This window comes from Sarcophilus harrisii, chromosome 2 (genome assembly GCF_902635505.1).
Source record: "Sarcophilus harrisii chromosome 2, mSarHar1.11, whole genome shotgun sequence".
Taxonomy (NCBI): Eukaryota; Metazoa; Chordata; class Mammalia; order Dasyuromorphia; family Dasyuridae; genus Sarcophilus; species Sarcophilus harrisii.
Window position 1 is genome coordinate 400,798,413 of NC_045427.1, and position 144,179 is coordinate 400,942,591.

At 32.7% G+C, this 144,179-nt stretch overlaps 1 pseudogene; it reads left to right on the plus strand.

Moving 5' to 3' along the window:
• The first annotated feature begins 20,859 nt into the window (after positions 1-20,859).
• LOC100916512 lies at positions 20,860-120,769 on the plus strand (annotated as a pseudogene).
• The last annotated feature ends 23,410 nt before the right edge of the window (positions 120,770-144,179 follow it).

Genomic DNA, 144,179 nt, shown 5'->3' on the forward strand with positions numbered 1-144,179 from the left:
TTTTATTTGTCAATATAATTCCTTTTGACACTTAGAAAAATACCCTATCATATGTGAAGAATATCCTAGATTTAAAATAACCTGTTAGTCTAAAGTACTGAAAGAAAAATCTGATTTAGCTCTCCAGGTTTACTTTTTCTCTAGAGGATACAATCCAAACAATGAAATTTAATAGCATAGTAAGAAGAATTATGATATGACATCACTTCATAAATGTAGGGCACATTCACTGAAAAAGACATATCACCATCTAGAAAAGTGTGTATTCATAAAAGACTCACTACATACATCTCTAATGTGATAGGATCCCTGATGGCTTTCTGTTATAGATGTCATCCATTCGTTAATCAATAAATAAACATTTGTGCCAGACATTGTGCAAAATTCAGGGGATACAAAAATGGTAAAAGACAATCGCTATTCTTCAGGACTTCCCCATCTTAGGGGGGAGATGAAAGCAGACAAATGTACAAAGTAAGCTATACAGTGGATAAATTGGAAAAGATTAATAGAGGGAAAGGCACCAGAATTAAGGGAGGTTGGGAAAGGCTACCAGTAAAAAATGAGATTTTAGTCGAAACTTATAAGAAACCAGGGAAGTCATTAAGCAGAGCAGAGAAGGAAAAATATTTCAGGCATGGTTACATCTAGAGAAGATGCCTAGAACTGAGAAATAGTATTTTGTTCATAGCAAGAAAGGCAGTGTGACTGGATTGAAGAGTACATGGCAAAGGGTAAAGTGTAAAATGACTGGAAAAATAGAAAGGGGCTAGGTTATAAAAGGTTTTGAATGACAAATAGATCACTTTATATTTGATGTTGAAAGCAACAGAGAACTACTGGAGTTTATTGAGTGGTGGGGAGAAGTGAGATGGTAAGGTCTGCACTTTAGGAAAATCATGTTGGTGGTTAAATGAAGGATGTAATAGAATGGAGAGAGACTTGAAGCAGCCAAAATTCATCAGGAGAGTATTTAAGTAGTCCAGCTATGAGATGATGAGGGCTTGAACTACAGTGTTGGAAATATCAGAAGAGAGAAAGGAATATTTGAGAAATCTTGCAAGATAAATACGACAGATCTTCACAACAATGAGAAATATTGAAAAATACAGGCTGACTTCTAGATTGTGAACTTGAGGGTCTGCGAGGACAGTTTTGCCTTCTAGAATAATATGAAAAGATAGGAGAGAATATGATTTAGGAGAGAAGATAATAATAACAATTATAAGATAATAAGACATTTAGAATAAGATATCTACTGAGCATACAGTGTGAGATGCTTTAGAAAGGCAGTTGGAGCTGTGAAATTTGTTGTCAACAGATACTAGTTCAGGATAGTTTGATATAAGAATATAATCAGCATAGAGATAGCAATTAAGTCGACAGAAGTTACTGAGATCATAATGTGAAGTCGTATGGAGGGAGAAGAGAAGGCATAAGACAATATGAGGAACATCAACAATTAGGAGACGTGATCTAGGGGCAGTTCAAATCTGGAGAAGAAGGAGAAGGAGAAGAAGAAGAAGTGATCTAGATAAGGATCTATTGAAAAAAGACTGAGAAGAAGCAGTTAGATAGTCAGATAGTTTGGAAAAGAACCAGAAGCGAGTGAAAATCTAAAGAGAAGAGAGCAACAACAGAAAGAATGATCAATAGTTTAAGGAGACAGAGAGGTCAAGGACAATAAAAACAGAAAAAGTCATTGGATTGGCAAAGAAGACCTCACTGGTAACTTTGGAGAGAACAGTTTCAGTGCACTGATGAAATCTAAAGCAGGATTTTATGGGATTAAAAAAAAAAGGAATAAGGGAGAAACTTTCCTCATTGGAAAGGCTATTTTTGTAAGGTGTGTTCCTCTATCAGACTCACAAGGACTGTTGTTAGGAGTTTTATTCCATTCTGCTCACTTAAGTTTTTCATCAGAGAACAAATTCATTTTATTATTATTTTAAAATTTATTTATTTTTAATACATATTTCTTTATGAATCATGTTCGAGAGGAAAAAATCAGAACAAAAGGGAAAAATCATGGGAGAGGAAAAAAAAAAACAGAACAAAAAGTATAGCATGTGTTGATTTACATTCAATCTCCATAGTTCTTTTTTTGGATGCAGATGGATATTTATGTCCAAATTCTACTGGGAGTGCTTTGAATCACTGAAGCACTGAGAAGAACCAAATTTTTCAAAGTTGATCATCACACATTCTTGCTGTTATTAGGTATAATGTATTCCTGGTTCTGATTGTTCCACTCAGCATCAGTAAATTTAAAGCTTTATAAGCCTTTCTAAAATCAGTTTGTTCATATTTTTATAGAAAAATAATGTTCCATTACTTTCATATCCATAACTTATTTAGCTACTCCCCAATTGATAGGCATCTACTCATTTCCAATTCTTTGTTATCACAAAAAGAGCTGCTACAAACATTTTGGCACATGTGGGTCCTTTCCCCCGGCACTGCTGAGCCAAAGGGAAGACACAGTTTTTAGCCCTTTGGACAAAGTTCCAGATTGTTCTTCAGAATTTCACAACTCCACCAACAATGTATTAATGTCCCAATTTTCCTGCATCCTCTTCAAGATATGTCATTATCTTTTCCTGTCATTATCTTTTCCTAGATCTTAGCCAATCTAAGAGATGTGAGGTGGTACTTAAGAGTTGTTTTAATTTTCATTTCTTTAATCAGTGATTTAGAGCATTTTTTTTCATATGACTATAGATAGCTTTTATTTCATCATCTGAAAACTGTTCATATCTTTTGACTATTTATTAATTGGGGAATGACTTGTATTCTTATAAATTTGACAGATCTTTACATACATACATATATATATATATATATATATATATATAAAATGAGATGTTTATCAGAATACTAGCCACAAAGATTTTTTCCAGCTTTATACTACCCTTTTAATCTTACTTCTATTGGTTTTGTTTATGCAAAACATTTTTAATTTAATGTAATGAAAGTTGTCCATTTTGCCTTTTATACTGTTCTCTAGCCCTTCTTTGATCATAAATTCCTCCCATTTCCAAAAATCTGATAGTAACTTATTCCTTGCTCTGCTAATTTGTTTATGGTATCATCCTTTATGCCCAAATCATATACCTATTTTGACCTTGTTTTGGTTTGGAGTGTGAGATGTAAGTCTATGCTTTGTCTAGTTTTTTCAATTGCATGCCTAGTGAGCAAATTCTTACCTGGAAAACTCTTATGATGAGGATTAGCTTAGTCTTATTACCTTCAGTCAGATAGAATGGAGTAGCTTTATTTTTTTTTCTTTAAAAGGACAGATGGACAAGTCTTTCATTATAGTCACCATATCCAGCTAATAAGAGCCAGGCAGAGTGTCCCTAGGATAAGATTAACTCTTTCCATTTTAACCTCTCTGGACACGAAATCAGAGTCTTATTTTAGAGACACTTTATCTAGCTTAGAGCTCCTATGGTTTGATACTCCCATGATGTTTTAAAGCTTACTAGCAGATCAACTTACAGAAAAAAATAGGCCAAAAAGGAAAGGTCAACGTTCTCTACACATTTATTCTTATTCCTGTCTTTATCAGTGGCAAAGACTTATGACTTGGGAAGCAGTATTTTAGCCATGAAAAGACCTCTGTCCCACTACATCTATATTTTCCTTCCAAGATATCAGAAGTAAAAGTAACAGAATTCTGGGAAAGATATTAAATAGGTAGCAGATGATCTAATGGGAACATCTTCCTGAAAAGTTTAGACAACCATCAAAACTTTTGGGACTTCCATGGTCATAACTAAAGTTGTTTTTATCTCTTAGCTGGCCAAATTTTCTCTAAATGAGAAGGAATGTAAAAAGAAAAAAGTCATTGAGACTACTTTGCCTTAAAAAAAATCAAAGCAGCACCTGACCTTCCTTAGCTCATTGGCCAAAATATCACCATCAAAAGAATAGTGTTCATTTATTCCAGATAAAAACATTTTAAGGAATTGTCTTCAGGAAGTGTGACAAGTAAAGCATGAGAATGTGCCTGTTTTAGATCAGAGGTAAGAGTGGTATTTTCATGGTTGTTATCATGGGTAATAATATTCTATTTAAAGGGGGAAAACAAAGAAGTTTCAAGTTTGAAAAATCAGATTTATTTTAATATGAGATTTTCAATCCTGTGCACGTGCACACATTCACTCTCATTCTTTCTCCTTTTCTGTCTCTGCTCTACTATATAAAAGGATTGATGTAGGTAATAAACCTGACCTAGTTCCTAGTTTTAAAACTGCATCTGTCAGTAACTTGTTAAGGAGTTTGATCTCTGATGAGCTAATCAAGGCTTATGCTATCGCCCCAATAGGGCACACATGGTGTCATAAAAACACTTCACCCTATTACTTTGTAAATTGGAATAAAAAGTCACCAGGAGCCTGTCAGCACAAATGCTTCCTTCTTGAGCTCTCTTACTTGAAGAGTCTTATCTCTCCCTATGACATGGGACCAACCCAAAGAGCAGGGCACCTGAAGCGCCATTATCCTCTCACTTTCTTAGACTAAAACACACAGAGAAATTCCCCAGCCCCGACTGATCAGAATAAGAGAAGAGAGTGTGTGAACTCTTCTTTTTTCTTTCTTTTTTTTAACATCCAAGAAAAAGGAAGCATATCTTGCTAGATTGTCAGCAGCTTACGGCAAGAAAGGAACTACTTTAATTGGCCCATTTGGATGCATGACACACATCACTTCTTAAACAGAAAGAAGTGTCCCCATGCAAGTGCCGCTTTCATTTATGACTAGAAAAGCAGAGTTCAGCCGTTGGAATGTATTGTTGGGCTAACTGGGATTCTGTAGCTGTGCTGACTCCTCAATTGTAATTAAACCAAATGTTGTAGGATGGAATTTGAAGACAGGCAATATGCCATAACATGTAGAAAATTAATATGTACCCTTTTTTTTAACACTGATAAGTAAAAGGAGAAATCATAATTCCTAATCAGGTTATCTAATAAGAAAATAAATTATTATTATTATTTTTAAAAATTATTTGTTTAGGTATCAAATTAACATGTCCTGATCAGATTTGTGCAGAAGTGGGGAGAGCATTAGAGGAAAATGAGCTTTTTAACTGTAGTAGTTTCAAGATTGTTCAAAAGAATTTGTATGATTAGTTGAAAGAAAAGATGCCTACCTTTCTCCTACCACCCTCTATTTTCTTCCTTCTGTGCATTTGTCAGCTTTAAATAGCAACAAGTCTTACTTTCAGCTTCATAAATATCCAGAGAGACCTTTAGACAGCAAGTCACTGTTACAATTTAGAAGACTGCTAATTGTTAAAGGTGAGGTGTCAAAATTCTTAGTAGTCAGAAAATTAAATTCTTCATCACTTTACTCCTGGATCCCAAGTTTTGAAATAGAGTCCTAAGCTGTATCCTTGGTTCTGGACTTATATGTTTATACTTCAGGCAAAAGAACAAGCTTCAGGCTTGGATGAAGGTTTTGTTCCCTTTCTTTTCTTATATCTATACATTTAATTTATAACTGGGGAAAACAATCAAATAGGAATTCATAGAGAGCTATTAGTAAATCATATTGCTTATCATTATTGTTGAATTGTATCTTTCATATCTGAGCCTTTGTAACCCTATTCTGAGATTTAGGGCAAAAATGTTGGAATTATTTGGCATTTTTTTCTCCAGCTCATTTTTTAGAGATGTTTGCCCTGAGGCAAACAGGGTGAAGTGACTAGCCCAGGGTCATACCAATAGTAAGGATATGAAGCCAGGGTTTAGGAACTCAGGAAGATGAATCCTCCTGATTCCAAAACTAATGCCACAGAATCTCTTTTTTTTTTAAATTTCATTATTATATCTTTTAAAAAAAAAATCTTAACAGAAAACATTAAGAGAAATCCAATTCTTTTGGCCAAATAGTAATTGATTAATTACTATCTATGTGAGGGAATTGGGAGAATGGGGGGGAGGGAATTATACAAGGTAATATAAATACAATTATACAAGGTAAATTATACAAGTTAGGAATGAAAAGACATAGGCTTTATCCTCAAAGAGTTTACAATGAGGAAATGGTGATATGGACCATAAGACATACATAGAAAGTTCAATAGAAAGCAGATTGTCTGTTATAGGACAGAGTCACAAGGCAGGATGGTTTGAGGATAAATGGAAAATTTTCTTTCTAAGGAAGGCAGCATTTTAATTAGGCACTAAAGAACAGGTGAAAATCTAACCAATGGACAACTAAGGTATAGATTAAGTGAGGGTTTTTCAAGGAGAAAAAGCATAAACAGCCTTTTGGCACCAATTTTAGGTTTTTAGTTCACAAGCAATTGTATATTGAATGGAAATATCTATATAATAGAAAAATATATATAATGTTTTATTGCTTGCTGCCAAACCTACTCCCAGTTTTGTGCCAAATTTATTTTGGTAAATGATTAATGACTTTTGGTCTTTAAATCATTGCCATTTCTGAATGTGTTTCCCTTACTCCCCTAAACAGGAAGGCTTCCTTTGTTCAAATAAAATGGGGAGGAGGGAAACAATTAAGCAAAACCAACTCACACATTGTTAACATCTAATGCATCATTCTATACCTGTAATCCCTAACTTCTCCAATATAAATTTCATCTCTTCTGCTGAGATGAGACTGATTACTATATCTTCACTGCTTAGCTAATAGTTTTAATTATGGTTCAGGAGTCAACACAACTAACATTCTAGTCCTATCATAGTAGTAATAATTAAAAAGTTAAAATGAGGGTTAAATTTGACAAAATAACCATATTCCCATTGTTCCCTCTCAAGATAGCTGTAGAGAGCTATAGCTACTTTGGTATAACCCAAGTCAAAAAACAGTGGTCAACCGAGAGTCTCCCAGGAAGGCCTGAGATTTTGGAGACAGAGAGAGCTGTAAAAAAAAAAGAGCTGTCATACAGCTTTCTGTAACAAATCTTAAATACCAATCAGTTCTTGATTAGATTAGGCCTTGAAGCTTAGCAGTCCCAGAGAAGAGGAGCAGCACATTTTGGGAAAATTAGATTTATTAATGAGAAGTTTTTGCAATAAAAAATGCTCAAGGATTTGAGCAAGAAAACAATGGAAAGCCTAGACAGGGGTCCTCAAACTACGGCCATGGGCCAGATGCAGCAGCTGAGGACGTTTATCCCCCTCACACAGGGCTATGAAGTTTCTTTATTTAAAGGCCCACAAAACAAAGTTTTTGTTTTTACTATAGTCTGACCCTCCAATAGTCTGAGGGACAGTGAACTAGCACCTTATTTAAAAAGTTTGAGGACCCCTGGCCCCTAGCATATGGAGAAACAAGAAGAAAAGCCTCCAATTCCTAGAGGTTCTCAGCTTCAAGTTGAAATAGGAAGCTATCCAGGAATTCCTTTTGTCTTGGTTTTCTTCCAAACTACATGAATGCTAAGGGCCTGCTAATAGAAAGGGAGCTCAGAAGTGATAGCATTATCACCCATGCGATATTTCTCCTTCAAATGCTAACTGAAAGGTGACAGTGGCTAACTAACAGCATAAACAAATTGTTGAGATGTTCACCTTTCCTTTGCTTCCAATAGGGATGAGCTTACTTAGGAATAATTGTTGCTTTGAGTGTCAGTATCTTTTATGGGACCTGCATCCTCTTAGATACTTGTCAAAAATGGAGTCTTCTGAATGGAGTCCTTTGCTTTCAGGTAATGCTTATTAATTAATAGATTGATTGATTATTGATTTAGTTTGATTTGTTAATGATAGACCCAGAGAGGGCCTTTCACAATCTATTTAACTTTGTTCACATTAATGTTACATTCTATTCCAGAGTTTTTGCCATAGGATGATGTTTTAAAGGAGTTCATTCCAATACCAGAGTTCTGCCAAATTCCATGACAAGGACAAACTTAAAGAGACTTCCTTTCTTCCTTCTCAAGTATATTAGAGTTAACTCTTACCATAAACAATACATATTCACTTGTTTGTATTTGCAATATAGGATTTTCCATTAATTAGTATTTTGTTTTACAATTGTCTTGAGATACCAGACAGATTTCATCTTACTGAATAAAGACCAAAGCTAAAGATAGAAAAGCCAAGACAAATAAAGTGTGTCACATAAGCTAGGCTCTGGCTTAGTGACTGCCTGTTACACCTAAATTTTTCCTTTGAGACTCTTCTAACTTATCCATCTCAAAATGTCCAATGTTCAATGAACTGGAGAGAGTTATTAATCTTTGACATTTATTTGTACAATATAGAATACAAAGATATCTTTAATTATTGCTAGATAGAATATCATATTATCATTAATTATCACTACAGAATGGTAGCAATATCAAATAATGCTAGCAATCAAGAGACTTTATACAATAGCATGATTGCATCTGTTCATATTAACAGAGAAGCACAGAAAAATCAGAACAGTCTGATTTATCTGCTAAAACTGTCTGTGCAAAATATTGTATCTAACACTTTTAATATCTTGCAGTAACTTTGATCTGATTAAAGTCCAAAGAAACATAACCACAGATGCAAATGTTCTGGTGCCTCTGGAATTAAATATCTCTGTATTTCTGCAGACTGAATAGCTGGAATCCTACTAAAGCTGAAGTGATTATAGGCACAGTATAAACTTATGATAGGAGGCTATCGAAATCTCTGAGGCCGCAGGTGCAGGATTATAGCAAAACCCCACTAAAACATTCAGTATTCTGTATAAATACCCCAGTACAAAATTAATTAGGCAGTTGATCACATAATAAAACTATGATGGATGATCTAATGGAAACTAGCAGCCCAGAGTCAATAACAAACTTGATTTCCTTATTAGATGCATTTGGTTTTCAATTCTGCCATTTATAACACTGTGCTTAATAGAAGATAAAAAAGGAGGGAAATTTCTATTTTGAAAATGAGAACTCAGTTACAGTATTTATCTCTACTGGAAACTATAATATGTAAGCAATGTAGAATTTGTAGATAGACATATCTGCAAGTAATTCTCTAAGATACTTGGCTGAAAAGCACATCAAAGCACAGGGAAATAATGAGACAGGCTCCAGCTGTTGGATTCCTAGGGCTTTTGATTTGTGCTCCACTAGAAACTCCAGGTTTTGATCCTATGTTGATTATTTCCATGGTACTGAAGTTGATTTGTGCATTATTTAAAAATAGGCAATAGACAGCAAACAAGGAAGAGTTTGCAAACTGCCTCTTAAAGGACATTTTGTTTCTGTCTTGTCAGTTATTGCTTCCCATTTGGGGGATTGGTTGATCCACAATGCTACCTTTTCTATCTGGTGTTTGTTCTAGAGACAGTTCAGAACATGTGTAATGAACAGTTTTTAAAGCAGAACCTGAATCAGATTGTTGCTAATACAACTGTAAGATGCTAGATCTGAGGCTTTGGAATTTTCATATGGAACAAATTGGGTGACAGTTTCATAGGATGAGGGAGAACTGTGGAAATGATTACAGGTGTGTAACTCAGCTGCCCTTTGCAGAATTTAAATCTTCACTTAGGGAAACCTAACATCAAATGGAAGATGTCATTTTAAAAGCAGTTACATTATGCTAGAGTCCCTCTGTCTCCTGACCTAGATCTTCTTTTGGATTTGTTGTTTCAAAAGCAATGATGACACCTATAAAAAAAACACTTTGAAGAAAGTTTATATAATCTGCTTTTAAAAAGGGGAGTGTCCTTTAAAATCATCTGGGAAAATACATAATCCTTTAGAGATTTAGTGACATAATCTTTTGCCTCATTCCACTCCTGGGATAGATTAAAACTGCAGTCAGGATTACATAATTATTGATACTTTTTAAGAAATGATATTTCCCTCAAACGTGGGGAAATATGTTGATATGCATTCAATTTCAGATTTTCTTCCCATTTCAGATTACTATTGTTATAGCCACTAATGTTTAGGTTAAGAAATGGCAGAGAGAAGTTGTCCACATTCTGTTTACTTCTGTTATGAAGTATGAAAAGAGAAACTCATTTAGGAAGTGGCTATTATTTAGTTGCTTAGTGAATTCATTTTCAAGTCAACATCTTTGTAATTTTATTGGTCCTCTTTAACAATGAAACACAAATAAAAACAACAATCTGTGATAAATGTAAATGTTTTGCTTCCTCTTGTTTTCACCTGGCAATGAGGTGATGAAATAAATAGAAAATAGGACTCAAAAGATCTGTGTTTGAATCATTCTCAAATTTACTAGATATATTACCCTGAACAAGCCACTTAATTTCTTTGTGAATAAATTTCCTCATCTGTAAAATGAAACTAAGTATCACAATACTATATTTAAATGAGTTAACATATGTAAAACATATAGCTCAACTTAATGTTATATGAGTGCTAATCACCACTTTTATTATTATTATTATGTTTTCAGCAAGTAATAGCTATGCTCACTAAAGCATGCATCTAAAGTTAAGCACGGTACCTTCTGAATCAGTGAGACTTTATTCAAAATTAACTTTATTGGTTAAAACTAACAGTTCACCAGTCTGTTCCCTTTTGAAGTAATGCTTCCCTCTGTTCCCTTATCACATAGCAGTTCTGTGAGCCACAATGGGCTTCTCTCTCTGTATAATGTTTGCTACTATATTTCTGGGCTGTTCAGTACCATAATATAGAAAACATTCAATGGTGGCCAAACCAGATTATAAAAGTCTCAAATTCATATCATATAAGCATTATTATTTTAAGGATCTTGAAATGTTTAGTGTGAAGAAAAGACTTTAAGGATAGAAAATAGAATATTATAGATTGCTGACTTCAGTGCTAGTGGGGAAAGAATTAAAAATATACTATTTGAATAGAGAGACACATTTAGACTTCACTTGAGCTATCTCAAAGTGGAACAGACTGCCTCAATCATAAGTCTTACCTAAGTGCTATTTTTTCTATTTTTTTTAATGTAGACTTAATCAATTGCTTGTAAAGATGGTTTTTAGCATTCATTTTTGTAAGGTTTTGAGTTCTGAATTTTTTCTCCCTCCCTACCTCATCTCCCCCTCCCCAAGACAGCAAGCAATCTCTTATAGATTATACATATACAATCATTTTTAACATTTTCCATATGAGTTATATTGAGAAAGAAAAATCAGAATAAAAGAGAAAAACTATGAGAAAAAAAACAAAACAAAAAGAAAAAGAAAAAATGAGGATAGTATAATCCAATCCACATTTAGTCTCCATAGTTCTTTCTCTGGGTATAGATGTCATTTTCCCTCCAAAGTCTATCGGCATTGCTGAGAAGAGCTAAGTCTTTAATCAATCATTTATCTATCTCAGGTCTATCACCTATTTTCAAATTGCATCTCCCTGCATTTACTAGCTATGATTACTGATCATCGTACAATCTTGTTGTTATAATGCACAATATTTTCTGATTCTGCTTTCTTCACTCAACATCAGTTAGTAGAAGTCTTTCCAGGCTTTTCTGAAATCAAGGCTGATTCATCATTTTTTATATGAGTAATATTTCATTATATTTATATATCATAACTTAAGTCATTTTCCAATTGATGGGCATTCACTCAATTTCCATTTCCTTGCCACCACAAAAGAGCTGCTTTTCTCTCTTTTATGATTTCCTTGAGATATAGACCCAATAGTGGCACTGCTGGATTAAAGGGTATGTACAGTTTGATAGTCCTTTTGGTGTAGTTCTAAATTGCTCTCCAGGATAGTTGAATCAATTCACAACTCCACTAACAGGGCATTAGTGTCACAATTTTCTCACATGCCCTTCAACACTGATCATTATGTTTTCCTGTTATCTTAGCCAATTTGATAGGTATGAGATGGTTTCTTAGAGTTCTTTTAAGTTGCATTTGTTAATCACTGTGATTTAGAGCGTTTTAGATGACTATAGATGAATTTAATTTTTTCAGATGACAATTACCTGTTCATATTCTTTGGTCATTTATTCCCTTGTATTCTTATAAATTTGTCTTAGTTCTTTGTATGTATCAGTGGTATTAAGGAAAGGTTGTTTTGCTACTGGCTAAATATAGCATAATGGGAATTAATTTTTAGTATGATTTAGACTGACTACTAAAAAGCTTTCAAATTCTCAAATTATGTGATAGATACTATGAGGGGTACAAAGAAGTGCAGAATGTTTACACAAAAAGAGCTAATATAGTATTGTAAATTGGACACTAAGTCTGGCATCAAAAGGGCTTGCATCTCCCTTTATTTATTAGCTATCTAAATTAATAAAGACATCAAACATCTCTGTACTTCAATTTCTTCATCTTTCAAATGATGAGATTGAACTTTTTGATCTCTAAAGTCCTTCTAACTTTTTATATCTATGATCCTACAATCCTATGTGTTTTTTTTCTTTTAAAGATCTTAAAATCCAGCTGTCAAAATAAGAATTATGTGTCTATATATATGTATATTTAATGAAAAAACTATATAACATTTAATTCAGTGATAAATTGATATATTTAATTAAGGTTGTGAGAGTACCAATGCAATAAAGGCAAAATCAGTGTATAAAGCAGTAAGAACCAAATCATCTGGATTTTAAAGAGTACTGAGGATTTCAATAGACAAGGACAAATAGGTGAAGGCACTTTAAAACACAGGAATAATTAGAACAAAGAAATATTCAGAGGATAGGGAGGAGAAGATCTTTTATGGATTATGTTCCTCTAAATAATGTCAAGATCTTTTGTCTGTGTTATATCAATCACATTCCCAGGTATAGCTAGGTAATATAGTTTATGATCTGGTGTCAAGAAGACCTGAGTTCATATTTGGCCTCACACATTCACTAGCTGTGAGGCCCTAATTGAATCACCAAACCTCTTTCTACTTCACTTTTCATCAGTTGTAAAATGGGGATAATTATAGCACGTGCCTCTTAAGAGTATTATAAGGATCAAATGAAATAATACTTATAAAATTCTTAGCATAGTGTGTGTGGTACACAGGTGTTATGTGCATGTGTGTATGAATATGTATGTATGTGTATATATGTATATATATGTGTATATGCATATATATTTATAAAACAAGATTTATTTTCATCCTACCTTACTCAAACTCAGACCATAGTTGGGCAAGTAAATTATACACAACTAGGACTGGAGGTTAAAGATAAGCATTATCCAAATGTAATAAATATGAGATAGCATTGATTATTCTTGACAGTCAGTATTTTATACATGGGAAATATGTATTTATTTATTTATTTTTAGCCAGATTAACACTAACAAGAAGTATAAAATCTCAGAATCAGAAAGGACCTCAGACATTTTTCTATTTTAGCAAATTTCTGAACAGAGATCTCCTCCATCAAATTTCTTAATAATCCATCCTCTCCTTGAAAGTCTCCAACAATGAAAAATGCACCTCGTTTTGAATGAGCCATTTCACTTCTGAAAAGCAGCAACTATTAGTAGATTGAAAAGTAAATAGATTATACAAATGGGAAAATTACTCTAGCCTCTCCATCTAGAAATTATTTTTTATCCTCCTCCCCTTCCTTTCCTTCTCTTCCTTCTCCTCTTCCCTTTCTTCTTTTTTGGCTGGGTATTCCTATTGTGCTCAGGTAGAAAGTAAAATAACTTCATAGACCCTATTCCATTGCTGATATACATGAAAAATTTTATCTGGTACACCTTGGTCTACTTTGTTCTTCCTTAGGCAGGTTGACTCCATTCCTCTCCCAAATCCCTAGATTACCACCCCCATCCTGCCACACACACCTCTTGTGGGCTTACTATATTGGTGCTTGGCTCAGTTTGAACATAGAATCGACTTAAGTCTTGCTGCAGCACAGAATTCACAAACTCCAGTAATCCATCAGCCTCAGCCTATCCAGTAGCAAGGATTATAGGCTTGGCTTCACTCTACCTTTCCAAATGCACCTATCAGGACCCATGTTGTCTTTGTGTGACTTATTTTCTTCTATAAGACACCTCTTGAGGTTTATTTTAACCTTCATAAATTTGTATGCATTTAGGATTAAAAGGCTTCACACAGATAGCCAGGATTGCAAGTGGTAAGTCAAATTCTGAAAACCTTAGAAGAATATTAACAATGTTTTCTTTCACTCATGAAAACTCTCATCTACACCTAGCTGATATAAGGTTAGAAATTGGTAAAGACAAGGAAAGCACCAGCAATTATATAGGTGGGGTCAGGAAAGACTTCATTGTCTAAGGTGTTGTATCAGTTGAGTCTTGAAGCAAGTAAGAAATTCTGTGAGGCAGAGGAAGGTAAAAATGTAGTTCTGGTCAAGTAGGCAACCAATGCAAAATCAAAGAAATGGGAAGTAGCATGTCAAGTGTAAAGAATAGCAAAGAAAAAAAAAAAAACAATTTGAGTAGATTATTAATAGAGTATGGGAAGGGATTAATGTATGATATGTCTAGCAAGGGATATTAGGGCCAAGTTATAAAGGATTTTAGAAGATGAATATAGGGTTTATTTTTTATCCTAGAAATATAGGGACCAAAGAGAATTTGTAGAATATGGGAATTATATGTTCAGACCAGGCTGTTATTGAGAGTGGTTTGGAGAAAGAAGTGGTTCAAAAGTGAGAACAAGTCCAGTGTATTTGAAGCCAGATAAATATGTCATATGTGGATGCTATGAGTCTTTGGGTATGTGTAAAGGATTAGATATAAGCAGAACTATAATTAAAAGAAAGCTACGTAGCCTGCTCTCTGATTCTGATTTTTGGGGCAGGGAACACATCTGTCCTGCTATTCTGCAGCAATGTTATCTGGGACTGAAGAGGATTATAAGATAAAGAAAAAAGTAACAGGGGAGAACCCCTTCTTCCTCATATACATAAAACAAAACTAAATAAAACAAAAAACACTGGATGACACCCCCTTGGGTGAAGGGGGAATTTTCTTTTTACCAAACATTTGGATGATACTAAACAAAGGTTCCATTACCATCATGCCTCACTTCTGGAATTGTCTTTCCCGACATCTTGCAATCATACTACACCTGGCTATACAACCTACAAACTGCATTTCCCAGGTCTTATGCCAACACCCATACTATATCAGAGGCAGCTACAGCATATGGTGTTTGGAGTGTCTTGGATTATAAGGCGCCTCTACCCAAGAGTCACCCAAATTCCCAGTTATGTCTCTGATATCAAGCACAATATGTAGAGATTTGAATTGCACAATAAAGGTATTCAATAAATGTCTATTGATTAGATTAATTGAATGACTGCCCCGTTTTCCTCTATTAAACTACTGGAGGGCAATAACTAGAATTTCTATTTCCTTTGTATTGCCTCACAGTGCTGGGTAAACAATTCTACAAACGGTGAAGGTTTGATAAATGCTTTTGACTGACTGACTGACAAGGTAAATTTTTCATATCATACCTGAAAAAATAGGTGGCAATATGAGAGCAAGCACATACTTTAAAATACCAACAAATGAATTTCACTGAAGCCCTTAAAATACTGTGGTTAGAGATCTGCAAAACACCCCAAGGCAATTTTTATTTAATCACAGTCTTTCCCTATCCTTGTCACAAATGGTGGATAATGAGTATCACATTTATTTCTAGAGTAATCAACTATGGTATCCCAAACAGAAGATTATAACTTCAGCTGGAAATTGAGCAGCAGGACAGTTGAGGGCTTAAAAACAAAAATCTCATTTTATTTGCAAGTGATACTTAGCAATAAAGAGAGAGGGTAGGGGCAGGGAAATTAAGAAATTATCATACATGAGCAGAACTGTATCCCAACAGAATATTAAAGTAGTCATTACAGAAAGTGCCAGAGAGAATTTAAATATACGAGAAAATACTTCAAAAGACCTGGGATATCCTTATTGTGTATATCTCCTTTACTAATGCAACTTGCATCTCTTTCACATCTTCCTGGTTCGCTTCATGAGATATTGTAGACAAAAAGATTTTTGTCACCTGGTATCCAAACTTATGGCCTGATGAGCATCTCCAAACTTAGCTAGGTATATCTCAGACAACAACTTATCACTGGGTACTAACTCAAGTGTTTTCCAATTTGACAGGTTATTCCAGGACTTGTGTTCTTGTGGTATAATTTTCAATATCCCAAGGTCACATCCACATCACAAATGAGAAATCAATGAGTTTTGATTTGAGGCAAAGAAGATATACAAAATATAAATGGGACCAGGATCGGTAATCATACCACCTAAAGTAGTATATATGTTGAGTTACAGAGGGAGAAAATATGTTAAATATTTGAAAAAAATCATTTCCTTTTGGACTTAAATCTTTTCATATCCTTTGAGCATCATTGTCCTTTCCCTAAGTGACTGACATTCTTTATGTTTTTTCCTTAAGCATCGGGAGGGAGGAGCTTGCCTAGTGATGTGAATAACTAAGAACAATACAGTCTCTTAAATAACATAAATAGGTTTCTTCTTGTTGAAGCTTCATACTTTTTCTTTGCTCACAATTGTACAGTTCTGGTCTTCTTGTGCTGACTTCCATGTTCCTCTTTGCCTGACATCAATTGCAGAATCTGAATGAGTATCACAGAGCAGAGATGAAAGCCAAATTTACCCTGAGTAGCAGCATAAATGGAACCCCACATATTCTATTTAAAGATAAAAATAATAAAAGGAAAATACCTCATGAAGTGGCAATCCATCTGCAATTGCTGAACATTTTCCTCCAACTTTTCTGTGTTCTTCAAGCAATTTTCTTTATTTTCCCTGGCCAGAAATGATAGAGTCCTGCAATTTCTCACCTCTTTGGTACAAATTGTGTGTCATTTTCTAGTGGCTCTGGTATTTAGTGTTTCATATGTATATATAGCTAGGAACAAAACATAAATATTTTTTGACATCAATCCTTTATACCGTCTTTTGTAGAATATAGACGGATGTCCTGAAGGACAAATCTCAGTGCAAAGAAAACTCAATAATAAGAGAAGCAACTTCTCGGTTTTGTTTGTTCTGGTAGATACAATTACTATGAAATTAGCAGAATTCAAGACTGTTGTTTATTATATGGTATCTGAATATAAATATACCTATTATTTAATATAAATTTAAATCTGACTTCCAAAAAACCTTCAGATATGACTTTTTTATGGGATCCTTAAAGTAAACCTTATTTATATTTTGAGTATTAGAAAACCAAATACATATATAAATATATACAGAAAACTGTAATCCAGGAAAATTGACTATGATGATAATAAAATATTTGTGAATAGATGAACTTAGGAAGCTATTAAATTAGCCAATATCATGGTCTGGTTTTCCCAAACAAATAATATTATTACTTATTCTCTCTGTCTCTATCTCTGTCTCTCTCATACACACCCATGCATTTATGCATGTACACATACCTCATAGATATATTATAAATTATGTATAACATGAGGCTATAAGAAAAATGTGTCAGTTCCTACACAGTACAGGACAATTAATGCCTATGTGTATATTTTAGAATATCTTGCATTCTTATATGGCTGGGTTCCAATTCTAGCATAACTTGAAACATAAGCATATATGCCTCCAAATATAAATATATATTTATATATATATATGTGTGTGTACATTGTATGTGTACACATATATGTGAGTGTATATGTGTATAATTTCTGTTTTACTTTAGAATATCTTGATGCTTCTGTATTCAAAATGCATTAAAAAACAATAATTGGTAGTCCAATTTACAGTCCCAGATTATTTTTGAAGAGGAGTCATCATGGAGGAGTTCTTAAAGCAGGCATATATTGTAACAGCAGAATGTAACAATTTTTGCACCTGGGAGAAGTTGGTAGACAGGGAGGAGGTGGAAATGATACAAATGAAATAAGGCTGAAGCAGAGGGAGCCTGTTCCAGGATACTATTCTAGGCTGCTGAAGTGGGAAAAAGCACATTCCAAAACAATCATAGGATATTCTCTGAAATTCCTATCTACATCAAAGCTTCAAGGCCTCACAGCAGTTATAGTTTGTCCTGAAATGTAAATTGATAAATAGTGACTGAGGAATATGGGCGTGGGAGATACTCAAGCTAGCTCAAACTAGCTGAATTTCTAACTGAATTTTTACATTATCACTGTGAGTATTCACACCTTAGAAATCAGCAAATCATGGCTTGATATATTGATCATGTAGCTTAAGAAAGTATTGAAGAAAATGTTAATGTAGCTTAAATTTAGAAGACTGTAGTATGTACATTATGGGGGGAAGAGAAGGAACCAGGGAGAAACATTTGGTAAACATTTACCATTCATTATCTGCTGGGATCTAGCAGAAGACAATAAATGAATACATCACCAGGTGGTGAGGTGACTTCAAGGAATATCTGGTGGCAAATAGTGAGACTTACACTATGGATAATAGAGTTCAGGTAAGGACTCTAGAATCTAACAATGATGAAAATAAAGCAAATTCTAATCAAGAGAAAATGAAATGTTGGCTTGGAGAGAACATAGTTTGATCCTAGTCAGTCTAATGCTGACCTATTTACTAAGGTTCATTAAATCAAAGATCCAGAGCTAGAAGGGTCACCTAGTATAATTCCTTCATTTTAGAGATAAGGACATCGAAGCCCTGAAAAGTAAAGTGAATTGTTTAAACTCAATTCTGATGATTTGAAGTTCATTGCTTTTTAATTCAGGAATATAATCAATCAGACCCTGGTCTTAAGAAACAAAGAGCACAGAAACAAAATAAAAGCCATACTAAAAGACTAAGCAACATACTAAGCAACTAGAATCCCAACAGGGACTTACTTAAAACTTCAAATTGGTAACTGAGTCTGGGACAGGTTTAAGCCTGAATGGGGGAGTCAAATAATTGAGGGAATAAAAGTGAAAGTTGAGGAGGAAGTTGTTAACCATAGCCTAAGTATTTTTCAAATATTTCACACTTTATCTTGTTTCAATTCACTGAAACTAAATGTCAGCAAGTAGTCCTAAAGCAGAATAACAATAATTTTCTGTTTATTTTTAATGTATTGATAGTAGCAAAAATTATCAGGCACCAGTAAACACCAAAGGATTGAAGGCTTTTGCAAGTTTGCTAGTTTTACTCTGAACTAGAGACCCCACTAATCAGAAGTAAAAAATCCATAATGCTTTGTGCTTTTGAGCAAAAAAGGAAACAAATGATTTGTACTTATGAAAAATGTCTTTAGGCCACTAAAGAAATGTGTAAAAGAAAGTTTCAAAAATACTCTCCCCAGTGATGAATTATGAGTTGTAATGGTCAACTGTCTCTTATTAATCTTCTCTCTATTCCCTACCTTCCCTCTTGGTGTTTGACTTATTGCAATAAGTGAAACTAAAAACAGACTATGGTATACAACATATTAGTCTTCAACTTTCTACTCTAATGTGATATGATCCCAGAAATAATTGGTATTCTTGCTTCAGGAACAGATAAGATACACCTGCAAGAATTTGAATATGTATGGTGATAAGCATTGTCTGTCAGTCTTGGTAGTTCCTGGTATCCAGCCTTGCAGACAGGTTAGAGAAAATATGAGGACTAAGAAAAGAGCATTAGAATTGTCGCTTACAAGATCATCAGTGACTTTGAAAGAGCAGTTTCAATGGAATATTGAGAGAGGAAGTCAGAATGCAAATATTTGAGAGTGCATAGTTGGATAAGTAAAGGTATTGGATGTAGGTAGATTGCTCTTTCAACAAAAGAGTTTTGGCAGTGAAGGGGAGGAGGAAAGAAGAGAGATGGATTACTATGAAGAAATCAAAAATCTGTAGAATTATTTTAAAGAATGGACAAAAATATTCTTAGTAGCACTATTTATAATAGCAATAAAAGGGTGGAAACAATCTATGCATCCAGTGATTGAATGATAAAACATTGTGATTTATTAATATAATATAATTTTGTCTTGCTGTAAGGATAATGAATATGATGGAATTCAGGGAGTCATGGGAAGACTTATTTAAAATAATACAAATTGAAAAAAATATGCAAAAGAATAGTGTCCTTAAAAAAAAAAACAGATAAAATCCCCTTAAAAAGCCACACATAGATCAGATAAATGCATAGTGGTGATGTCAAATGATTAAATTTAAATCACATCTTTTTTATTAGATAATGATAAACTAAGAAAATAGAAAGTGACATATTCTGTCAATCACAGTCAGTATATTAAATAATTTTTGCTAATTTTTTTGAAAAAATATTCTTTGTAGAGGAATTGTTTAGGTGCTTGGGATAAGCAACAAGAACAATAAAAAAGTTAGTAGAAACCTTAATTGTGTGTAGGAAGAAAGCAAGGAGCCAGTTGAAGTGGAAAATTGAAGATGCACTGTAGAAATAGACTGATAAAGAAATGTCTTGAAAGGATTGTTGTGAAATCTCAGACTTGGAAATGACCTCAGAGTACTAATTTAACATATATCTGAACCAGAATCCACTCTCTACAAGAAAATGTCACCCAGCCTTTATTTGAAAATCTCTAAAAAAGGAATAAACCCTACTTTGAAAATAGCCCACTCTACTTTTAGATAACTCTAATTGTTAGGAAACTTTTCCTTATAGGGAACCTAAGTTTATCTCTCAGCAACTTCTACTTCTTGTTTGATTCTTTGAAGTCAAACAAAATAAGTGGGAGTTCAGGTAATAACCCTTCAAATACTTCTGACTCTGGGCAAGTCACTTCATCTTTCTTTACATAGTTTGCTCATCTATACTAGGAAACTCTGTTAAATAAATGTCCAACGTTAACAATTTGTGATTCTTTTGTGGTCATAGGACAGAATTTTCAGAATTTAAAGTCTTAGAGGAAAAGCACAACTAGGTGATAGTAGATGTCTAACTGAAGTGGAGTAAAAATGGAGGTCACTGGAGTTAAAGAAGTTAAGGAAATCTGAGGTCATTAATATGGATATTAATGTTGCTGAGGATGATGTAATTGGATGGGATAGAAATGAAGCTAATGTGCCAGATGCTAAAATCATTGAGGAAGGTGGGAACTTGTCCAGGATATTGATATATGACAACAATGAGGATGTGATGAAGATGGCGTAATAAAATTGTGTGAATTTTGAAGGACAAAAAGTTGTTGAAAGATAGTAACAGAAGAATGAATTTTAAAAAGCATTGTTGGGGAGGAGGGTAAAAGGTAGGTTCATAGAATGCAAAGCAAGCAAAAGACCTTAAAATCATCACATCTCCCCTTCATTTTGCTGATGAGGAAGCAGGCTCAAAGAGGTTAATAATGAGCTCAAAGTCATACTGGCAGAAATTAGAAGAACTAAGATTGGAACCTCGCTATTCTGATATCTGTCTTCCAGTCTTATGAATTAGGGAAAGTGGGATAAAGAAAAGCCTCCATTGTAAAGGAATTTAAGTAATATGTTAATCTCAGGGGAAATCCATATTTATATTGATAGGGGGGGGGAGGAGAGAGAGGAAGAAGAAGAAGAAGGAGAGAGAGAGAGAGAGAGACAGAGAGAGAGAGAGCGCGCGCAATAATATGATGCTGGTAAAAGTTCAAGAATATTACAGGAATTTTTTTTCAAAATAAAATTGGCCCATTATCCAAAATGCACTATGAAAATAGAGTTACTGGCATAGAGTTGAAGCCAGGCTGAGGAGTTAGGGTCTAAGTTGGACATGTTAAAAATATAACAGGAGGAAGTAGGAGCATGCTACTTATACCCTAAATTTGTATTCTTTGAAATTTAGGATTAGTCTGACAAATTTGTATCAGTGTGACAAGAATTTATTTTTCAGCATGTTAAGAGGCAGATAAGGAGGGAAAGAAACTATCAAATAGAAAGAAACAAGGAAGAAGAAATGTCAGAAGTTAGGACAGAATAGTCAGTGTAGTTAGTAGAAAATAGTTGAACTCAATATCACTACATTTCCATATAATCTTTCTCTTTCTTTTTTCTCTTACATTTTTCTTTCTTCCCTTCTTTCTCATTTTTTCTCCCTTGCTTCCTTATAATTTACTCTTTTTATTTTTCTTCTCTTCCCTCCTTCCTTCCTTTATTTTGTCTTTCTTTTTCTTTCTCTTCATCTTTCCCTATTTCCTTCCCTTCTTTCTCCTTTTTCTCTTTGCTTGTTTACTTTACTTTTTTCTCTCTTTAAGAGTCTCTCTTTTTTCTTTTGCTCTTTCTCTTTTTTCTTTATATGTCTCTTCCTTTTCTTGTAACTGCAGCATTGTAGAAAAATTATTGTAAGGGAAATCCCTTTAACAAGACAATATTAATTATTTTATTCGTAGTGTTGGAGAATTGACTGTGATACTGGAAGTTAAATAGTATCCAGTATCATATAATCACTAATGTAGTATGTATATGGGTTGAGACTTAAATTTAAGTCTCTCTGACTCCAGACCATCTCTTTCACTCCATGATACCTCTTTAAGATATTTAGAGGATGGAATATTATATAACTGTGGTCTTGGACTTGCTTTCATATAGAATTCTGGCAGTGCAAGGGTGGATGGGTTCAAAATATATCCTTACAAGCCTTGTACTTTAGATGCATTTTTTCTTTTTTTGGCAAAAATGTTAGAGTTACTTACTGAGGAGCATCTTAATCCCCACAACACTTGCTCTCCAATTAATCTTAGTCCTAGTCTGATAGATTTTTTTTCCCTTGTTGTTATTGTCATATTTGACTCTTTGGGATTTCATTTAGGTGTTTTAATTTTTTTGTGGGAAAATACTGTAATGGTTTATCATTTTCTTCTCCAGCTCATTTTTATAGATGAGGAAACTTAGTGCCCAGGGTTGTACAGCTAGTAAATGTCTGAGATCAGAATTGAGCACAGAAAGATGAGTCTTCCTGACTCCAGGCCCAACACTCTATCCACTGTGCCAACTAGTAAATTTTAGCACTTGATAACAATGAATTTTAGTCCTTCTTCTGTGAGTCCCTTTCTTTAAGCTTCAGTATAGAAACAGTATTCTAAATAAATACTTTCCTTATCTTCCCAAGAGTGGGTCTCTTTACTTCCAAACTATTTTATATGTAACTATTTTGAATATATTATTATTAATTAATTTGATATCTACATGATATAATGTGTGTATATTTGTCTTTTGCCATCAAAATGCAATACCCTACAAATGGGGATTATTTAATTGTTTTATCACCACCACTTAGGAGAGTGCCTAGCAAATAATGAAGCTTTAATAAATACCTGATTTATTGATAGGGAGTTGCCTCCACATAGGTATAACTTCAGAGTTCTCATTTGTTATGATTATTCTTAAGGAGATCCTGTTTTTTCTGACAGTATTTATTTGTTAGCTTAGCTGTGGTTGGTTGGAAAGTGCAATAAACAACAGCTTATCCAACACTTTGATAATAATGCCACTACTGGAGTGAATCATAGGAATTGGGAGGAAAAAAAAAACATAGTGCTATCATCAGGAGTAAGAAACTGAATTCTTCGCAGCACCATAAGCTTCTATTTTCTGAGAGTTCATGGAATATTCAAAAGAAAATACTATCAAGGTATAATGTTATTAAGTTTAGTTTTAATTGACTACATTTAGTATTACTGGGGACAGAATTGAGGAAAGTGATCCTCTGAATTTTTTCATATGCTAAATTCATGAATACAGTCATGTCCTTAGTAGTTTTACCTGACCTGGTGATGCAGCCTTCTTGTTCAGTACTCTTCCTACTTCAATTTCATCCATCATACCTTCCTCTTTTACCTTAACATATATGTACAGTCCCTTGAATTCTTATTTGGACTTGTTCTCTAGCCTTACCTCCATTAAAATACTAAATTCTTTAAACTCCATTCAATCCAATTCAACAAGCATCTTTGAACACACCATATACCTGGCACTTAGCTGGACAAAGAAGATAAAATTTTAAAAAATCATAAAATAATTCCTACCTTCAAAATGCTACATTCTACAAGGAGAGGAAGGAAGAACATGTATATAAATACATTAATATTAATTACAAGAAAAAGAGTTTTAGTCCAAGTAATGCAAAAAAGAAGCAGAGCCAGCAAAATATTATTTACAGACTGCAACAATGTAAATTTAAAGAACAATCATAAAACAAAAGACAGTGAAAAATGTGATTGATTAGAATAGAACATTTTCTATAATTAAAAAAAATCTTTTTAAAAAACAATAAAGTATGGCTCTCTGTGAAGGGTAGAGAGAAAGATACCAGGATAATTCTAGGGAAAGAAAATAGACCAATAAGAATTTATATTTAAAACCAAAGAAATTTGGTATGGGAGAAAATACTAAGTTTTTTGGGAATCAGGAAAGGTCTTTTGTAGTAGGTACTTTAGCTTTACCTTGAAGGAGCTAGGGATTTTTTTGAGGTGGAAGTGAATAAGGAAAGCAATACAAGCATGGGAGGAGGGGAGCAGCATGTGTAAGTAATGACACATTGGCTTGTACATGTATAGTATATTTTGGTTTTAATGTAGTGAATGCCAGGAAATGATGAGAAATCAGTTTGAAGACAAAGATTGCACTTAAATTGTGAAAACCTTAAAAATCAAATAGAGGATTATCTATTTTATCCTAAGCAGGAATTATTAATGTTTCTATGTGATATGTGTATATGATGGACATTTTTAGCATTCTAATGGAATTTATGGATCTTCTCTTAAAATAACACATTAAATACATAAAATAAAACTTAGAATTTAAAAATTAGTTGAATTTTTAAAATGTGATTTGTAAAAAGTGTTGATGATCACTATGTTAAGATCACGAGGAATTAGGGGGAGAAATTAGGGAACTCACAAAGATTCTTAAGCACATCAATGACATAGTAGTAACTATGAAAATAGATTTGAAAAAGAAAGTGAAAGAAAGAAGCTCACTATCTTTTCCTTAATGATCTTTGAATTCCTTAAATATATAAAGTCAATATATACAACGATTCTGAATAAATGCAAAATAAATTACTAAAAAAATCTATTTGTTCAGTAGCATAATTTTTTTTGCCTACTAGATAAAATCTTGCTTTCTTTTGACTATAAAAAAAACAAACTCTTCCAAAAGCAAAGTTTATTGTCTCTTTAGTTATTCAGATATATTTTTGTCACAGAGTCAAAATACTGTTATTATGTTGACTATGAATACATTTATAGTATATGCAACTTTTTTAAAAGAATAAAACACTTCTGAAAGCAAGATTACCATTGTCTCCAAATTCTTTACAGTTGCACAATCATGTTAATCAAATTTGAAGTCATATTGATTTCTTGTAAAATAATCTTTACTCTTTCAGAAATATACCTTATTATCATAAAAGCAAATGAAAACTATTTTCAGATAAACTTTGTCAATGTTTCAATTTTTGCAATTACATACATTTTTAAGTCTTGCCTCATTTTAATGTGTGTAATATAAAATCAACTAAAATATCATGTCAGCTGGATCATTTAGAAAGAAGAATAATTTTGCTCATTGGCAAAAGATTAAAGGAAAAGTTTTTTGTCAATAAAAATTTAAAATAATAAATCAGTAAGAGGTTTTTTTTTTTTTCAGAGTATTTAGCCAAGCAGTAATTTTGGCTACAAAATGCCATTTTATAAAATGACCTTTTAAATATGCCATACCAAATTAAATTTTAATGAGTCATAATAAATGGTGATACTTCTCACAGGAGGGAGATGCAGTACTAGCCTCAAGCTCTTACTGTATGCCATTCACTTCAGCACTATGTTATTGTATGTCATGTCTTGCATTATTTTTTATGAGAAGATTATGAGAATTTGAAGAATTGAAGGCCGTTTTAATACTGTACTTACTAAGGCTATCTTCATAACTTCATAATGAAGCAGTTGGACTACCACTGCTTTTCTGAAGAGACTTTTTTAGATTACTGTTCTGTCCATTCATAATGGCTATTTGAGATATTGAAGTATCCCTTTGACTATGTGAACCAATTGAAACATATGTCTTTATCACAAGTTTCAAAACTTGTTGTGGTTGTTTTTTCCTTATATGAAAAGTGTGCCATGGTTTTCCAACATGAATTTTATATACCTGGCACAGATCTTCTTTTGGTAGAAAATATACTGGCTGTCATGGAAAGGAGTCAAAAAGGAGAAAAGAGGAAAAAGGTACACTGAACCTTTAACTTTGTAAATGATGCAATATGACTTACTACAACAACATGAATGAATCTGATTATTTGAGGGGAATGAGGACACTGCGCTTTTCTTGGGTTGTATTAATGTTCTGGACCACCTAGATCCATTGTTCATTTATGAAAAAAAAGGAATTTATCACAAAAGTGCAATAATCATAGCAAACATAATTATTTTATTGTTTCTAGGACAGAAAAAAAAAGAAGTATAGTGCTTTCTTCTCTTTATGATGGTTCTGTCTGTACCCTTTTTTGCCCTAAGGATCCTATTAACAGAGAGCTGAGCAACTCAGTTTCATCAGAAATAAATTATGCCTCACTTTTTTAAATATAAGTACTGAAGGGCTGTAAAGATTAGAAATCCGTTTGAACCTCTATCACTTGATGTTATTTTCCTTGATGTACAGAGCTTCTTGAGGAAAGTGAAACAACACATCCTTTGAAAGTGAAGAGCAAAGTCACTTTAAAAGAACCCTGGCAAAGATTCTGGCTGATGTGCAAAATAAATCAAAATCCCATGGCAGGGGGTGGGGAAAAGGAGGAGCACAGGGTTCTATCTGGCATGTAGAGTGAAAGGGCCTTCACAAGCTATTTGCAAGGTGGGCTGCCTGTGTGCAAAAGGGTAGAGAGGTGACTAAGCTAGTCACCCTCCATTTAAAAATGATTAGAAAACTTCAACTCCCAAGCAATAGAAGGTTAATTCTCACTTTCTTCACAAAGGGGCTGAGGATGAAACAACACCTTTAATTAATAAGCACTGTTGGCACTACTTTGGTAACAAGCTGCTATAAATGAAACTCTAATTGCCTTAGAACCAAGTATTTCATATAAATTCATTTTTGCCTTAAGTACAGTTCTTGGTAGAGCTTTCATTAGTTTCCCCCCTGTCAAGATATGATAGGAGAAAACAACTCAGCCAACTTTTTGTTTTCCTGGTGTCTGATGTCTACTTTACTCGAAACAGTTCCTCTTTGACATTTATTAACTTGTTAGTTCTGATAGCAATGGGTCAATACAAGGCCTTTTCAACTGTGGCTTAGAATAAAAGTACAATTAGGAAAGAGCTAACACCAATATTTAATGAACCTTAACAATTTCAAATTATTTCTTTGAAGTCAGTTTCTACTTGTTCTCATGTCACTTTTTGTCTGAGCTATTAATAAATCTATATATATTTTAAAGAAAAATTAACTTGTATTTCATATGTACATATGAAATAGATTTGGTTTGCAACATATAATAGTATAAGAATTAATACATGTACTTATATGTATACATTCTCTATATGTGATATAAACATGCTTGTGTATATGTATTTACATGTATTTATGTGTCTATATGTATATATGTGGTAACATATATATGTATGCCTATATATACAAACACATGAGTGTCTGTGTGTAATGTGTCTATGTGTACACCAGACTTATTATTTCACCAATGCAAGGATTCAGATAAGGAACTGAAACCCTGGCCATCTCAATTCCCTGCATTTGGTTTTCTTTACATCATACTGAGCTGCCTTACATTTTGGTCAAACCCATCCTTGAAATAAACTTTATGCTTTTAAACAATAGCTATGGGATCATTCCCTTTCCCATCCCCTTTTGCTGAGGTGCAGATATTTTTGTCAAAAATATAAAATTAATTTTTTAGTTTGAATTCCATCTAGTTGGTTGATGGCATATTTTCTTCCCCCATCTTTTTTTTTTATTAATGTAGATATGTTTAGTTTTGATGATTAAAGCAATAAGAGTAAATGAAAAAAATGGTAAATACACACTTGGAATGAGTGATTTTAGTTTAGACATTAAAGCGGGTGCATATCTTAACTTTTTCCAACTTATTTAGTAGAATTTTTTTAAGTACTCCAAAAAAATTTCAGATCAAAAAAATTATACTAGAATCAAAGCCTAAGGAGAGATAGATCCTTAATTTATAAAAGATGGTGGGGGGAAAAAGAGCATTCAAGGTTTTCTGAACAGATGTGTCCCTGTCTACTTTGGTCTGCAACTGGTAAAGTGTATGGTTAATGATAACAACTATTAAAACAGAATTCAGCAACATGTCAGAGATCAAAAAGAAAGCTGACACTCAGCAGTTAAGTTTTGAATCATATGTCGTATAGAATTATATAACTGGTAAGCATACTAGCAATAAGTACTTTCTTTTTTTTCTTTCTTTAGAAATGATGAGTGAATGAATGCAGGAGTTACTGGAAAAGAGGTTAGGGTAAGTCATATCATATTTATTTTATACTTTTGAAGTATGTAGTGTCCTTTGTGTGAAATTTGTACAAGAACTCTTAGGGGCTCATGTCTATGGTAAATTAGACAAATTGAGTCTTTCAGAAAGTAATGAAAGGCTCCCTGTATCTCTCTATGTGCGTGGAACTGTGCCTCTTGTCCCTGACATTTGGAACCCCATGCTTTCAGCATGCACACCACTGAACTGTGTGATATTATTTATGTGAATCACGGCAAAAGTGACAGGAGAGAAAGAGAGGGTGAATTCATTTTTCAAAATGATGCATCTCACATCAATGCATAGCTTTAAAAAAATTCAGCAACAGACTGAATGGTCCTGTATATATGAAAATCTATGACAATGGCGTCACACATTTGAATATGGCCATTACTTAAACTTAGCTATAAAAGTTCAGAAACTGCAGTGAATCATTTCTTGTTTTTCTATGTTGCCAAAAAGGCAACATAAGGTAGAGAGAGGACTTTGGTGTCACAAGGAACTTGGTTCAAGTTCTGCCTCTGACTTTTTGCTAACTGCATGAGCATGAGCAAATCACTTATCATTTTAATGTACCAAGCCACAGACTAAGAATATATATTATGGATTATTTCCTAATTTGAATTGAAGGGAAGAGTTTTAACAGTGAGTACTCCTGATACCAATGTAGGACCCCCTTCAATCAAAAAGTTACTCATGTATTTATTTCCTTTCTTTTGATATTAGGTAATTTTGTTACAACTTTTGTTACAACTTTTTATCTGAATGGTATAAGAATTAAATACAATAATAGTACTAATTCTTTACTATGTATATAAACATATATACATAAATACATATAGATGAATATAATATACATATTTATTTTTATGTCTTATTTCATATTGTCCCATTAAAATGAGAAATCCTCGAGGGTGAGATTTGTGGTTTTGCCTGTTTTGTATCCCTCCCAAATGGCAAATGAGTGCTTAATAAATGCTTGTTGATCGATCAACAGATTTATATTTTGCTTGTAAGTTTAGAGTATTTATTAAGTAAATAATAGTATGTATGTCCTGAAGAAGGGGGAAAATAAATGAGAGGTTTTGCAAAATTTATTAAGGTCATCCTGATATTTTACATGAATGTCTAATTACTAACCCATTTTTTGTTTTGCTTTGTTTTTTGTTTGTTTAAAACAAACAGATGTTGTCCTATTAAATACCCACTCATTTAAAAAAGAAAACCTTGAAGTCCAATCAATAATGACAGATGTGCAGTGGACCCACTATGCTTGCTTGGTTTTTCAGAAGTCAAATATCAATATCTAATAAACTTTGAAACGGCCCCTTCTATCACTGAGGGAAAATTCCCATATTCATTAATTCCTTACAATACACTACCTGTAAAGTGGCTGAAAACTGATGGCATTATTCATGTGTTACATAGTTGATCGTTTGCATTTTGACACTTTAACTGCAACAAAGAAAGGCCTAAGAGAGAAAGCTGAAGCCTAATTATCCATTGATGGAACAATCTTCTCTTCCTACTACTAAGACTTTATATTTGGGAAAGTACATATCTATTTTAGGTCATTTTAAAAATTTCCTCCACAAGATATTCCTTCCATGTCTTCTATTGACCAGTGATGGACCAATAACTACATAGCCTTCTCATAGTTGTTGTTATTTGTCACACACACACACACACACACACACACACACACACACACAAATAAACACAAATATGGCCAAGATGCTGAGCCAAAATTGATAGTTTGATCCATTATAAGTTCTACTTCCTTCTAATATTTCCTCTCCTCTACTTATTTCACTCAAACATGAATCCACTCACTCCCTTTGTTTCTTTCATTCTAATTATGCCATAGATTGGACTATTGAAACAACAATTTCTTAGAAAATGTCTCATAAAATCACTCTCATCTTGTTTTTGAGGACTCTTTAGGGAACACTCAGAGGAAAAGCAACAATTCCATTACCTATGATAACGGAAAGCTGACCTGTTAGTGCCATACACAGCAGATGCATGTATTCTTTCTCAACTTGTGGTATTTGAGGGAATAAGAAAGCAGAAAATAATTTTTGGAAATTAAAAAGAGAATGATATATTTAAGCAAATAAGCAAGATTTTCAAAGAGCAGAAAATGCTAGAGGAAAAGAAGTGCCAGTGACAAGACAGAAGAGTGAGAGGAAATGGAAAGAGGATATATTCATCAGATCCTAGTATAACAGCAAATTCTGTCCACACAGAAGTGTACAATTTGGCCAAGCAAGTTACAACTGCTGATGAATATATTCAGTTTTTCAGAAAGATGCCCTTCTCTTTCAAATGAATGCCTATTGCTCTTATGTGTATGTCTGCTACTGGGATTCCAAAGTTGTAGGACTTTCCCCACACCACTAGATTTTTGCTTTCTAGGTTCCTTTTGTGCCATCTTCCAGCTGAGAAAACCTTCACTTTTTGTCAACCCCTTTGCTAATAATGGGCTTCACTAGAAATATACAGTTAAAAATTGTTCATTATTGCTTTCAGTGGAGAGGCAAGTTCTATGTGTGCCAGGCACTACATGTAACATAGCATTTTTATAACACTGAATTTTGCCAAGAGCATTTGTCTGATTTAGCTAAAAGCACCAGGACCATCTCCTACTAAAACATAGCATGGCATGAAGTACACTAAGTTAAGCCCATTTCAATCTTTTCAGCATTTTTCCAAGAGCAAAATTAATGAAATATTTTCCATTCGACTGTTCCCACATAATGAAACAACCTAGTAAGACTGAATATTAAACAGATATATTGCAGACTGTATCATAGGTATGCCAAAGTGAGCCATCAACACAAAAATTAACTTGGAGTAAGAAGATCTTATAAAAATATCTTCAAACATGTATTGGTCAATCTGCCATCTGGGGGAGGGTGTGGGAGGAAGGAGGGGAAAAGTTGGAACAAAAGGTTTTGCAATTGTCAGTGCTGAAAAATTACCCATGCATATATCTTGTAAATAAAAAGCTATAATAAAAAAAAGAAAAATATCTTCAATCTCAATTAAGAAATTTCTTGGTAGCTTTTAAAATCAATATCTTTATAACTTAAATGATGACAGGCCTGTTGGCCAGGTCCTTAACTAAATTCTTTTATTGGAAAAGAAATCTTTTAGAGATTGGTATCCCAAAGCAAAAAATTCTAATTGATGCCACCTTATGATGGCTTCCCACTTCTATAATTTGATTAATTACTATATATAACATTCCACTTATGCACTAAATATTTCAGAAATTATAATTAGAAGGTCATATGTCTTATAAATTTAGAATAATCTCTGGAGGATTTGGTTTGATTCATGTCTTCTTGATCATTATTTTAGCTCTTATAGAAATTTTATTGTATTTTGATTGCTTAACTAACTTTAAGTTGGATCTTTAAAACTTGTGGGAAAAAGTGATATTTTTTTTTGTTGTCCATAAATTTATCTATGTACTTCTTGACAGTGATTGGATTGCATCAGTTTGGGACAGCAGAAAGTGTGATGTTTCCTATACTTGGATGAACTTTATATTTCTGTCTTTACACTATTTGTAATGATACCAGGTATTTGCTCAGGCTAGTTCAATGTATATGAAAAATCTAAGAGAGCTCGCTTCTATTAGGAGGCACTGCATCTGAATTTATACAAACCAAGGGTCTTTTATCTCAGGCCTATAATAGTTTTATTATAATATTATTGTTTCTAGTTGGGATGGTATGCTTTTTAAATTAAATTTTACTTTTTCAGCCAATATAAATTTATTTTTCTTCCTTTCATCTTCTAAATCATACTGTAAAAAGAAAAAAAAAACTCATTACAAATAGATATAGGTAAGTAAATCAAATGCCCTTGTTAGCTCTAATAAAAAAAAAAGTATCTTTTGTTCTGCATGTTGAGTTGGTTAGCTCTCTTTCAAAAGGTAGTTAACATTTTTTATCACCATCACTTTAATATCATGGTTGATCAGATATCTTTAGTCTTTTAAAGTTATGTTTTGATTTATATGATTTCAGTTATATTTTTTTCTTCTAGTTCTGTTTACTTCACTATCCTTGATTTCATGAAAATCTTCCCAGATTTCTCTGAAATTTTTTTCTGTTTCATTACATTTTATAATACAATAGTATTCCATTATATTTATATGTCATAATTTGTTTAGGCATTCCTCTTTTGATTGATAGAGTTTCCAATTATTGCTACCATAAAATGGTGTAAATTTTTGTCTTTCTCTTTCTTTCTTTATTTCTCTTTCTTCCTTTGTGCCCCTTCCTTCCTTTCTTCTTTCCTTCTTTCCTTCCTTCCTTCCTTCTTCCTTCTTTCCTTCTTTCCTTTCTACCTTTCTTTCTTTCTCTTTCTTTCTATGTGTTGATCTATTTATCTTTCTATCTATAATTGAGTCCTTTCCTTCTTCCTTTTATTGCTTTAGAAATATAGACATAGTAATTCTATCAAGGGGTTAAGGGCCAAAAAAAAGTTAGTACCTTTGGAAACATAGGCTAGTTATACAGGTTAGTGCCTTTGGAAACATAGTTCTAAATTTCTTTTCAGAATGGTTAAATTAATTCACAACTCTGAAACAATACATCATTTTTCCTACTTTCTCAGCACCTACAAAATTTTGTCACTTGCCCTTATTTTTCCTTTTTATTGCATCACTTTTAGGGAGAGGTCTGAAGTAGCACCTCAGCATTGCATTAATTTACATTTATTTAATTATTAGTCCTCTGGAGCATTTTTTCCTCAATAGTGACTTAAATATTTTCTCTTAAGTATTGTCTATTCATTTCCTTTGTTCTTTTTTGAATTGTGTTTTGTTTCTTATTTTTTAGGTTTTGAGACTCCTTGTATAACTTGAAAAAAAACTTTTATCTTAGAAGCATACTGAAAATAATAATTTCTTTCTAATTAACTCTTTACCTTTGTTGTAGCTGCTTTTGTTGTTTAATTGTTTTGTAATCATGTCCCATTTTGCATAACCACATTTGAGGTTTTCTCGGCAAAGATACTGGAATAGTTTGCAGTTTTCTTCTTCAGCTTATTTTGCAGAAGAGGAAACTGAGGCAAACATGGTTAAATGACTTGCCCAAGGACATACGGCTAGTACATGTCTGAAGCTGATCTGAACTCAGAAAGATGATCCTATCACCATGCTTCATTTTAGAAGATTAGAGGAATTTTAGAATTTTTGCTCAGTGTCCTATCAATATAACAAAATCAGTAAGAACTAAGCAATAACAGCAACATTTCATTATAGAAATCCTTTTTTAAAGCTTTTGATTCCATATTGTGGTGTTGGGAAGGTTGGGGGAGAAACTAAATTCTTAGAAGTCATGCCAGAGAAGTACAAACAAGATCCATTAATTGGATTGATGTTGTGGAGGGGCCTGACAATAAACTCTAGGTCTATCATTTTAAGATTAACGTAGCTAACATCGGAAAGATTATTATTATTATCATTAATCTTAATATCAATAATATTTTTAAAACATATTGTGCATGCATATGTACATATATGTTCTAATATGTTCTAATTTGATGAATATGTTATATATAGATAAATGTATGTAAATGTATATCTATGTAGATGAACTTATAATATATGTATATAAACTTAGATATTATTATATATCCATAGTCTCATTTTGTATCTCAGTAAATCTATAGCCATAAAAATATGTGTAAATAAATCCTCACAGCAACCTTATGAAGTAGTTGCTATTATTTTATTATTATTATTTCCATTTCGAAAATGAGGAAAATGATATTTGAGAGAAGTTAAGTGCCTTTTCCAGGTTCACATAAATCTATCAGTGTCTGAATATGGATTCAAACACAGGTCTTTCAGAGTTTTCTTGTATGTTCATGTACAGAACTTTACTATGCCACTTAGTGTTCTTTTAGTTTATCACTTCACTGGCCACTGGGTGATATATTTTTCAAGCATATCATATATCAAGCTTTGCATCATTTGAAGGAATAACCATACCAATGAAATAAGTAATCTTGAAGTATTTATCTCTTCTTGTTCTTCTTATTAATATTATTTATACTGAACCTATAATTTTATAGGTATAGGTAATTCCTAAAGAAGAAAATTCCTTCTACCAAATACCTGCTTCTAAATTTATATACTTAGAATTGTCTGTGGAACTAAACTGAGATGTTGAATGACTTGCTTAATAGTTTCATTGTCTGCAACTTGAACTTCTGTCTTTCTGACTATGAGGCAAGGACTCAATCCATAATACCATTATGCTTCATTATCATAAAGAAAATATCTTATTATCAGTAATGATATGTCAATTAAGCATCAATTAAAAAGCTCAAATATAAGGTAATATGAATATATATTGTTTTCCGTAGTTTAACTCATTCGATTCTTTTCAAATCTTAGCATGTAGATAGTACAGATATAGAAACAGATGCTCAGTGAGTTCAACTGACCTAAGCAAAGTCACAAAATATAAGAATAATGAAGCTATAACTTAAGTAGTTTTTCAGTATCCCATTCTAGTATTTTTCCACTAATTTAATGTTTTATAATGGAAAAACAGCCTTTCAATACTGATTTATCTATAGTTAATAGATCAGAAATTTTGATCTATTTCTTGGTTAATGGAATTAATAGGTCTTTTAAAAAATTATTTATCAGTTGCTACCATGTAAGAGCTAAAACATCTATAGAAATTATATCTAAAAATAATAAAACCCCAAAATTTGCCATTTATCTTCATCTTTATTTTGAATATATGCATCATCAGATTATAATTTATTAGTTGACAGAAGGTTGATTTTTTTTTAGCCACTGACAAATATCAATGATAGAGTTACCATGATTTAACAAGTTTTCTAAAAGAAGCAAGCAGAGAAACTAGCATTATGTATTTAAAAGCAGCAACAGTTCAAAATTACAATGTACTAAAGCACCAATGATGAAAAATGTCATTTTCTTTTTTTTAAAGCCATGTGACAAACATACACACCTGCACACATAAAATCAAACTTATTATGTTCTGGAATTATCAGGGCTAACCTTTTCAGCATCACAAGTAAAAATTCAGATTTATATGGTTAAAGAGTCCTACCCTCCTAAATTATGCATTACATTATTAAATATATACAAGAAGCATCCTTTCTAGAGAGTTAAGGATAATTTTGCTAATGACAAAGAATATATTCCTACAAGAATTAAGAAGAACCCCTTCAATGCAATTATAAATCAAAATAATAGTTGCATTAAAAAATTAAGAGAACATTGTCTGGAAATGACATACTATACAGGAATGTCTTTCCCACTCAATTTCCGAGAAGAGAATTTCCATTAGTTACGGCAGAGTTACAGAACATTAAATACTTAACAAATATGATCTTGCTTTCTGAGTTGAAGAGCTTGGGCAACAGGATTGCTTCTGCTTGGTGTTAGGAAAAATTTCACAGGTTTTTGGAACAGAATTAGATACAAGTAAGCAATTGTAATGTGGGATACACCCATGCTTTAGGTCTGATCTCATTTTTAAATTATGAAATTGTGGCATTATATTCAAAATTTTATTTTTTAAAAGAGACAAATGGATCTATCAATCTATATATCTTTAACTCAATGGGTATTTTTTAAGTGATTTTTCTTTTCTTTTCTTTTCTTTTTGCTGAGGAAATTGATGTTAAGTGACTTGCCCAGGGTCACACAGCTAGGAAGTGGTAAGTGTCTAAAAACAGATTTGAACTCAGGTCATCCTGATTTCAGGGCTGATGCTCTATCCACTGTGCCATCTAGCTGCCCCTCAAGTGATTTTTAAAGAAGAAATGGAAGTACATTGGATTGATAAAACTTTCTGGGGTAATTGTGAAATACAACAACTGATCTGCCATTAAGCTTAGACAGTTAGGGATTTATGTGAAGATCAGAATGTGGTCACTAAGTCTCAGTCTCTTGGTAAATCTTATTCTTTTGGCAGAGAATGGAAAATGAAATTCAAAATATTACATGGAGCCAAGATGTAACTGAGTGTGTTGAGTTATGCTGTAATGCTATAATAATTTATTACTTCAGTCATAGAATGATCAAATAACATGATTGGCCATTGTATTTTATTACCTTTTATATGAGGCTTTTGTAGCTTTGAACTAATATTTCAGATGCACCGAAATGGAGCAAGATATCAAATAACAAATAGTGAGTGCATGGCAATCTAAAATCTCAGGAGAGTTGTGATCAATAAACCATCTTTTTTTTAACCTCAGGGAAACATGACATTTTTTTAGGGCTTTCAGATTATAAAAGTAAATAGAGGACAAGATTACTTGAGGACAAGATTACTTTCTAAACATATTGATATAAAATCTACTAGATTGTGTGGGAACAAGTCTTAGACTATTATAAGAATAAAGTATTGCTTGTTTTTAATGCATCATTTAAACATAAATTCTAGTAATTTGATAAATTTCTTTGAAGCATTTAGTAAGTATAAAGTACTGAATTAAGTACTAAGATGCAAAAGGAAAAAATAAATAAATCTATGTCTGGTCAGGTTTTGGGCAGATCTGTCCTTGCTGGGGCATTTTTTCCTCTTCCTTTCCCCTTCTCCAGGCCTGTTTGGTTGACCACATAAATTGAAGGAGATAGCAATTAGAAACTCTATTCCTATCAATAAAATAGAGGACCATATGCCCTCCTTCTGTCTCCTAAGGTGTTTCCAGATTTACCCTCTATTCTGTCTCTGGTTCCTATAATCTTCAGAAATGTTATCTGACCTATTTATACAACCCAAGTCCTCTGAGCCTTTCCACACACCTGAGAGATTCACCCTTAATCCTTCCATGTCTTTCAATTTTATCTGTCATACTCTTTCATATGTATCTACTCCTCAGTTAGTATGAAATACTTGAGACAAGGAATTTCACCTTTTCTTTTAAATTATTATTTGTCTCCCCAGGGCTTGGCACATGGTAAAAGCTTAATGAATTTTCTACTAAATGCTTGTAGGCTAATTTGTCAGAAATGCATAGTTTCTAAAGGAGGGGGAACATAAAATAAGTCTGGAAAGGTGAGTTGGATGTAGACAACTTCAAATGTCAAGCTGTAGAATTTGTATTTTATCCTAGAAGTGATAGGGAACCTTGGAAGGATTATTTGTTTCATTTTGTTTTGTTTAACCCAATGGCATGCTTAGATTGGAATATTATTTAGACATCTGAATAGAGGAGGAATAGATAAAGGAAGAGACCCATAGAAGGGAACTTAATAAAAAGAATACTATCAATACCATAAAGATCTGAATTAGGGGACCATTGGCTGTGACCAAAAAAAGAAAAAAAAAAAAATATGTCTCATTCATTATCCTGAAACAACTGTGTCAAAAGGTGGTTAGTATCAGCAATCTGGAATTATCATTGGTCATTGTATTAACTGGATATCTAAAATATTTCACTCTTACACTCTTGCATTGTTTTCCTGATTCTTTTCATTTGTGTTTTATACAAGTCTTTCCAGATTCCTCTGAAATCATACCTTTCTTCATTTCTTATGGCACAATAAATGTTCCATTACATCCATTTACCATAATTTGTTCAGTTATTTCTGCAACAGACAAACACTGTTTTCAGTTCTTTGCTACCATAAAAATGAGGCTATGACTATGCCCAAAAGGCTATCAAACTATACATACCCTTTAATCCAGCAGTATTTCTACTGGGCTTGTATTCCAAAGAGATAATAAAGAAAAGGTACCCACATGTGCAAAAATGTTTGTGACATCCATTTTTGTGATGGCAAAAAACCGGAAACTGAGTGAATGCCCATCAGTTGGAAAATGGCTGAATAAGTTATGGCATATGAATGTTATGGAACATTATTGTTTCATAAAAAATGATCAGTGGAATGATTTCAGAGAGGCCTAGAGATTTACATGAACTGATGCTAAATGAAGTGAGTACAACTAGGAGATTATTATACATGGTACCAGCTAGATTATATGATGAACAATTCTGATGGACATGGCTCTTTTCAACAATGAGATGATTCAGGTCAGTTCCAATGGTCTTGTGATGAGGAGAGCCATCTGACCCAGAGAAAAGATTGTGGGAACTGAGTGTGTATGACAACATAATATTTTCACTCTTTTTGTTGTTGTTTGAATGTTTAAAAAATGTTGATCATTTTTTCTCATTTTTCCTTTTTGACTGGATTTTTCTTGTGCAGCATGATAATTGTGGAAATATGTTTAGAAAAATTGCACATGTTTAAGATATATTGGATTAGTTCCAATGACTTTGTAATAAAGAAAGTCATCTACACCCAGAGAGAGGACTGTGGGAACTGAGTATGGATCACAATATAGCATTCTCACTTTTTTGTTGTTGTTTACTTGCATTTTATTTTCTTTCTCATTTTTATCCTTGTTTATTTCATTTTTCTTGTGCAGCAAGATAATTGTATAGATATGTATGCATATATTAGACTTAATATATTTTACCATGTTTAGCATATATTGGATTATTTGCTATCTAGGGGAAAGGGTGGGGAGAAGGGGGAAAATTGGAACACAGAGTTTTGAAAAAGTTAACATTGAAAAATTATCCTTGCATATCTTTTGAAAAGTAAAAAAGCTTTAATAAAAAAAATATTGGATTACTTGTCATCTAGAGGAGGGGTTAGGGGGAAGAAAGGGGAAAGAAAATTTGGGACACAGGGTTTTGTAAGAGTGAATATTCAAAATTATCTATGTTTATGCTTTGAAAATAAAAAAAATAATAATTTTTAAAAGATCCTATAAATATCTGAATGCTTATATATCCTTTTTTCTTTCTTTGACCATTCTTTGACTTAGAATATCCTTAGATAAATTGCTATTTAGATAAACCTCTCTTATCTTATACTATGAAGATTATCTAAAGTTAAAATTGTCCAGTCCAATATAAGAAATTATATTTACTTACATTATGTCAACTCATTAGATCCTGTCCAATGTTCTTGTCAGTCAAGATCTTTTCAAATTCGGATTCTTCTACCCCATGTATTAATTATGCATTCCATTTTATGACATTTATAAACTTTATATATATATATATATATATATATGTATGTATAAACCATTTTACCTCTACATTTATTCATATTTTATACAAAAACACCATACAATTCAAGAAACAAAAACAGTTTCTTAGACACTTTATTGGAGACCATCTTGAATGTTGGCATTAAATGGTTAATCACTATTCTTTGGGTTTAGCCACCCAGTTATGTCGTTACTTAATTATATTCTCTTTAAGTTCACATTACTCCAATTTTTTCACAAGATTACCATGAGTTATTGTCAAGTGTTTTACCAAAACCTGTTTCAACTATGTCTATATTAGTCTCCTCCTCTGTCCATTAATAATGGGCAAGCATTGTCAAAAAAGGAAACATATTTAGTCTCATATGACTTCTTCTTAAGGAACCAGTACTGATTCTTTATGATGGTTTTGTTTTTCTTAAGTGAGATCATCCATTTAATTAATATATTTAATCAGATGTTCTAGAATTTTAGCAGGAATCAAAATCAAACACAATGATCCATGCTTTTCTGGTGTCATTTTATTTCTTTTATTGAAAATTGGAACATTTTTTCTTTGCTGTCCTGCAGCACTTTTCTCATTATCCATGATCTTTCAAAGATCACTGTAGTAGGTCAGCAACCATGCCTGTCATTATTTTCAGTACATAAGGATTTAGTTCTTTGCCAGGCTATTGAAAAGGAATATAGGCAGGTAGGTCCTTTTTTATTATTTCCTTACTAATCTTGTGTATCCACTCCCTGTTAACAATTGATGTTCTGTCCCCTCAAGTAGAGATTTCATTCTCCTTGACTGATAAAATAGCAGCAAAATAAGAATACAGTGTGATAGAACAAATTTCTATTATAAGTTATAACCTTATTCACCCCTACTTGCAGTTCTAGTCTTTCTTTGATCCTTCTTTTCCTCCAATATAGATGAACTCCTCCTCTCTCTTATTGACCTTAGCTTCCTTCACCATCCTTCAATCATTCTTAACCTTTAACACCTCTTATACTGATCATTTAGTACCATGACTCTTGTTTTCATTTTTATTATCTGCTTTGTTTTCATCTCCTAGATATGTCTTTTAAAAGTGAGGTTGACTAATGAATTCCCTTTTTTAGAATCATCAAATAATGGATATAGATTCTAAAGGGATTTTGGAGGTCTTCTAGTTTTACCTTCTCATTTTACAAATGAAGAGCCTTACCCAAGGAGGGTAAGTTACTTGTTTAAGATTATTTAGACAAAGAATTGTCATCTTAAGATTGATTTCATTAGAAAATTTCATTTTCCTATCTTATCAGAATTAGTTCTTTTTGTCTTCAAAAATTCACTCTTAAGAATTCATCATTCATGAGCTTACTTCCCCTGGAGAAATTTAGTATATAAGGCTACCAATCTTTTCTCCAAAAAAGATGTTTTTCTGAAAAGAACATTAAGATCTCCCTTCCTCAGTTCTCTTCATGCTACCATTTATATTCCACAAAGTTGTCAAAGTGATTTGCCTAATGCCCAAGTCTAACCATCTCACTTCTCTCTGCAATGAGTATAATCATTTCTTATCCACTTGTATAATTAAGTAGAACCCCCTTTTTGTCATTTAAAGCTTGATATTGGGAAAAATTTCTACCAATTAGAATAATACAAATGTGGAACCTACATTTGTAGGTTCAAAAAAAAATCTAAAAGATCACTCACTTGATTTTAATAAAAAAGAGATTTTTCACCAAGTGTGGATTGTACTCCATGTTTTCTAAAGTCTATTTCAACTATGAAATTGTGTATAGCTGAATACCTATAAGGAGCAAAATATTTTATGAATTATTTAAAAGCCAAAATAAAATTTGTGTATGGCAGGTAGATGGCACAGTGGGTAGAGTACCAGGCTTAAAGTCAGAAAGACTCCTAAGACATTTACTAGCTAGTGGGCCAGTCACTCTAACCTGTTTGTCTCAGTTTTCTCATTTCTAAAATGAGCTGAGAAGAAAATGGCACACATTCCAATGTCTTTTCCAAGAAAAAAAAACAAATGGATCCATATCCTTTTTGGATATGATTTGAATTACTGATCAATTTATTGAAGAAGAAGAAAAAAGCAACTGCATAGTAGAAGAATATAATTTAAAAACAGTAAACGATTATGAATTGAACCATATATTTTATCCTTAGTATAAGATAAGACTATTAAGAATTTCAGTTAAAAGATAACAGTGTTTCAGTAATGATTATCCTAAATAAAAACCTCAAGGACTGAGTTCTAGTTCCAGCTATGACACTTAATTAGTGTGTGATTTGGTGCAGGTCACCAAAAGTTTCTGAATTTTATTTTCCTTATCTGAACAATGAGAATAATTATATGTGTCCTTAATTAATTCTCATAAGACATACATGAATAAATATATGAAAGCATTTGGAAGAGCTATTAAGCATTACTTAAATATAAAGTATTATTTTCTATCCTATCCAGTTTTCATATTCCTCTCTCTCTCTCTCAAACATATATATATATATATATATATATTTACATCAATATATCTATACAAACATACACATATATGACACAACTACCTTGTTATTTCTTTTTACATCTAATATTAAGGGATTTTAGGTTCCCACTAGAATATAAAAAGGATATTTTAGATGAAGTGAAAATTATTTTGATCTGATATCTAATTTCTATATATCAAATTCTAAATGAGAAATGGCAGGTTAAAATGGAGGATGTATGCTTTCTTGGATATGGCAAAATATTAAAAGACATCTTTTATTTAGCAGGAAAGGGGCTAGGAGCAGCATTTCTTTTTACAAAAAGGAACAAGGAGCAAAAAATATGTTGGAATAATCAAGGCTTCTTCTATAATAATGTAAGGAAATGGAAGAGATTTGTCAGCATGTCAGTCAGAAATTCATTACAATTGTGGTTAAGAATTCAAGGAAAAAGAATTTCTTTGGGGAAAAGAAACGTGCAAAATAAAAGCATTAGTATGGCACAGAGTTTACAAAATATTTTCTTATGATAATTAAAGTTTATATTTGTTGACAGTACAACAAGAGCATGTCATAAAATGCAAAAGTAATCATGTCACGATTTTTACTTTAACATGCTGCAATCCATATTGGATAGAATTCGACATTCATTTTTATCTAACAACTTTACACTCATGCATGGAAATAATCAGTAGAACCAAAAAAGACATGCTATTAGCTGTTTATGCCATTTTATCACAAAAATGGCCCTATAATACACACAAATAAGATGGCCCCACATAAATGGGCAAGTCCATTGCTACTGTCTTATGTCTATTTTGCTTTTATTATAATGATTGACTCTCTATTTTAGAGAATAATAGATATGAAATTTTCTAATTTTCAAAATTCCTCCATATTTATCTGGTACTTTTGCAAAGATACTTTTCCAACAAATCATGAAAGAACATACTATTTTAAAATTATGAAAGGATTATCTATTTCACATTTCCCTCAAAAGAATATATCTATGCATATGTTCTATTTAGAGTAATTATTGTGTGTACTTTATAGTGTCATAATATACTTATTATTACCACACCAAGAAATTTATAATCAAGTTTTCTGTACTTGAAATTTCAAATAACAAAAGACATTTTTAATGATAAGAAAATTGTGATAAGTCTGAAATCTTATAAAACCTCAAGGTTACTTTGGTTAAAAAAATTAGGTTCACAAAATCTCAGCATCTCAGAATATAGAGATGAAAGAGACCTAAAGGAGCATCTACTCTCACATCCTCGTTTCACAGAGTAGGAAACTGAATCTTAGCTATGTGATAGGACTAACTCATCATTATTTAATTTTCCTAATTCTTTCCCCTTACATTAGTGGGAAAAGTGTGTGTGTGTGTGTGTGTGTGTGTGTGTGTGTGTGTGTCTGTGTTTAAGAGTTGTTGGAATTTTCAGTTGTCTGATGGCAAGACCTCAAGTTTTCCATTGACAGATTGCCTTCTAACTTGATAAGAGTGAAAACATTATTTCAAATTCTAATGGGAACCCAAATGAATCCTGATCCATAGATTATCTCCTCACATGAAAATTCTTCAGTTAACTCATAAATTTATCCTTATTCTCTTCCCTTGTAATTAACCGATAATATCATGACTTCATTTTCACCATCTGAGGGTTGGTTTTCTAGCTAAATTTGGGCATTTATTGAAATACCTCTTGATTTTCATAAAATATAACACAAAGACTATATTAATTTTATAATGAGGTAGCAGTATTTTATGCTTTATATTATATGTTCCTCTTCCTCTCTGTCACCTAGAACAACACTGTAACCATAGATACCATGCACAAGTTAATCATGTGTTAAGTTAAGAGTTGTTAGAGGTGAGATGGTATCACTTGTAAATATTTTGATGAGAAGAATGATCAGCTTATGAAGTAAAGAAAAAATTATAAGACTCTTGGCATTTGGCATTTAAAATTTGACCTATGAATTAAAAGGAAAAGTGATTTAGGAAAACTAAAACAATGTACGCTGCCTCAGAGCACTATATCTATCCCTGCTGGCAAAAGAGGGGAAAAAAAAAGTACAAGAAAGACATTCTGATGCAGAATTACCACCTGGCAACACAATATGCTATTGCTTGGCAATCTGGGAAATATGGAATAGGGGAGAAAAGTGGTTTTTTTTAATTAAAATTTTTTACTAGAAGTAGGGATCACTATTGGTGTTATTTCTATCACTGTTACTTTGTGTTATCATATGTTGATAGATTAAATTTTTGTAATGCAATTCGTCTGAAAGTATCAGATCAACCCACACAGTTTAATCTCCATGAGCCCAACAAATTGAGTTATATAAAATGGAAGGATACCTAGTCTTAGTATTTTTAAAACCAATTCTAAAAGTCTCATAATATATATGAATCATGACCCATGAATCTTGTTTACTTGTTCCCTTCCCTCTCGAGTTAGTTTCTTTTATTTCTTCAGTAATATAGAGAGAAAAGAATAGTGGCAAGAACAGTATTAGTGAAATGAAAAGAAATTGTAGAAATTAGTCCAGGTTTCTCTTTGAGGTAGAATCTTCTATTCTCAACTTATAAATGATGTTTTGGGAAATAAAAGTGATATTGATCAGAAGTCCACATATGAGAGATTCACTATTCATTAAGGATCAGAAAACCTCATTTCTCATTACTTAACTATAAAACAAAGATATTAGACAAGATGATTTGTCCAGATTCTCTTAACTCCAAAACACTATGTCTACAATAGCAATTTAATATCTTCATATTTCTAATGACTTTAACTTTTTTTATTAAAGTACATGCAAAATAAGAAAAACAGAATAGAAAAAGAAAGACAGAAAAGGAAAACAAAACAAAACAAAAACTTGTCATATATGTAGCAGAACATCAGGCAGGATTCAAAATATGTAACAATAAATTTTCATTTCTGTAATGCCGGAGAAACTGAGGCAAGATAGAAATTTGAGAGTTTTATTTGAAATTTTATTTGAAAGGGAAAGATTTACTGGGACCAAATGGATCCCTGACGTCTCCAAGAATCCAGCAAACAATGTGAGTTCTCAATGACATATATATATATATATATATATATATATATATATATATATATACATATACACACATACATACAAACACACAGATGTGGCTCAGATACAGGGGTAGACTGAGGCAGGGGTGGAGTCAGAGTGTTGAGAGAAGGAGTGGACTAACAATCTGGTTCTAACAGAGTGGGGGGAGGCATTTTGACAAATTTGGGATTACACAGTGGGGAGAGGCATTGAACATTCTGATGATGTCTAAAATAGAGTCTTTCTCCTTATCTGTATCATCATGATTAGGAGGGAGGGGTGGTTTTGCAGGATTGACCAGAATAACTGAGGCAGAACATTCAGGGAATTCTGAGGCAGGACGATTTAGGGAAAATAAGTCCAGATAATAAAAGAGAACTGTGGCACATTTCAAGAAAGTATATATAATAATAGAAGAGGTATACATTCTTTGTTCTGCTTCCTTGTAAGTTATTTATTTGTTCTCTGCTGGGCACTTTATACTTTGTTCTTCTTTTCCCCTTTCATCTCCTATCTCCCTCAAATACATACATGCACATGCATGTATACATATTCATACCACTCACACATACCTCTACATAGACACATACATATACACACATGCACACATACATATCACATATATATGTATACATATATGTATTCAGATATGTAGACATGCACCTAAAACAATATTGATATGGCTGATATATAATGTAGATTTCTTTCTTGAATGAATCTTTAAGTTTGATTTTGTCTGAAATCAATCATTACTTAGCTCTATTGTTTTTCTAATAAATTCTACTCCAGATCCTTGTTATGGCATTTATGCATATTTCTTATTTTCTATTCTTGCTATCTGTTTAGATCTACTCCTTAAATGTCCTTAGTATTATTTACCTCCCCTCACCCATGGGTGAGGGTCAACTTTACCCTCCATCCTTTCCATTCCATTCCCATTAATCTACAGACCTTGTCCCACTGACATATCTTTCTTATTCCCTTTCCTCTTATTTCTTTACAGATTTTGGAAAGTGATATATTCTCCATAGCATATATATGTAGTGTTCCCCATTTAATTCATTCATTATATGAGTTGATTTCCAGAACTATGAGTTTTCTCCCCAGTGCCTCCGGGTTGGTTCTTCCTCTTTACCTCATTTGTATAACATAATTGCTATTTTTACTTTTTCCTAGACAGTTGTAATTTTTAGAATAAGATCATACTCAACTCTCTTCCATTCTTTCTTTGGAGCTACTCAGTTACTGATGTCAATCCTAATTAGATGGTATACATTTCCATGTGAAAAAACACATTAATTACTTGTCCATATTGTTTCTTAAAACTAATCTTTAATATTGGATCTTACAGGTTAAATTTTCTTTTAAGCTTTTTGTTTGACAAAGTCCTGAAAAAATCTGAATATTTATGAAATTTTCATTTTTCCCTTGAATAGTATCATAAATTTTGGTGAATATGATATTTTTGACTATAAGGTCTAGTTCTTTTGATTGCTGGTATATATTATTTCCCATGTGGTCCTTTATTATGGGTGCTGATAAATCCTGTACAATTCTATTTGTAGCTCCAGCATATTTAAATTATTGTTTTTGTTTATTTCTTGCAAAATTTTCTCTTTGATTTGGGGGGTTTGAATTTGGCAGTAACATTCATATGTGTTTTTGTTTTCCACAAAAGACGTCTTTGAGGTAGGGATCAGAGGATTTTTTTCCTATTTCTATTTCCTCCTCATGTTTTATTACTCTAGGACAATTTTCTTTGATTATTTCATCTATTATTGTGTCAAGGTTTTTATTTTAATTACAGCTTTCAGACTGTCAATTATTTTTATATTTTCTGTTCTTGAACTGTTCTCCAGATCTGTTGCTTTTCTATAAGATGTTTCTATTTGTTTGTTCTTTATATTTTGTTTTATAATTTATTGTTCTTTTATAGCTTCATTGGCTTCTACTTGAAGAATTCTAATTTTCAAAAAATTATTTTCTTCTTTAAGACTCCATGTGTCCTTTTCTGGTTAGTTAAATTTTTCCCATAATCCTCTTGTTTTTCTTGGATGGTTCTTATTTATTTATTTTTAGTCTTTCCTCAATTTCTCTCATTCTTTTTTTGGTTTCTTCTCTAAGTTCTTTCTGAGCAGATAGCTATTTAACATTGCTCTTTGGGGTAAAATAGGCTCTTGGCTTCACTGTCCTCTTCTGAAGATGAACCCTCATCTTTCCTATTTCCATAGTAAGTTTCCCTGGTTAGGTTCCTTCTTCTTTGCTTATTCATTTTTTAAATGAGAATTATTGTTTAAGCACATTTAACCCTGTGTTTTGGAGACATGGAGCTCCTGGCTTCACTTCAGCTCTCCTCTCTGACCTGGAAACCCAAATCAAAAGCTCCATATTCCTGCAAGTGCTGGCAGCCAGAATTGTCCCTGCCCCACTGCAGAGTATGTGGGGCATACATAGCACCAAGTATGCTATATATCTTGTCCAGGGCTGCAGGTCAGCATCACAGCTAGGTCTTGCATTGCTCATCCCCAGATATTTTCTTAGTCTTCCTAGACTCAATTCCAGAGTCTCCATGCTGTCCCTGAAATGAAAGTTCCTGTGGTTTGGGCTGAGACTCCAGCCAAACCCAACTAGCTCCAGGATTTCCTGCTTGAAGTTTCTGTGGAGTACCTTAGAGATGTTTGTACATCACTGATTAATGCACAACTAATGGTCTTTCTTGAAGTCTTCTCAAATGGTCCCAGATGAACCCCTGTTCTGCCCCACATCTTGTTTGTTTTTCACCAGTCTATGTTCAACCTGAGGTGAAAATTTGTTATGTTTGGGAGGGAAAACTTGGGAGCTTGAAATTTTCTGGTGTACTTCACCACCTTCCCAGAATCTTCCTGATATTAACTTTTTTTTTTTTTTTTTTATTTAATAGCCTTTAATTTACAGGATATATACATGGGTAACTTTACAGCATTAACAATTGCCAAACCTCTTGTTCCAATTTTCACCTCTTACCCCCCACCCCTCCCTAAATGGCAGGATGACCAGTAGATGTTAAATATATTAAAATATAACTTAGATACACAATAAAGTATACATGACCAAAACATTATTTTGCTGTACAAAAGAATCAGACTCTGAATTATTGTACAATTAGCTTGTGAAGGGAAATCAAAGATGCAGGTGTGCATAAATATAGGGACTAGGGAATTCAATGTAATGGTTTTAGTCATCTCCCAGAGTTCTTTTCTGGGTATAGCTAGTTCAGTTCATTACTGCTCCATTAGAAATGATTTGGTTGATCTCGTTGCTGAGGATGGCCTGATCCATCAGGACTGGTCATCATCTAGTATTGTTGTTGAAGTATATAATGATCTCCTGGTCCTGCTCATTTCATAGCATCAGTTCGTGTAAAGTCTCTCCAGGCCTTTCTGGAAATCATCCTGTTGGTCATTTCTTACAGAACAGTAATATTCCATAATTTTCATATACCACAATTTATTCAGCCATTCTCCAACTGAGTGGACATCCATTCAGTTTCCAGTTTCTAACCACTACAAAAGGGCTGCCACAAACATTCGTGCACATACAGGTCCCTTTCCCTTCTTTATAATCTCTTTGGGATATAATCCCAGTAGTAACACTGCTGGATCAAAGGGTATGCACAGTTTGATAACTTTTTGAGCATAGTTCCAAATTACTCTCCAAAATGGTTGGATTCGTTCACAACTCCACCAACAATGCATCAATGTCCCAGTTTTCCCACATCCCTCCAACAATCATCATGATTTTTCCTGTCATCTTAGCCAATCTGACAGGTGTGTAGGTGAGTATCTTAGAGTTGTCTTAATTTGCATTTCTCTGATTAATAATGACTTGGAGCATCTTTTCATATGACTAGAAATAGTTTCAATTTCTTCATCTGAGAATTGTCTGTTCATATCCTTTGACCATTTTTCAATTGGAGAATGGCTTGATTTTTTATAAATTAGAGTTAATTCTCTATATATTTTGGAAATAGGGCCTTTATCAGAACCTGACTGTAAAATATTTTCCCAGTTTATTGCTTCCCTTCTAATCTTGTCTGCATTAGTTTTGTTTGTACCAAAACTTTTCAGTTTAGTATAATCAAATTTTCTATTTTGTGATCAGTAATAGATCTCTAGTTCTCTTTGGTCATAAAAACCTTCCCCTTCCACAGGTCTGAGAGGTAAACTATCCTATGTTCCTCTAATTTATTAATAATTTCATTCTTTATGCCTAGGTCATGAACCCATTTTGACCTTATCTTGGTGTACGGCGTTAAGTATGGATCAATGCCTAGTTTCTGCCATATTAGTTTCCAATTTTCCCAGCAATTTTTATCAAACAGTAAGTTCTTATCCCAAAAGCTGGGATTTTTGGGTTTGTAAAGACTAGGTTGCTATATTTGTTGACTGTTTTATCCACTTGAGACCTAATCTATTCCACTGATCAACTAATCTATTCCTTAGCCAATACCAAATAGTTTTTGGTAACTGCTGCTCTATAGTATAGTTTTAGATCTGGTACAGCTAAGCCACCATCATTTGATTTTTTCATTAATTCCCTTGAAATTCTTGACCTTTTGTTTTCCATATGAACTTTGTTGTTATTTTTCTAGGTCATTAAAATAGTTTTTGGGAGTCTGATTGGTATGGCGCTAAATAAATAGATTAGTTTAGGTAATATTATCATCTTTATTATATTTGCTCGCCCTATCCAAGAGCATTTAATATTTTTCAATTGGTTAGATCAGACTTAATTTGTGTGAAAAGTGGTCTGTAATTTTGCTCATAAAGTTTCTGATTTTCCCTTGGCAGATGGATTCCTAAATATTTTATATTATCAGTAGTTACTTTAAATGGAATTTCTCTTTGTAACTCTGACTGTTGGATTTTATTAGTGTATATATAAGAATGCTGATGACTTATGTGGGTTTATTTATAACCAGCAACTTTGCTAAAGTTGTGGATTATTTCTAATAACTTTTTAGCAGAGATCTCTGGGGTTCTCTAAGTATACCATCATGTCATCGGCAAGAGTGATAATTGGCTTCCTCATTGCCTATTCTTATTCCTTTAATCTCTTTCTCAGCTCTTATTGCTATAGCTAGCGTTTCTAATACAATATTAAATAGTAACGGTGATAGTGGGCAACCTTGTTTCACTCCAGATCTTATTAGGGAATGGTTGCAGTTTGTCTCATTACATATGATGCTTACTGATGGTTTTAAATAGATGCTGCTGATTATTTTAAGGAAAAGTCCATTTATTCCTATACTCTCAAGTGTTTTTAATAGGAATGGATGTTGGATTTTATCAAATGCTTTTCTGCATCTATTGAGATGATCATATGGTTTTTGTTAATTTGGTTATTGACATGGCCAATTATATTGATAGTTTTCCTAATATTAGACCAGCCCTGCATTCCTGGTATAAATCCTACTTGATCATAGTGTATTATCTTGGAGATGATTTTCTGTAGTCTTTTTGCTAATATCTTATTTAAGATTTTAGCATCAATATTCATTAGGGAGATTGGTCTATAATTTTCTTTCTCTGTTTTCAGCCTACCTGGTTTAGGTATGCAGTACCATGTCTGTGTCATAGAAGGAATTTGGTAGGACTCCTTCATTCCCTATTTTATCAAATAATTTATATATGCATTAGGGCCAATTGTTCTTTAAATGTTTGAGTAAAATTCACATGTAAATCCATCTGGTCCTGGGGATTTTTTCTTGAGGGAGTTGTTTAATTGCCTGTTCTATTTCTTTTTCTGAAATGGGACTATTCAAACAATTTACTTCTTCCTCTATTAGTCTAGGAAGTCTGTATTTTGGAGGTAGTCATCCATTTCACTTAGGTTATCAAATTTATTGGCATAAAGTTGAGCAAAATAACTCCTTAATATTTCTCTAATTTCCTCTTCATTGGTGGAAAGTTCTCCCTTTTCATTTTTAAGACTACTAATTTCATTTTCCTCCCTCCTTTTTCTAATCAGATTTACCAAAGGCTTATCTATTTTATTTGCTTTTCATAGAACCAACTCTTAGTTTTATTAATTAGTTCAATAGTTTTTACTTTCAATATTTTTAATTTCTCCTTTTAATTTTAAATTTCCAATTTAGTATTTGATTGGGGGTTTTTAATTTGGTCTTTTTTTAGTTTTTTAGTTGCAAGCCCAATTCATTAATCTTTTCTTTCTCTGTTTTATTCAAGTAAGCCTCTAAGGATATAACATTCCCTCATATTACCACTTTGGCTGCATCCCACAAATTTTGGTATGATGTCTCATCATTGTCATTATCTTAGTGAAATTATTAATTGTATCTATAATTTGCTGCTTCACCCAATCATTCTTTAAGATGAAGTTGTTTAGTTTCCAATTACTTTTGGTCTATTTCCCCTAACTTTTTGTTGAATGTAGGTTTTATTGCATCATGATCTGAAAGAAAGCATTTACTATTTCTGCTTTCTTGCATTTAATTTAGAGGTCTTTATGTCCTAATATATGGTCAATTTTTGAATAGGTTCCATGAACTGCTGAGGAAGAAAGTATATTCCTTCTATCTCCATTCAATTTTCTCCAAAGATCCAACATACCTAATTTTTCTAATATTCTATTTACTTCTTTAATTTCTTTCTTATTTGTTTTGTGGTTTGATTTGTCTAATTCTGAGGTGCAAGGTTGAGATCTCCTACTATTACAGTTTTGTTGTCTATTTCTTCTTGCAACTCTCTTAACTCTCCTTTAGGAAGTTGAGTGCCATACCACTTGGTGCATATATGTTTAATATTGATATTGCTTCGTTGTTTATGCTACCCTTTAGGCAGGATGTAGTTACCTTCCTTATCTCTTTTAATTAGATCAGATTTTTTACTTTTGCTTGATCTGAGATAGGATGGCTACCCCTCTTTTGACTTCACCTGAAGCATAATAGATTTTGCTCCAGCCTTTTACTTTATCTATATGCATCCCCCTGCTTTAAATGTGTTTCTTGTAAACAACATATTGTAGGGTGCTGACTTTTGATCCAGTCTGCTATCTGCCTCCTCTTTATGGGGAGTTCATCCCATTACATTTACGCTTAGAATTACTAAATCTGTGATTTCCTGCCATCCTAATAACCCCAGATTGTGCTTTACTTATTCTTGCCTCCCCAACCCTCTTTCCCTTAAACTATGTACCCCTCTTGTATCACGATACTTATCCTCTTTATAATCCCTCCCTCCCCCCCTTTGAGTCTTTCCCCCTTCCTTCCCTTCTTACTCTTTTTCTTTTCCTTTTCCTCTCCCCGTTTTTAATGGGGCAGAGAATTTTCTCCTAAAACAAAGTGTCAAGTTATTTTTCTTTTGAGCCAACTCTGATGAGGTAAGATTCACACAATGTTCTCCCCTCTCTAAATTCCCTCAGATATGATAAGTTTCCTTAGCCTCTTTGTGGGATGTGGTTTCCCTCTTTTTATCCCTCCTTTCCACCTTATTCTGCCATCATCCCTTTTCCATATCTACTTCCCTTTTTTATGTTATATCAGTACAATCAAATTATACATGTATTCTTTTTGTATATCCACAACAGAAATACAATTCTCAAGAGTTATTTTTACCTTTTCTGCATCTCTTGGGTTCTATTCTTGGAGATCAAATTTTTGGTTTAGTTCTGGTTTTTTCTTCAGAAACAAATGGAATTCATTTGTTTCATTAAATGTCCATCTTCTTCCCTGGAAGAAAATGCTCAGCTTAGCTGGGTAGTTTATTCTTGGCTGCATCTCAGAGTTCTTGTGCCTTTCAGGATATCATATTCAGGCCCTTCTTTCCTTTAATGTAGAGGCAGCCAGATCTTGGGTGATCCTTATTGTGGCACCTCAGTATTTAAATGGTTTTTGGCTGCTTGTAAAATTTTTCCTTAATCTTATAGTTCTGAAATTTTGCCACAATATTCCTTAGGGTTTTATTTTAGGGTTTCTTTCAGAAGGTGTTCGATGAATTCTTTCAATGCCTATTTTACCTTCTGATTCTATTACATCTGGGCAGTTCTCTTTGATGATTTCTTGTAAAATAGTATCTAGGCTCTTTTTTTTCATCATAGTTTTCAGAAAGTCCAATAATCCTCAGATTATCTCTCCTAGATCTATTTTCCAAGTCTGTCGTTTTTGCAAGTAGATAATTCGTGGTTTTTTCCAGTTTGTCCTTTTTTTGTTTTTGCTTGACTGATTCTTGCTGTCTCAATGAATCATTAGTTTCAATTTGTTCAGTTCTAATTTTTAAGAATTATTTTCTTCAATAGCTTTTTTTACTTCTTTCTGTATATGTCCAATTGAGTTTTTGAATGATATTGTTTTGGTCTGTGGAATTTTTTCCATTTCACTAATTTTTTTTAGTGAATTATTTTCTTTTCAATTCACAGATCCTACTTTCTTGCGAATTCTTTATTTTTCAATTCACCAATTTTGTTTCCCTCACTTCCTAGAGAATTTTTAACTTTTCAATTCGTATTTCAGGAAGTTGTTGCTCTCTTGTAAGGCTTCTCTTTCCTTTCCCCATTTATCTTCTAACTCTCTTTTGAGACTTTTAATGGCCTCTTCTATGAGAGCATTATGTAAGGAGGACAGTCTGATGCATTTTTGCTGTTTGAGGTCTCTTCAGGTTTGCTGACCTGCTCTTTTCTGCATAGAAGCTGTCGATTGTTCTTTTCATCTTTTTTATTCATGTTTAAAGCCTTTAGGGTAGGTCTCCTAGGCAAGGGGTTACCAGCTTCCTCTGCAGAATAGGGAGAGATGTGAACCAATTTCCGGCTCCAAGGTATGGGAGTGCTCTGTGTGAGAGTTTTCCCTTCCCCAACAGGAAGTGGATTCAGCACTGGCCGAGCTATCAAACTGCTTAGTAGGGCTGAGTGGATTATCGATTGCCCTTGGCTAGAGACTAAGTGGTGAAAGTGTCACTGCCCAGGCCGGAGCCTCTTGTGGGACTGTGAGTATTAGCAGCTGAGCGCAAACGGCAGAACGCAGACAGCCACAAACTCTGCCCAGTGTCTCTGCCTGATGCAAATCGGCCCTGGAAAAGCTCTATGGCCCCAAGCCGAGCTCCCCCCTGCGCAGATTGGAGGCTAACCCGGGCTGCGTCCTCCTGCCGTGCAGGATCACAGACTGCCCAAGGAAAAGCCCCTTACTGCAGGTTGGGGCTGCGCCTTGTGCTGAGATCTGTGCCTTCACCCTCAGGTTTGAGACTCTCCTCGGAACCTAATTTCTCTCCCAGTCTGCGCCGATCTCCCCTGGCCCCAGGAACCAACCTTTTTGGCGAGACTGCAGATTTTTTCGGCTGGTGAGTTGTTCTACTTCTTATCTTTACGAATTGTAGCAGTCAAGACTATTTTTGAGGCTCGATATAATATTGATAAAGAGGGTAAGAGAAGAGCTTAGAAAGACGCGTGTGTCTTCTCCGCCATCTTGGCTCCGCCCCCCTGATATTAACTTCTTAATCTAACTTCTTCTATAATCTCATTTTATTCCATATAATATATTAAAAGGTCATCTATTTGACATGAAAGGAAACTTAAAAATTATCTACTCCAGCTCCCTCATTTTACAGACAAAAATCCTGAGATCAGAGAGATTGCAACTCACTTGAAATTACACAAATACTGACAACATTAGGTTACATATACTATATACTAAAACCCAAAGAAGTTTATTACTTGACCAATGTCACAAGACTGCTGAATGACAGAATTAAGAATAGAATTCTACTTTCTCTATTTTGAACTTTAAAATTTCTATTATTCTGCAGTACTTAAGTAAACATATTCCACACTCATGCAAATAAATGGTAAAGGTGACTATGCAGAAGGGCTCCTTTCTCTTTTACTCTTTTTTTCTCTCTTAGATTAAAAAGTTGGGAGCCAGTGCCTAACAAAAGTAATATTTATTCTGTTCAAGGTCCATATATTAATTTAATAAGTGGAATGTTTTGTTGAATAAAATGTACAAAATACTTCATCTAAAGAGCTAACAATATGTAAACTATTTAATATTTCTGGTAACCAAATTTAAAATCTTGGTTATAGCTGGCAGTTTATTCCCTGCCTTTGTGTAGAACAATATTTTTTTCTAGTTACCCTGAATTAAAAAAATTAAACATGCACAATTCTTTCCCCCCTTTTTTTTAGTTTTTATTGAATAATATTTTAAAAATCAAAGTAAATATTGAGAAATTTCCTGAAGCAGAAATTCGGCTTTTTGGAAAACTGAACTATCCAATTCGTCCTTATGAAAATAAACTTTATAACACAATTTCTGTTGTAGTACAGAAGAGAATAAAATATTCCATTCTCAAAATGGCAAAAAATAAAAAGATCATTCCCCTAAACAAGACGTATTAATTATAAAGATAAGCAGTATATTGTCTATCACAAGATAGAATTTTACACAGTAATAAAACACATCATGATTTTAAAAAAAAACACATTTAAAACACATTTATCCTATAATATCCAAATAAAGACAAAGATAGAATTATTCTTATAAGTCGTCATATGTTGGACTTAGCAATGTTTCTAGCTTTATCTTGATCTTCAATTGAAAAGTTCTCATCTCTCCATCATCAATATCCCACTTGTGTTTAGCCATTTAGAAGTTAGAAGATGCTTCATAAAATAAATGAGTGAAAACAAATCCAAAGATCAGAACCTTTAACTGGAATGTTTTCCTAAATATATATAATTAAAATATCTTTCTTGAAAGAAGATTGGAATCAATGGCAAAGATACACTGTAAATACATAGTGTGAACATTGGCATTACCCCCTACTTTCCCTCAAATTTTATTATTTATATAGACATCATAATATGTAGATACATTCCAACTTTGTGAACAAATTTCTTCCTTCAGAATTTATTGGAATATATTATTATAATGAAATTTGATTCATTTTAAAAATTAAACTTTATATTTGTATCCATATTCTTCCCCCACCTTCTTTTCCTCTTTACATCCACCAATTGAGAAAACAAGAGAAATAAAACTCCTGTTTGACATATGTTTAGTCAAGGGAAATAAAATCCCCCCACTGACCAAGTTTCAAAAGGAAATAAAAATATGCTTCAATCTGTCCTCTGAGGCCATCAAGTATCAAAAACTAGGTAACATGTTTCATCTTGAGTCCTCAGACATGTTGTTGGACATTGTGTTGATAAGATGTCCTAAGTTTTTCTAAATTGATTGCTATAAGAAAAAAACCCAAAACAAAAACTAAAACAATATTTTTGAGGATGGAAAGATCCATCTTTGCCTTTTAAAAAGTCATCTTGTAAAATCCTAATGAAAATACCATAAGAGACCTAGATTCAGGCTCTCAATCCTGAGGATTTCTAATTCTTCATTAAATAGACTTTTTTTTAAAAAATGCTTTTTTTTTTTTCTCTTTTAATGCAATATCATCCCTCATCTAATTTAACTTCCTTTTGGTCAAGTACTGTCTTTCTACTTGTATAAACATTTTCTGTGCTCATCACATTATTTGGCATATATTAAGTATATACTAAATGCTATTTGACCTTTGTATCTCATTTTTGAGGAATAGTTTTCAATTTATAAAAAAAAAACTATACTAAGCTATTTAATTTATTAAACACTCCACAAAACATTGTGTTAGAAAATCTCAGACGACTGGGTACAAAATGCATTCAACATATAGGAAAACCACTTAAATTTTGCCCCAAATTCAGGTTTTATATTAAGTCATGAATATTTATGGAGTACATACTAGATACTATAGTGGGCATTGTGCACACTATAAACCTATACAGCATTAAGAGGTCTATAGTATCCACTGAAAGATTATGTATATAGTGGAGCATCTATGGAATAATAATACATGTGAAACTTTGTCTTTAAGAATACTGTCCTTAAGAACCTTATATTCCTTTTTTTTTTTAATTTTTTATTTAATAGCCTTTTATTTACAGGTTATATGCATGGGTAACTTTACAGCATTGACAATTGCCAAACCTCTTATTCCAATTTTTCACCTCTTACCCCTCACCCCCTCCCCCAGATGGCAGGATGACCAGTAGATGTTAAATATATTAAAATATAAATTAGATACACAATAAGTATACATGACCAAACCATTATTTTGCTGTACAAAAAGAATCAGACTCTGAAATATTGTACAATTAGCTTGTGAAGGAAATAAAAAATGCAGGTGGGCATAAATATAGGGATTGGGAATTCAATGTAATGGTTTTTAGTCATCACCCAGAGTTCTTTCTCCAGGCGTAGCTGGAAGAACCTTATATTCCACTGGTGCAATGACAATGTACGCTTAAAGCCAAGCAAGTGGTAAAGACAGTAAGTGTTTTAAGAGCTTAGTGATGTATTAACTTAGTCAACAAATTTCTTTTAAGCACCTGATATGTTTTAAGCACTATATATTAGATACAAAGAAAAATAAATAAAGCAGCCTTAAGGAACTTATAGTCTATTGGATGAAATATTTTATGTCTGATTAAATATACATAATATATGGCACTATTTCTAAGTGCACTTGTAATTGGATGAAGTAAGTTATGTTTTGTGGGAGAGGTATCATTTAAGTTGAGATCTTCTACAAGATGGAGAAGAAGATAATACATTTGAAGGATAGTAGATAGCATAAAATAGAGCAAAAATGAGAGAATTCACTATTGAAGGAACAACTCAACGGCCAATTTGGTTGGCATATGAAATGTGTCTTGAATGATAGTATACAAGGTAAATTTCTTTTAAAAATGGTTTTAAAAGTCAAACAGCAAAGTATTTAATTCATTCTGGAAACAAGAGAGAGTTTTTGGAACTTCTGGAACAGTGGAGTAATATGGTCAAATTTGTGATTTAGCTATATACAATTTAATAACTCTATGGAGAATGGATTGGAGCATGTTTAAGGAGAAAAAAAAGCACTGAAAGCTTGGTCAAGCTTGACAGAGGAGGGAAACCTCATAGCTGCTTCTTTTGTGTTCTGAATCATGTATAGTCACTAGCAGATTCTGTAGGAATTCTAATATCGACCCATGCTCAAACATTTTTCTTTGGTCACTAGAGAAATCATTTGGGAAACTACATTTCTTACTGAGATGAGCAATAGATACCAATATTTTAATGAAATTTTATATATATATATATATAATCAATGGAAGAATTTCCCAGTATATAATGCTTTTCATTATTTGAAGTGATATTTAGCCAATACTTCAAACATTTTACCAGAGCACAGAAAACAGGTAAAATACTTTTCTGGAGAGGAATACAGGACCATGCGATATAGCAAATTTCTAATGAGTTGTTGGATTTTGCATTTATTCAAGTAAGTTTTTTCTTGCATATTATGATATAGAATATAGCAAACATATACCACGGTATCAGACATGTATTCCTGAACAAGTATAGTGGGAAATATCACTCTTCTGGAAATTTAGAGACCTAGGCTTTAGTTTTGGCTCTTCTGTTAACTTTCAATGGAATGCTGATCAAATCAAATTTCCTTTGTCTTGATCTTCTCCTTTATAAAAGGAATAGGCTGAATTTTAAGATCTGAGGTCCTTTCAAGCTGTAGAATTCTAGAGCTAACAGCACTGAGTAAAATATTAAGGGTAACTCTGAGCTGTTGAAATTAATTTGGTGCTAAATTGCTTTTTGGAAAACAGATTCCCTAAAATTAAACTTAGGGCATCCAGTATTTCCTGTCTGTCTTGGTTTGTGATAGCAAAACAAATAAACAGTTCTGCATATATCAAACATCAATGTTGTAATATGATCTGGCTGTTTACTGACCCAAGGAGACAGAGAGACAGGCAGGTGATAGATTGATAACCAAGTTTTGGGGTGACATCGTCAGGCAGGCCTGTTGCTATGGGATAAGATTTTTCTTTCATCAAAGAAGCAATTACAAGGTATATTGATCAACTATTTACTGCATCAGCGTGTGAATTATGAACACATTGACAATTGGCAAGATTATTTTTCAACAGGGAGAAATGAAAGTAAAGAAAAAAGAAGCCATTTGAAATTTCTAATATGAAACCTATATAGACCACTGTTAAGATTATTATCAAGTTCATATGAGATGAATTAGATGTCTAGAATAAGATGTCTCTTAGCATGAAAAAGTCATTAGCTAAACTGAGCTGTTAAAAAAGGAAAAATGTATTAGTGATAGTGAATCAAAAAGACATGTGTTAGCCATGCCCCTTTACTTAGGGTTACATGCCCTCCAAGCCCTTAGGGATGAGTTTGCATATCTATACTCAAAAGATATTTATCACCTTCCAAAGTGAGATTTTCTAGTTTTAATAATAAAAGAAGCTTTAGCTTGAATACTTTTTTCATATTTTGAAAGAACCTCTATATTCTATTTGGTGTGTGTGTGTGTGTGTGTTTTAATCATTTTTGAGAGTGGGGAAGCAAATAGGATGTCCCAAAAGTCATAGTGCAAATTTTAAGCTTCTTGAACTTTATGGCTTAAAACTGCACTAAGGCATTTGGAATATCTTGTATAATGATGCCAATTAAGTCTTAAGATGATACTGATGACCTCAAATATTGTATTCATTGAACATTATTCAGCTAAACAATATTATGAGAACCATTTGATTAATGGTGTTTTTCTTGTTGACATTGTTTTTTTTTTGTTGTTGTTGTTATTAAGGGATAGTGGAGAATACAGAGGAGAAAGCTGTTTAATGACTTGCAATTTCTTTGTTATGGGGCATTCACTCTTAGTGAAGAAGTTCCTTTAATATTGCCAGATATATAATTATTAATGTACTAAAATGTTTCTTAAGCATGTTTTTCTAAATATAAATTTACCTTACCTTTAAAGCAAAAATCACAATATGACTATTTCTAAGATACCATATTTATTGTTACATTTGATGTTCTCCTTTTAATCACATAGTATCCAGCACTTAGAATAGTCCCTGGCAAAGTAAGTGTTTAAGAATTATGGGAAGATGGTGGAGTAGGTCAGAAAAGTCCAAGTTCTTCAGATTTTTCCCACAAACATAATAAAATTGCACCTCAGGGCAAACATAGACCAGTGAAAACAAATAAGTCTTGGGACAGAGCAGGGGTGAGACCCTGTTCTCACCTGAGAAGACATCAAGAAAGACCCTAGGACCAAGCTTTAACATGTGAAAGGTAAATGACTCTGTCTTAGATCTATAGAAATGGCAAGTGGGAAGCCATTAAGTTAAATGTTTAGATTGGAACTTCAGCCTGAATCACAGGAACTTTCATTTCACAAATAGCATGGGGAATCTGGGGCTGAGTGTGGAAAGACCAATGGAATCTCCACTGATTAGGAACACTAAGTCCAGGCATGCTGCTGAGATATGGCCCTGTCAAGAAAGAATAGGACACATGGTGAGTGCAGAAGCAGTGGAGCAGGGACATTTCTGGCTGCAGGCATTTACAAGAGAGTGAAGTTTTTGATTAGAGTTTCAAGTGAAAGCTGAAGTGAAGGTAGAAGTACTTTGCTCTCCTCCCCAGGATTAGAGGTGCTTACACTAATAGTTCTCATTAAAAAATAAAGAATAGCCAAAGAAAGAACTCAACCATAGAAACTTACTATTGGAATAGGGAAAACAAGGGTTCATCTTCAGAGGAGGATAGTGAAACTTTAAAAAAGCCTATTTTACCTCAAGAGTAACATTAAATGGTTACCTATCCAGAAAGAATTTATAAAAGAATTCAAAAAAGACTTTAAAAATTAAATGAGAAAGATTTATTGGAAAAGTTGTTTGTTTTTTAAATCCAAGAAAAACAAGATTGTAGAAATAAAAGTCAGTCAAATAGAAAAGAAGATACAAAGTCTTAAAGAAGAAAATAATCTTTTGAAAATTAGAATTGGGCAAAGAGAAGCCAGGGAAACTATAAGAAACCAAGAAATTATAAAATAAAATATAAAGATTAAAAAAATGAACACAATGAAACATAAGAAAACCAACAAATCTATAAAAAAAAGATTAAGAAAAGAAAATATAAGAATAAATGGGCTACTTGAAAATTGAGCAAAAAAAAAAAAATACTCCAAAAACCTTGACATAATAAGGGAAAAAATCACCAAAAAAAAAAAAAAAAATTGTTCTGTAGTGACAGAACAAAAGAGGAAAGTAGAAATAGAAAAAAGAAAATCCATCATTCACTATCTCAAAGAGATCCTTTATGATCCTTCAACAATATTATTAAATTTAGAAACCCCAAAAGCAAAGAAAAAAATCTACAAGAAAAAAAATTCAATATTTTTGAATCTATAATTAGAATTGTACAAGATTTCTAAGCAGTTACAATTTAAAAGACCACAGGTCTTAGAATAATATATGCTGGGAATCAAAAAACTAAGTCTGCAGGAAAAAAATAGCATGTCCAGCAAAATTAACCATAATATTGAACAACAACAACAAGCAAAAAAATGGACATTCAATAAACTTGTAGATTTTCAGGATTTTGTCTCAACCAAACCTGAACTCAATAGAAAATTTAATATATGAGTCAGCATCAAAGATTAATTTCAAGGAACTCAATAAGGACATATTGTTTGTGTTTTTTACATGTAAATATTAAACATATATTTAAGATTGATATCAGTATTTTTGTCCATACACTTGTGGCTCCTTTTCCCTCTTATTCAATTTCCTGGGGATATAGATCCAGTAATGTCACTGCTGGATCAAAGGATATGCACAGTATAGTATCTCTTTGGGCATTGTTTCAAATCATTCTTCCATATGGTTGGATCATTTCACAATTCCACCAACAATGCATTAGTATGCCAGTTTTCTCACATCCCTTCCAACATTTATCATTATCTTTTCCTGTCTTCTTAGCCAATCTGAGAAATGTGAGACAGTATATCAGTTGCTTTAATTTGAATTTCTCTAATCAATAATGATTTAGAGCATTTTTTCACATAAATACAAATTGTTTTAATATTATCATCTGAAAATTGTTCATAACCTTTGACCAGTTATCATTTGGGGAATGACTTGCATTCTTATAAATTTGACCCAGTTCCTTATATATTTTAAAAATGAAACCTTTATCAGAAACACTGGCTATAAAGATTTTTCCAAATTTTAACTTCATTTTAATTTGTTTCTATTGCTTTTATTTGTGCAAAACCTTTTTAATTTAATATAATCAAAGTTGTCCATTTTGCCTTTCATAATTTACTCTAGTTCTTTGATCATAAATTCCAAACTTCTCCTAAAATCTAATAGGTAAATTATTCCTTTTTCTCCTTATTTGTTTATGATATCATCTTTTATGCCTATGTATCCCTTTTGAATTTATTTCAGAATGGAGTGTTATAAATAGTTTACATAGTTTTGGAATTAATTGTTCTTTAAATGTTTGGCAGAATTCACTTGTGAATCCATCTGGCCCTGTACATTTTTTTTAGGGAATTCATTAATGGCTTATTCAAATGCTTTTTTTTTTTCTAAAATGGGACTATTTAAATAATTTGTTTCCTCTTCTGTTAATCTGGGTCATTTACCATTTTGTAATAAGTCATCCATTTTGGTCAGATTGTCAGATTTGCTGCCATAGAGTTGCGCAAAATAGCACCTAAGTATTGTTTTAATTTCTTTGTCACTGATAGTAAGATCACCCTTTTCATTTTTGATGCTGGTGATTTGTTTTTTTGTTTCTTTTTTTCTAATCAAATTAACCAAAGATTTATCTATTTTGTTGGGTTTTTTTTCCCATAAAACCAATTTAATTTATTGATTAGTTCAATAGTTTTCTGTTTCAGTTTTATTAATCTCTCCTTTGAATTAATTTAAGAATTTCAAATTTGGTATTTAATTGGGGATTTTTAATTTGTTTTTTTTTCTAGCTTTTTTAGTTGCATGTCTGGTTTATTGATATCACTGATATTTTATTCATGTAGCTATTTAGAAATAAATTTTCCCCTAAGAATTGCTTTGGGTTGAATCTCATGTTGTCACATTGTTGTTATTCTCATGGATGAAATTATGGATTATTTCTGTGATTTGTTGTTTGACCCACTCATTTTTAGAATTAGATTATTTAATTTCCCATTGTTTTTAGTCTATCTTTTCCTGCTCCTTTATTAAATTAAATTTTTATAGATTATAGTCTGAAAATGAAGTATTTTCCATTTCTGCCTTTCTGCATTTTATTGTGAAGTTTTTATGTCCTAATACATAGTCAATTGTTTTGAAGGTGCCATGTACTGCTTAGAAAAAGATGTATTCCTTCTCTTCCTATTCAGTTTTTCCCAGAGTCTATCATGTCTAGATTTTCAGGGTTTTTTTTAACCTCCCTAGTTTCTTGTTTATTTTGTGGTTAGAATTATCTGATTCTGAGAGGGGAAGATTGAGTTCCCTCACTAATATAGTCTTTCTATCTATTTCTTCCTATAACTGGCTTAAACTCTTCGTTAGGAATTTGGCTGCTCTATTATTTGGTGCATAAACATTAATATTGTTACCACTTCATTGCTTATAGTACCTGTTATCAAGATGTATTTTCCTTCCTTATCTCTTTTAACAAAATTTATTTTTACTTTTGCTTTTTATGAAATCAGAATTGCTACCCCTGCTATTTTAAAAGAAAAAAAAAGTTTTAAAGAATTGGAAAATGAGTAGATGCCCATGAATTGGGGAATAGCTGAAGAAGCTATGGTATGTTAATATAATGGAATGCTATTGTTCTATAAGAAATTATTAGCAGGTAGATTTCTGAAAAACCCAGAAAGACGTGTGGAAACTGATGCTAAATGAAGTGGGAAGAACCAAGAGAATATTGTACAAACTAAGAGTTATATTGCATGATAATCAACTATGAGAGATTTTGCTCTTCTCAGCAATGTAATGTCTACAGAAAATTCCTATAGACATGTAATGGAAAATGCCATGCAGAGAAAGAACTATGGATACTGAAGGCAGATTGAAGCATACTATTTTCACTTTTTTTATTTTTTTTTAACATAATGGAATATTATTGTTCTATAAAATAATGAACAAGCTGATTTTAGAAAGGCCTGGAAAGATTTATATGAACTGATGCTGAGCGCAACAGGCAGAAAACCAGGAATACATTTGTACACAATAACAGCAAGAATGCGTAATGAACTATGAAAGACTTGGTTTTTCTCAGTGGCACAGAAATCCAAAATAATCCCAATAGACTTTGGACAGAAAATGCCATCTGCATCCAGAAAAAGCTCTAAGGAGATTGACTGTAAGTTAACACATGCTATGTTCACTTCTTTTTTCTGTTTTTTTTTTAATTTCCCCCATGGTTATTTCCCTTTTGCTTTGATTTATCTCTTCCAACATGATTCATAAAGTATATTAAAGTAAAAAAAAATTATCAGGAAAGAAAGATTGATGTCAGTAATTGGGTAAGAAAGATAAGGTATGTTGAGTATAATTAAGTATGATCTGATTTTAAAAAGCAAAACTGTCTAAGAAAAATGTAAAAACAGTACTCTTGCTATACAAATGAGGTGCAGAGGAAGGACTGTCCCAGAAGCATTAGAGGGTAGAGGAAATCAACTCATATCAAGAAAAGGTTAAATAGGATACAATACATATACATAACATGAAGGTATGTATCTCTAGAGAAAAGGGGGAGAGAGTGGGATAAAATGGGGTATCGAAAGGTGTCTAGATTTATGGCAGTGGGACAATATGTGTAGATTAATGAGAATGGGGTAAAGAGGGAAGGAAAGGATGAGGGGAGAAGATAAGAAAGGGATACATAGATGGGGGAGGTTAAGTAGTAGTAAGGCAATTTAAAGAGTAGGCATAAAGCAGAAGTCAGCAGGCATAGGAAATAAGAGATATACACAAATATTGTAAGAAGTATTGAGAGTAGAATTTATTAGAAAGAAAAGGAGGTCTAATAATCATTGATCTCAGACTAAGTCAAGTTTAAAGATTCAATCAAGAGTGAAATTTATATTATATGTCAGCAATATTAATATTGTTTTAGTTGCATGTTTACATATGTGAATGCATATATATGTATATTTTTAATATTCAATTAAATATATGTATATATGTATACAGATACATGTATATGTATAGGCTTGTGTGTGAATAGTTAGATAGATGGATAGAGGAAGAGATAGATAGATAGATAGATAGATATCCATGCTTAACTGTAGCCTTCTTGGAGGATGTGGAGGGCATTGAAAGAGGAAAAAACCCATAAAGTCAATAGTACCCAGGAGAGAACATAATAATAACCTACAAGGAACCAAAGATGAACAGACATGAATATAATCTCTTCTATTATTATATATATGCTTTTTTTTTTCTCCTGAGGCAGTTGGGGTTAAGTGACTTACCTAGGGTCAACCAGCTAGGACGTGTTAAGTGTCTGAGGCCACATTTGAACTCAAGTCCTCCTGAATTCAGGACTGGTGCTCTATCCACTGCGCCATCTAACTGTCACAAATATGCTTTCTTGAAGTGGATATTTATTATTACATATTTGAATCCTCCCTGATATGCTGGGCTCATGACTATGTTTCCTTTTGTTTTGTTTTTATTTTCCTTTTCCTTATTTTCTGTTCTGGTTTTTTTTTTTTTTTTTTGGAATTTACTTTTAAATGAATAAATACTTTTCAAAAACCAATTGTTTATTGTTTGTTTGATTTTCTTATTGCCTTTGTGGAGGTGTTTTTAAATTTTTGTCAGTTATAACTGATTCAAATTATGAATGTTATATTTTTCTACTACTTACTGATTTTGTATTTGGAGAAATTACCAAAATTGTACTTCAAAAAATTCATGTTAATTAAATTTTAAAATATTTTAAAAGATTATGATGTGACATAATGAAAAGACTTATGTATTTGGAATCAAACAATGTGTTTGCTTGTTCTAATCTTACAATTTACATGACACTGAGTGGGTCACTTCCTCAGTCTATATCTCAGTTCATAATTGGACTGTGTATTTTACAAGGTTTGGGGGAAAATAAAATTTGATACTGAGGGTAAAATGATTCTTAATTATTAAAACATTTGTGTCTTGGAAAGTACAACTTTTATTGTTATTTTAAAATCTATCATTGATGAAAATTCAAAAATTCAACATGGGTTAAAAGGCAGATTCTTGAGATAAAAGCAAGACACAAAATGTAGAATAATTATTTTTCTAAAAGTGTGAAAAAAGATATGCACAGGGCTTGAGAGGTGTGGGATTGAACCAAGTCATTAAATTAAGTAAACATTAGAAGATGAAAATATAACAGGTATGCCAAGACAGAATAAAAGAATGAACAGAACTTGGTAGATTAATCTAAATTAAGTTATGTAGAATCGTTGTAAGCAATGGATCAATGATGAGGTAGTGATATGACACGGAGGAAGATATAAATACTATAGAAAAAAACAACTGAATTGTCAAAATTCTATGCAAAAAGGAATCACTTAAGCTATAGAGATAGAATTAATGCAGTAACACAAGTTATAGAGCAGATTCTTGACACCAGCATCAAGAAGAATTGGAATCATTGAGATAGATTAAAGCTTTTAGATGTCTAATGCATGTCAAAAAGCATTTCTATTATGATCACATCAAGCTGAGCAGTAAACTTGTAGGTAAATTGTGGGATTGTTGACAGATTCAAGCAGCAATTGCTGAAAGCCAGATCCTGATAGTATCACCTTGGTACTATTATTGTCAATTAAAATATTTTATAAGACTGGCTATGAAATATAAATGGAAGAAAGTTTGCTGACATTTTATGTTCTCTATCTTAAAGAGTTTCATAGCGTTTGGAGTTCCAAATCAAAGATTCTAAAGTCCAGTTGGAGGCCTGACATTCATTCATTTGAACCCTCAATGGTTAATAATAAGGAAACTGAGTTAATGGCTAAATCTAGAAGAGGAAGTGGATTTCTCAATACTAGTCCATTGCCCTTTTACAATATTTTTAGGATATTTCTTTTTCCTCTAAATTACCATTAAACTAAACATATTCTGAAGGATTTTACTACACTGAAGACCTTAGTAAAGCTAAACCAATATAGTGCTTCCAACATTGTGCTTATGACATATTGTTTTGCTTATTGTTTGCAAGTCAAAGAAAATAGAAATCAAACTCACTGACTGCACTTGACCTTTTGGTCCTAACCAATACAAAGACTCACCTTAAATAAAATAATCCCTGGTATAATACTCATCTTTACTTTCTTTATTATTACCTTTACTTAGCATTATGCCCCTGATAAATATGTATTCCACTTTCAGGAAAACTCTTTTTAATGCTTCTTCTTCTCACTTTTACAGAATTAATAACCTTGTTACCTGAACTTTAGCTTATAAGATAAATAGAGTTTGATCATTCATTTACTCTGTAATTATATAGCATTTACTATCCACCTGGCCTAATGCTACTCAGTCCTCAAGGTGTAATTAAATGGTCTCTGGACCCTATGTAACAAATGAATTATAATACTGTATTTGAATCTTCTGCCTTAAAGATCATTTTCTTCTAGTTTTATCCCATTAAATAAAAGGACTATATCTGAAAAGTATCTAAAGCATCATGGTTAAGGTTGAAGCAAACATTGTATGTCTAAATTAAATCTGACTTGTGCTCAAAGAAATTCCAGAGGAAATTATTTAAATTCTAGACCTTGCCCTTTCATAAGAGCCAACATTTATCTCATCGTTGAAAATATTAATAAGTTTGCACAGAATACCAACAGAGCACTGGACTAAACTTGAAATTAGATACAGTCCCTGAAATTAACTTATTATCAAAGATTGTCTGAATAATCTTTATTCTTCATTCTTTGCATAACTAATTGTATTAACTATTTGAAGAATATGCAGTTTATGCTGGTAACATATTTTTATAAGGTTGGTATTAGTGAATTAGATCCCCAAACTATAAAGCTAATTCTCAGAAATACTTTTGACACTGAAGAATTGGATGAATTTGAGATAGGCTATCTCAATGATTATTATTTTCTCTTAATTTCTTTTGAAAATAATCTAAATTAACCAGAAGCCCTGGGAGCTTAAAGACAAAAGATAGAATGCAAAAGTTATTTCCGCATTGTTAAAAATGACAGTTTGAAGGGATTTCAAAAGTCATCCAGTAAGAACAAGTTTCACTGCTCTGATATTTCAACAAAGGGTAGTGGTTGTTGGTGGTAATATTGTAAAGCAGTAAAAGTACTTAACCATCAACCATCATCACTACCACCACCACCACCACCACTAGTACCACCTCCTCCTCCTTTCCCTCTTCCTCCTCTTCTCCTCTTTCTTCTTTCTTCCTCCTCCTCTCCCTCTCTCTTCCTCCTCCTTCTCTCTTCCTCTTTCTTCTCCTCCTCCTTTTCTCTTCCCCTCTTCCTTCTCCTCTTTCTCTTCCCCCATCTCTTCTCATTCCTCCTTCTCTGCTCCTACTCATCCTCTCCTCCTGCTTCTCCTCTCCTTCCCTTCCTTTTTCCTCCTCCTCTCATCCTCTTCCTCCTCTTCTCAGTCCTGCTTCTCCCCCTCCTATTCCTTCCATCTACTTCTCCTTTTTCTCCTTCTCTCATTCTCCTCCTTCTCCCCTCCACCTCCTCCTCTTGACCTCTTTTCCTTCTCTTCCTGCTCCTTCTCCTCTTTCCTTCCTCCTTCCTGTTTTCTCATTCCTTACTTCCTCCTCCTTTCTCTTTCTTCCCTCCTCTCTCCACCTCCCTCTTCCTCCTACTTCTTTTTCTTTTTTCTTCTTCTTCTTTCTTTTTCCTACTACTACTACTATTCTTTACATAACATTTTAAGGTTTGCAAAGCACTTTACAAACATTATTTCATCTGTTTTTCTTCTCACTTCTCATAGATGGGTGCTATTTCCCTTACATTTTATAGATAAGACAACTGAGGCAGATAAAGATTAATTTATTTGCATAGACAACAAAGAAATAAGCTATATCACTCTTTGCAGATAATATGATATATAGTTAGGGAGTCCCAGAAAATCATATAAAAACATACTGGAAACAATTCACAGCTTTAGCAAACTTGCACGATACAAGATGAACTCACATAAATCATCAGCATTTTTATATATTACTGATAAAATCCATCATGAAGAGATAGAAAATCCATTTAAAATTACTGTAGACAAAATAAAATACGTAAGTGTCTATCTGTCAAAGTAAACCCAAGAACTATATAAACACAATTACAAAACACTTTTTACACACAGTTAGAAAAAAAAAATCAATTGTTCAGGACTAGGCCTAGCTAACATAATATAAATAACAATTCTGCCTAAATTGGTCTACTTGTTCAGTCCCATACCAATCAAACTGCCAAAATATTATTTTATAGAACTAAAAAAATAATAACAATTCACCTGGAAGAACAAAAAGTTAAGACTATCAGGGCAATTAATAAACAATAATGTAAAATATGGTGGCTTAGCAGTACCAAACCGAAAACTATATTATAAAGCAGTAGTCATCAAAACCATTTAGTACTGGCTAAGAAATAGATCAGTGGAATAGATTGAATATATGACACAATAATCAAGGCCTATAGGAATCTAGTATTTGATAAACCCCAAAATCCAGCTTCTGGAATAAGAACTCACTATTTGACAAAAATTGCTGGACAAACTAGAAAATAATAAGTTAGAAACTCAACATAGACTTACATCTCATAGCCCATTGCAAAATAAAATCAAAATGAGTAAATGATTGGGTATAAATGATGACATCATAAACAAATTAGGAGAACAAGGGATAATTTACCTATCAGATCTTTGGAAAAGGGAAGAATTTATGACCAAAGAAGAACTAGAGAATATTATAAAAGGCAAAATGGACAACTTTGATTACATTAAATTAAAAAGGTTTTGCAAAAATAAAACCAACAGAAACAAGATTAAAAGGAAGTACAAAACTGGGAAAAAATCTTTAGAGCCAGTGTTTCTTATAAATGTCTCATTTCTAAAATATATAAACAATTGTGTCAAATTTATAGGAATACATGTCATTTTCCAATTGAGAAATGATCAAAGAATATGAATAGACAATTTTCAGATGACAATGTTAAAGCCATTTATAGTTATATGAAAAAGTGCTCTAAATCACTATTGAGTAGATAAATGCAAATTAAAACAACTGATGTACTACCTCACACCTTTCAGATTAACTAAAATGACAGAAAAAGATAATGATAAACTTTGGAAGGAATGTGGGGAAAACAGAGACACTGTTGTTAGTGGAATTGTGAAATGATTGAACCATTCTGGAGAGCAATTTGGAACTATGCCCAAAGGAGTGTAAAACTGTGAATACTTTTTGATCCATTAGTGCCATTATTGAGTTTATATTTCAAGGAAATCATAAAGAAGGTAAAAGGATACACATGTACAAAATTTGTTTGTAGCAGCTCTTTTTGTGGTAGCAAAGAATCGGGAAAAGAGTGGATACCCATCATTTAGAGCATGATTGAACAAGCTGTGGTACGTGAAGGTAATGGAATATTATTATTCTATAAAAATAATCAACAAGCCAATTATAGTAAGGCGTGGAAAGATTTACATGAACTGATGCTGAGCAAAACGAGCAGAATCATGAATACATTGTACACAATAATAGCAAGAATGTGCAATGATCAACTATGCAAGTATTTCAGTGATCCTAAGCAAACCCAGTAGATTTTGACAGAGAAAATGCAACCAGAAAAAGATCTAAGGGGACTGAATGTAAATAAACACATCATGTTCACTTCTTTTTTTCTGTTTTTTTATCTCTCCCATGGTTTTTCCCTTCTGCTCTGATTTTTCTTTCCAAACATGATTCATAAAACAATATTTGTTAAAAAAAAATAAACCTACTCCAGTAAAAAATAAATTTTTAAAAAATTGTGCCTAGAGTTTCACAGCTGTTAGGAGCAGCTAAGTGGTGCAGTAAGTCCCAGAGTCTGGAAGGCTTATCTTTCTGAGTACAAATCGAGCCTCAGGCACGTTTTAGCTCTGTGACCTTGGACAAATTACTTAACCCCTATTTCCTTATCAGCAAAATGAGATGGAAAAGGATATGCCAAAACAAATTTGCAAAACAAACAAACAAAAAAAACTAAATGGGGTCATGAAGAGTTAGACACAACTGAAATGACTGAACATTGAAGCTAATAAGTTTCTGGCAATCTGTTCTTCTGTTCTTCCTGACTATAGGTCCAGAGCTTTATTCTCTCTGTCAGCTAGGTGCCATTTTCTGACTAAAACTTCTGCTGGAGAAACCATTACTTTCTCATGCACTCTACTTCACTTCTAGATAGCTCTCATTATTTGAAGTTGCTTTCCCTTACAGTTCACTTTCCCAGTCTCTCTGTGTGTCTCTCAGTCTCTGTCTCTTTGTGCCTATCTCTGTATCTCTGTCTCTGTGTCTGTCTCTGTCACTCTGTCTCTCTGTCTCTGTCTCTGTCTGTCTCTCCCTGTCTCTTTCTGTTTCTCTCTCTGTCTCTGTCTCTTTGTCTCTCTCTCTCTGTCTCTGTCTCTGTCTCTCTCTCTCTCTCTCTTTCTCTCTATGTGTCTCTCTGCAATTTTCAGCCATTTTTCTTCATCAGATTAGATTTGTCTCTGTTGAGATCTTTTGGAATCCTGAAATAAAAATAATTTTCTTTTAATGAAAAAAAAAAGAAAACAAGATCTAATCAGTTCTATCTTGTTTCCATTGTCAATTGCCATAGCTCCATTTAACCAGTCCTCTATATTCTTTCCCCCATTCTAATGCTTTTTTTATTTATCTTTAGCTTCTCTAGTCAAGTGTTGATTATTTTTGTTTCAATGATACAATTCTAATAGTATTATTCCAGTCTTTGAATTTCAACCTCTTTTTTCTTGTACTTCCTTCCATAATGTATATTTCCCTTAATATCAAAATTGGCTGATGAGTTCTCTGAAATACAAATTTATCTCTTTAAATAACCCCATTTTTCTTTATTGGAATTATGTTTCTTTGTTTTTTTTTTAAAGAATTTTAATCTTCAGACCTCACCAATCTTATTATTTTGTTCTGATTTGCCTGTAAAATTGTGTTACAAATTCTAACTAGTCTTTCTCTGAACATTAGAAATTGACTCTCTTCAAAAGATAAATGCTTAATTGACTGTGTCTAGATTTCTTCTTATCTATCATAAATTCTAGGATGGACTAACTTGTGCTTGCCTTCCACCATCATTTTTACCATTTTATCTGAGAAATAATTGTTGTGGAGTGTCTTGGGTGACTTGTACAATCATCTTGAAATATCAACGAAAATAAATGACTGAAATAGCACAAATATTATAAGACAATATGTTTACTAAATAGCGTTTCAAAGCAGTGCACCAATATATGTTCATTTTTTTTTAACCTGGTTCATTTGAGTTTAATGCCAATGCCTTCTTTTGTTTCAATTTTTCTCTACAGAGACACACTGCTAGCAATTGATGGTAGCAAATGAAGCAAACAATGAGTGGAGAATCTGTCAGGTTTCAAAAAGCAGAAAACTACCTTAGTGGTTGATTTTTATAGAATCAGGAGAATGATAGAGTTCATGCTGCTTCTCTACAACTTTTTGTTATATCTATATTTTGTTTTATATATATAGGAAAAGAGAACCCTTTACATTATAACTACTTTTGTGGAAGGAGCTACCGTCTATCAGCATTTGCCAGTTCTTTATGTTTTGTAATTAAATCTGCTTCTCAGGTTAGGAACTTCTTTGAAATTCAATGCACACAACAATCTAGGAATATACACCTCAAAATCTTATTTAGGACCTGATTACTCTGTGGCTTTAGTTTATTACAGTGAGAAGTAGGTTAAGGAAAATACATCTCTTTATTGATTTATTTACATTTTGAGGAGTAGAATTTTCATTTAAAGAAGTAAATATTTTATAAGCTACTTTTTTGAGGGAAGCAGAAAGTTCTCCTTCAGTTTTCTGGATAACTGGCATACAAAAATCATCACTGTTGCTTATCTCAAATATAAACTTCTAATATATTTATTGAACTTAACCACATCTTGTTTGTGTATAGTTATATGCATACCATCTTTCTCATTAGATTGTAAGCAACATTGGCCTTTATATTTCCAGCATTAACAAGTATAAAAATCTAATTTTACATAAAAATAATTTATAAATTATCATTTACTTTAAAAAATGTTTGTTCCTTTATAGATGAATTCATAGTAACAGTCCTTAAAATATCCAGTTCTCCTAGATTAGAGATTCTGAAGTGTTTTGTTTGTCACAGACTTTGGCAAAGTTCTTAAGCTTATTGACTTCTCAATATGGTATTTTTAAAGAGTAAAAAAATTAAAAGAATTATAGAATATTATTCTTTTTTTATAATATTATACAAAACAATGAACATTTACCAAGTTCCTACTATGTGACAGGCACTGTGTTAAATTTTGAGAATACAAAAAAAAAAAAAAAAGAAAGAGAGAAAGACAATCATCTGTCTTAAAATGCTTACCATTTAATGATGAAAGAAAACATACAAGAAGAATCTGAAAAGTGTGAAGACTGGGTACCTGGCACACGGCATGTATGATAATGATAGGGCTGAAATCAAGCGGTACCAAATGGGGAGAAATGAAGAATTGGTTGCATTTATGAACCTTTAGTAAATGGAGACTTTGGGAGATGTGTTTTGTCTTGGATCCAAGTATATAGTAGGTGCTTAATAAATATTTTTGACTAACTTGTTTATATCCTTTAGTCTATCTTGGTTACTTGTAGTATACCAAAATGGCCATGTTACTTTTGTTTCTGCTTCCATTTGTATTGATCATTTTTATTTTGATTCATCTATAAAAATAAATGATATCCCATCAAACTGAAAATAAAACCCATTTATGATAAAATAAAAAAAACCTGATGGTCATGTATGGTAATCTTATCTTGGGAAGTGCAATGATTCCAAATGAGAAATTATATTTATAATGTATGCTATAGAAGGGCTTTGAATATTTTTTTTCTTCCTCACATTTTAAGAAGAGAGGTGTTTTAAGGAATAATTTATCCAACATTTAACAAATGTTAAACAAAATTAACAAATATCTTCAGAGTCAAAGTATGATTCAAGGAAGCGAGAAAAATAGAAAAATAAGACATTATCTCTAACTTCAAGAGGGTTGCCACATAAGAAAATATAGTGAAGTAATTAAATCTAGATTGGGCCAAATTCTACTATGTTGACTTCAAGAATGTCTTTTAATAGATATAATTATAAAAGGTTAATTTTAAACCAAACAAACGTGAAAATGTAATTTTACACAAAACAATTCATGTCATTAATTACTTTTAAATATTCATTACTTAATAGAAGAATTCATAATAACAGTCATTAACAAAGCCAATTCTCTTAGATTAGAAGTTTTTAATCTTTTCCTTTGTCATACTTCCCTTTGGCAAACTTATGAAATCCACGGACTTCTCAGAATGATGTATTTATATGCATAAATATATTATTAAAGAAAAGCAATGATAAAGAAATACAGTTGTCCTAAATGCTAAGGATACAAATAAGAAAATACAATTCAGTCCTTTTCCTCAAAGTGTCTATGTTCTAGTGAAGGTAGACCACATACCAAAAGAATGTGAAAATGGAGGGAAAGGTCCCTATTATGGGGGTGTGATGGTCAGATCTAGGCTGGTGAGTAATGAAGTGTTAGCTAGAAGATTGGGATGGAGTGTTTTGCTGAATATGTGTGCTTTTTGGCAATTGAATGAGCCCTAGAAGAGTCAAACTAAAAGAAATAGAAATTCTCTCCTCCCTGTGCCGTAATATAAGGAAGACTTGAAATCTACCTAATCCTGCTAGTAGAATAAGGACATAATTGAGGTATGTAAATGATCTTATACTATACCAATTCAGTCAACCAAATCCCAGAAAAGCCTTCTTTTTTTCCCTACTTATATAGCTGAAATATTTCTTTTATTTTAACTGTCAAGATATTTACATAGAGAAAAGTTAGCTCTTGTCCTCTGTTGTAGTAGCAGCCCTGCAGATGCAAAGTAACTTTTTTGATGGTTTGATCAATTTTCATGACACAAACTTTCAAAAGAGATATATTTCACTAGGTCTGGAGGGATTAGCCTAAAGTATACTCTGAGCTCAGTTCAATTGTTTTGATTTTTGCAAACACATATAGTATTAAACATAGCATACAAGTATACCCATGTGAACCATCATATTTTATTCCATCCTAACCTATGTCTCCCAGTTATCTCTTAGATAGATGATTCTATCACTACCTATTTAAGGTAAAGGTCCAGTTCTGTTGCAAAACTAAAATATTCAGATATATATTACCAAGTTGTTTAATATTTTATATACTTAGTCCTCCATGGTTATACTTAACATTTTCTCTAGGCAAACATTTATTTCTCAAGTATGTGGTATAAACTATTTACCTGGTACACTTGATATTAATAATGCAGTTATAAACCTCAAATGCCTCTGCATGTATAAATGATAGTTCATGAAATTTCCAGGACAATAATTATCTAAATTTTACTTCCTAGTGTTTTTTTTTTTTTGATAAAGCAGATGGGCCTATGAAATTGTCAATATCTTGAATGTGATTCACATATACACTTCACATTTAAAGACCACAGTTTTCTGCCTCACATTTATTGAACCGAAAAACTCAAGGTATTTCGCAATGCATTTTCTGAGTAGGAAATATGGAAGAGATTATTATTCAAAACAATCTATTCCAATATTCAAATAATCCAAAATGGATTAAAAGAATCACTGTTGAACAGTCACTCACTCAGTTTCAAGATGGGCAGAAGGGTTTCAAGATGGGCTACAGGGAGACAGAGAAACCTAAAGTGACATTTTTGCCTTGCCAATACCACCATCATTACATATTGCTCTATTCTTCATTTGATAATAATGGCTTTAGAGAGTAAGTGCTGAAAGTGATTGACTTTAGAAATGAAAAATATATTGTCACAATAGCAAAACTTGGGTCGGATTCAAAAAAGCAAATAGTAATGTGTTTCTCTTGTTGGCTAACAAAAGTAAGCCTATAACCAAAGATCCAGAAACATGGGCTAAATCCTTAAGAGAAGATGAGAGTGTCCATAGTTATAGAGCTTTAGGTTACAAGTAACCATCTTTAAAAACAACAACTACAGGAAAGCTACATATGAAAGCATAAGACAAATGGTCTTGGATTTCCCAATCTGAAATGGGTATAGCAGATAGAGCACTGGATTAGGAGTCAGGAAAGTCTGAATTAGAATGCTATGAGTTATTAAATGTGTAACCCTGGGCAAATTATTTAAACTCTCTTATCTTCTCTAATCTTATCTGTAAAATGAAACTTTTAACACCTCAGGGGTTTATTGTAACAATAAAAAGAGATATTATAAAGTGCTTTGCAAATATTAAAATACCAAAAGATTGTTGGTTAATAGAATCATGAAGACATTTTTTTAAAAAGCAAGAATCGTCCACAATTAAGGGTTCAAATCCCAGCTGGTTTGATTCATCACTTTATTTCTGCCAAGTGTGATAAATTGAGTTTGGCATTGTCTATGGGCCTTTTGGGAGAGACCTTAAAACCCCATCTGTTCAATGTACTTTAAAGACTCCACAGCAGTTTTTAGAAGAACATGAATTTGTACTAAAGCAAATTTAGGGGACTGGTGATGAAAGCACATTAATAAGATCTCCCTCCTTTAGAAGTTTTCTTTTTCTAAGTTTATAAGCATTCTTTTTCACAAACAAATGACAATTTCCTAGAATAATATCTGTTGAAAATGAACACTTTCTGGTGAATATAATTTCTAATAGTGAGTAAAAAAGAAGGTAACTATCTCTCTAGATACATGCGTGAAAATGGCTAAAATGTCTGCTTGAAGCTGAGTCTATCACCATTTTGTCTCAAACCATTCCCCTTTTGTCAGTTCAGCCTCTGAATTAGAAAACATCCATGAAAAAGAAACCTGAAAACATGTCTGCATAGACATTCTGTTTGCACAGATTGTACAATACTGACACTTCCTTTGAAAATACAGATAGTGGTGGCTGTAGAATCTAACTCCAAGTTTAGAGGTAGAGCATCATTTATAGGACACAGTTAATGATGGTGAGGGCTTTTTGTGACATCTCTTTGGTATGCTTTTACATGACCTTGTCAAAGTTAAAAGCTCATAAAATTCCTATTTACTTTTTATGGCATTACAATTCTGCATAACAGTGCTTAAAACAAAAACACAGTATAATTATACTGTCGATCAAGCAGCTAAGAAAAGCATTTTCCACCAGCCTTATACCTACCAAGTGTAAATAATTTATCAAACCAGAAGTCATGACTAAGTGGCAGCATTTGGGGGCTAGTTAAACACTTGTCATAGCTCTGTAGTTTAAGAGACCCATGCACAGAACACAGCTTGTTTACTTTTATCCTATGAGTATAAAAAATTGTCATTTTTGCTTGTTGGATTCCCATGCAGGCTTTAATAAAAATATCAAATTGTCAATAGAAATTGGAACAGGTGTATAGTGAGGGTAATAATGATGTTTTATTCATATGCATTTCCAACCCATTTAACTTCATCCAACAAACAAAAAATATTTTCTTCATTACCTCCAATTAATGTAAATGTCAAATGTGTTGAATATATTATCACACTGATAATTTGTTGTGTTGATTGATTTGTAGAATGTTTTGGATTAAAGTAACAATTTTTCTTACTCTACTCCCAACTGCATGTTCTTATCTGTCACCTCTGGATTATGTAAATAATGAATTTATTTCCATTAGATCTAGCACTAATTCTGGTAAACAAGATCTCCAAAGTGCTAATAATTCTGTATTTTTCAGTCAAATCATTATTTTCATAATAATTTCATTAATTTTAACTATATTATATTAATTATGAAAAGAGTAAATATTTTTCCCAATAATGACAAGATGACCTTTTTTAGGTTATTTTATAAAGGAATAGATTCTATATCTAATATCAAAGATTTTACTTATTAATTATATTTAGCAAAGAGTTTAACATTAATCTCATTATAAACATTGGAAATATCCATAAACATTTTCTTTAACATTTAATATCTACTTTATTAAGTATTTTAGAATAAAAAGGAATAGTTCTTTTGGGTAAAAAAAATGAAAATTTAATAATTGATATAAAGGATTTCTGCTTTCATGTAGATACAATTAGTGTACTTAAAAAAATAATCAATATCTTATGTAATACGTATCTAATATCTAAGATAATTGAGATCTACAAGAAAGAATTTGTAATTGTCATTTTGTTTCTTTCCTCTGAAATTCACTTCCTTCATCTTTCTTCATTATTTCTGCCTTCTTAGTCCTTATTCCTCAGAGAATATAGGAAGACTGGGGCTAAGGTTCTAAGACCTACAAATAAAGAAAGACACAAAACTTTTGGTTTAAGAGAATGAAGGCAGAGAAAAAGATAAAAAGATTAAAAAGGGAGGGGGAAGAAGGATGAGTATGGTGAGATGTATCTGGTGGCTAGCATGACTTGATACTCTGTGGCAAATTAGAAGAATTCTTTAAGAAAAGTAAACCACAAAGTCTATCATTTCACACATTTTTCTCCAGAAGAATTCTCAGATTTGAGATGATGAGAAGTTTCTTGGAGAACTTCAAAAGCTGCTCAAACATCGCCAGTAACTTAAATACTATTCAAAGGCAAAGAATCAAAAAATAAAAAATAAATAAAAAAGACTAATGTGGCAAAATATTAAAATAACATAAACTTGTATGGAATAGTTTGTTTCTATGGTTTCATACTTATTTGGTCCCCTTTTTTCTTCCACCTCTCTATTTCAAAAATGGTGCTTATTCTTTTTCTTCCTGGTGTGCTACTTCTCTTTGCCAGATTGATTGGATCTATTAGGCTTAAGATCAATAGTGGGCAGACAGAAATGACAAAACCTCTACTGAGCTAGCAGGAAACTTTCACAGCTTGGGCCAATATACTGGAGCCAAAAGAATGGTCTCTTTTCCAGCTGTGTGACAGCACCATGATCTCCATCTAAATGCACTTTTTTTCTTTGGTGTGAGTCATGAAAGATCGTGGTCAGATTTTGTGTGTCAATGAATAAGTCAGTCAGGAAGCAAGTCATAAAATTAGAATCATATGGAAAATGTTATGAAGGGAAACTGTCCCCAAGAAGCTATGGAGACTGAGACCAAAGTCATCACCCCTAGTCAACAGTGCAACTCAAAAAAAAATCTGCTAATGCAAAGGTTTGACTCCAGTTTAAAAGCTGAAAGAGAGCATAAACAGAGGATCTCAAGTGTTCATAAACAAATTCATGGATACGCAACAGTGACTAGTAGTTCATATTTTGTGCTTCTCAAAATAGCACCTTTTAAGTGCTTAATATTTTCTCTACCATGCACACCATCATCTTGTTCTCATTTATGCACCCAAGCATGTGAATTCATTGAAGTGAAAGAATGTGCCGCCTTACAGTGCATCATGCTCTTGTGGAAGGGGGAAAAATAACATCGTGCTTACAATTTATTTACCCTAAGACCTGCATACTATCACTTGTTTAGGCTGAAATCCTCAGAGGATGAGTGAATTTTCTCATTCTGGAAAAGACATGTATAGTCAGAGTAGATCAGTGAGTACCTTTCGAAGACTAGGGAAGGATATAAAGTAGAATGGTTTTCTCTTTTTTGAGAAATACATAAGATGAGGACGGTGAAGAAGCCAGCATGGCACTGTAAGAAGAGCACTATATTTACAGTTATAGATTGATAAAATTTTATATTTGGAATGTAAGTCAGGGGCCATGTAGCCCAATCCATTCTAAAGAAAGGAGGCCTGATGAATTTTTACTCAGCATCTGCTTGAAGACTTCCATCAAGGAAAACCAGTTACTTCTTGATGTAGCCTGTTGTATATTTGGTTAGTACTTATTCTTAGGAAACTCTTTGTGTCATTGAGCCTCAATTGGCCTTTTTGTAATTTCCACCCATATTTCCATTTCTTCCCCCTAGAACAACTTGTCTTATGCTTCTCTCATTACCCTATAAATACTTTTAGCAGTTATCTACCATGCACCCCAAATCTCTTTTCTAGTCTAAATTTTAAACCATTTCAATCAATACAATTATTACATGGACTACAAAGCCTTCACTATCTTCATTGTTCTCTTTGGTATGCTCTCTAGGTTATCAATGTCCTTTATCAAAATGTTCAAGTCAAAAGCTGTAAATTGGAATCTCAGTTCTGATACCTATGTGACCTAGAACAAACCCTTTAACTTCTATGGACTTCAATTTTCTCATTTGTGAAATGTTGACATTGGATCCTGAAATAAATGACCTCTAAAATCCCTTTTAGCTTTATTTCCCATGATCCTATGAAATAATTACAAAGTTTATTTATGGGAAAATCTCAACTATAAATAAAATTATTTTATTTTTCTGCTTAGAAATGAGTAACCATGTCATATTGAGTATATGCAGAACTTTGTCACAATTCTTAAATTCACCATTATTTTACTATTACCAAAATTAGGAATATACAAATTAACTAGATAGAACATCAATAAACTTTTCTATGATTTGAAGCATGAACATTCTCTATTATTAAAATTGTGATGAAGGTAGAAGCCACTCTCGTATTTAATAAATGTTATGATCCAACTTAGACAAATTCTTTGATTTTTTGATTCTTTGAACATTTTACAGATACCACTTCCATTAAATTTTGTGACAAAAATAAGACTTCAAAAATCTTAAGGACTTACTATTGAGTAGTCTCTAGTTTATCAGATCCATGATTTCACAGAGCTCCTAGTGAGGAAACTCCCTGCACAGATGGAAATCTCCAACTGTTCTGCAATTTGTAAGGGAGGCTGGGGGAACTGAAAAGATGTGACTTGCCTTGTAAGCATCATAGTGTATGTCATAGGCAGGACTTAACTGCAAATTTAGTATTATCTTTCTTAAAATATGAATTTCCTTTGTAAAGCTCTTTGAAGGCAGGGATTTATGTTTCTTGTCATCTTTGTACCCTAGTCTTAAGACACAAAGACACTTGTTATGTTATAATGTTTGCTGGATTGTGAATTAGTAGAAAGAGCCCTGATTAAGAAAAATGATATGAATTTGGATTTGGATTCCAATTTCTGGTGGAGGCTTCGGTTTCCCCATTCTGCCAAATCTATGAGCATTCTAATGCATCTTGGACCATTAAGAAATATATATTATTTACTTCCAGGATATCAATAAAAATAGTTATAACAAAGGCAGTGAAACACAAATAAACATCTTGGAATGGAATTTTAATAATTAAGAAGATTTAGGATACAGAAAAAAAATGTAACATAATAGGGAAGGTGAATTTAGAAAAGTTATAATCGATGGAGCATGTTGAATGTGAATAATTCAATAAGAATTTGTTTATTGTTTATTATGTGTCACTGCTGTTAAATGAAGACAAAAGGACCTAATAAAAAGTACCTGATATCAAGGATCTTACACTCAAATGGAAAAACAAGATGTAAATAACTAGATATAAAATTATAATAAGTATCCCAAAAGCCTGACTGCAGTTTTAAGCTATGAAAGTTTAAAACAGCACTAAGATTTTTGGGACATCTTGAATAGAAGTGATGAAAGATCTTATGAAAAGAAGTTGAGGAGTATAAAAAGAGCTTCCTATTAAAGGCAAACAATAAAATCTAAGGAAAACTAAGACACTAGTGTGAGTACAGTCAGTACAAGGGCACAAGGATAGGTGGAGTGTTGTGTTTGAGCAAGAACAATTGGGCAAGTAAAATTGGATTGTAGGGCAAATGGAAAACAGCATGAAAAGACAGGGAAGGTAGAGTGAAACAAGACTGTGAAAGCTTTACGTGTCAGGTAGAAGAATTTATATTTGTTTCTGATAGATTATGAAGCTATTGGAAATCATTGAGAAGGAGCATGAGGTTTACATGACCAGACCCATGCTTTAAAACAGATTGACAAAATAAGATCCATATCATACCTGCAACCTGTTTTTGCATATTTATTTGCAGACTTATGCTTTGGAATAATCACCTTGACAATTGAGTAGAAGTTGGTTTATAGAAAGAGATAAGAAAAGAAGACATTTTTGGTTCCTATGATAGTCCAGATAAGAATTGATAATGAAGATAATGACAATGATGAGACATCATACCAAAATTTGTGGGATGCAGCCAAAGCGGTAATAAGAGGGAATTTTATATCCTTAGAGGCTTACTTGAATAAAACAGAGAAAGAAAAGATTAATGAATTGGGCTGTAAACTAAAAAACTAAAAGACCAAATTAAAAAACCCCCCAATCAAATACTAAAATTGAAATTTAAAATTAAAAGGAGAAATTAAAAATATTGGAAAGTAAAAAACTATTGAACTAATTAAAAAACTAAGAGTTGGTTCTATGAAAAGCCAATAAAAATAGATGCCTTGGAAATCTGATTAGAAAAAAGGGAGGAAAATGAAATTATAGTCTTAAAAATGAAAAAGGAGAACTTCCACCAATGAAGAGGAAATTAGAGAAATAATAAGGAGTTATTTTGTCAACTTATGCCAATAAATTTGATAACCTAAGGAAATGGATGACTACCTCCAAAAAATAGACTTCCCAGACTAAAGAGGAAGAAGTAAATTGTTTGAATAGTCCCATTTCAGAAAAAGAAATAGAAAGGATAAAAACCCCTAAGAAAAACTCAACCAGATGGATTTACATGGAATTTTACCAAACATTTAAAGAACAATTGGCCCCAATGCTATATAAATTATTTGATAAATAGGGAATGAAGGATCCACCAAATTCCTTCTATGACAAGACATGGTACATACCTAAACCAGGTAGGTGAAAAAAGAGAAAGAAAATTATAGACCAATCTCCCTAATGAATATTGATGCTAAAATCTTAAATAAGATATTAGCAAAAAGACTACAGAAAATCATCTCCAAGATAATACACTATGACAAGAGGATTTATACCAGGAATGCAGGGGCTGGTTAATATTAGAAAACTATCAATAAATTGATTTAATAACCAAATTAAAAAACCAATGATCATCTCAATAGATGAAAAGCATTTGATAAAATCCAAATCCATTCCTATTAAAAAACACTTGAGAGTATAGGAATAAAATGGATTTTCCAAAATAATCAGCAGCATCTATTTAAAACCATCAGTAAATATATGTAATGGAGACAAAACGAACCATTCCCAATAAGATCTGAGGAAAAAGGTTGCCCATATCACCGTTATTATTTAATATTGTATTAGAAAGCTAGCTATAGCAATAAGAGCTGAGAAAGAGAAAAGGAATAAGAATAGGAATGAGGAAGCCAAATTATCACTCTTTGCCGACGACATGATTATACTTAGAGAACTTAGAATTTGAAAAGTTATTAGAAATAACCACAACTTTGCAAAGTTGGGTTTTAAAAAAAACCCACATAAGTCATCAGCATTCTTATATATCAAAAAACCAAAGTCAGAGTTACAAAGAGAAATTCCATTTAAAGAATATGATAATATAAAATATTTAGGAATCATCTGCCAAGGGAAAATAGAAACTTTATGAGAAAATTACAGACCACTTTTCCACAAATTAAGTCTGATTAACCAATTGAAAAATATTAAATGTTTTGGATAGGGCGAGCAAATATAATAAAGATGACAATATTACCTAAACTAATCATTTATTTAGGCTATACCAATGATCAAAAACTATTTTAATGACCTAGAAAAATAAAAAAAGTTCATATGGAAAACAAAAGGTCAAGAATTTCAAGGAATTAATGAAAAAAATCAAATGAAGGTGGCTTAGTGTACCAGATCTAAAAATTATATTATGGAGAAGACCAAAACTATTTGGTATTGACAAGGAATAGATTATTGATCAGTGGAATAGATTAGGTTAAGGGAAAAAAGTCAACAAATATAACAATTAGTTCTTGAAAACCCAAAGATCCGTTTTTGGGATAAGAACTATGTTTGATAAAATTGCTTGAAAATTGGAAACTAATATGGCAGAAACTAGGCATTGATCCATAATTAACGCCGTACACCAAGATAAGGTCAAATGGGTTCATGACCAGGATAAAGAATGAAATTTTTAATAAATTAGAGGAACACAGATAGTTTACCTCAGACCTGTGGAAGGGGTCTTTGACAAAGAGAACAGAGATCATTACTGATCACAAAATAGAAAATTTGATTATACCAACTGAAAAGTTTTTGTACAAACAAAACAAGAGAAAAATTAGAAGGGAAGAAAAACTGGAAAAATTTTTCAGTCAAAGGTTCTGATAAAGGCCTCATTTAAAATATATAGAGAATTAACTCAATTTATAAAAAATCAAGCCATTCTCCAATTGAAAATGGTCAAAGGATATGAAAGACAACTAAGATGAAGAAATTGAAACTATTTCTAGTCATATGAAAAGATGCCCAAGTCATTATTAATCAGAGAAATGCAAATTAAGACAATTAAGATTACTACACACCTGTCGATTCAAGATGACAGGAAAAAATAATGATGATTGTTGAGGGGATGTGGGAAAACTGGGACATTGATGCATTGTTGGTGGAGGGAACGAATCCAACCATTTTGAGAGTAGTTTGAACTATCTCAAAAAGTTAAAAACTGTATATACCCTTTGATCCAGAGATACTGGATTATATCCCGAGATTATAAAAAGGGAAAGGGACCTGTATGTGCACGAATGTTTGTGGCAGCCCTTTTGTAGGGTTAAAATGGAAATGAATGGATGTCCATCAGTTGGAGAATGGTTGAATAAATTATGGTTATGAATGTTATGGAATATTACTGTTCTGTAAGAAATGACCAAAGGATAATTTCAGAAAGGCCTGAGAGACTTACAGAACTGATGCTGAATGAAATGAGTAGACCAGGAGATATTATATACTTAACAACAATACATAGATGACCGTTTTGAGGACCAGGCCATCCCCTGCAACGGATCAACCAAATCATTTCCGGAGAGTAATGAATGAACCAGCTATGCCTAGAAAAGAACCTTGGGAGATGACTAAAAACCATTACATTGAATTCCCAATCCCTATATTTATGACACCTGCATTTTTGATTTCTTCACAAGCTAATTGTACAATATTTCAGAGTTGATTCTTTTTTAAGCAAAATAACGTTTTTATTATATTATTTTTGTATCTAATTTATATTTTAATATATTCAAATCTACTGGTCATCCTGCCATCTAGGGAGGGGGGGGGGTAAGAGGTGAAAAATTGGAACAAGGGGTTTGGCAGTTGTTAATGCCGTAAAGTTACCCATGCATATATCCTGTAAATAAAAGGCTATTAAAAAAAAAAAAAAGAATTGATAATGGCTTTCAATAGTGTTGTGGCTATATGAATGGAAGGAAGGGGACGTTTATAAATTGTGAGGATAGAAGTAAGATCTGGCAACAGTTTCTTTTCCCCCTCCCACCCTTCACCCCCTCCCCTAGATAGAAAGCAATCCTATATATGTTGAATATGTCGTAGTATATCCTAGATACAATGTATGTGTGCAGAACCAAACAGTTTTCTTTGTTGCACAGGAGAATTGATTCAGAAGGTAAAAATAATTGGAAGAGAAACAAAATGCAAAAGTTTAATTATTTCCCAGTTTTTTCTTTGGGTGTAGCTGTTTCTGTCCATCATTGATCAATTGAAACTGAATTAGATCTTTGTCAAAGAAACCACTTCCGCAGGCTCATCTTCACAGTATCGTTGTTGACGTATATAATGATCTCCTGGTTCTGCTCATTTCACTCAGCATCAGTTCATGTAAGTCTCTCGAAATCTTTCCACTGTATTCATCCTGCTGGTCATTTCTTATAGAACAATAATATTCCATAACATTCATATACCACAAGTTACCCAACCATTCTCCAATTGATGGGCATCCATTCATTTTCCAGTTTCTAGCCACTACAAACAGGGCTGCCACAAACATTTTGGCACATACTGATCCCTTTCCCTTCTTTAGTATCTCCTTGGGGTATAAGCCCAGTAGTAGCACTGCTGGGCCAAAGGGTATGCATAGTTTGATAACTTTTGGGGCGTAATTCCAGATTGCTCTCCAGAATGGTTGGATTTGTTCACAACTCCACCAACAATATATCAGTGTCCCAGTTTTCCCACATCCCCTCCAACAATCATCATTATTTTTTCCTGTCATCTTAGCCAATCTGACAGGTGTGTAGTGGTATCTCAGAGTTGTCTTAATTTGTATTTCTCTGATTAATAATGATTTGGAACACTTTCATATGAGTGGTAATAGTTTCAGTTTCATCATCTGAAAATTGTCTATTCATATCCTTTGACCATTTGTCAATTGGAGAATGGCTTGGTTTCTTATAAATTAGAGTCAGAGGCCTTTATCAGAACCTTTAACTGTGAAGATGTTTTCCCAGTTTGTTGCTTCCCTTCTAATCTTGTTTGCATTAGTTTTGTTTGTACAGAAGCTTTTTAATGTGATGTAATCAAAATTTTCTATTTTGTGATCAATAATGGTCTCTAGTTCGTCTTTGGTCTCAAATTTCTTCCTCCTCCACAAGTCTGAGAGATAAACTATCCTATGTTCCTCCAATTTGTTTATAATCTAGTACTTTATGTCTAAATCATGGACCCATTTTGATCTTATCTTGGTATATGGTGTTAAGTGTGGGTACATGCCTAATTTCTCTGGCAACAGTTTTATTTTCACTCCTCACATATTAAGTTACCTGATACTGAGATTATAGCTTTGGGTGACTGGGAGGTTGGTTGTGCTATTCACAGGAATAGAGACGTTTGGGACTTGAAAAGGTTTGAGGAAATAGTTTTGTTCTTTTTTGGATATGCTTAGTTGGAGATGCCTATGAACATTCAGTTGGAAAGATTAAAAGGCAGTTGAAGATGCATGAACACTTCTCAGGAGAAAAACTAAATCTGGATATATAAAGCTGGGGAGCATCTGCATATAAATGATATTGAACTCATGGGAATGTATCAGGTCAACAAAATGATAGTATAAAGCAAAAAGAAAAATAAGACCAGAATAGAGTCTTTAAGGATACCAAATTATTCATGGATTTGAGATGGCTAAAGAACCAGCAAAGGAGACTGAGAATGAACAGATCAGACAGAATGGAGGAAAACAATGAGAAGTGGCTTGAAAATCCAGAAAGAAGAGAGTATACTAATGAAGCAGAAGTTAAGTGATATCAATTATAAATTTGGAGAGTGTATATTTCACTTTTATGTAACAAAATGGCATAGATTTCTTAGTATGAGGAAAAATAAAGTATTCTCTACAGTCAACAGAACAGTACAGGAAGGGGAAAAATAGAAGTTGGGAGATATTTTAAATACTATTGATGTAATGCAGACTTGTGTTGATAAGAGCCCAGAATAGAGGGACAACAGTGTAGTTATGAAAGGAAAGGATCAATTAAGTAGACATTTTGTAAGAAAATTCAAGAGGATTTAAGAGTAAAGGTGAATTTTCAAGAAGATATGAGGGAGACAATTTAGAACTATACCCAAAGAGCTATAAAACTTTGCATACTTGTCTCCAGCAATACCACTACTGGATCTGTATTTCAAAGAAATCATAAAAAATGGGAAAGAACCCACATGTACAAAAATATTTCTTGTATCCCTTTTTGGGTTGGCAAGGAATTGGAAACTGAGGAAAAGCCTATCATTTGGGAAATGGATTAACAAGTTCTGGTATATGAATATAATGGAATACTATTGTTCTATAAGAAATGCTGAGCAGGTGTAACAATAATATTGTGTGACAATCAACTATGAGAGGCTTTCCTATTCTCAGCAATAGAGTGACCCAAGACAGTTCCTATAGACATGTGTTGGAAAATACCACCCAGAGAAAGAACTAGGGAGACTGCAGATTGAAGCATATTGTTTTCACTTTTTTTTCTTTCTCATGGTTTTTCACTTTTTAAATTTTTCTTGCACAACATGACTAATATAGAAACATGTTTGGTATGATTGTACCCAAATCAGATTGCTTGCTGTCTTGGGGAAGGGAAAGGAAGGAGGGACAAAAATTTGGAGCTCAAAATCTTACAAAAATAAATGCTAAAAACCATCTTTACATATAATTGGAAAAGTAAAATACTGTTGAGTGGGGGAATAAAATATAATAGGAATAATGATGAAAGTTTCTCTTTTTTAAAAAAAAAGAAGTAGAGAGATAAAGGATACTAAAGAATTTTAAAAAGTAAGTTCCTATTTCATATGCTAGAAACAAAAAAAACAATGGAAAAGTTAGGAAAAGTGATAGAGTCTGTGGGAAAGATGAGTTCTGTTCCATCATTCTTGTTTATATCTTAAAAAACAAAACACTATTGATGAAGAAAACAAAATGTGTTAATCATCCTTATTGTGCTACATGATTCCTGATGACCTTAAGTGTATTTCTTCTTTTTCTTCTCAACAAGCTTTTTTCCCAAAACAGAAACTGGTAGGAAGTTAGAAATACAGACCTTATGAAAAAGGTGTTCTTAGCACATTGATTAAGAAAAAAAAATTAAAGCATCTATTTGGATAAAGGAGGATTCTCCCTCACATACCCAATTATCCAGGAAGAGACATTGAAGACATGAAGCTTCATTTCCTCTAAAAAATAGATACTGCATATCCCATTGTCCTCTCCAGTCCATGTAAATCTCATTTCCTCAAAATAAGGACTAGAAGAAATCTCTGCTTACAGAAAAGACAATGAATTTTTCAGGGAAGTTCACATTACATCAGCTTCTGCTGCCTGCAGAATTTTGAAGCATAGAACCCTTTCCTCTGTATTGTAATCATTCAAGAAAGTATCTATTTGTTCCTGACAATGACAATTATTAGTAATGATTTCAAATAAAGACCTTTTGTTATTATGATGTAAAACTGATGTAGGATATACAAGTGCCTCAAGGGGGAGAAAAGCTACTGAAATCTTGATTTCAAAAGTTGATAGTCTGATTCTTAGCAATATCTGTAATTAAAGTCTCTGAAAGGGAGAAAACTTCAGTCATTTTGAATCACAATCTTCCAGTAGCAGAAAGTACAATAAATAAAATCTTGAGTAGAACAAAAGAACCAACTCTTAAAGAAATAAAGGGACTGAGAATTGGACATTGAGCTTGGCCACTGAGTACATTGATTGACAGATATTGCTGTAGAAAGCAGAAATAGAGTCCAACACAAATAAAACCATTTTCTTAAGTGCCTCTACTTGACTACAATCTGCATGCAAATGTATTTTTCATCGTAAGGTGACATCACTGACTGCTCTGTCTTGCTCATCCATATATCACAGTCTTCTTTGGAATTCAAATCATGCTATAATAGTGTAAATTATGGTGTATAAAACAAATTCAAGTGTACTTGAAGGCTTTTTCTGGATTGGTTTGGAGTAAAGGATAGAATGGTCTCATTAACTTCATTTTTAGTGGACTCCTGGAAGACTCTTCCCTCTGACTTTTAGTATGCTTTGCAATAAGCATGGTATCTTTGCAGTACACTTTGGTTCTGTTTATTACCATCATAATAGATCAGTTAATTAACACATTTTTAATGAATTGCACACATATACATGTGTGTATGTGCATGTGTGAGCATATGTGTGTGTGTGTAAAATCAATAATCAGGTAATCAGTTAATGTATATTTGCTGTCTGTGCAATATAATGCCATGGACATTTTAAAATATGTAAGACAAAGATGCAAGTTAGAGGATTTAAGTTTAAGTCCTGATTCTGTTTCCTGTATGACCTTGGTGGTCAAATCACATAATCTATTAGGGGCTCAATTTCCTCATCTGCCAAATGAAAGAGACAAAATTAACTCTTTGACTCCTTCTGGATTCAAATGTGTGATACTATATTGTAATCTTCTTCTCAAAAATATGATCATTCTTGGAACAGGTTTCTTGGGGGGCTTCTTGATATATATATGTTTCACTTTATTTCTTTTTACTTTCATTAATAGTTTAAGTTTTGAACTTAGTTTCAGTTCAAAATAATAATCACCTCAAATGCAGCCAGCTTTTAGAGTATAGTCCTTTATTGTCTCTTCCAAAATAGCCTGGTAAGCTTTTCTTGGTTCCAATAGCTCTTGTTGCTGGTCCTTTGCCTCTGCCAGCTTCAGCCTCCGGCTCTCTCTGAATCCTGACTCTCAATCTCCCCAACTGAATTCTGGCTCTCTCGATCTCCTCAAATGACTCCTCGCTGAGGCTTGTCCTTTTATATCCTCTTTTAGAGGTGTGAACTCAAAGGTTGACTCCTCCTCTGAGAGTGGAATTGTGGGAGCTGTGATTTGTGAATCTCTCAACTGAATCCTGACTTGTGAATCTCAAATGCTAATGTGTGAACTAATATGTGAACTCGTAAAGGTGTGAAAGGTGTGAACTCTGAACTAGAGAACTGCTAAGTACGATGCTAAAAATTAGACAACTGACATCACTTTGTAAAAATCCTAACACTATATGAATATAAAATATAGTTTACATATTTCAATTTATTTTTTATATTTATATATTTAATTTATTGTTTCACTATTATGTGTAACATAGTCCTCCCTAAATATCTATTAATTGAAAATTAAGAAAATTAGGATCATTTCACAGGGTCAACATGTTTTATATATATATATATGTATTTTTCCCCCCCCTAAAGCCTTTTTACCTCCAGCTATTGCTTCTCCACTGCCAGCTCAGATTCTAGATCCTGCCTTTTCAGCTCCAATTGCTGCCCATTCCATTATTTTAACACTCTCTCTTTCATTATTCTCAGTTTCCTTATCCTCAGATACTGAAGACTCCTGACTATCTTCTCCAACCTAGAGAGATACAGTGACCAGAGTGGAGAAGGAATTAGGTATTACTTCTGCTTATATCCCTAGGGAATTGCGTCATTTTGTTGATTTGCTCATTGATATTGAGAAAGAACTAAGAGACTTTAGGAGTCATTAATATTCTTAAAACCACTTGAGCAGATGCTAGTGAACCTTTAACAATTATGCTGCTGATAAAGGTAAGAAAATGCCTTTTTCATGAAGCACTATGGCTGAATGATAATCCTAGAAAAGGTCTATGTCTGCTTTAGATCTGGCAAGCTTTACTCAATGCTATCCCATTGTTCTACCCCCTACAAATTGGGGGAACATTATGAATTGTGCATAAAAAGATGAATGAGCAAGCTGAGTTGTATTTAGATTGATAGTACCCACCCACCCCAGTGATATTGACAGCAATTCAGTTATTTCTTGTCTATAGTTGCTCATAAATATTACATAGTGTGGGAGAAGGCACATCCAGTGTGCCAGAGAGGGAAGGCAGTGAGAACTTCATATCACTTGTTATTTTATAGATACCATTGGGAACAATAAGTTCTTTAGAAGACAACCTTTGATCTCACTAGACAACTTTTTAAATTATACATTGTTTTAAAATTATATTTTATGCCTCCTCTTCAGTGTATTTCCTCATTGGTACAACCATTTAATATTTAGTGTGTCTATTATCCTTTATAAGACATGTAGACTTAATTCTTTGAAGACTAATATTCTGTGATTCACAACCGCATGGTCTCATGAAAAGAATATTGATTTCTAAAAAGATTGACCTTTGATTCAGAGAAAAGCTTGTGGTCATTATAGTCACTGTGCAATTTCCCAAAAGCAGTGCCATCTGTTTTCTTCTTCATTTTCAATCTTGGACTCAATTTATTCAGCTAAGTTTTTTCAAAGATATATGTTTTGATTCATCTACTCTATAGACTATCTATGCAATTGCATATTGTAGTTCAGATAATAGACATTCTTCATGTTTTGTTTTGTTTTGTTTTTAGTATGAGAAATGAGATTATAGATTTAAACTAGAAGGCTTTCTAGTATTCCAAGGTTTAATAAAATCAAAACAATGTCACCTGCCTACTAGGATAGATCAAGGACCATGTATGAGGAATTCTTAGATTTGGACTCTGTACTAATCATCTTTAATGACAATAGCAAACACTTTTGAAAAACTTGTCTCTGCTTATTTTTATGTCTTACTTCATATGAATAAGCAGAGTGTCATCAGATATCTTTACCTATGCATCTTTAAAAGAAATGTTATAATCTCAACATCTGCATGGGGGATACCTTAATAAAAAGGAACCTTAAATAAGGTGTTTTGTTTGACACAATATCCTTTTTTTATAGTCAATGAATAATAAGTATAGTGGGATCTTGATATAAAACTTGCAAATTATTGTCTGAAATATCATTTGCAAATGGCTCTCTGATCTCTACTCTTGCCTTCATCAAGAATTTCTTTGTTACTTGTGTAGATTCTTTTTAAAAGAATTTTAAATATTCAATGGCAGTATTGATATTTCCTTGATTGCTACTCTTTGTAATAATAAAGTCCCTGATTTTTTTCCCTGAGAATTTGGTACTCTCTCATTTGGATAATTTAAAAAATGATCCCATCAAAATCACTCCCCTTCACCAATTTCCAATATGGACTTTTAGGAATATTTGGTCTAGCCCAGTTGCTTTTCTTGTCATTATTTTCTTCAAAAACATTTCTTTTTTCTCCTGAGTTATATCAGGTACTACAATATTAAAGTCTAAATGTGATAATGCTTTCATTGATAGGACAGTTCTTTACAGAAATCCTAACTTTTTTCAATTTTTATCCCTCCAGTTTTATCTTTAAGTATTCTGAGGATGAGAGCTTAATGCAATTTCCAACTAAGTTTACTGTAAATATATGTTTCACTTTATATCTTCTTACTTTCATTAAAAAATTAAGTTATAATATTCTATAATAAATTTTTAATGCATTTATCTAAAATTTAAATGCAAAACAAGAAAAATACAAAATAGACAGAAAATGAAAAAAATATAAGAACAAAATTTTTTCATATGCCCAACAGAATATCAGAGAGGATTCAAAATATGTAACAATAAATTTCCATTTCAAGAAAGCATGTATAATATTGTATTCTTAATGGTCCATTTTGCTTCCTTGTAGATTTTCTTTTCTTGCTTATTACGCACTTTTTACTTTATTCTTTTTTTCCCTTTCCACCCCTCCCCTAGCTTCCCCAAAGCAAACTGAGATTAAGCATGAATATATATATATATATATAAATTTTTGTTTGTGTGCATGTGTGTATATATATATGTAAATATATGTACATATATATACATATTATACATATTCATATATATACATCTAAAACTATATTAATATGGCTGATATATAGTTGTATATTTGTGCACAGCCTGTAGCAGAGCCTTAGAAGCCCATATTGCTTAGATACAATGTGCTTTGACCCCAACAAAGTGATGTAATGTAATTTTGTTTGTCTTTGAGAATAAAGAATAGCAACTCATCTATCTCATTTTATCCTCACAACTCTGAAGTTAGGTGCTATTATTATTTTCATTTTACTGTTGAAGAAACTGGGGCAAGTGTAAATTCAAGTGACTTACCCAACAGAATCACACAGTGGACAAGTATTAGGATTCATATTTGAACTAAAGACTTCTAATTCTAAACTCAACATTCTATCCATTGTGCTACCTAGCAATTTTATGAGGAGCTCTAAATATAAGATTACTAACTATTTAATGAAATGAGTTTTCTTATTGCCTTTAGAAATATGATAAAAACAAATTCTTTTAATTTTCTATTCATGAAGAACATGTATAACAAAATTTTGTTTTGGGCAACTTCCTTTTGCTTTCCAATCTCATTTAAAGAGAGGATATAAGATTGACATGATGTTTCCCTGGTAGCAAATCTAACTTTTAGTCATTGAACAAATTTCTTAGCCTTTTAAAATAATTTACTTAGTATTTTCCCCCAATTACATGAGAAAAATAATTTTAATTCATTTATAAAATACTGAGTTTAAAATTATTTGCCTCTCTCCCCCACATTGAGAAGGCAAGCAATTTAGTATAGGTTATGAATGTGTAGTCAAGCAAAACATATTTCCATCTTAGTCATATTACAAAAGAAAACATAGACCAAAAAAAAAAAAAAAAAAAAAGGAAAGATCCAAGACAATTAAAGAAAGCAAAACAAAAAAAAAGACATATTTTGACATGTATTCATTTTTTATTTTGCTTTGTCATAGCATTTTTTGTCATAAATTCTACAGAGTTGCCTTAGATCATCATATTGCTGATCATCTTACAATATTGCTGTTATTATGTATACTGTTCTCTTGATTCTATCCATTCCCCTTTGTATCAGTTCATATAACTCCAGATTTATCAGAGGGCATCCTATGTTATGGGCCAGAACTTTGAACTTGAAACAAGGATTCTTACAAGGTACTAATTCAGTGGAATTGATGAGACAATGGTTATCTAATTTAGCATGGTGCTTAATAGTTCTCTAAGTTCAGTATGATTGATTTAATCTTACAACAAATAATGGCTTCCTAGTGATATAATGATTGGTTTATATTCAGTGTGGAGCATATAAGCTGGGAGGCAGAGATAGATTCATTTCATCATCCTCCTTTGTGGTGGCTGGAGGCTGAAACAAAAGCCCTCGGACTCAGACTGAGAGCCAGAGAAGACAAGCAGACTAGAAGTAGCTCAAGCTCTCGGAGCCAAGGAAAGAAAGATTCATTTCCATCTTTTTTAGCTTTGTGGTGGCTGGCCTATCCTCCTGCATTTTCTCCACTGAAACCAAGTCCCCTCTGAAGGCCAAAAGAAAGCTAGCTGAGCACCAGGCGAAGGAGACAATAAAGACTTTTGGATTTTAACACCTGGCTATTTTCATAGAGATCACTGAGCTGAAATGAAGGCTGCCCCAAGACCTCCAGAAAACCACCAAGAACATTACAATCCTGTTCATCATTTCTTAGAGCACAATAGTATTCCATCACAATCATATACTACAACTTGTTCAACAATTTCCCAATGATGGGCATCTCCTCAATTTCTAATTCTTTGCCACTGCTATAAACATTTCTGTACAGAAAAGAGCTACTATAAATATTTTTGTACATATAAGTCCTTTCCCTCCCTTTTTTTTTAAATCTCTTTTTGGATACTGACTTAATAATGGTATTACTCAGTCAAAAAATATGTGTGGTTTTATCACCCTTTGGGTATAGTTCCAAATATTTTACAAAATGGATTAAATCAATTCATAACCTCAGCAACAATGCATTAGTATCTCAATTTTCCCACTTCCCCTCCAACATTTCTCACTTTCCTTTTTTAGTCCCATTAATCAATCTAATAGGTGTGATGTAGTACCTCAAAATTGTTTAAATTTTTATTTCTTCAATCAACAATAATTTAGAGCATTTTTTATATGGATAGACAGAGCCTTGAATACTTCATCTGAAAACTAACTATTCATATCTTTTGACCATTTTTCAATTGAGAAATGGCTCTTAAAATAATTTACTCTTTTTTATTTTTTATTATAGCTTTTTATTTACAAGTTATATGCATGGGAAATTTTACAGCATTGACAATTGCCAAAACTTTTGTTCCATTTTTTCCCCTCCTTCCTCCCACCTTGTCCCCCAGATGGCAGGTTGACCAATACATGTTAAATATGTTAAATTATAAATTAAATACAATAAAATAATTTACTCTTAAAGTATCAAGTTCTAAGTTAAAAAACTTAAACTATCTAAAATCAGATTCTGAGTCTCTTTTGCCCTTTTACTACCACTTGGGAATTTGTGATGATGTCAATATAAAGTGTTGTTTCCTGTGTTTTTATGTAACAAATTATAGTTCAGAATAACAAAATTTAAAAGTGAAGAGATACAAAATTAAAGAGTGCAAGTTGTCGAGCAGAAACTTGTAGCTGCTTCCTGCCTATGCCATATTAAAATGGAATGAAGAATTTTTTAAATAAATAAAAATTACAATAAAGCATTAATGTGGATTTCTAAGTTATTTTGTAACTCTCAGGTATGCATTTATATTTGAGATTGGAGAGTGGTAATGGGAGGGCATTGGACTTATGACACACATTGGAGGTAGAGTTCTTAAAACTATTGGCTCTATTATCATAGTGAAGTCACTTAACTTTGCTGATATTCAGTTTATTTATTAATATAAAATAAAAAGCAATATTTATAGAATATATTTCTTAGAGTAGAGAGAAGTAGAGTACTTTATAAAAACCTTGAAGTCCTATAAATGTGAAGTGCTTCTGCTATTCAAAAAACTTGTGTATATTAAAGCCATACTTTCTTTGAAAATCAAATCAAATGAGTGTATTGTAAACATATTCTTATATTTCAATTATATTTAATATTTACATTTAAAATCTACACTTAAAAACCTGAAAGTATAAATTTTGAGAAAGCTTGAATCAAATTATAAAAAATATTAAATTGACTATATCTCAGTAGACAGAAAGCAGTTATAACCTACCTTGGTAAAATTTACAAGAATGTGAAGAAATTTAACTTAACTACCCACAGTGGAAAAACAAAGTGGATAAATTGCTCAGGCAATGAAATGAAACTGAATAAACTAATTGTCAAGTGACTCAATTCTTCATTCATGTACAGAAAAATAAAGCGATAGACTTAAGAATGCAGTAGTCAGAGATAATGAAATTAAACTTCTGGGGGGGGGGAACCTATTGCTTTCGGTGATAATAAATCATTATTTTAAGTAAAAGCCCATCCATTTAACACCAGTATTCTTTCAATGATATTTTTTTATTGTAACTCATAGAACAAAATTATTTCAATGATCAGTGATCCAACTTACGATAAAAAATGTTATGCTAGCTATAAATAAGCAAAAGGTTACTATATTTTAAGATTTCTTTGGGATTATGTAGAGATTTAAAAAAAAAAAAAGCTAATTGACCAGAGAGATTGCCAGAATTAGAACCAATATTTGGATAGACCAGCAAATAAAAGAATGAGAAAAGTATCATCTTTCACATTGGGAAGAGCTGGTATGGAAAACTTACAGGAAAATGTGAGAAAACATTATAAGATAAGAAGGCTGTAAAACTATAAAACACTGGGTTATGGGGAGATAGCCACATTACCTAAATCATGATTACATCAAAACATCTCTTATCTTCCCAATTATATAGTAAACAGTTTAGGGTAGGATTCATATATTTTCTTTACTTGTTTCCAACTCTTAGCAGAGTGTCCTACATATATATATACAAATTCATTATCAGTGGACTTCATAATTATTATATTGGAGAAGTTTAAACTACTACTCATAAAATAAAATATGCTTCCCTGACAGAGATTTAGAAAATTATCAGGTTTTACTCATGTTTCCACTAGCCTACATCTAGCTTAGAAACTAAAAGATATAAATAACATACCTACAAAGATCAAATTGGCCAAAATACCCTTTTTTGTCTCCTTTCCTTCACCTTTCCTACCAAGTATACTTTTGAGCACAAACTTGTCAATATCTGTAATCATATTAATGAGATACACAAGTTAAGATAAACTAGGGTTGCTAGCATTCATAAAAATGGGGAAAACTAGATTTTGTACTATGTGTATCTTATCTATTATCATGATGATGCATATTATGGGATCACATTTGCATAACCTCACTTCTGAGAGTCCAAAAGAATTCTATGCCTGAACTAAAAATTAAGGAATATGTGAGACAAATCTTCTTTCCAAACAAATACAATATGAAATTCACTGATCTTAAAAACTATAAGAGAAAAAGAAGTCAAATCAAAACAAAGCAGAATGATTCTTGATGACTTTTAAGAAAGCAGGTAGACATATGACTATATGTCTAATATTGACCCTCTCATATTTTATTAACAAAGTTGAATGATGTTATGGAAAAATATTCCTGTTCTAAATATAGCTTTCTCAGGTATTGTTAGAAAAGAAACCCAGTTCTCCTTCCTTTCTCTGCAAGGAACAATTAGAGGATGTCCAGAATGTTGGAAATAGACAAAATATGAAACTATATGAAATAATTAGTACTTTATCCATACTTCTGAAGGCCCTTCCAATTCTTAGAGTCTCTGATCATGCTAATGAAGAAACAGTTTGAGGAGACTGGTAAATTGTAGTGGAAATAGTATCAGATTTGGATTCAAAGAAAAAATGGATTTGACTTTTGACTTCATCCCCTCTTAGCAATGAAACTCATTGTCTTCATGTCCATCGTGTATCAAATAATGAGGAAAGACAGTATGGCATGGTAGAGAACCAATCTCAGAACTACTAAACAGAGAAAATATGAATCTGTATTGATAATTTTCTTATCAAGACTTTCTTATATTAATTAAATTCCAAATTCACTACCCAGCCCTTACCATTCCTGGCCAAAATAAAAATATTAATAGAATGCATTCACAGATTGGGTGATTGGGTCAACAACAATAATTCACATTTCTACATCACTTTAAAGTTGGTAAAGAATTTTCTTCACTAAAAACCCTTTGTGAAAGGCTTAAAAACTCTGAATTAAGATATGGAAAGTATTTTATAGGCCATAAAGTATTTTAAATTATAATTATGCTAGGACCTCTTAGATTAGAAAACAGTGGCAATGGAGTTGTTAATTATAACATCAGTCCCTAACAGACCTTTATTCAATAGCCATAGAAAGCACCCCTATTTTTGTCACAGTATTTTCAGTTATCCACACTTCATCCCTACTACTTGAGACCAACAACAGCAACTAAAATACACACCTTACTGACACCATTTCATCTATATTATCAATTTAATTATTCTTTTAATGTTAACAATAGATAAAAATTAAGCATAAAGGACTTAAGGTAACCTTTCAGTTCAACCTAAACCTGCAAAGATAGCATGAAAAAAGCCAAATGTTAAACTAAGTTCAATAAACTTAGATCAAGCCAAATTAAAAAAAAAATAAATTAAAAACTCTTGTTTTAAATAAATGTAAATCATGGTTTTGGATGTTAGAGGAAAAGGAGATTCTAAAAGGACAAAAATAAGCAAGAAAATATCATTTGAAGAAGAGCATATTTGTGCCTGGGAGGTTGGTTTCAGGAAAGACTTTTTTCAATGAGTTGACACTTTTTCAGAACCTTGAATGAAACGAGAGATGATGAATGGTTAGAAACATTTTGCAGACATTGGAGGTTGCTGACTTGAAGAAATGGAGAGAACATACAGAATACCAAGTTCAAGGACCAACTAGTTGGTGTAGAATACAGGAGTTTTAAGGGTGATTATATTAAAATTTTGTAAAGGAAGATTAGAGCAATATTTTGGGAAAATATTATACTAAGAAAGACAGATTTGCAAACTACAAAATAGGGAAGTATGGTTCCAGAGAAGGAGAGGTTAAGAAGTTGAGGACACAATGATTTCTATACTTACTTTTCTAAGACTTTGAAAACAGTAGAAATCACATATTGAATTAATAAAAGTCAAATGCATAAGATCTTTAGTTTCCATAATGTTTCCAAATCAAAAGTTAAATTAAATAATATATGATATTTTAACTGGCATAATTACTTCCTTGGTATATTCCAATTAATAATTAAACTTTTTGACTGTATAATGCAATATTTTAAATACAGTTTGGAGGGAAACTATGTAATGAGGCATTACTAGGAACCTGCCTAATCTGCTATAGCATCATAATTGATGAGTGAAATATAATTATTAGTATACAGATTCTTGAAAAAGATTGAGATTCTGAATAGCATGAAGAACCCTTGTGTATTATTTCTTTCTTTCTTTTCCTTTCTTTCTTTCTTTTTTTTTTTTTTTTTGACATGGTTGAGCTGTTTTATTTCTTCTTATTTATTACATGCATTTTTCATCTTGTGCCATTTTGGTCTGTAGTGTCTCAAACCAGTAACCTTTCAGACACATTACTATATTTAAAATGATGACCCTACATGATATCTGTGGGTACGCAACAACACAGAAACACAAACATTTATACTCTTTTTTGTCTGGTTTCCCAACATTTAAGGGGCGGCTCTGTTAGCTCCATTTAAATAACATGGACAATAATGATCGTCATTTTTGATGCTTCTAAACTCCTCGAAAAGCATGTCAAATATATATCCTTTTACTGTTTTAATTCTATGTCATTACCTCTAACTAATTATTTATGTTTATTAAAGAAAAAAAAAGTAGTTAAGTAAAGCCAAGGAACCTTGTGGGAATGACTTGATTGATCCCCAACATTTGTCAAATCAAAAATATTGCAAAGGAAGAAAATGATTATCCTTCTAGACATTGACACACAAACAGGCATAGCAATAAGAGCAACAGGGGAGGGATTTGGGAGAAGAATTACAAGCGAAAAAAATCTATTAATAAAAGGAGCATGTTTAAAGTTATTCCTTTTTTCTAGCTGAGGTCAGAAGAAGCTGTTTTGTTCAGTAAAGCTTTAATGCTTTATGAACACAAGGAAAAGCTAATCCCAGACTAGTTAAAATGCCAAGTTCATGCAATAGCAAAAAAGAAACATTATACAGCTTATGCATTTGTGAAATAAAATACAAGAAAATATTATAAAATATGTTGCTGTATATGCTAACAGGTTTTTGAAAGAAGTTTCATTCTGTTTATAATCAAAATGCAGATATTGGCTGACATATAGTGGGAATACGTAAACAGAAAAGAGTGAATGAAGGTGTGGAAGATTAAGCAGTGCATTGTATAATTTATGAACCTCTGGAAAATGATAGAGTATAACACAAAACAACTGAGTCTCATTATGTTTGGAACACATGGAAAATAGAATATACTTGAGTTGCAACCAAGCTATAGAAAAAAAAATTAAACTGCAATTAGACTTTCTACTAAACATTTTGTGATGCTAAAATGAAACACAGTTAATTTGTATACACCATAAAGCAAATAGTTCAGGATTTCTGAAAATGAAAACAAAGGATAGAAGAAAGTTATTTCAAAAAATCTTTTTTGTTCTTTTTTTTCCTCTTCTTTGACATCATCTTAACTGAGGTTTCACTTGAGTAAATTCATTCTTCTCTAAACTAGCTCAGGGCTTTTAACACGTGTAAATAATAACTTAACTTTATCATACAAAGACCTTACCAGGGAATGCTTACAATACTGTCCAAGTGAAAACATCAACTGCCATGTTCCTCTTGAATATAAATATTAGAAAAAATTATTGTATTTTATAATAGGTATATACGTGGTGCCATGATTTGAATACTTTCTGTTACTTTCTTGGTATTTACTTTCTTTGACCTAATTTACCAATAACTGCCATTCTCTTTACATCCCCACATAGGAAGATGTTACTTGTAACTCCTGACAACTGAATCTGTAGTATTGCATTTAGAAAAAGCATACATGGGGGAAATTGACATTTACATGATTAATATAAAAATTAAGGAATTAAAAAAAGGATTATACCGAGAGAGAAAGAAAAGGGGAAGAGGCATGAAAGACTTATCAGTAGAGAGAAAAAGGAAAGGGTTGAGCATTGTTTGGATCTCATTATCATATGACTTGACTCAGAAAGAATAACACTCATTTAGTTGATATAGAAATTTATTTTATTTTTATTTTACCCTACACAGAAGGAGATGGGAAAAGTGCAAAGATATGGGGAAGGAAGGGAGGCACATTGAGGGGGACAGGGAAAAAACAAAACTTGGATGAGTAGGGACAGGGGTAAAGGAGAGAGAAAAGTATAAATGGAGGGGAGAGAAATAGGATGGAAGGAAATGAACAGTTAGTATGTGAACATAAGTAAGATGAACTTTAAAATGAAAGTGGATAGCAGAGTAGATTAAAAGCTAGAATCCTACAATATGTTGTCTAAAAGAAATGCATTTGATGCAGAGAGATAGATGCAGAATGAAGGAAAAGACTGGAGCATAATCTATTATGCATCAGCCAAAGTAAAAAAAAAAAAAAAAAAAAAAAAAAAAAAAAAGCAGGATACCAATCCTGATCTCAGACATTAAAAGCAAAAATAGATCTAATTAAAAGAAATAATGAAACTAACTAATCTTGCTAAGGGGTAGCATAGACAATGCAGTAATAATATCAATACTAAACATATGTGTTAAGTGGTATAGCTTCCAAATCCTAGAGGAAAAGTTAAGTAAGTTTACAGGAAGAAATAGACAGCCAAACTATACTAATGGGGAATATCAGCCTCCCACATTCAGAACTAGATGAATATACCCATAAAGTAAATAAAAAAGAAGTTGAGGAAGTAAATTGAACTTTGGAAAAGTGAGTCAAACAAAAGTAATAGAAACAATCAGTAATTTCATCCAAGAGAATGTCAACAATGAGACAACATACCAAAACTTTTGGGATGCAGCCAAAACAGTTCTTAGGAGAAATTTTATATCCATAAATGTTTACATGAATAAAATAAAGATTAAAAAAGAGATCAGTGAATTAGGCATGTAATTAAAAATGCTAGAAAAAGAACAAATTAAAAATCCCTAATGAGTACCAAATTTGAAATTCTGAAAATCAAAGTAGAGATGAATACAAATGAAACTAAGAAAACTTATTGAATAAATGATGCTGAGTTGATTTTATGAAAAGATAAATAGAATAATCTTTGACTAATTTGAGTAGGAAAATAAAAAAACAAATTACCACTACCAAAAATGAAAAAGGTGAATTCACCACCATGAAGAGGAAGTTAAATAATTAGGAGGTATTTTGCCTAACTATGTACTAATAAATCTGATAAAGTAATTGAAATGAATAAATATTTAACACAATATAAACTGCCCAGATTAACAGAAGATGAAATAAAACACTTAATTAACTGGTAGTTTCAAATTTGTCTTTTTAAGGTTATACTCAGGCATAAGTCATTTTTACTCTGGCCCATATTTCATTATTTTGTCTTTTATGTATCTATGAGCATCTGAACATCACAGCTATAAAGCTAAAACTGGTTTTAGAGGCCTTGCAGCCCAACTCCCTTATGTTAAAGACAAAAAAAAAAATTGCTCATGAATGTGAAAGTAATTTGACTAATATTACAAAGCTAAGGGAAGAAACTAATCTTTAAAGTACTATGTACTCCTCTGCCATTTGCCACAATACATGTGGTAGAATCAAAAAACTAATATGTGGATTTCTTTTTGGGGCAATAATGTTCTGGACCAAGCTCAACATGGCTCAGGACAACTAGTTGTTAAATTTTAGTATGAGCATTTACACTCAGTAATTAACTAAGGCTAGAAAAACATCATGAAAGACCTATGAGAAAAGATGCTATCCATTTCCAGAGGAACAGATAACAAATAGTAATTAGCATAGTTTAGTCATGTTTGTGTGTGTGTGTGTATGTGTGTGTGTGTGTGTGTGTGTGTGTGTGTCTACTTAACTGTAGCTTTCTTTAGGGTATGGGGAGGGTAAGTTGAATGGGGGGTGGAAAGGGAAAAAATAAAGTAAAAGGTGCACAGCAGAGAACAAAAGAAAATCTATAAGGAAGCAAAGAGGCAGCTTTGAAAGAAATGTATAGTATTTATTTTATAGGCTTTCTTGAAATGGAAATTTATTGTTTTGCATTGAATTTTCTTGTGTTGTGTACGTGCAATATTTTTTCTTTTATAATTTTGTAATAAAGTTCAAAATAAATAATAGCACTTTAAAAATAGATCACCAAATGCTACAAATGAAGGGCTGATATATTTTGTTGTTGTTGATAAGTGTTCATTTAAAAAGTGATATTGAAAAATTGAATAATGCATTAAACTTTAAAAGTGCATTGTGGAACATTCCTGATCTAAACTAACTCTTCTTCAACTGAGTTCCTGAAAAGAAGAAGAGAATAGAATTAAGAAAGGATCATAGCTTCTAAAGAGATTACTAAAGCTCTACAGGATGTGCTCCCAGCAGCATTTGTTAAATCTGTCTTACAGACCCAGTGGCTATCTTTTGTGGACAAAAATTTTGCTAATCTTGTCTCAGTGGATGCAATGAAGTTTTCATGTCTATCTCCTACAGAGAAGTGCAGGACAGTCTCCTGGTCAAGAGCTATTACAATCACTTTAAGGAAAAGGGGGAAAAAATCCATTTTGAGGAAAAGGAAACCCAGAGGCATGAGGAACTAAGCAAGTATAACAGACTCCAGAAGGCTCAGAAACTGTCCTGACTAAGACTGTACTCTGTGTGTCCTGTTCATAATCCTAGGAAGGTTGATACACAGTATGACCCATAGAAGAAGCAGCTGAAATCTATAGGAAAAAGTCTCCAGGACAATATTAAATGTATACATGGGAATGTAAAAAGATGTTCAGAAACCAATACTTGAAGTAAAAAAGGTACCTCGGAAATAGATTATTGTGTTGATGGAAAAAAATTGTTGCCTGCTACTATTTGCCAATTGAAAGGGTTAATTTACGTAGTGACTTCCCCTTTGTCTCTCAATAGAATGGCATTAGGTACAAAGGTTTGGGCAAACCAACTAGAAATATTTCAGGATGACCTTGGGACAGCATTTTACTTTTTGATCTTCTACACACAAAAGGGATCCTATTTGGAGAAAATTAGTAACTGAATTCTACTCTATCACAGAAAATGTCACTTTTGGTTTTGGTAACTAAAAAACAGTAAACAAAAAGGGACCTTGTATTTTCTAATCCTGAAGTCAGCAATGTCTTTCACATATGTGATCTGTTTCAGAAAATAAATTAAAAGTTTGCCATTTTCCCTTTAATATTTCTATTTAGGATATCATTAATTTGAAATAAATGTTAAATTTGGGGTGAAGGAAAGACTTATTGGAATCCCACCCCTCATGTAGCATTTTTGGCCATGGAAAGAAACAGATTGTGCCACAGGTTGATTCTTATAGAGTATCACACAATATATATTAATAACTATTTTGTTGGTTTTTTTAATAGTGCCTTGTGCATTTATTTTGAAGAACTGGCTATTAAATATTTACTAATATACCCCTATTCTGGGGCCTTTATATGCATCTCATGCTATTGCTAACTAAACTATAAATAGACATAGATAATACAACAATGAGAAAGAGATCTGATGTTTCTTCCTCAGACCTGGACAAATCTAATATAGATAAAGAAAAATATAAAACTCCCCAAAATATTGGATAATTTAGAGTATAAAGATTATGGCTTCTTTTTGATGGAAATATTAAAGAGCACAAACATCTCAGAAACATGTAACACCTTTACAAAAAATAAGAATGTATAAAAACACAGAGAAATTGCAAATGTTTAAAATTAGAAATGTCAAATACATCTTTTAAAGATCATAACTTACACATATTCAAGAACACATACAGACACAAATAGTAATCAGTACCAGGAACAAAAGACATAGATATAATTAGAAGTAGTAATAAGTTCCTAAATAATGAATAGTTCCAAGAATCAACTATAAAAACAACAAAGAAGTATATGAAAACAATGATAATGACAAGAAAATATACCAAAACTTCTGAAATGCAGATAAGATCATTTTTTTCTGGCAGAAAATTATATTGTTAAGACAAACATTTAAAAATGAGGAAAAAGAGTTTTAATGAATTAATAAACAAATTAGAAAATCAAGCAATAAATAAAGAAAAAATAAGTCTCAAAATTGATATTTTGAAAATTAGAGGAGAAATACTGTCAAAAGCAGAGAAAGTGTAGAATAAATAAATAAAACTAAGATCAGGCTCTACTTAAATATTAAGAAACTTATTTTTAAAATAAACTATAGAGGACAGAAGCAAGATGGCAGAGAGTATATAGTCTTGATCTGATCTCTTGCTGGCATCATTCAGATCAACACCAGATCAAGCCTCTCAACTGGTTTTGGAGTGACAGAACCCATAAAAGTTTGGAATGTAACAAATTTCCAACAGAAGATATTTTGGAAAAAAATAAAAAAAAATCTATTTCAATCAGGTTGGGGTGGTGGAAAGGAAGAACAGGACAGGGACAGAACAGGCACAGTGCCTGGGATCCAGGGTGGTGTGCCAGAGAATATACTGGGAGGCTCTTAGCCAAAATATAAGTGTTGGCTACTCTCCTGGTTCAGATGCCAGTGGATTAACAGATTAGCTGCAAGATATCCAACACAAATATGAAAGGCAAAGAGTGAGCCTCTGAACCCCAGAATAATATGGGAGTTGACCACACCCACCCAGACCAGGTAAAAAGTCAGCAGGATTGCTCCAGGGCAGCAAAATCTGCTATTACCTGTAGAAGAAGCTGGGGACAAATCTCCCCTTTGCCCTAAGAACAGAGATCAGCATTTAAAAAATGAGCAAAAAAGTAAAAAGAACTCTGTTCATAGATAGATTTTATGGAGAAAGAGAAAACAGACTTCAAACTCTGAAGACACTAAAGGCAAATCATTTCCAGAGGAAGCTCCAAAGGGTGCTATGATTTGGTTCTCATATCACAAGGATCTCTTGGAAGAATTAAAAAAGGATCTTAAAAGAGAATTAGAATAAAAATGAGGAAAGGAAATGAGAACAATGCAGGAGAGTATGAAAAAAGGCACACAGAAATTATCTGAAGAATACTCCTTACAAAAGATATTTAGTGAAATGGAAAAGGTATATAACTCCTTACAAATTAGATTTGATGAAATGGAAAGAGAAAACAACTTGAAAAATAGAATTTGGGAAATGGAAAAAAATCCATTGAACAAAATAACTTATTTAAAAATTCAATTGGCCTAATGCAAAAGGAGATAAAAAGCTAATTGAAGAAAATAATTCAGTAAAAATTAGAATTGAACCAATGTAAGTGAATGACTCAATGAGATGTCAAAAATCAATGAAACAATTTTTTAAATGAAAAAATAGAAGAAAATATAAAATACCTCATTGGAAAAACAACTGACCTGGAAAATAGTTCTAGGAGAGACAATATAAGAATTATTGGACTTCCTGAAAATCATGATACAAAAAAAAAAAGCCTTGTCTCATCTTTCAGGAAAGCACCAAGGAAAACTGCCTTGATTTCCTAGAATCAGAAGTTTAAATAACCATTAAAATAATTCACTGAACATTTCCTGATAAAGATCCCAAAATGAAAACTCCAAGGAATGTCACAGCTAAATTTTGAAAGTATCAAATTAAGGAGATAATATAGCAAGCAGTTTAAAAGAAACAACTCAAATATTAAAAAACCATAATCAGGATTCATTTTAAAGAATCAAAGAGCCTGGAATCTGATATTCTTAAAAGCAAAGGAACTTGTGGATTACCTATCCAACAAATCATCTATCCAACAAAATTAAGCATTATCTCTCAGAAAAAAAAAAGATGGACATTCAATGAAACAGGTGAATTTCTTTTATTTCTAATTAAAAGACCAGAGCTAAAAAGAAAATTTGATCATCAAATATAGAAAAGAAGCATAAAAAGATAAAAAGGAAAAAAAAATAACCATTTCTTTTAAAGTTAAAAAGTTTAACATTTCTATATGGAAAGATATGTTTAATTCTCGAAAACTGTATCTCTGTTATGGGTATACTTAGAGGGTATAGGTATAATTTGATTTTATTGTGATAATATAAGAAAAGAAACTAAAAGTGGAAAAGGGATTGTACTGAAAGAAGAGGAAAATGGAGGTAAAATAGAGTAACTTACATTTCATGAAGAGGCAAAAAAAGACCTATTACAATAGAAGGAAAGAGGAGACGGAGGTGAGCATTGTTTGAATCTTACCGTCATCAACTTTGCTCAAAGAGAGACTATCAGACACATTTAGCTTCACAAAGAAACTTATTCTACCCTATAGGAAAGTAGGAGGAGAAATGGGAAAGGAAAGGAGGAGTCTAATAGAAGGGAGAATAGAAGTAGAAGGGGAAAGGAATAGGAAAGGGGGAGAGGTTATAAAAAGGGAGGGTTGTTTGAGGGAGATGATAGAAGCAAAATACTGGGGAGGAGGGAAGGGAGGAATGTAAAGAGAAAAGTATAACTTGGATGAACTCTCCTATAAAACAGAAGCAGATAACAGACTGGATTAAAAGCTAGAATCCTACAATATATCATTTCCAAGAAACATATTTAAAGCAAAATGATACATACAGAATAAACATACAAGACTAGAGAGAATCTACTATGCTTCAGCTGAAGTAAAAAAAAAAAAAGCAGGGGTAGAGATCCTGATCTTAGATGAAGCAAAAGAAAAAATAGATCTGATTAAAAGAGATAAAGAGGGGGTGGAGCCAAGATGACAGAGTAATGTCAGGAAGCTGCTAAAGCTATCCATTTCCTTTGAAAAGCACATGAAATGAACCCTCTAAACATAGTCTGATAAAATAAGACCCCTCTCCAGCTCAAAATAGACTGAAAAAATTTCAAGATAGTTAAGTCTTTCTAGGGTGAAAAGGATATTCAGCTCAGGTCAGATAGATACTGGAAAAACCAGTGAGAGAGTCTTAATCACAGCAAATTATCAACTAGAACCTTCAGTCCTGACCCAGTAGAGGAGCAAATCAATGGGACAGCTTCTAGTTCCAGTTCAGAAGGCAAACTCTGTGAAACCAGGCCATTTCCCTATTTCTAGCCATATGAAAATATGCTCCAAGTTATTATTAATCAGAGAAATGCAAATTAAGACAACTCTGAGATACCATTACATACCTGTCAGATTGGCTAGAATGACAGGGAAAGATAATGTGAAATGTTGGAGGGGATGTGGGAAAACAGGGACACTGATACATTGTTGGTGGAATTGTGAATACATTCAGCCATTCTGGAGAGCAATTTGGAACTATGCTCAAAAAGTTATCAAAGTATGCATACATTTTGATTCAGCAGTGTTTCTATCGGGCTTATACCCCAATGAGATAATAAAGAAGGGAAAGGGACCTGTATGTGCCAAAATGTTTGTGGGACAACCCTGTTTGTAGTGGCTAGAAACTGGAAAATGAATGGATGCCCATCAATTGGAGAATGGTTGAGTAAATTGTGGTATATGAATGTTATGGAATATTATTGTTCTATAAGAAATGACCAGCAGGATGAATACAGAAAGGATTGGTGAGACTTATATGAACTGATGCTAAGTGAAATGAGCAGAACCAGGAGATCATTTTATACCTCAATAACGATACTATATAAGGTTGTATTCTGATGGAAATAGATTTCTTCAACAAAGAGATCTAACTCAGTATCAATTGATCAAGGATGAACAGAAGCAGCTATACCCAAAGAAAGAACACTGGGAAATGAATGTAAGCTGCTTGTATTTTTGTTTTTCTTCCCAGGTTATTTTTACCTTCTGAATCCAATTCTTCCTGTGCAACAAGAGAACTGTTTGGTTCTGCACACATATATTGTATCTAGGATACACTGTGACATATTTAACTTGTATAGGACTGCTTGCCATCTGGGGAAGGGGATGAAGGGAGGGAGGGGAAAAGTTAGAACAGAAGTGAGTGCAAGGGATAATGTTGTAAAAAAAAAATTACCCAGGCATGGGCTCTGTCAATAAAAAGTTATAATAATAATAAAAAAGAAAAGACAAAACTGAAAAAAAAGAAACCAGGCCGTTTCCTCAACAGAACATGCAAAGCTATCCCCTACAAACACAAGGGGCCCCTATGCTCAAAGCCAGGGCTCAGAGCTGCACAGGAAGCTTGGGACAGCACCACTTTACCCCAGAAGCAGAGTTCTACCATTAAAGAAAAAGAGGAAATACCAAAAGAAAAGTAAAGAAAGTGAGCAAAAACCAGAAAAGAACCTTGACCTTTGAAAACTATTATGGTAGACCAAAACACAAACTTAGATGAGAACATAATGTCCACAGAAGAAATTTCAGAGTGAGATAAATGGGACTCAAGTCCAAAAAGACATCTTGGAAATGCTCATAAAAGATTTTGAAAGGAAAATAAGAGAGGTAGAAGAAAAAATGAGAAAAGAAATGAGAGGTTTGCATGAGAGAGTCAACAGTTTGGAACAGGAAGGAAAAATATTGTCTGAAGAAAACAACTAAACATTAGAATAAACCAAATGGAAAAAGAGATACAAAAGATAACTGAAGAAAAATCACACATTAAAAACTAGAACATGGCAAATGGAAGGAAGCTAATGATTTTGTGAGAATCAGTTGTAAACAAACTAAAAATCATGAAAAAGTAGAAGAAAATGTTAAATACCTCATTGGCAAAACACCTGACCTGAAAAATAGATCCCAAAGAGACATCTTAAAAATTATTGGTCTACCTGAAGGCCATGACCAAAAAAAAAAAAAAAAAAAAAAAAGCTTGGATAGAATTCTACAAGAGATCATTAAGGAAAACTGCTTCAATTTTCTAGAAACATAGGGAGAATTACTTATTGAAAGAATTCATAGATTACCTCTGGAAAGAGATGCCACTTGGAAAACCCCAAGAAACATTGTTATGAAACTCCAAAAGTAAATCTCAAGGGGAAAAATATGCAAGCTGTAGGATAAAAACAGTCCAAATATCAAGAAGCAACAGTCAGGATGACCCAGGATCTGGTAGCTACTACAATAATATATCAAAGGGCCTGGAATACCATATTCTAAAAGGCAAAGAACCTGGTTTTACAACCAAGAATTTACCAAGATGAGATTCCACATCATATTTCAAAGGAGGAGATGCAGTTTCAATGAAGTAAGAAACTTTCAATCATTTCTATTAAAAAAAAGAACTAAATAGAAAATATATATATTTAAAGGTTAAACTATTTACTTTCCTAGATGGGAAAATAATATCCATAACTCTTGAGAACTGTAAATGACAGTAGGGTAGACAAAGGGGCATCACATAGACTGAGGGTTTGGTTATAAATGGATTTTGATGTAATGACATCAAAGAAAAAGACACTAAAAAGGGAAAAGGTCTGTAGTGGGGAAAAAGAAGAAAGGAAAGGTATAATAGGACAATTAGTTCACACCAAGAGACTCAAAAGACCTATTAAAATAAGAAGAGCATTGACTGAAGCTTGATCTCATCAGTTTTGGCTCTAAGAGGGAATAACTTAATCATTCAGTTGAGTGTAGAAATCTATTTAATCCTATAAAAAAAGTAGGAGGAGAAAAAAGAAAAGAAAAGGGAGGGACAAGATATAAAAGAAGGTAGAAATAAGATAAGAGAAGGGGGGAGGGTTAATAGAAGGTAAGGTAGTGGGTGAAGTGGGTTAAAAACACTACTAAGAGAAGAGGGGATAGGAGATAAAGCAGTGTGTTGGGTGAGTAAAAAAAAATACATGACTAAGGACAGAGCAGAAAGAGAGATCAAAATTATAATACAGGGGAGAAAATAGGATGGAGGGAAATACAGAGCTGATAATCAAAACTATTAATGTGAATGGGATGAAATTTCCCATAAAATGGTAGCAAAGAGAAGAGTGATTTAAAAAACAGAATCCTACAATATGTTGTTTACAAGAAATACATTTGATACAGAGAAACACATACAGAATAAAGGTAAAAGGTTGGAAAAGAATGTATTATGCTTCAACTGAAGTTAAAAAAAAAAAAGCAGGGGTAACAATTCTGATCTCAGATCAATCACAAGTAAAAATAGATATTATTAAAAGAGATAAGGAGGGAAAGTGTATCTTGATAAACAGTACAATAAATAATGAAGCAGTAATGATACTAAATGTTTATGCACCAAATGGTAGAGCAACCAAATCCCTAGAGAAGATTTTAAGTCCTTTACAGGAAAAAAAAATAGACAGCAAAACTATTCTATTGGTGGATCTTAAGCTTCCCTTCTCAGAATCAGATGAATCTAACCACAAAATAAATGAGAAAGAAACTAGGGAGGTTAGTAGGATAGTGGAAAGCCTAGATATGATAGACCTCTGGAGAAAATTTAACAGGGACAGAGAGAATACAACATTTTCTTGATAGTACATGGCATCTACACCTACACAAAAAGTGACCATTTGTCACTTATTTTAGAGTATAAAAACCTCACAATCAAATACAAAAAAGGCAGAAATAGTAAATGGTTCCTTTTCAGATCACAATGCATTGAAAATTATATTCCATAAAGGGCCAGGAAGAACTACACTAAAACCACTGGAAATGAAAAAAAAATCATTCTTTAGAAAGAGTCTAATAACAAATCATAATCATAATTTCATCCAAGAAAATGACAATAATAAGATAATATACCAAAACCTATTGGATCAGCCAAAGCAGTTCTTAAGGGAAATTTTATAAAATTTAAAAGCTACATAAATAAAATGGAAAATGAGATCAATGAATTAGGCATTCATTGAAGCATTAACAAAACTAGAAAAAGAACAAATTAAAAACCACCAATTAAATATCAAATTATAAATTTTGAAACAAAGAAGAGATTACTAAAACAGAGACTAAGAAAACTTGAATTAATAAACAAAACTAAGAGTTGATTTTATGAAAAAAACTAAGAAAATAGATAAACCTTTGTTTGATTTGATCAGAAAAAGGAAAGAAAAACCCAAATCACTAGCATCAAAAATGAAAAGAGTGAACTTAACCACTAATGAAAAGGAAATTAAAGCAAAAATTAGGCACTATTTTGTACAACTCTAGAAAAGCAACTCTGACAATATAATAGAAAAGGATGAACATTTACAAAAATACAAATTGTCCAGATTAACAGAACAGCAAATCAATTACTTAAATAATCCTGTTTTAGGGGGAAAAAAAAGAAATTGAACAAGTCATTAATGAACTCTCTAAAAAAAAATCTTCAGGGCCAAATAAATTCACAAGTGAATTCTACCAAACATTTAAAAAACAATTAATTGAAATACTATGTAAAATATTTGCAAAAATAGGTAAAGAAGGAATATGGCCAAATTCCTTGTATGACATAAATATGGTACTGATATCTAAACCAGGAAAGTCCAAAACAAAGAGAGAAAATTATAGACCAATCTCACTAATATTAATGCAAAAATTTTAAATAAAATAATTTCAAAGAGATTATAGCAACATATCATCAGAATAATATACTATGACTCAGTAGGATTTATACCAGGAAAGCAGGTCTGGCACAATATGAGGAAAACTATTGCCATTATTGACTATATCAATAACAGAACCAACAGAAATCATATGATAATTTCAAAAGATGAAGAAAAAGCTTTTGAAAAAATACAGCACCCATTCCTATTAAAAAACACTTTAGAACACAGGGATAAAGGGAACTTGCCTTCAAATAATAAGCAGTATCTACCTAAAACCTACAGCAAGCATTATTTGTAAGGGAGAGAAGATAGATGCATTCCCAATAAGATCAGGGATGAAACAAGCATGCTAATTATCACCACTATTATTCAACATTGTACTATAAATTTTTGCCTTAGCAATAAGAAAAAAAAAAAGAACTTATAGAAATTAGAATAGGCAATGAGGAAATAAAACTATCAATCTTTGCAGAGGATAAGATAATATACTTAAGAGAATCCTAGAAAATAATCCAAAAACCTACTAGAAACAATTCACAGCTTTAGCAAAGTTAAAGGATATGAAATAAACCCACACAAATCATTAGTATTTCTGTATATTACTGATAAAGCCCATCAGCAAGAGATAGAACGAGAAATTCCATTTTTAATTATCATAGAAAAAAATAAAATACTTGGGAATTTACCAAGCAAGACAAGCCCCAAAACTATATGAACACAATTACAAAAACTTCTGACAGAAATAAAATCAGATCTAAAGAATTGGGAAAATATCAATTGTTCATGGGTAGGCCAAGCTAATATAATAAAAATGGCAATTCTGCCTAAGTTGGTCTACTTGTTCATTGCCACACCATTCAAACTTCCAAAACATTATTTTAAAGAACTAGAAAAAATAATTACAAAATTCATCTAAAAAAAAGAAAAAGAAATTATTGGAAAAAATAAAAAGAATGATGGCTTAGCAGTACCAAACATAAAATTATATTATAAAGCACACATTCAAACAATTCAGATAATATTTCTGATAAAAGTCTCATTTTTCTAATATGTAAAGAACTGTGTCAAATTTATAAGAATACAAATTCCCCAAATGATAGATGATCAAAGGATATGAACAGACAATTTTCAAATGATAAACTAAAATCCAATAATAGTTATATAAAAAAAAATGCTCTAAATCACTATTGGTTAAAGAAATGCAAATTAAAACAACTCTCAGATTGGCTAAGATGACAGGAAAAGATAATGATAAATGTTGGAAGGGATGTAAGAAAACTGGGACACTAATGCATTGTTGGTGGAATTGTGAAATAATCTAACCATTTTGGAGAGCAATCTGTAACTCTGCCCAAAGGGCTACAAAACTGCATATGCTGTGACCCAATGGTGTCATTACTGGGTCTATCTCCTCAGAAAATCATAACGAAAGAGAAATATCACACATATGCAAACATGTTTGTAGCAGCTCTTTTTGTGGTATCAAAAAATTGGAAAAGCAGTGGCTCCCCATCAATTGGGAAATAGCTAAGCAAGCTGTGGTACATGAAGGTAATGGAATATTATTGTTCTGTTAAAATGATAAACAAGCTGATCATAGAAAAGCCTGGAAAAATTCACATGAAATGATGCTGAGTGAAAAAAGTAGAACAAGGAATATACTATACATAATAACAGCGAGAATGTGTGGTGATTAACTGCAAAAGGCTTGATTCTTCTCAGCAGTTCAGTGATTTGAAGCAATCTCAATAGACTTCAGACAGAAAATGCCATCTACATCCAAAAGAAAGATCTAAGGAGATGGATGTAAATCAATATATGTTGATTTAAGCTATGTTCATTTATTTTTTCTGTTTTTTTTAAACCTCTTCCATGCTTTTTTTTCCTTTTGCTCTTACTTTTCTCTCTGAAAATGATTCATATGTATATCAAAAATAAAGTTACTACAATGAAAAAAGAGAGATGAAAAAACACATATTAATAACAGATGCCACAGATAACAATATATGTTTAGCATTGACAATATTGATGATATCAATAATACAGATAAAAATATATGTTTAGTATTGATGTTACCAAACATATATTCACCAAGTGGTATAGCATTGAAATTCCTAGAATAGAAGTTAAGAGAGATGCAAGAAGAATTAGACAGAAAGATAATGTGGGGGATCTCAACTTTGTTCTCTCTGAACTAGATAAATTGAACGATAAAGTAATTAAGAAAGAAGTTAAGGAGGTGACTACAATTTTAGATGTTAGATATGATAGACTATGGACAAAATTGAATTGAGACAGAAAGGGTTATACTTTTTCTCAGTGGTTCATGGAACCTATATAAAACTGATCATGCATTAGGGCATAAAAACATCAAATTCATATGCAGAAAGGCAGAGAGAGTAAATGCTTTTTTTCAGATGATGATATAGTAAAAATTACATGTAATAAAGGCCCAAAGAAAAATAATCTAAAAATTAATTGGAAACTAAACAATCTTATCCTAATTATCAGAAACAACAAATCACAGACACAGCTGATAATTTCATGCAAGAGAATGACAATAATGAGACAACATACCAAAATTTAAGGTATGCAGCCAAAACAGTTCTTAGGGGAAGTTTTATATCTCTAGATGCTTGATTGCATAAAATAGAGAAGAAAAAATAGATATTGATGAATTGGGCATGCAACTAAAAAAGCTAGTAAAAGAACAAATTAAAACTTCCCAATTAAATAGCAAATTTGAAATTCTGAAAATTAAAGAGATTAATAAAATTGAAAGTAAAAAACAATTGAACTAATAAACCAAACAGAGTTGGTTTTATGAAAACAAAAAACAACAAAATAGATGAATATCATTAGGAAAAAAAGGAAAGAAGAAAATCAAATTGTTAATATCAAAAATGAAAAGGGTAAACTTTCCACCATTGATGAGGCAATAGAAGTTATTTTGCCCAGCTATATACCAATAAATCTGATAATCTAAGTGAAATGGATGAATACTTACAAAAATACAGATTGCTCAGATTAACAGAGGAGGAAATAAATTACTTAAATAGTCCCATTTTAGAAAAAGAATTTGAACAAGTTATTAATCAATTCCCTAAAAAAAAAAAATCTCCAGGGCCAGATGGATTTACTTGTCAATTCTACCACACATTTAAAGAACAATTCCAATTCTGGGAAAACTATAAATATAGTGTTGATACCTAAAACAGGTAGGGTCAAAACACAGAAAGAAATTATAGGCCAATTTTCCTAAAGGATGTTGATGAAAAATCTTAAATAAAATATTAACAAAAAGATTACAATAAGGATTAATACCCTAATACATCATAACCAAGTAGGAGTTATACCAGGAATGGAGGGCTGGTTCAATATCAGACAAATGATTAGTGTAATTGAATATACCAATAACCAAACTAACAAAAACCATATGATTACCTCAATAAATGCAGAAAAGCACTTGACAAAATCCAACACCCATTCTTATCAAAAACACTAGAGAGTATGGGAATAAATGAATTTTCTTTAAAATGATCAATAAGATTTATTTAAAACCAGCAAACATCATATGTAATAAGGATAAACTAGAACCATTCCCATTAATACCAGGGGTGAAACAAGATTGCCCACTATCACCATTACTATTTAATATTGTATTAGATATGTTAACTTTAGCAAAAAGAGAATGAAAAATAATTAAAGGAAATAGAGTAGATAATGAGGAAACCAAAATATAACTCTTTACAGATGAGATGATGGTATACTTAGAGAATCCTAGAGAATCAACTAAAAAACTACTAGAAACAATTCACTACTTTAGTAAAGTTGCAAGATACAAAATAAATCCACATCCATTTTCAGTATTTTTATGTTACCAACGAAGTCTAAAAGCTAAAGATGTAAAGGGAAATTCCATTTAAAATACCTGTAAATAATATAAAATATTTGGGAGTCTACCTGCCAAGGCAATGTCAGAAACTATATGAACACAATTACAAAACACTTTCCACACAAATAAAGTCAGATCTATTCAACTGGAAAGATACCAAATGCTCATGGGTAGGTCAAGATAATATAATAAAAATGACAGTACTACCTAAATTAATCTACTTATTCAGTGCTATACCAATCAAACTCCAAAGAAATTATTTTACAGAGCTAGAATACCAGAGTTAAACTAGAAGGACAAAATGTTAAGGATTTCAAGGGAATTAATGAAAAATAATGCAAATGAAGGTGGCCTAGCTGTACCAGACTTAAAACTGTATTATAAAGCATTGGTCATCAAAACCATTTGGTACTGACTAAGAAATAGAGTACTCAATTAGTGGAATAGGTTAGATTCACAAGACATAATAGTCCATGACTAATAATCTAGTATTTGATTAGCTTCTGGGAGAAGAACTCATTATTTGACAAAAATTTCTGGGAAAATTGGAAATTTTTATGGTAAAAACTAGGCATTGACCCACACTTAATACCCTATAGCAAGCTAAGATCAAAATGGGTTTGTGATTTAGACATAAAGAGTGATATTATAAGACCACAGGATAGTGTATCTCAGATCTGTGGGGAAGGAAGGTATTTGTGGTCAAAGAAGAACTTCAGTACCTTATGGAATGCAAAATGGATAATTTTGATTATATTAAATTAAAAAGATTTTTTACAAACAAAACACATACAGACAAGATTAGAAGGGAAGCAATAAACTGGGAAATTTTTTTTTAAATTCAAAGGTTCTGATAAAGGCCTTATTTCTAAAATAGAGAACTGACTTAAATTTATAAGAATTCAAGCCATTCTGTAACTGATATGAGTTAAAGGAAATGAATAGGCAGTTTTCAGGTGAAGAATGTGATGGATGTGGCTCTTTTCATTGAGATGATTTAGGCCAGTTTCAGTGATCTTGTGATGATGAGAGCCATCTGTACCCAGAGAGAGAGAGCTGTAGAAACTGAGTGTGTATTGATCACAACATAGAATTTTCATTCTTTTTGTTGTTGTTTGCATGCAATTTGTTTTCTTTCTCATTTTTTTCCTTTTTGATTTGATTTTTCTTGTGCAGTATGATAATTGTGGAAATTTATATCTAGAAGAATTGCACATGTTTAACATATGAATAATTTGCTGTCTGGGGAAGTAGGTGAGGATAAGGCAGGGAAATGGCCGAGGCATTTGGGGTTAAGTGACTTGCCCAGGGTCACACAGCTAGGAAGTGTTAAGTGTCTGAAGCCAGATTTGAACTCAGGTCCTCCTGACTTCAGGGCTGGTGCTCTATCCACTACACCACCTAATTGCCTCTATGAATATGTTTTGAAAATAAAAAGCTTTAATAAAAAAATTAAATAAATAAACTATAGCTAAACTGTTTAAAAAGAGAAGAATAAAATAAAATAAACAAACAATGTTAATCACAACAAATCCAGGAGAAAAAAAAGGACTTATCAAAGCTTACTATGAACTAAATTGGGGAGGGGGAACATAAACTAACCAAATTAACAATGTCTAGAAGACATCTTAAATAACAAAATCTCACAAAAGAAATTGAGCCAGGTATGTGGAACTATTAAAGAGGCCAGTGAAAAACCCTGATCTAATGTATATAAAGGAGAATTTTATCTCATTTTTAAAGACCTACTAATTCTAACATAAGTTATAGGTCCAGTTCTAGGACACATTTGTAACATTTTAGTAGATAATCATGTTTATCTAGAAATTATTATCAAGATTTCAGATGTAATAGAGGTAGGAGAAAGTCTTATGAGTACAGAGTTAGGGGTAGAGGAAGTTATTAAGGAGGTGATGGTAGATAACATCAAGCTCGCTATAAAGTTGTCTGGAATAGAAAACACTCAACCAGACCTAGTAAGAGTTGTTCACACTCCTGAAATCCAAAATAAAGATCTGTGTCTTCTTAGGGATCTAAAAGCCAATCTCAGGTTTCCAAGGTTAGCATCTTGCTTACCACCCCCTTATAAGAATTCATCTGCCTATTCAAAAAAAAATAAAGGTCTCTTTAAAGTCAGACTGAAAAAGGAAAGGGCCATTGGAATAATAGCCTTTGTGAAAACAAATCACAGGAAGAACAGAAAGATACAGTTTAATATGACCCCTCTGGTGATTTTAATAAATCAACAGTAGCATTTGGTGTGCTTTGGCCTGGTCTTTCAGGATACAATAATAGCCCAAAATCACTCTATAGCACTTCTCCTATTGCTGTATCACCTCACAAAGTTCATCTTATTCAGATGCTCCCATGTTCAGCACAGCCTACTCTGCAAAGAAATCATCCTTCTCAACATTCACATTCCATTCAGCATACAATTCCCCTGAGAGGTCTGGATCTTGTGCCTTTGGACAAAGTTCTAGTCACTACAGTCCCTCTGAGAATACCCCAATTCAACATACACTTTCACAAAGAGGCACTGCAAAGACAATCCCAACACAGAATGTTCCAAGGAAAGAAATTAGGATGCTTTCTTCCTTTTATCATAATGTTAGAGTTCAGGAAACCACAAAGACTGGAAGTTTTTTTTAAATAAAAGGTACACAGATGAAGAGCCTAGAGTATACCTGCTTTATACATGCAATTACTAGAGAGAAAGAGGCCCCAAAGAGGAAAGAAACAGCAAAAGGAAGGGGAAAGGGGGCTGAGAGGATCAGGAAGCTTTAGATTATTTTGGTGATAAAGAGACTGGAAAATGAAAGTTTGATTCAGAAGGAGGTGACACAGAGGAGACAAAAGATTATATGAAATTCAGAAAGTTTGTCCTGGAAGATCAGGGTAAAAAAATTGCTACTGCATCTAACTGGAATGCTGAAGAGGAAGGAACCAAATCTAAATTTAAAGTTTCACTCAAGGGCGATAGAAAAAACAATGGAGTCAAGAAAAGAAAAAATGTAAACTTAAAGAGACCAGATATGTAAGAAAAGTCTAACACCGAAAAAGATAAGCACAAGGAAGATGAAAAAAGTTCTGAGAATAATGGTGAAGAAAGAAACTCAGTCATATGATCAGGTAGTCTGAAAAGCTCAAAGAACTCTTTGATTACAATAACCTTCTACAAAAAAAACTGAAGGACAGAGAAAAGTTTATCTTCAGAGAAGAGAGCCCACTTAGAATCAAAATGATAGACAATGATTTCCATCACCCTGAAATCAAACTTAAAATGGTACCTGCTCCCCTTGATGATTCCAACAGACCTGCTTCCTTGACTAAAGATAAGCTGCTCACTATTACACTTCTTCATTCTGTCAAGAGGTTACAATAATTCTGATCCATCTTTCACCACATTAAGTTACCACAGGCCAGCAAAAGAACGTTAGACTCATTTGTTTAGCAAATTGTGTCTTTGCTTCATCATGCTAAAGAGTAATATTTCATATCAGCTATAATAACCTTAAATGAAAGGTTCATTTCTTATCAGAAAGTTACTGAAGAACATTACACCTGACAAAACAAAACAAAACAAAAGCACAGGAGAATTGACATTTCTGAGTGGCCTGAGGAAGCATAACTACTTATCAGGAGGAGAGATCATTTTTAAAGAAAAAAAATCAAAAGGAAAATAAAAAATTAAGATATGCTTCTGCTGATCTTCAATATAACATCTACTGTCTGAAAAAAAGAAGAAAAGAACAGGGGGATTCCAAAGACTAGGGAATCCAGTAGATCCAGAAAGCAAGAAAAACTCATAAATATTATAAAGAACACTAATCTTACAAAGATGATAGTAAACATAAAAGCAGAGAGCAAGACCATTCTTGGTCTTCATCCTCTTCATCAGCAAGTTCTCAAGAAAAAAAAGGAAGAGAAGAAAAGTTTAAAGTCTACCACAAATCCAAAAATATTCAGGCTTTACTCCTCAAGAGTGTTTCATGATGACAGGGATGATAGTGAAGATTATTAAGCCAAAAGTGAAAGAGGCCATGACACTTTCCAATGTGGCAGATCATTTCATTTCAAAAAATTAAAGAGATCCATGAAAAATACCAAGAGGATGGGATTTTTGGAAATGAAACAGATCACAGTAAATAATGAGGAAAAGAAGAACAAACAATTTTGCAAAATTCTACAAAAGTAGAAAATGCCAATTTAGCGAATCAAAGAGAAGATTTATATCAGTGTGGGCTAGAAAAATGACAATTTGCTAAAACTTAGTAAATCTCATTTTATTACCAGAACTTGCTAGAGTTTATATATGGCATGTAGTTTCCCTATGGCTCTGTTAATCTTTACTTGCTGTGGTTGTTATCAGAAGAATAAATCTGAAGTAACATTGCAAATGAGAGCAGAACTTGTGTCTGCCATTTTAATGTGATTTTTGTTGTTGTTATTTTTAAAAATGAATGTAAGGATTTTACTTGAATTTTACTGTTTTCAATTAATCTGTAAAAATTTTTAAGTTTTTAAATATCTCAATAATAGTACAGAGTAAAATGAGAATTGTACTGAAGCAAGATAGAAAGTTGCTACAAATCACATTTATAACTAGCAACTTTAAAATGTTTTACTCTTTTTGTTCTATGCATTGTAAGCAGAATTACAACTATAATTGTATATAAGATATCATCAAGTACAACTCTAAAATTCTGATTTTTCATTTCCTCTATTAGTGTTTTATTCCAAAGTAAACTTTAGTACTATGTATATATGTGTATGTGCATACACACATGTACATATATAATTGAACAGTAGTTCAGTGGAATAGATTAGACAAGTTATAATAATAATAGAACTAAAAAATCCAGCGGTTTTTTTTTGAACATGAATCCTCAACTAAAAAACACTAAAAATTATGAAAATTAAATGAGATCAATAAAATTGAAAGCAAAAAATATTTAATTGAAATATATATATATATATACTGATTTTCCAAAAGAAGATAACCTAATTTGATTTTTAATAAAAGTCAAATTTCCCTATTAAAAATGAAAAAGGAATTCACAATTGATGAGGAAAGAGAAAAAAAAATAAATGAGAAAAGTTAGAGAGATGAATATGTTATTTTAAAGTTATATATTATAGATTTTAGGAGAATATTTAATAGGAAAAGAAAGGACTATACTGTTTTCTCAGCTTTGAATGACACCTTTACAAAAATGAATATGTATTAGGTCGTTAAATTCTTGCAGATAAATAAAAATCAGACATATAAATTCATCCCTTTCTGATCATAATATGATAAAGTTATATAAAATAAAGGATATTTGGAGCATAGTCTGAAAATAACTGAAAAGAGACTAACAATCAAAAAAGTAGGGGTTCTAGAAACAAATCATAGAAATAATCAGCAATTTAAAAAAAATGACAACAATGAGATATCATATCAAAATTTGTGGGATGCAGCCAAAGCTGTACTTAGGAGAAATTTTATATTTCAAAATGTTACATTAATAAAAGAGGGAAAGAGCATATCAACAAATTGGATTTACAACTAAAAGCCAGAAAAACAACAAATAAAAATCCCTGAACACCAAAATATGCTAAAAAGCAAAGAGGAGATTAACAAAATGGAAAGTAACAAAATGTGCTAAAATAAAAATACAGATTATTATTGAAGAAGAGGATTTTTTAAAATATAGTTATTGTTTTTCTTTGATTTTTCCCCTCTGAAAACTGACTATCCTTTTTCTCCAATTATTTGTCTATTGGGGAATATCTCCAATTTTTATACATTTGACTTAGTTCCCTATATATTTTAGAAATCTTTTTGATTAGAAAAATTGCTACAACAATTCCCCCCCTTGATACTTTTCTAATTTTAACTGATTTCTTTTGTTTGTGCAAAAGCTTTTAAATTTTATATAATCAAAATTATCCACTTTCTTCCTCTCTTACATTGTGTGTGTGTGCATGTCTGTGTGTGTGTGTGTGTGTGTGTGTGTGTGTGTGTGTGTATGTGTCTCTTTTGGTCATGAACTGTTTAATTATCCATATATTAGATAGGTTATATTTTTATGCTCTATATTTGGTAATGATATAACCTTTTATGTATAAATCATGCACCCATTTTGAACTTATCTTGATAAATAATATGAAATATTGGTCAATAGGTTCCAACTATATACTCTTTTGTTTTCATAATAATTTTGTCAAATAGTGAGTTCTTGCCCTTACATGCAGGATATTGGGTTTATCAAACATAATGAAGAAAGTGTACTCCATTCAGTTTTCTCCAAAGATCTATCATACCTAACTTTTCTATTTACCTCTTTAAGTTCTTTCTTATTTGGTTTGTGGTTTGATTTATTTAATTCTGAGAGTGCAAGTTTGAGATCTTCCACTATTATAGTTTTGCTGTCTATTTCTTCTTGCAACTCTATTAACTTCTCCTGTAGGAAGTTAGATGCTATACCACTTGGTGCATATATGTTTAATATTGATATTGCTTCATTGTCTATGTTCCTCTTTAGCAAGATATAGTTTCTTTCCTTATCTCTTTTAATTAGATCAGTTTTTGCTTTTGCTTGATCTGAGAAAAGGATGGCTACCCCTGCTTTTTTGACTTCTCCTGAAGCATAATAGATTCTGCTCCAGCCTTTTACCTTTATTCTGTATGTATCTCCCTGATTTAAATGTGTTTCCTGTAAACAACATATTGTAGGGTTCTGGTTTTTGATTCAGTCTGCTATCCTCCTCTGCTTTATGGGAGAGTTCATCCCATTCACATTTACAATTAAAATGACTAATTCTATATTTCCCGCCATCTTATTATCCCCAAATTATGCTTTTCTTTTTCTTACCCCTCTTACCCCCTTCCCACTTATGGGCACCACTTGCCTCATGCAGCTCTTCTTCTTTAGAATCCCTCCCACCTCCTTTGAATCTCTTCTCCTTTCTTACATCTTTCTCTTATTACTCTTTTCCTTTTCCCTTTTCCTCTCCCACTTTTTAATGAGGTGAGAGAAGTTTCTCTATAAACCAAATATGTCAATTATTTTCTCTTTGAGCCAACTCTGATGAGAGTAAGATTCACACAATGTTCCTCCCCATTCCTAAATTCCTTCAGATATACTAGGTTTTCTTTGCTTCTTCATGAGGTATAGTTTCCCTCTTTTAATCTCCCCTTTTCCCTTTTTCTGATACTATCCCCTTTCCATTTCTACTCCCCCTTATTATATTATATCAGTAAAATCAAATTCTACATATCATATAGTTCTTTTAAAAAAAAAAACATATCTTTTATGGAGGACAGCTAGGTGGTACAGTGGATAGAAGACCAGCCCTGAAGTCAGGAGGACCTGAGTTCAAATCCTACCTCAGACACTTAACACTTCCTAACTGTGTGACCCTAGGCAAGGTACTTAACCTCAATTACTTCAGCAAAAACAAAAAAAAAAAAAAAAAAAAAAAAAAAAAAAAAAAAAAAAAAAAGAAAAAAAAAGAAAAGAAAAAAAATCTCTTTTGCTCTTTTGGTATTCATGCCTAGTAATGGTATTGTTAGGTCAAATAATATGCATGATTTTATAGCCCTTTGGGCATAGTTCATATCTTTTGATAATTCTTCACGGGTCACACTTTTATTTTTAATAATTTTGACTCAGTTCACTCTTTATGTTTGAGAAATAAGGCCTCATCTGAGAAACTTGATTCTAAATTCTTTTCATGATAACTATTGCTAACTATATTCTCCTGTACCCATTTTTCTATTCTAGCTTTCATTTTGAACTTTCTCAAAAGTATTTACTGACTATTTCCTTTCCCAATATTCTATTCTCTATTCTATCACTCTCTCCCCTTTCCTTATCATATTCCCTTCCTACTTTCTTACAGGATAAGATAGATTTTTATACTCATATTGAGTGTATATATCATTTCATCTTTGAACCAATTCTGATTAAAGTTCACTTACTTCCCCTCTTTCTCTACACCATAGAAGCTTTTTCTTGCAATATTTCACTTCTCCCTGTTCTTTTATCCCAATATATTCTTCTCTCACCCCTCAATGTCACCATTTTAAAAATTTTATCCCTTCATATTCAAGTTACACCTGTGCTTTCTATCTATATATATTCCTTCTTACAACCATAATAATAAGAAAGTTCTAATGAGTTTCAAGTATCATTCTTCCATGTAGGAATGTAAATAGATAAAGCTCATTAAGTCCCTTATGATATAACTTTCCTGATTATCTCCTTATGCTTCTCCTGAGTCCTGTACTTGAAAATCAAATTATCTATTTAGCGCTAGTCTTTTCATCATGGGAAAATCCTCTATTTTAGTGAAATTCTACTTTTTTCCCTGAAGGATTATACTTAGTTTTGCTGGGTAGGTGATACTTGGTTATACTACTAACTACATTGCTCTCTTGGAATATCATAATCCAAGCCCTGCAGCCTTTTATTGTAGAATCTAGTAAATCTTTTATTATTCTAACTGTGACTCCACTGTACTTGAATTTTGAAACATGTTTTAGGAAAACATAGTTTTGGAGGACAGATTAAAAAGAGTAAATATAAGAATAAATTTATTACCTGAAAGCTGTGACCAAAAAAAGAACCTTGACACAAAACTGCAAGAAATAGTCAAGGATAATTGTCTTGGAGTGATAGGATGTGAGGGGAGAGTAAAAATAGAAAAAAAAGAATCCACCAGTCACCATCTCAAAGAGATCCTATGTGGAAAACACATAGGAATATTATTGCCAAATTTCAAAAACCCAGATCAAAGAGAAAATATTTTGTTTTATTTATTTATTGTTATATATGTATACTAACTTTTTAATGCATATTTCTTTATTATGCGTATTGGGAGAGAAAAATCTGAACAAAAGGGGAAAACCACAACAGGAAAAAAAAAACAGAAGAAAAAAGTGAACACAGCATGTGTTGATTTATATCCTACCTCCATAGTTCTCTTTCTGCATGTGGATGGCATTTTCTATTCAAAGTTTATTGGACTGGCTTGGATCACTGAACTGCTGAGAAGAAGCAAGTTTTTCATAGTTGATAATTGCACAGTCTTACTGTTATTGAGTAAAATGTCTTCCTGGTTCCGCATGTTTTGCTCAATATCAGTTTGTCTAAGACTTTTTTATATCATCATTTTTATAGAACAATGGTATTCCATTACTTTCATATACCACAACTTATTCAGCCATTCCCCAATTGATGGGCATCCTTTCATTTTCCAATTCTTTGTCACCACAAAAAGGGCTACTACAAACATTTTTGCACATGTGGGTCCTTTTCCCTTCATTATTATTTCCTTACAAAACAGAGCCAGTAATGGCACTACTCTGTCAAAGAGTATGCACAGTTTTGTAGCTCTTTGGGCATAGTTCCAAATTGTTCTCCAGAGTGGCTGAATCATTTCACAACTCTACTAACAATGTATTAATGTCCCAACTTTCCCACATCCCCTCCAATATTTATTATTATCTTTTCTTGTCATCTCAGTGAATCTAAGAGGTTTCAGGTGGTAACTAACTTGTTTTAATTTATATATTTCTAATCAATAGGAATTTAGAGGATTTTTTTCATATGACTATAGGTGGCTTTTAATTTTGTCATCTAAAAATTGTCTGTTGATATCCTTTGACTATTTACCAATTGGGGAATGATTTGTATTTTTATAAATTTGACACAATTCTTTATAAATTTTAGATAGGAGGTCTTTACCAGAAATACTGGTTGTAAATTTTTTTCCCAGTTTGTAGTTCCTTTTGGTATGGGATGTGCCAAGTTTTTGATATATTTCTCCCAGTTTTCACAGCAATTTTTGTGAATAGTAAGTTCTTATCCCAGAAGCTGGAGTTTGGAGTTTATCAAATACTAGTTTACTACAGTCATTGATCCCACTGATCCATCACTCTATTTCTTAGCCAGTACCAAATGGTTTTGATGACTGCTGCTTTATAATAGAGTTTTAAGTCTGATACTGCTAGGCCACCATCCTTTGCAATTTTTTTTCATTAATTTCCTTGATATTCTTGCTTTTTTTATTCTTCTAGATGAATTTTGTTATTTTTTCTAGCTCTATAAAATATTTTTGGCAGATTGGTATGGCACATAACAAGTAAACCAATTTAGATAGAATCTTCATTTTTATTATATTACCTTAGCTTACCCAAGAGCAATTGATATTTTTCCAATTGTTTATTAAAAAGAAAGTCTTACAAGAAACATACAAAATAATTCAAATATGCTGAAGAGACAATTAGAATTGGGTAATATTTATCAACAGCTACAATAAAAGATCACAACTTTTCACACAAATTAAGTCTGATCTAACCAATTGGAAAAATATTAAATGATTTTGGATAGGGCGAGCAAATATAACAAAGATGACAATACTACCTAAACTAATCTATTTGTTTAGCACTATACCAATCAGACTCCCAAAAAACTATTTTAATGACCTAGAAAAAATAACAACAAAATTCATATGGAAAAACAGAAGGTCAAGAATTTTAAGGGAATTAATGAAAAAAAAAATCAAATGAAGCTGGCTTAGCTGTACCAGATCTAAAATTATATCATAGAGCAGCAGTTACCAAAACCATTTGGTATTGGCTAAGGAATAGATTAGTTGATCAGCGGAATAGGTTAGGTTCAAGGTATAGGTTCAACAACTATAGCAATCTAGTGTTTGACAAACCCAAAGACCCCAGCTTCTGCGATAAGAACTTACTGTTAGACAAAAATTGCTGGGAAAATTGGAAACTAATATGGCAGAAACTAGACATTGATCCACACGTAACACCGTACACCAAGATAAGGTCAAAATGGGTTCATGACCTAGGCATAAAGAATGAGATTATAAATAAATTAGAGGAACACAGGATAGTTTACCTTTCAGACCTGTGGAAGAGGAAGGAATTTATGACCAAAGAAGAACTAGAGATCACTACTGATCACAAAATAGAAAATTTCAACTATACCAAACTGAAAAGTTTTTCTACAAACAAAACTAATGCAGACAAGATTAGAAGGGAAGCAATAAACTGGGAAAATATTTTTACAGTCAAAGGTTCTGATAAAGGCCTAATTTCCAAAATATATAGAGAATTGACTCCAATTTATAAAAAATCAAGCCATTCTCCAATTGATAAATGGTCAAAGGATTTAACAGACAATTCTCAGATGAAGAAATTGAAACTATTTCTAGCCATATGAAAAGATACTCCAAGTCATTATTAATCAGAGAAATGCAAATTAAGACAACTCTGAGATACCACTACACCCCTGTCAGATTGGCTAGAATGACAGGGAAAGATAATGTGGAATGTTGGAAGGGATATGGGAAAACAGGGACACTAATACATTGTTGGTGGAACTGTGAATACATCCAACCATTCTGGAGAGCAATTTGGAACTATGCTCAAAAAGTTACCAAACTGTGCATACCCTTTGATCCAGCAGTGTTACTACTGGGCTTATATCCCAAAGAGATTATAAAGAAGGGAAAGGGACCTGTATGTGCAGGAATGTTTGTGGCAGCCCTCTTTGTAGTGGCTAGAAACTGGAAACTGAGTGGATGCCCATCAGTTGGAGAATGGCTGAATAAATTGTGGCATATGAATATTATGGAATATTATTGTTCTGTAAGAAATGACCAACAGGATGATTTCAGAAAGGCCTGGAGAGACTTACACGAACTGATGCTGAATGAAACAAGCTGGGCTAAGAGATCATTATATACTTCAAAAACAATACTATATGATGACCAATTCTGATGGACTTGGCCATCCTCAGCAATGAGATCAACCAAATCATTTCCAATGGAGCAGTAATGAACTAAACCAGCTACGCCCAGCGAAAGAACTCTGGGAAATGACTAAAAACCATTACATTGAATTCCCAATCCCTATATTTTTGCCCACCTGCATTTTTGATTTCCTTCCCAGGCTAATTGTACAATATTTCAGAGTCTGATTCTTTTTGTACAGCAAAATAACATTTTGGTCATGTATACTTATTGTGTATCTAATTTATATTTTAATATATTTGACATCTACTGGTCATCCTGCCATCTGGGGGAGGGGGTGGGGGGAAAGAGGGGAAAAATTGGAACAAGAGGTTTGGCAATTGTCAATACTGTAAAGCTACCCATACATATAACCTGTAAATAAAAGGCTATTAAAGAAAGAAAGAAAGAAAGAAACTAAAGGCCCTAAAAAAAAAAAAAAATCACAGGTCCTGGAATAATACATACATATCAACAATCAAAAAAACTAGGCTTGCAGGCAAAAATTTCATATCCAGCAAGGACCTTCAATGAACTTGCAGATTTTCAGGACTTTGTCTCAATCAAACTCAAACTATTGAAAATTTAACATATATGAGCCAACATCAAAGATTAATTTCAAGATTCAACAAGGATACATTATTTTTTTACATAGAAATGTATGTCATATGTTTAAGATTGACATTGGGTAATTAGATAGGTCAAAAGATAATTTGGGCCAGAGCTGAGTACAGTATGACTCTAAAAAAACCAATGTCTAGAAAAAAGGTAAAAGTAGTAATTATGTCATAAGAATGAGGTAGAGAGGAAAACTTGACACAGAGGCATTAGAGGGGAAGGAGGACTGGTTTTTCTGAAAAAACTGCTCACATCAGGAATGACTTAAAAAGGGAATAATATATACGTACATCTATATACTTCACAGGATATATATATATATATATATATATATATATATATATATCAATGGTAGCCTGCTTAGGGGATGTGGGAAGGACCGAAGAGAGAAAAAGAAGTAAGTAAAAATGTACAGTAGAAAAAAAAAGAATAATCTACAAGGAAACAAAGAAAAGTGGATATTCATAAATATAATTTTTTCTATTAATATATATGCTTTCTTGAAATGGAAATTTATTGTTACATATTTTGAATCCTCTCTGATGTTCTGCTGGGCATATAGAAATGTTTTGTTTTACATTATTTTCCTTTTCTGTCTTTCTATTTTGTTTATTCTTATATTAAATTTAGTTTTAAATAAATATTTTTTTATTATTATTATTATAGTAACTTTTTATTGACAGAATCCATGCCAGGGTAATTTTTTTACAACATTATCCCTTGCACTCACTTCTGTTCCGATTTTTCCCTCCCACCCTCCACCCCCCCCTAGATGGCAAGCATTAAATAAATATTTTAAATAAATTAAAATTATTTGTGATTTAAATAATAGTTAATAAAACATTTTGTGATAAGTTTCTTATTTTCAAATGTCTCATTTTCAAAATATAGAGAATCAATCCAAATTTATAAGACTAAAAACAATTCTTCAAAGGGCAGTCAGAATATAAGCAAGCAGCTTTTAAAGAAAGAAATTCAATTTACAATCATATGAAAAAGCTCTATATCATTAATAGATAGAGAAAATCAAGTCAAAGCATCTAGAAATTCCATATTATTGCCATCAGGTTGGCAAAAATGGCAAAAGAAGAAAATGGTAAACACTGTGTGTTTGGGATGGTGAGAAAACCTATGCACTAGTGAACTGTCCCATCAGTCTAGAATTTGATGCTTGATAGCCTTACAAAATCTACACCCCCAAAGAGATTTTTAAAAAGCAAAGGAGAGATAGATAGATAGATCAAAAACAGATGGGTATGAATATATATATATATATATATATATATATATATACTAACACATGCATCTATTACTTTCCAATAAAACCATTAATAGTAACTCTTCATGATAACTAAAAATTAGAAAATAAAGGAGTGTGGTTTTATTGGGGAATGGCTAAACAATGTGGTATGTTAATATAATGTAATATTATTGAATTATAAGTAATTATAAAATAGTTAATTTCAGAGGAAACTGGCAAGACCTTTTTGAACTGATGGAATGAAGTAAATAAAACTAGGAGGATAATTTATTCACTACTTATCACATTATTCAGAAATACAACTTTGAATGACTTGAGAACTCTAATCAACATGAGAAATCACAAGTCCAAAAGCAAGGGAAAAACATGCCATTTACCTCCTGACAGAGAGGTGATGAACTTACAATTCCAAAACAGACATACCTTTTCAGATAAAACTAATGTGGAAAGTTCTTTTGCTGAATTCTGTAGATATATGATTTGAAGGATATTTTTTATTTTCTCCCTGAAGGGTAATAGGAAGATTTGATTACTAAGAATGCATTTTTTTAAATTTAAATTTTAAATGGAATGAAATAATTAATAAAGCAATATTAATATTAAACTTTTTAAAAAGCTAAATGCAATCATTTGATTACATCAAATTTAAATGCCTTGCTAATATGGACAAAGGAAGCCAGTTTTCCTTCCCCTCCTTCCTTCCCTCCTTTCCCCCTCCCTTCCCTCCTCTCTTCCTCCCTTCATCTCTCCCCCTCCCTCCTTCCCTTCCTCCTTCCCTCCCTTCCTTCCTTCCTTCCTTCCTTCCTTCCTTCCTTCCTTCCTTCCTTCCTTCCTTCCTTCCTTCCTTCCTTCCTTCCTTCCTTTGAGGCAATTGAGGTTAAGTGAGGTTAAGTTAAAAGTCACACAGCTAGGAAGTGTCTGAGGCTAGATTTGAACTCAGGTATTCCTGACTTCAGGGCTGGTGTTCTACCCATTGCACCACCTAGCTGCCCCAAAACCAGTATGTATTGAGCATCTCATATATACCAGGGAGAAGGTATTGAGGGTATAGATTAGAGTGGTAGCCAGGTAAGTAGAGAAGTAGATTGAAAGTTAGAAATGATGAATTAGTCACTGGAAATGGAAAAAAAAAAAACTGAATTGCCAAGGATGACTATGCTTGCAAACCTGGCTAACAAGAAAGATAATTTTTTTAAAAATACAAATAAAGAATTTAGGGATAGATCACTGCTTTGGGAAAAACATAATAAGTTCTGTTTTTCAATCTTTTGAGTATGAATGCAAATGGGATATCTAGTTAGAAATACTTAATAAGTAACTGAAATAAAAGAGACTAAAGCTCAAAAGGGGATCCAGCAAATGGGTGTGTAAATATGGAAGTAGTCTACCTAAAAGTTTTTTAAACCATTGATGACTGATTAAACAATGAGAGCAAAGAGTGTATAAAAAAAAGAGAAGAGGGACCAGGACAGTGAATTTGGGATACCTAGTAAGGGATGAAATAAGGACAATGAACCAGCAAAGGAAATAGCCACATACATAGTTATTTCATTCTACAGCTTCATCCTTCATTGCAATAAATAACAAAATTTATATAACCAAATAAAATGAAGGTTTTGCATGTTGTTTATAGTTGATAAATTGTAGACAGCTTTATGCTGAACATTCCCAGGATTCTATAGGAATTACCCTTGTATGCATCTTAAAATTCACTAGCGAGGTTAAATAAAACTTCCAAAGACAAAATTTTAAAATGCGTTTTATTATACAATTTTAAGCTTAATGAACCCTGGTAGACAAAAATTATACACACAATTCTCACTCCAGATTGTGTACAAACAATTTACCATTTAATAGGAAAAAGTTTTACTCCCTTCATGCATTATAATGATAATGGTAATGATGATGAATGAATGAAAAAAATATTTATTAAGCATTTATGATGTTCTAAGCACTGGGTACATGAGTTTTTTTTATAATCCCCGTGCTCAAGAAGCTCACATTTTATTTGGAGGAGATCACATATACAATAGTAAGGTGGATGGAAAGAATCTGGGGTCTTAAGGTATAGCCACATAACAAATTATGCATAGTGATCCAGAGGATGCCACAACTGGAAGGTGGTAAGGTCTGGCATTTCTTAGGGTGTAGTGTCAGGGCAGATTACAAACCTGTATAGTGCTTTAGGGAACTCAATAGCAGGTCAAATGACAAAACTCTAATTTATCATTATGCCCACCAGAAGATCCATAAAACTCTATATGTCATTATTCAAGTGGAATGCAATCTATATATTAATCATAGATGATATAATTATAATGATATTTATAATAATAGCTCTCCTTAAATAAAAATTTAAGGCTTTCACACCACTATGAATAATTCTGTGAGAGGGTAGTGAAGGTATTATCATCTTCAATCCATAAATGAAGAAATTGAGGTTCTAAACACATTCTGACTTTCCCATAATCACCTAGCAAGTACAAGTTTAGAAGAAGCGTTTGAACATAGGCCTTTATGTTTTAGAGAGAACACCATATCTGGAATCGGGAAAATCTAAGTTTTAAACTCCTTTCAAATACTTGCTGTAACACTAGTTACTTAAGTTCTCTGAACTCCAATTTCTACATATGTACAATGAAGAGGTTAGACTGGATGAGCTTTAAAATCTATTATCTTTTATCTCTAAATTCTGTGTTCCTCCTATTATAATAGACAACCTAGTTTGCTTTCATTTCTTGTCATATATGAACTCACTTAAAATGAATTTAAGAATAGTAAATTATCTCAGAAATTTCTAGAGATAGGCTTAGTGAAATATTAGCACATATTCTAAAATATCTTCAAAAATAAATCAATAAACGGGCTAACAAAGATAGGTTTCAAATTGAATGATTCTGAATTCAATTATCATTAAATTTTGACCACTTAAGATATTCTATTTCCTGATATTTGATACCATATATGTATATGTACATAAGTATGTATATATATTTATAATTATTTTTATATGAAATTACTAAAATTTGAAGTTATTTAGAATTTTTGTAGACCTCTGTGTAGGGTTTTTATTCTCATATATTTAGAAAACATTTCAGAAACAATAAAATTTCTTCCACTATTTTGTTATATCCTCTAATGATAATTTTGCTTCCTAATGGATGCAATTATTTTACTGTCCTTAAAAATGCACATATTTCTGGAGACAATAAGTTTTGACCTGGACATATATCTCGATGATTAGAAAATTAAACTTCCATCATAGAGTCAATAACAGAAAATGATTATGAAAGAATCTGATTTTATATAAAAATCCTAAAATACTCAATAGAGGAAATAAAATAAGCTTTGAATATTTTTCACCTTTGGAAAACTCTATGAGGATCTGTAATTCATATATATTGCGTTTAAGTTCTAGTGGAAAATATTGTCCAAATAAGATTGGCTGACAGTAGACACCTCTAATGGAAATCATAGATGGTATAAGGCCAGAATAATAGTATTGAGCAAAGCTAAACACACAGTCTTAAGATGCAAGTGTTGCGGTAAGGACTGACTCCTCACAAACATACCTCCAGTGATGGTGGGGGGATATGAATTATGCATGAAACACATTTCTCAGCTTTTTACAATTTTCACTGGAGCCTGCATTTCAACACTGATTGCAAACGGCCCATGAATCCATCTAAAGCCAGAACTGCCGAACAAAAGGTACTGTTGCCCAGGACAACCCTAGCTTTTAAAGCATATAAGAAAGAAATTGTGTTTCCTGCAAATTTTACAAGGGAATTTCTCTTGACATCGCCCACAACTCAAATGCTTCATCTATTTTGCTCTCTCCCCCTTACATATTTCTCAAAGATATTTACAATACTATTATTTAAATGCAGGGTAGTATATGATTAGATTACATGTGCATTGAGACATCTCATCATATCATTTGTGGTTTTTTTGTGTGATTTTTAGCTCTTGCTGATTCAGGGAATGCTGTTTTAAGAAATAGTCTGAAATCATTGAAACTGGTGATATAACATAAGAATGGGCCACATAAATTGAATAATTTCCAAAAGAAAGTACAGTTGATGCAGTAAAACACTGGGAAAACTATCAAAATAGGTGAGAGTATCTTCTTCCTTGGAAAATAAGTCAGAAGAGTATATTTTATCCTCTGAAATTTAGGAATTTAGAGAACATATAGTATAATGGGTCTTAACCAGGTAATAAAAAAAGAGAGAGCCACGGATAGACTTTATGGAATCTTTTAATGTGGATGGGGGGGGAGGGCTTACATTTTAATTTCCACTAATCTCTGACAAAATTTAGCTTTTCCTTCAATTGTTTAATTTTTTTTTTCTGAGAAAAGATCTATAGGGTTTTTAACCACATTGACCTTTATATAATACAAAAAGATTAGCTCACTGTTTGACAAAAAATACTAGGAGAACTAGAAAATAGTATGGAAGAACATAGGCATTGGCCAATTTCTCACATAATATACAAAAGTGGTATCTTGTACCCAAGGTGAGTAATATGTACCCAAAATGTATAATACCATAAGTAAATTAGGAGAGCAAGGAATAATTTACCTGTCAGATTTATGGAGAAGGGAAAAAATATATGACCAAACAAGAGATAAAGAACATCATGAAATTAAAGATGGATAATTTTTATTCCATTATGTTAAACGGTTTTAAACAAACAAAACCAATATATCCAAGATTAGAAGGAAAGCAAAAAGATAGAAAACAACTTTTACAGAGAATATTTCTGGTAAAGATCTCATTTCTCAAATACATAGAGAAGTGAGTTAAATTTATAAGAATATACATTGTTCCTCAATTGATAAATGGTCAAAGATCAGATAAAGAAATTAAAACCATCTATACTAATAGATAAAAAAAAATCCTCTCAATTGTTATAGATTAGAAATATGCAAATTAAAGCAACTCTGAGGTACTACCTTACCCCTATCAGGTTGGCTTATATAACAGAAAATAAAAATGATAAATATTGTAAATAATGAGAGAAAGTTGGAACACTAATGTAGTGTTGGTAGAGTTATAAACTGATCCAACCATTCTGGAGAGCAATATGGAATTGTGCCCAAAGTGCTATCAAACTATGCATAGACTTTGATCCAGGAGTAACACTGCTACATCTATATCTCAGAGAACATAAAAAATGGAAAAGGAACCATATGTAGAAAAAATATTTGTAGCAGCTCTCTTTGTGGTGACAAAGAATTGAAAATAGAGTGGATGCCTTTCTCTCTCTTTATCTCTCAAAGAGATCACTTGATGCTCTCAGCATTTTGATTCTTTTCTTTAAAAAATAACTAAAAATTTACAGGAGAGATAGTCTTTCTTGTAACTATTCTCATAATTCTTTTTCTGTAATAATTTTGTTGATATATGTCCTGTAAACATGGAAATTTAAGTATCCATTTGGAAATTGAGGGGATTTTAACTTTATAAGAGGCACCAATAAACCTCAGTGTAGTTATCAAAGATAAGCTGATAACTTCATTCCAGAGTATGGATATTTGGTCCAATATTATTACTTCCAACAGTAATTACTTATTTTTTATGTTTTAGCAGTCTATTAATAAAGAGCTAATTGAAGAACAAGAGATATGCATCAAGTTATTCCCCAACTCTTTCCCCCTCATTTTTTTTAGTAATTGATTCTCATATGAAGAGAAAATTATCTTTCTCACAGATGGTCACAGTGAAGTATTGTGGGAAATTAACTACACTTGGCTATTTTCCTGCGTTTTCTACTTAGCAACTAGGGTGCATAACCTCAGAAGTGTTATTTAACTTTTCTCCAGACACCCTCTTAATAACAGCAGTAGGCTTCACAGTTGGCAAACTCTTTTTAAAGTCCCAAAATATTATTTTACTTTATTTTGAATTTTTGTTTTAGCTATTTGAAATATCACAGGATAATAGACTATATGGAACATGTATTATGAAACTAAAAGTCCAGTGCAGAACAAATCTTTCCTAATAAAATTCTAGGTGATTCCTTTAAATAATCTCAGTTCAGTATTTATCCTTAATTTTCCCATTTTGCATTATTTTCAATTTTTCATATTGCCTACGGAATAATGTATATATATCTGGCCTAGCAGAAAGGAAGACCTGGATCTGGAAGTCCTACTTCTGAAACATACTGACTATATTACTTTAAGAAGTAATATAACCTCTCTGGGGTCTAATCAATTCTCTAAAACTGAAAAAATATAAGTAGGACCTACATTATTAGAGAGATTCTGCTTAGTTCTCCATACCAATGAAATCATAGTTTTTACCTGCTATCCTCTATTGTGAAGATCGTGTTTTTTAAAATCAGCAGGAGTCTGGAGTTCAGGTTAGGGGAAAATTGTCAGTCTTTATTCTCAGTGAAGAAGGATCAGAGGTGGAAGAGAATTGGCGATAGCAATGTGTGCAGCTGAGTCAAGAAGCCCAGGCCCCATCTCTCCCAGCTTCTCTTCCTGTTCCTGTCTCTGCCTCCACCGACCAAAATCGTCATTTCCTGTACAACACATCAGGACTTGCACAGAGAATGGGCAGGGACCATTCTTTATCCAATCATGTATATTAATAGAGTATAGTCCAATTACTATTTAGCCTCATGTACTTGGGACCTCAGTGCATCAACTCAAACCTCAGCCCATTACATCTCCCGCTTTCTTTTATTTTAGAACACAGGTGGTCATGCCATCCCTGACTCCTCAGGGAGGTCAGAGCCCCCAAGGGGAGGTGATCACAGCCTCCCTAACTTCTCAGGGAAGGAGGTGAAAGCACCGAAAAGGAGGTGATCACAGCCTCCCTGACTTCTCAGGAAAGGTGGTGAAAGCACTAAAAAGGAGATGATCACACCCTCCCTGACATCTCAGGAAGGGAGATGAAAAGCACCAAAGGGAAGTGGGGGTTGCTAGTGGGTTTCTGGGCTGAAGGGTCTTATGCACAAACCCATCAGCATGGGAGGTATTACACAAGCACAGAGGCTATTAGGGATGACTCTCCCCACAGTCAGTGCAGGCTCGATGTGGTGTAACAAACATGAATTGTACATGCAAGTAGCAGAATAGCAAACAATATAAATCAACATGGTGTTGGAAAAGATCACCAGAAGTCCTAGAAGGAGGGTATGTAAACAACAGTCACACATACACCTTCTTTAGCAACCAAGAGATAGTCCAAAACCAATCTATTGTCCATTGTTTTACATGTCAGGGAATCCAATGATCCCCCTGAGTTTTTGAAGTCCTGCAAAAGTCTTTTTATGTGTTAGGGAATCCAATGATTCCAGCAGATTTTGAAGTGTTGTAACAGTCTTATCATTTCTCAGAGAATCCAATGATTCCTGAGAGTTTTCAAGTCCTATGTCTCAGAGAATCCAATGATTCCTGAGGATTTTCAAGTCCTATGTCTCAGAGAATCCAATGATTCCTGAGGGTTTTCAAGTCCTATGTCTCAGAGAATCCAATGATTCCTGAGGGTTTTGAAGTCCAACAATCTTTGATGTCCATGAGTCAAACGCCATAACTGCCACGCTCTTTCAATGGTGAGCACAATCAGCAACAGAACCACCTGATATTTCTTGGGTCTTCTCCTTTGTTTCAAGGGTCTGCTCCATCTCTCTGTGATGGACAAGGTGAATATGGCTCATTGGCACCCATCTGATTGCTTCTCCACCTGTAGAGATACAAGCAAACCCTCTCCCCAAAGCAGTTAGCCTATCTGGTCCTTTCCATTCACCACTTTCTGGGTCTCTCCACATCACCTGGCGATTATCTAAAGATAGTGGAGCTGCTCGCACTGGACACTGACCTTCCGGTGGGTTATAAAACCTGTCTGCTGGAGCCAGTGCATCTTTGTCAAAAATCAAGAAGTTAATAGTATAAAGAGCTAGATTTAGAAGTTCTCTAGGGTTACCTGTGGCTCCCCCTTTCTTTTGTTTTTGGAGGAGCATCTTAATATCTCTGTTTCTCCTCTCTACTATTGCCTGTCCTTGAGGATTAAAAGGTATGCCTGTGGTGTGTAAAATCTTATACTGTGCACAAAAGTGTGCAAAATGTTTTGAAGTATAAGCAGGACCATTGTCTGTTTTTATTGCTTGTGGCACACCCATAATGGCAAATGCTTGTATGAGGAATTCAGTGACCACTCGGGCTGTCTCTTTTGCTGCTGGCATTGCAAAAGTGAATCCCGAAAAGGTGTCTACCACAACGTGGATGAAAGACAGACGACCGAAAGATTTATAATGGGTCACATCCATTTGCCAAATTTCATTGGGTCTCAAACCACGAGGGTTCTTCCCTGGAGGCAGTGTAGGAGCGTGGAAAGGAAGGCAAGTCGTATAGGCTTTTACTATGCTCCTAGCTTCCTCTCTTGTTATTCCAAATTGTAAACGTAAAGCTCGAGCAGCCTGATGATATTTAGAATGAGATGCCTGGGCTTCGTGGAACAAAGGGGTATTGACCAACATAGTTAGAAGGCTATCTGCCTTTGAATTGCCATCAAATATGGGACCTGGAAGTCCACTATGAGAATGGACATGTAATATATAGATCTTACCTGGATGCTTTCTCACTTGCTCTTGCAGTTTCTTAAAGAGCTGATATATATTAGAGGCTGCAAATTTTATTTGGGCTGTGGCAATTCTTTGTACCACACCTACTGAATAGGCTGAATCAGATATTATATTTATGTCTCCTGGATAATAAGTAAGAGCTAAAATGATCGCATACAATTCATTCTGCTGAATGTACTGAAAAGGAGTTCTGACTACTCTCTTTATAGTGAGATCATGAGAGTACTAGCTCAGTCGGTAGAGTATGAGATTCTTAATCTCAGGGTTGCGGGTTCGTGCACCACGTTGGGCACCAAATGTGAAGATCGCGTTTTTTAAAATCAGCAGGAGTCTGGAGTTCAGGTTAGGGGAAAATCGTCAGTCTTTATTCTCAGTGAAGAAGGATTGGAGGAGGAAGAGAATCGGCGATAGCAATGTGTGCAGCTGAGTCAAGAAGCTAGCTAGACCCGCAGCCACAGGACCAGCAGCCAGGAGAATGGAGCCCAGGCCCCATCTCTCCCAGCTTCTCTTCCTGTTCCTGTCTCTGCCTCCACCCACCAAAATCGTCATTTCCTGTACAACACATCAGGACTTGCACAGAGAGTGGGCAGGGACCATTCTTTATCCAATCATGTATATTAATAAAGTATAGTCCAATTACTATTTAGCCTCATGTACTTGGGACCTCAGTGCCTCAACTCAAACCTCAGCCCATTACACTCTATCCCTCCAAAAAACTCATCTCAGTTTAATTTTGGAAACCAAAACAAATGAATCAGTGTTGCTATGGAGTGTTTCTTTGTAAAGTTTTATTTGGTTGCATGGCTTTGTTTTTTGTTTTTGTTTTTCTTTTAATTTATTCCTTCTCACTATTGTCTAAATTGTCCATCTATAGGTGTTATAAGTTAACATTTGTGATCACTTTGGACAAATGAATTCTAGTCCATCAAGACGGTGTTCTTCCTTATTGTTTCGGCCTCATTGATCCTTGGTTTCTACTGCCATGCCTTAACAGGAGGAGTAACATATAAAAAAATTCCAAATGTATTCATAATTTGTAATGTAATTGATAAAGCTGATGAAAAACCTTGCTTCTTTGATAATATATCTCCTCATTATCATGTGGACCTGGGGAGAAAACTTCAGACATCTGCAACTTAGATTCAGGCCTATCTGAATTTCAACACATAGGAAATATATTGAGTTTTATTAAATCAGATTCACAGAATATTATTAGTTGCACAGTAGTCTAACATCTATCCCTTATAAGATAAACATTTTAGGGAAAAATCTAAAAGAGGAAGTATTGATTGGTTTATAGAAATGAAAATGTAAGTGGCACAAGTAGGAAATAAAGTTCTTCCTACTTCACATATTCTGAAATCAATGCCCAACATAGTTACTGCAGAAAAGTGGAAGTTACCTGCATTCTAGTCTTCTGGGGCCTTTTACACTACCACATTGGGTATAATTTGCCTTGTTATCAAGAAACAACAGTGTCTAAGAGAGAAAGAAAGATGCATTTCACTTTCCCAGTAAATTATTAATGCAGCAGGATAAATCAACATGAATTCTAGCCCATACCTTTCAGCCCTACTCTAACATTTATAAATTGCTCTCAGTCAGGACAATAAGCCTGGTACAATGCAATCCTTGAATGTTGAAAACTACATTTCTCGAGTTATTGAAAGGTTGGGATTTTTTTCATGTCTCTTTTTTTTTTTTCAGGAGTTATACACTGACCATCTCTCAGATGACATTTGTTTTCTTTTCTTTTTTTTTTTTTAGAACATTTCTCATATTAAGCATTTACTTTTAAATGCCTACCTTAATTTAACTAAAAGTAGGTAACATTTATATAATGCTTTCCAAATATTATCTCATTTGTTTCTCTAAACAATCCTGAAAAGTATGTGCTAGGAACATGGGAGTATAGATTAATGGCTGAGAGGTATTGTAGAGAGCATTGAATCCTGATAGATGAGTAAACTCAGGCAGAGAGGTTAATCAATTTACCCAGTATTAAATTATTAGTACCTGAGACAAAATTTGAATTCAGATCTTTCGGAATCTAAGCAGTGTTTTATCCCCTATGAAATCTGCCTCTTTTCCTTCAAGATTTCCCTATTTATCTTTATAATTTGTGAAAAACCTCTCTGATACTCTAATGCCACTTATTTGTCTTAATTTTGAAATGTAAACTATTTTACTCTGGGTTTTTTCAAATGATTCTACAGGCTTAGATAAAATTTCTCCCAATACTTTATTCTGTAGTGAGGAATTTAAATCTGTATTCAGAAAATTATTCAGCTGTGGGCCTATGGGATTCAAAGGTAGAGATAGGCTAAGAATTTAGATCCAACCCCCTCATTTTAGAGAAAGGGAAATGGATAGCTAAGAAAATTAAATAATGTTCCAAAGATCAAATAACTTATAACTAACTAAGGCAGGATTTGAACCAGAATACTTTGCTTGATGCATCTACTATTCTTTCCACTACAACAAAGTGGTACACTGCCCAATTCTGTTGGAGGGGAAAGGGGTTTAAGAGCAAACTGGTGGTCCTGTACCCTTCACCATTTTTTTAATCTGCCTTTCTCCTCACAGAGAAAAGATCAGTAGCACAAAAGACTCTTTTGTTACCTCCCCACCCCCATTCTTGTCATTTATGGACTAGATTGGTCACCTTGAGCACTGCAGAGCTTTTATTTTCATTTTTTAGCTTTAATTTTGTCACTCAATTTAGTAGTTTATGATTTAACAAAATAATAAAGGTGAAAGCACATGGTAACATGTAAAGTACTACAGAAAAGCAATGCATCATTGTTAGCAATTTCATTCTCTAACATTCATTATTTTCTCCAAATAGTCAACCTTTTTGGCCTTTCCAGCTGAAGTCATTAGTGTTAGTAAAATCTTTATGCAAAGTAATACCTCTGCGATTTTCTTGTTTCTTCTAGATTGGTAAATTAAAATCATGCAATCTTTTCATTATAGCTAATGTGTTTAGTGCTTGCTCTTAATGTTTTACTATTCCTCCTTCCTTATTATTATTACCAGAATGTGTAAGAATTGTATATTCAGGAAATCTTTCTAAAGACCTTCTCCAAATGTAAGAATTTAAGGCATTAATATTATTATTCCTCCTTTTCTTTCTCAAAGTTCTTCTCATATGTTAATTTATCTATCCTCAGATATCAGTTTGAAATAGATCTTAAAACATAGCCCCACCCATTTAAAACAAATTCCCTAGCTCCTCTCTGAACATATTTTAATCAGCATACTTAAGTAACATATCATGTAAAGTATTATAAGAATATATGATCAGAGCTGAAATCATTCTATCACAACAAAGATCCTAAATTTCTCTGTATTGGGAACTTACAGTTCAATGGTTTTATGACCTCATCTTGGGTCCAAGAATTCAGAACCTTGGCATTTCATAAAATGTCTCCCTTTGTGCATGGAAGTAATCCAGCATCCATATGCTCATAACCTGCCTTTACCTCTTTTTTATCTCCTTTTCCTTCTGAAGCACAAAAACCAACTTTCAGTTTAAATATTTCTAACTGTCCTCATTTACATTTTCAGAACTAGAATATTCTCCTGCCTCCACACATTCAGGGATCTTCACCAATCTGACAGTTCTTAATTTGATCTTGTTTTGCAGGTCATGAATTCAATTTCTAAATGCTTTACCGTTTTTGGTTTTCTCAAATAGAATAATGTTATATCCATCAATTGTTATCACCTTATCTGCAGGGTTTTTTTCCTCCCATTTTCCCTGATGTAACCTGAACCAAGGTCAATCGCTGAGAAATCTACTTCTTGCTAATTAAGTCTGACATCATTTGATAATATCAATAGTATTAAAAGGGGGGCTACAAATACATCTCCTAGGGAATTCACCTGGTGTTTTTGTAGGTACTGGAAGTTATCTTTGGAATAATAAGCAGAGCTAATAAATTCTTTAATATGGAGGTAAAGGAAAATGATTCATGGAGTAGTTAGCTTGTGCATTTACCCAACCTGCTGGTCCTTTCTATTGAAATGGTGTCTGATCACCCTTTTAAGGAGCCTTTGATGTAAAAGTTGTATTAATATGTCTCTTTAGAGTAGAATATGCTGAGTATATGTTCTTTGGAAAGATTACCTGAACCCTACTTTGAAAGCTGAATGTTAACATGGATAAAGAGTAATTTAAAAGCAGGTAGGTGAATCTTGCATATTATTGAAAGATTTCACTTTAAAATCAATCAATATTGAAAGGTAGCTAGATGTCATTAATATTGCTGGACAACTCAGCAACTCAGTGGATAGAGGGCTGGACTTGAAATCAAGCAAACTTATCCTCTTGAGTTTAGTCTGAGTTCAGAACCCTTACTAGCTATGTGACTCTGGGTAAGCCACTTAACCTCAATTTTCTCATCTGTAAAATGATCTGGAGAAGAAAATGGCAAATCACTCCAGAATCTTTGCCGTAAAAACCCCAAATAAAGTGACAAAGAATCAGACACATCTGAAATGGTTGAATAAATTCATAATTATATGAATAACTATTATTTTGTAAGAACCAATAAGAAAGAGAAGAAAACAAATAGGCTTTCATAAGGCACTACTGTGTCCTAAACACTAAAATATTATTTTATTTAATTCCATGAGAACCCTGGTAGGTAGGTGCTTTTGTTATTATCCCTTTGCACAATTGAAGAAACTGAGGCAAACTTGCCAAACATCTGAGCTCAAATTTAAATGGGGGTCTTTCTAGTCTCCAGGTCTAGCACTTTAACCACTGCTTAACTAGAAGTCATATAGTCCATTTCTCTTTGTTTTATTAATATATAAATTGAGGCTTAGGAGGTAATCACATGGTCAGAGTCACAAACAGATATAATATTTGAAGCTGGTGCTTTTAGTTCCATAATCATTTCTCTTTCTATTATATTTCATCTCCTTCTGTCTTCATTACATATTTATTAGAAGAAATTATCCCTTTCTATATAACCCCCCCCCTACATATAATTAGCATTGAGATATCAGGGACAATGTGTAACATTAATTGTAAAAGAACATGTTTTCTAAAGAGAATAAATAAGTAAATGTAAGAGGTGTTAAATATACCCTAATATTTATTTGTCTGAT